This window comes from Plecotus auritus (genome assembly GCF_963455305.1).
Source record: "Plecotus auritus genome assembly, chromosome: 1".
NCBI classification, from domain to species: Eukaryota; Metazoa; Chordata; class Mammalia; order Chiroptera; family Vespertilionidae; genus Plecotus; species Plecotus auritus.
The window spans coordinates 83,527,448-83,636,976 of record NC_137770.1 but is presented as its reverse complement, the minus strand read 5'-3'; the positions used below and the strand labels follow the sequence as shown (position 1 = coordinate 83,636,976).

The 109,529-nt window shown below is 43.8% G+C and overlaps 1 protein-coding gene and 1 gene segment (V, D, J or C); one reads left to right on the top strand and one right to left on the bottom strand.

The window, feature by feature from the left end:
- Positions 1–10,788: 10,788 nt before the first annotated feature.
- On the top strand, positions 10,789–34,496 carry DAD1 (defender against cell death 1). The gene is made up of 3 exons (XM_080664023.1): positions 10,789–11,111; positions 23,625–23,799; positions 34,256–34,496. Exons 1-2 carry the CDS (start codon positions 10,901–10,903, stop codon positions 23,753–23,755), a joined length of 342 nt encoding a protein of 113 aa, XP_080520149.1. The 5' UTR covers positions 10,789–10,900; the 3' UTR covers positions 23,756–23,799; positions 34,256–34,496.
- Positions 34,497–51,032: 16,536 nt separating this feature from the next.
- LOC308251095 (T-cell receptor alpha chain constant-like) lies at positions 51,033–100,691 on the bottom strand. The segment is given in 5 exons: positions 100,523–100,691; positions 55,295–55,549; positions 53,783–53,827; positions 52,790–52,897; positions 51,033–51,582 (listed from the first exon to the last, which is right to left on the bottom strand).
- Between the last annotated feature and the right edge of the window lie 8,838 nt (positions 100,692–109,529).

Genomic DNA, 109,529 nt, shown 5'->3' with positions numbered 1-109,529 from the left:
ATGTTAAGAGAATGGGTATTTATAGAGCTTAGGGGCCTAGAAGTTTGCAATATACACTGAGTGGCCAGATTATTATGATCTCTGAATGCATAATAATCTGGCCACTCAGTGTCTATCCTATATAATAAAAGGCTAATATGCAAATTGTCCCCTCGACCAGAAGTTCGACCAGCAGGCAGGCTGGACAACCGCCCATGTCCCCTCCCCCTGGCCAGGCTGGCCGGACCCTACCCATGCACGAATTCATGCACTGGGCCTCATATGCGTTCAGAGATCATAATAATCTGGCCACTCAGTGTACAAAGTAGTACAAATAGCAGAGGACCTGTCTCATTCATTCATCCCTTCAACAAAGCGGAGTGGTCCTAAACTTCAGTGTGCCTAAGAATCATCTGGAGGGCTTGTTAAAAGGTTTCCTATCCTCTGAGATTCCAATTCAGTTGCGTTGGCTTGGTGCTAAAAAGCTACATTTTTAGGAAGCATTCCAAATGCAGGAGTTCAGTGCGACACATTGGTTAAGTATTAGTTTCTGGGGTCAGAAGCCTGGGTTAAGGCCAATCATGATTTTGCCACTTATCCGATACGTGCCCTTGGATAAGTGATTTACTGTCTCTTAATTTTCTTTCTCTGTCTTGTGTCTTATTGTAAGGATTAACCAAGATAATTCAAATAAACATTTAGTACATTTATTTATGCTAAAATCTTACTTATTGTATTATTGTTGTTATTATATAAAAACCTATTCAAAGCCAAGCATTATTTTAGACACCAACAATACCATTATCAAAAGGAAAAAATAACCCTGGCTGGTGTGACTCAGTTGGTTAGAGTGTTGACCTGTGCACCAAAAGGTTGTGGGTTTCATTCCTGGTCAGAGCACATACCTAGGCTTGGGTTCCATCCCCAGTGGGGACACAGAGTGATGATGTTTCTCTCTCTGTCTCTCAGATTAATTTTTAAAAGTTATTATAAAAATAATAGCCTGCTCTAGTGGTAAACACAGATTTTCTATCTGCTGCCATCCTCGGCTGTTTATCAGCAACTTTGTATTTAGAGCTCAGCTCATACTTCCCCTCTTCTGAGGCCTTTCCTGACTACACGGTCTAAAAGAGACGCCTAGTCTTTCTATCACATTATTTTCTTCATAACACCACTATCTGAAATTCTCATGCATATTTGTTTACTCAATTATTATCAGCTTCCCTCCATTACAGCCTAAGTTCACGGGGGACCTTGTCTGTTTTGTTCTCTGCTCTGCTGCCAGCCCCTATGACAGGATGTGGCACAGAGTAGACAATCAGTACTTACTGGACAAATAAATGGATGAAAAGTCTAGCCAGGAGGCAGATAGGTAAACAATTACCTATAAAACAATGTACTAAGTGTCAAGGGCTTTGGGAGCTGTATTTTAAATTGTACTACATAGGAAATTCTAGGCTACATCACTTTGAGACAGGGCAACAAAACCTCCCACTTTTCTGAAAACCTGTAGAATGGAGAACTTTTTGAGGCAAGGATGACTGGCTGGAACTCTCCAGACCTCATCTCAGGAGGCAGTGCAGAAAAGTCTTTGATGTGCCAAACCAGCTTTACAGTAGAGGTTGCTTGGAAGTAGGAAACTCGAACATATGGAAAATGCCTTTGATAATCAAAGTTAACAGATCTCTTAAGATGCTGAGATATCTTAAGACTGGGTTAGATCTGTTAGAGTTATAGCATGAAGACTCTCAGTGCCTGCTCTGGGCAGGCCTCTGGGAATGGGTATCTTTTTCTCCTTATCTTCAAGACAAGATTCACTGTGCAAGTATGAAAGATTCTTCCATCTACCTCCAACACGTGTGATTAAAGTGCTAATATGGTCTTTATGAATAAAACCTAACTTTGGCAAACCCTTTTTCCTGTGCCTGTAAGTTATGTTAAACATTCCAGAAATAGGTGGAATAACCTAATAGCTTAGGCTTCACAGGGATGGATCATTCTTCGGTTTCAAATGGTGTCATTGCCTTTTGAACAAACTATGACCAAGGTGTAACCCTTGGATTAAACATAGGAACTGAATAGAATAGTTGTAAAGTTGCTCTGTCCAATATGCTAACCACTAGCTACATGTGGCTACTTAAATTTAAATTAATAAAAGTTAAATAGCCCAGCCGGTGTGGACCATCGACCTATGAACCAGGAGGTCACAGTTTGATTCCCAGTCAGGGCACATGCCCAGGTTGCAAGCTTGATCCCCAGTAGGGGTCATGCAGGAGGCAGCCAATCAATGATTCTCTCTCATCATTGATGTTTCCATCTCTCTCCCCCTTTCCCTTCCTCTCTGAAATCAATAAAAATATATTTTAAAAAATTTAAATAAAAGTCACACTAGCTACATTTCAAATGCTCAATAGCCACAAGCGTCTAGTAGCTACCATATTGGACAGCACAGAGACATTTGCATCATCACAGAAAATCCTATTGGGCAATGTTGTCAAGCACTGATGATTTCAGCCCAAAGTGTAGAGAGTGTTTTGCCTGTAGACTGTCTTCATGCCAGCGAGGGAGAAAGACTGAGGGGTTCTCTTTATCAGACTCCCAGAGCTAGGAGGTAAGGAAATCAGACAAAGGGGCCTGAAAATTTGTTCCACTCCATCAGAGGCTGCAAGGACAGTTATCCTATATAATAAAGAGGCAATATGCAAATTGACCATCATGCCCTTCCACAAGATGGCTGGCCCCATATGGTCACAAGATGGCCACCCCATGTGGTCACAAGATGGCCGCCCCCATGTTGTCACAAGATGGCCATGCCCATGTTGTCACAAGATGGCCACCACAAGATGGCCAGCAAGGGAGGGCAGTTGGGGGTGAACAGGACAGCAGGGGAGGGCAGTTGGGAGGGACCAGGCCTGCAGGGGCAGGCAGTTAGGGGCGACCAGGCCAGCAGGGGAGGCCAGTTAGGGATGACCAGACTGGCAGGGGAGTGGTTAGGGCAGTCGTGGGCAAACTACGGCCCGCTGGCCGGATCCGGCTGTTCTATCCGGTTCTCTTGCTCTCCCCTCTGCTCCTTTACTTTGAATTTATATTAGTTCACACAAACACTCCATCCATGCTTTTGTTCCAGCCCTCTGGTCCAGTTTAAGAACCCATTGTGGCCCTCGAGTCAAAAAGTTTGCCCACCCCTGGGTTAGGGGATGATCAGGCTGGCAGGCAGAAGTGGTTAGGGGCAATCAGGCAGGCAGGCAGGCGAGCGGTTGGAAGCCAGCAGTCCTGGATTGTGAGAGGGATGTCTGACTGGCAGTAAGACATCCCCCAAGAGCCGAAACCGGTTTGGCTCAGTGGATGGAGCGTCGGCCTGCGGACTGAAAGGTCCCGGGTTCGATTCCGGTCAAGGGCATGTACATTGGTTGCGGGCACATCCCCAGTGGGAGGTGTGCAGGAGGCAGCTGATCGATGTTTCTCTCTCATCGATGTTTCTGGCTCTCTATCCCTCTCCCTTCATCTCTGTGAAATATCAATAAAATATATTAAAAAAAAAAAAGACATCCCCCAAGGGGTTCCAGATTGGAGTGGGTGCAAGCTGGGCTGAGGGACTCCCCCCCACCCCCCAAGTGCATGAATTTCAAGCACTGGGCCTCTAGTGTTAGGATAAAGGGATATGGGTTTATTGAAGATATTTGCTGCTTTATTAGGACTTAGAACAGAGAGTTGATACTATAGAAATTTGACTTCGTGCTCTTTGAAATTTAATTTCTCTTAAAATTTTCCACCTGAAAATAATAACCTATTTAATCTGTTCTGTTAGAAAACTAGGTAAAAGAAAAACTAATTTCCTTTTCTGTACTCAGATCAACACTTCTGACACCCAATGTGTGGGTGTTTTTACACCAAGCATTTTTCCAATTCTTGGAGGACACCAACTGGGTGTCCTACAATCGAACTCAATGCTGACACCAGCTGCCCTGAGTTAGTGCAGATTCCATAGGTTAAGGGCTCTCAGTCTCATAAGACTGTCCCCTACCCTAACTTCAGACACCAATCTCAAGTCCAGTTTGTCACCTGTGCTTCTGACAACCAACTATAAATTGGAGGTTCCCATCTTCCCCTCCTCAGGTTCAAAAATTTTCTAAATTGATTCACAGAACCCAGGGAAAAATTACTTACTAGATGACTGGTTTATTAGAAAAGAACTAGAGGCCCAGTGCAAAATTGTGCACTGGCGGCGGGGAGGGTTCCTCAGCCCGGCCTGCCCCTTCTTACAGTCCAGGAGCCCTCAGGGGATGTCCTACTGATGGCTTAGGCCCTCCCTCTGCAGGAGGCAACTGGGCTGATCAGGGGAAGGTGCCGCCCCCATCACCCCGCTGCTGCCGCCACTGCTGGCCAGGGAGGCTGCGAGGCCTGAGCCCCGGGCCTCGTGCTGCTGGTGCTCACGGCTGCCTGAGCCCATGGCTGCCATGAGCCCACAGCTGCCTGAGCCCGGGGCCTTGCAGCCGCTGTGGCTTTGTCCAGATGGACGTCTGCCCTAATTAGCATATTACCTTTTATTAGTACAGATATAGCCCAGGAACAGCCATATGGAAGAGATGCCTAGGGTGAGGTATGAAGGAAGGGGCATAGAGCTTCTGTGTCTTCTTGGCTGTGTAACCCTTTCAGCACAGTGAACCCCTTGGTTAGGGTGTTTTTTTTTTTTTTTTGTTTTTTTTTAATGGAGGCTACATTATATAGGCATGACTGATTAAATCATTGGCCATTGGTAAATGAATTCAATCTCCAGCCAGGGTGTTGGACTGAAAGTTTCAACCCTCTACTCCTGTGGATGGTTTCCCCTGACAACCATTTTGTTAGGGGCTTTCCAAAAGTCACTTTATTAACATAAACTCAAGTGTGGTTGTGTGGAGGAGAAGAAACTTTCCTCTACCCTCTTAGCTTTTTCTAGCTGGTCCAGTAATCAAATAGACATGAGACAGATTAACAAGAGGAAAAATGACCAAATTTAATTACATATGTAGATATGGGAACCCCACATACATGAGGTATATATGAGCTAAGGTTGAGGCAAAATAGAGACAGGAAGGTCATTCATTCTCAGGAGAATAAGAGTGGATGTTAGAACTCTGCCCCACCCTATAGATAGGTCATAAAAGGTTATTTCTGATGATGACTCTTATTATGGGTAAGGCCCTTAATTTAAATTCTTTAAGGGAGAGGTAACAGTTTCTTGGGAACCCTCAGGGTCTCAATTGCCTTCAGCTCAAAATAATTCACATGCCCAAATAGCACATCGTGGGGAGGCCTGTTCTAAAGTCCTTCAGTTGAAAAGGCCTTGTTATGAATATAAAGGATGCCCCTTTCACCTTCGTTGCTCTGGAGCTAGTTCAGGAAGTGAGGACAAAACCAAATATTATAACAAAAGATTGCTCTTATCTTAGGAAATTACAAGGAATTTAGAAACTCTCTGCCAGGAACCAGGGATGAAGACCAAATATGTATTTCTTATAGCACAATAAAATGTATCATATAGCCCTAACCGGTTTGGCTCAGTGGATAGAGTGTCGGCCTGAAGACTGAAAGGTCCCAGGTTTGATTCCGGTCAAAGGCATGTACCTTGGTTGCTGGGGATGTGCAGGAGGCAGCTGATCTATGTTTCTCTCTCATCGATGTTTCTAACTCTCTATCCCTCTCCCTTCCTCTCTGTGAAAAATCAATAAAATATATATTAAAAAAATGTATCATATAAGGAAAGGGGGTTTTGGCCACATTGTTAAAGAATGCCATTTTTTACTGTGGAGAGACACACTGTAAAATCATGGCCTTGGCTTATTAGGGGGACTCTCTTGCTGCTTTACTTTCCCATTGTTTCATAATGTTAAGTGTTGAAGGGTAGTAAAATAGGCCACCTAAAAATATGTCACTGAAGCATTAGCATTATTTTGAGTTGAAAGCAACTGAGAAGCAGCAGGATACAAGAATGGCTCTCTGCTTTCTATTTGTTTAAAAGCAGGACATAAACTTGTAGGGTGTTCCCCCTCCTTTCTCTATCAGTAAGAACAGAAGAACTCTAGATGCTTATCAGCCAGAGAAGGCACCAGAGGAATCATCTAACAAATTTTACTAAGTCTTATTTTTTATTAATTCCCTTATATATTTACTCAATGGTTTGCTGTCCTAGAAACTCAAAGTCCTTTTCCTTTGCCTTGTCACTTCCCTAAAAATACTAGTATATTGCCTTTTTTGTTAAGGTGCTCTATGAGCCCAAGTTCTAACCACCCTTCTGAGTTACTCATAATTGAGTGTTCTCATATATATGTGCAACACACATATTAATAGACATATTTTTTTGTTTTTCTCTTGTTAAATTGTCTTTTGTCAGTCTAATTTACAGGGTCAGTGAACTTAAGATGGGTAGAGAGAAAATAGTTTTTTCTCTTGTTAAAAGATAAACTGAGACATATTAACAATTTTAAGAGTTTATTTGAGCAAAAATTGGTTCCAATTGAGCAGCATACAATCTAGCAGACAGAAAGGAGCTCTGAGGAGCTGTACAAAACCAAAGACTTTTATAGCCAGAAGAAAGTGGCAATAAGGAATTTATATCAGGCCCCCCCCCCCCCAAAAAAAAGTGTGTTGTTTATTACAAGCTTACTTTCCCTTAGGGGATGGCAGGGGTCCTTTGGCAGATTACCTAATTAGTGCTGATCAGGTGATTCCTGATTGACTGGTTTAAAATTCCATTTCTGGGAGAGCTGAATCTGTAATTAAGTTAAATCTCAGTTTGGTGATGTGGGATTTAGCATAAGCAACTCCATTTTGGGTGTGCTGTCTTGTTTATAACACTCTCTAATAGCATTTTACTAAAAAACTCTTAAGGTCTATTGTGACTTCAGCTTCAACTTATAAATTTGATTTGCTCTTTGAGAGCCACCTGAGTTGCAGTCACTCCAGTGCCATTTTTTGTATGCCCAAAATATTGAAGCTCTGTGGTTTGGCCAACTTTTATTTATTTATTTTTAATTTATTGATTAGAGAGAGAGAAACATCAATTTGTTCCACTTATTCATGCATTCATTGGTTGTGTCCTGACTGGGATCAAACCAGCAACCTTGGCTTATTATGATGATGCTCTAACCAACTGAGTACCTGGCCAGGGCTCCTTGGCCAACTTTGAAGTATTCAGAGAAATAGGGGAAGCAGTCAGACATACCAAGATGAACAATAATTAATAATAGCTAATATTTACTGTACATTCACTGTGTTTTAAGTACTATACTAGGTGCTTAATGCTTAACATCTATTTTAATCATCACAACATTATAACAACCTAGGTATTGTTACTTCCATTTTATAGAAAAGGAAAATGAGGCTGTCAGACTAATTTGTCCTACATTAAATCACTACTGAACAGCAGAATCAAGGCTCAAATTTAGGATTGTCTGATCCTAGAGGCTGCACTCTTACGCACTATTCTGGACATGAATTTTTACATATATTACTATTCTAATTTAAACTATTGAAACTATTGAACCACTAGTATTAGCAATTTCCTATTGACAGATCATTAAAAAATGTTTCAGTGATTATAGAATCACAAACAGAACACATAACAAAATATTTCATTTTCTTGCTGTTTTAAATAGTCCACAAAGGCTTTTAGTTCATTCTATTGACGTTTGACTTTGCAGGTCTCAGAAAAGGATGCATTCTGTAGGTGAATTTGATGTTTTTCATTTCTTCTGCTTTCCCCTTGTGGGATTTCCTGTGGAGATGCTAATGATGATATTTGACATGGATCAAAGGCACACAAAACATAAGGGAAAAAATGCTGGAAGGAGCCTGGATGATGGAATAACCACCCCCCCCACCCCCCAGGAATCTACCCCTGAATGATTAAAAAGTATCAGCTAAGCCTTTAAAGTTTGAGGTTGAATACTGGTGAGGAAGCTATCCTCTTACTTGGTCATGAGGAGGATGGGAGAAAGGTTCAACTTGTCAGAGAAACTTATGCTTCTTGCCATAATATCCTATCTAATAAAGAGGGAATATGCTAATTAACCATCACTCCATCACAAAGATGGCTGCACCCACAGCTGAGGCCAAGTTCCCATAAGGAGCCTTAACAAGCAATCAGCAGGGACCTGAGGCTACACCCTCCCCCGCCCCCGTGGGGCTTGACAGGGGACCTCAGGCCACACCCCCCACCCGGCAGGACTTGACAGGGGATCCTCAAGGAGAGCTTCCCGTCCTGGTACTGGGCTAGGGGACCTCAGGCTGCTCCCCCCACCCCAGTGCCAGGCTGGGGGACCTCAGGCTGTGCCCCCCCACCTGGTGGAGCTTGATGGGGGACCTCAAGGTGCGCTTCCCATCCTGGTGCTGGGCTAGGGGACCTCAGGCTGCTCCTCCGGCCCCAGCGCCAGGCCAAGGGACCTCAGGCCACACCCCCCACCAGGTGGGGCTTGACAGGGGACTTCAGGCCACGCCCCCCACCCCAGCACCAGGCTGGGGGACCTCAGGCCACACTCCCGCCCCAGCATCCATCCAGGGGACCTGAGGCTGCGCCCCCCTGCCTGGCAGGGCTTGACAGGGGACCTCAACGTGCACCCCCAGTGCTGGGTTGGGGGAACTCAGACCGTGCCCCCCACCCAGGGGGGACCTGAGGCTGTGTCCCCCCTGCCTGGCGGGGCTTGACAGGGGACCTCAGGCCATGCCCCCGACCCAGAGGGGCTTGACAGGGAATCTCAGGCCATGTCCCACACCTGGCGGGGCTTGACGGGGGACCTCAGGCCATGCCCCCCATCCTGGCACCGGGCCAGGGGACCTGAGGCTACGTCCCCTGCCCTGCAGGGCTTGACAAGGGTGGGACTAGCCAGGTCTGGATCTATCCCAAGGGCGGGCGGGGGGGGGGGGGCAGGCCAGGTCTGGGTCTCATGCGATTTTGAGGCGCATGTGGGTGGGCAGGGACTTGACTCTGGGTCCTGTGGTGTGCCCAGACTCTGACAGGGGGAAGGTTTTCATATACATTTTACTAATTTTCTTTCATCTCTAACACTTCTATTATAGAGAAAGGGCAAATAGCAATATTAAATTATTTCCTCTAATTAATCCCCTTTTAATGTGCACGAATTTCGTGCACCGGGCCACTAATATTAAAATAAAAAGCAGAGGGGTTGCCCCCTCCCCCAGCAACATCAGAGAGTTTAAACTGAACTGAAATTCATATAGCAATACAAATCTCTGTGGGTCTAAATATAAACATATCTCTTCAAATAAATTGTAAAGCTTTCTGAGGACATGGATTATTTTTCTTCTTTCTAGAACCTAAGCAAGGCTTTGCCCACCACTGATAATCAGTACGTTAGTTGATGCCGATAGATTTTCCAGTCTAAACACAAATAAAAAAAAGAAAATAAAGGAACATTGTCATTCACTTGTTTTAGGCATTTTATCGAGTACCTAGAATAGCTCAAAGTTATTAATAAGCTGAAAAAGTACCTTCTTATGAGTGACTTGCAGCTGAAAGGTGAGATGAACTAAGTCTGGAAGGTCAAATTCATGTGAAATCAAACGGGCCGCGGAAGCCAGAAATTAAAGTGAACCTTATTTTGTAAAAAAGTTAAAACGGTAAATATAGTTAACCTCACTTGTTAAAATATAAAACCTCAAATCTTCAGTTTCCTCTGCAAAATGAGTTGGAGCGGAAAGAGGTTGAACCAGGCAATGCTTTTACGAGCCTTTCAGCACTGACATCCTGGGATATTACATGGGGTTCAAGACTCCATCTTGGGAGTAAAAGGCTGCTAAACTTCCTTTACTTTATGCACTTGAATCAACTGTTTTACTCTCACCCCCCACCTCGCCTCCTTCGCCCCACCTCTCCCTTCGTTCTCTTCCCAATTACCCGCTCCTTTTTTTTTTTTTTTAATGTATTTTATTGATATTTTACAGAGAGGAAGGGAGAGGGATAGAGAGCTAGAAACATGGATGAGAGAGAAACATCGACCAGCTGCCTCCTGCACACCTCCCACTGGGGATGTGCCCACAACCAAGGTACATGCCCTTGACCGGAATCGAACCCGGGACCCCTCAGTCCGCAGGCCAATGCTCTATCCACTGAGCCAAACCGGTTTCAGCATTACCCGCTCTTTTTTGACTGTATGATTCCTCCGGAGGGTACCTGCAACTTAACGTGGGGCCCGAGGAGGTACCCAATAAACGTTTGCTGAGTGAATGAATACCTGTTGGTTTAGGTTCTACCGCGCTTCCTCATAAGCACCTCCAGGGCCAGCTCAGGGCCCTTGTAGAGGGCAAGCTCACTCGCTCCCTACTCGCCGCACTTTCCTCCTCCAGGAACCACTTCTAAACTGGTGCCTGAGCAGTTATTCGCTGCGGCGGTTTTCACTGCTGGTGGTCTAACTTGACTTGTTCTAATGATCTGGGACAGGCATATGCAGCCAGAGCCAGAGCCGAGCTGGTACTGTACTTGGGAAGCGCACTGACGTAAAACAGAACCAGTTAATCTTTGAGGAGCAAAGGGAGAGCGGGAACCCTCGGGTAGCTACTCGGTCCGCGGTAAAACTTCTCCACTCCTTCCTTTCACTGTATCTTGTTGCCAGAGCAACTGCGAGCGTCACTAACGTGACTGCAAAAATAGGGTAGAAAGAGTACACGTCTCCAACCTAGACGGAAGATCTATTGCGCAGGCGCATTAGCTGTACTGGCGGTAGTTCTTAGTCAGTTGATGTATTCTGCGCCTGTGCATTGGTTGTTTCGCGCTTTGGCCCACCTCTACGCTTGCGCAAATTGGCCAATCGGGGCGGGTGGAGCTGGGTTACAGCGTTGCGCACGCGCAAACGCTATATCCGGTGTGGTGGTCGTTTCCTCTCGGAGTTTGGCGAGTGCGGGCCGGCGTATCGATCTTGTAGTCATGTCGGCCTCAGTAGTGTCGGTCATCTCGCGGTTCTTAGAAGAATACTTGAGCACCACTCCTCAGCGTCTGAAGTTGCTGGACGCGTACCTCCTGTATATACTGCTGACCGGGGCGCTGCAGTTCGGTTATTGTCTCCTCGTGGGGACCTTTCCCTTCAACTCTTTCCTCTCGGGCTTCATCTCTTGTGTGGGGAGCTTCATCCTAGCGGGTAATAATTCTATAAGTAATCGCAGTAATGTTATTTTGGTGCGTTGCTTTTATTCTCACAGACCACCGCCTCGTGAAGTTGTGAGAGGAGCCTGCATTGCCCTCTTATTGTGAATGATGGGGAAATTGAGGCTCAGAAAGGTTGTCACATACCACATACCCCCAAACCGCCTAGTAGCTGGGATTAAATATGTTAAAAAATCGACCTTCATGCCGCTGCTCAACCTGGTGGTGATCCACATCACTTCATTTTGGTCCAGGGAGAATTTCATTCCAATTTTCACATAGCTTTAACACCCTTTTGAAGTTGGTAGACTTTTAAAATGGAAAACGCACCTCTGAAGCAGCTCTCTCACCTTGACGTGATCATTACCAATCTCCGGTGAAATGTTTCAATGAACAGTGTAAGAATATAAGTAGGGGAGCTTTGCTTGTTGAATCATCCTTTACTTGACTTTGGCTTTTAGCTGCTCCTGCTTATTTCTTGTGGATGAAGATGTTATTTCACTACCCTGAACTCAATTTTTATTCACATAGCTCTATTTTTTTTTTTTTAAAACCAAGGAGTCATCCTTGACTTTAAAAAAACATTTTTATTAATTTCAGAGAGGAAGGGAGAGGGAGAAGAGAAACAATGTGAAAGGGAAACATGGATCTGCTGCCTCTTGCATGCCCCGGCAACCCAGGAATCCAACTGGCAACCTTTTGGTGCACGGGATGACGCCCAACCACGTGAGCCACACTGGCCAGGGCACATAGTTCTATTTTAGCATTATTATTCTTTCTGATCCCTACTAGTGTTTCATATCTTGTAGACTCCCATATTTAATGAGAGCTAACTTTCCTCCATAAATTTTTGCCAAAAATCTGACCTTTTTTCTTGAACAGGGATTCAATGAATACTGAGTCCAGAATTGGGTCAGGGAGTGTTAGCTAGTCCACTTTATAGGTGGCTATCACATGGACCTTGTCAGTCACTGGTACTGTCTGCTACATGACTTTAAAAACATACTAGAATTCATGTTTGTTTGTTTTTTTCCAGTGATCATCATCAGACAGGCCATCATATTTTGAATCTAATCACATTGGTATTATGGTAAAAGCTTTGGGGATACATCAAGTATATGTCCTCAAATAGTTTACAGTCTATTTAGGGCACAGACAAAATAATAGCATTAAAATGGTCTGGAGACTTCGTTTACAGTGGAGACTTCATTACAGCTTTAAGTATAGATCTGTAGAATGCTTTTACACATTCAAATTACTAGTTCAGACTTGGATAAACTACCTTCTCTCTTTCTTAGAACTTAAAATAAGTCCAAGGACTTAATGACTTATGCACTCACCTGGTCTGGCGTTGCAGTTAACCTGTTGATCAGTTGAATATTTCATTATCTTTACATTTTGCCTTAGATGACCAAGACCTGGTTCTCTGTGGCAGCATTTTGGCCTTCAGGAGTTGACAGGGTGCCATCATCAGATGCACCAGATACCCTACCCTCTTTGCTATAGACTCTTCCTCTCCTTACTCCAAATTCTGTTCATGACTAAGAATTTTTATTAGCCAGATGGGAGAAGAAATCTTGAGAAGCTCTGGTGAATTTTGTTTGGTGATTTTGTCTTTCAGGTCTGAAAGGGTAGAAATAGGGGAGGGCCTGAAAGCTGGTTTAAAAAAATAAGACATCTCTATGCTGAAATCTCCCTGGCTTCATAAGTTTCTAGGGTTAAAATGACTCCTCTGGGCTACATGGATTACTAGAGTTGTATGCTAAAACCGGAAGATTTTTTTGAGCAGATAATTTTTCCTTATGCCAAGTCCTGTTTTTGAAGCTGTTGTGGCTAAAGGAGAATTGGCAGATTCCCTTCCCTTTTCCCAATGAGAAGTCAATGGCTTGCCATTGAATAGAATACCTAGTGCAAGGGGGGGGCGGGGGCGGGGAGGGCGGGCGGATTTCAAAGCTGGTAGGTACTAGTAACAGGTAATTGGGTCAGAGAAATGACAGTTCTAGGAAAAGAAAGGATGACAATTCAGTTATCATAGAAGGGTATCATTTACATTTCTTTTGATGGTGTCAACCTTAATAAATCCTACCAGCTCTCTCCCATTTGATAGCCCAGGTCCTCAACTGGAGACTAGTTTTTTAAAAAAAATATATTTTATTGATTTTTTACAGAGAGGAAGGGAGAGGGACAGAGAGTTAGAAACATCGATGAGAGAGAAACATCGATCAACTGCCTCCTGCACACTCCCCACTGGGTATGTGCCCGCAACCAAGGTACATGCCCCTGACCGGAATCGAACCTGGGACCCTTCAGTCCGCAGGCCGACGCTCCATCCACTGAGCCAAACCGGTTAGGGCTGGAGACTAGTTTTAAGGGGAAATATGTATTTAAAGTTTATCCTTTGTTCTGATTGTTGGGAAGGGAAACCTTGAACCTATTTATGGTGCTGATGTTTCTCACTTCCCTGTGGTTGTGTTTCCTATTGGAAGAGAAGGGAGAATGTCAGTTTGGCTAAGAAAGGGAATTGTAGGTGATTATGTTGATTGGTAGTACTGCATGCTGGAGCTTTGAGTGCGCAGGCCAAGGAATTTGAATTTTATCTTGTAGCTAATAGGAAAGCATCTAAGGATTTTTTTTTATTTTTAATTTGAGTAAGGGAGAGACTTAAAATTGGTGTTAGCATATAGGATGAATTGGAGGGAAATGTTCTTTAGTCTGGTTCCCTGATTTCTATTTAGCAGTCTGTTCTCTTCCATTCGTTCTGTCTGCATTTATTTAGCATGTGTTCTTTGGAAATTGAGCAGTACATTTTAAACCAATATAGAATGCTACCACACTTTTAAAAAGACTAGTGTTATTTGGGCCCAATGAAAATTGTCTGATTCTCCTAGTCCTTCATGCCTCGGAGACTTACTCATTGTTTTAAGAAAGAGCCAGAAGTTTTCAAGAAAATTGCCATTGAGAAATTTGGTGTTTTTTTTTTTTTTTGGGGGGGGGGGGGGAGGGTGTCAGTGGAGGGATCAACAGTGTACAGTAAAGTAGGCTTTACAAGGACCTCAGAGGTAGAATATTTTCTTCTTCACTACAGATTTCAAACATCCTCAGCAGTTGACTTTTTATATTGTGGTTAGATATCTCAAGAGGAAGACATCTGTCCCTTTTCCAGACTAACATTCCAGTGTTAGGTAGCCCTTCTAGTTTTCTTTTTTACCTAACTGAAATCCCTCTTTCTGCTCATTTAAAGTGCTATGTAGGAGGGATAAGTGGAAAACAAAGTCTTAAAATTAGTCTCTGATCTTGAAATAATTAAAAATATATGTATTTCAGAGAGGAAGGGAAAGGGAGAGAGAGAGATAGAAACATCAATGATGAGAGAAAATCATTGATCGGCTGCCTTCTGTGGTTTGAGCCTGCAACCTGGTCATGTGCTCTGACCAGGAATCAAATTGTGACCTCCTGGTTCATAGGTTCACACTCAACCACTGAGCCGGCTGGGCTTGAAATAATTTTAAAAGTCATTTCACAACTTTGGTCTATTATGTTCTCTAATCTATATGAAACAATTTTGGATAAAAAAAAATAGTTTTGTTTCCCCTAGTTTACAGATACAAAAGCAGTTCTATTTGAAAGACAAGGAAGCCTAATCCAGAATGTTTTCTGAGAGTGGTTGGGCTGTCTGGGCCGGGGATCAGCATTTTGGAGGGAATTATCCTTCAGCTTTATGGACCTTTATATTATCTCTCATAACTGCTATCCAAGAGATTGGAAGTTTGCCAGCCTTGTGCCTGAGAGTCCTCTAAATCTCTCATATCCATTGCTACCATCTCTTTTTTCCTCCCTCCCTCCCTCCTTCCTTCCTTTTTTTTTTTTTCTTTATTGATTAAGGTATTACATACGTGTCCTTATACCCCCATTGCTTCTCCCCCTCCCCCCACTCATGCCCTCACCCCCCTGGTGTCTGTGTCCATTGATTAGGCTTATATGCATGCATACAAGTCATTTGGTTGATCTCTCCCCCTTACCCAACCCTCCCCTACCTTCCCTTTGAGGTTTGACAGTCTGATCGATGCTTCTCTCTTCCTTTCTTTTTTTTGGGTTAATCCTCACCTGAGGATATTTTCCCATTGATTTTTAAAGACAGTGGAAGGGAGAGGGAGAGACTGAAAGAAACATCAACGTGAGAGAGACACATTGGTTACCTCCTGCATGCACCCAACAAGGGCCGGGGAAATCTGCAACCAAGGTACATGCCCTTGACCAGAAGCAAACCTGGGACCCTTCAGTGCTCAGGCCGGTGCTCTATCCACTGAGCCAAACCAGCGAGGGCTTCTTTTATTTTTAAAAATTTTTATTGTTGAAAGTATTACATATGTCCACTTTTTTCTCCCATTGACCCTCTCCAGTCCCCCTTCCCCCTGCCCCAGACCTTCACCACCCTATTGTCTGTGTCCATGGGTTATGCACATACCGGTATGCATTGCTACCTCTTTATCCTCAGTTGACTCAGGCTCTTATTTAGACTGCTGTAAGCTTCCTTACTAATAATCTCCCATCCTCCAGTACCTCCCCCCATCTTCCACTATGTTTGCAACCTTGTTTTGATGCAGGCCTGATTGTGCTGCTCCCTACCTAAAATGTGTCTCTGGTTCCCAAGGAAAAATTAAAGTTTTTTTTCATGGTATATAGGCTCTTTCATGATGTGGTCCTGTTCATATCTCCACTTTTATCTCTTGCTTTTACCCCCTGTACTTTATCCTCCTGCATTATCGAGTTAGTTGTTATTTCCTGAACATCTCAAGCTATTTTACCTTTGCTCGACTGTCTGGAAAATTCCTTTACTTCTTAAACATCTCAGCTCAAGACCTGCTTCCCTTTGGAGACCTTCCCTGACTCTCCCAGCATAGGTCTTTTCTCCTATATTCCTATTTCACTGTGTGTGTGTGTGTGTGTGTGTGTGTGTGTGTGTGAGAGAGAGAGAGAGAGAGAGAGAGAGAGAGAGAGAGACAGAGACAGAGAGAAAGAGAGAAAGAGAGAGAGAGAGATATGGCACTGATACTGTGCTCTATTTGTTTACATGTCTTGTCTTCTCTCTGGAAGGTAAGGCCCTTGAAGGTAGGAACTGTCGTCATCTCTGCATGCTCAGTGCTTAACATTGTATATGTTAAATTGTGAGCATGCCCATAATAATGTAAGGAATACTGAGCAATTTATGTGCCAGGTTCTCTGCAGAGGAACTGAGGACTCAACTGCAAAACACAACTGGTCTCTATTCTCTCAGATTATAATCTAGTGGAAGGTGCAGACAAGTAAGTATGGATATAGGGTGTGATGAAGTATTGGTGAGTATAGGAACACAAATGGGCACTCAGCCCTGCTCTGTGGTCTTACAACACTTCCCTGGCATGTTTGCTTTTCTAAACTGCTTTAGAACTTTTTTCTCCACTCTTTCTATATTTCCTCTTTTTCTGTATTCTCAGTTGATGATCTTGCTTTTTTTTTTTTCACTAAAAAAGTAGACAGGAATCCTTTCATCTTCCCACCAAGGAAACAGGAGCCCAGCTGCACTTGTATCCCTGCTCTTTGGCTTACTTCCCGTGTTGGTGGATAATGTGTCCCTTTCCTATCAAAGGCCAATTCCTTCACTTGTGTGGAAGATCCAGTCCTCTTGTTCACTCAGGGACTCAGCTTCTGCAGTCATCCTTTTATTCTGCATTATTAAGTTCTCTCTCTACTTTATCCTTTCATCATACAAACATGCTCTAGTATTCAATTAAAATTTTTGTATTTGACTCCTGGTATCATTCTATTTTTTTTTCTTCTCCATCATCACAGAATTCTTAGAAAAAAAGTTTAGTTGCTGTTTGTTCATTTTTCATTCATTCCTTAACCTATTCTTGGTGGTGGTCTTTTTCCACCACTAAGTAAAACTACTCTTGCCAGATCTAATGGCATCTACCTCACCTTACCTGAATGCTCAGCAACATTTAGCATTTAATGTAGTTGGCTGCTTTCTTCTGTGTGGAGTACTTCTCGAAACTTTTACTAAACTACACTCACCTTGTTTCTTCTCATCTCATTGGTTTTTCCTTCCTACTGTTTGTGCTACGTTCTTCTCTGTTGGAGGGGATGGTTCTTGATACCTTCTCTATATTTTGTTTTATAGGTAAATTTAAATAATGTCTATATAACTACAACTACCACATTTATATTTTTAATTCTGACCTGTTCCCTGAATTCCAGATTAGTAAATCCAGTTGCCCACTTGACATCTTCACTTGATGTCTGATATGCAACTCCATATTGAACCTTCCCACCCAGTCATCTCCCTCAGTCTGACCTGTTATACTAAGACATGTCAAGATTGTTATTGCTACCTGGAATGCTCTGCCCTTAGATCTCGTATTTCAAATTTTGACCTTAAATAGCACCTTCTTTGAGAGGTTGGTGAACACCAAATGAAAAATAGCTTCCCAGTCACTCTCTTATTACCTTGTTTTATTTCCTTCATAGCACATATCTCTAAGTGATATTTCCTTGGTTTATTTGTTTACTTATGTATTGTATGTTTCTCTCCACCTGAGTATTGTATGTTCCTTGAGAGCCAGATATTTGTCTCTCTTGTTCTGTGTCATATTCCCAGCACATACTAGATGCTCAGTTAATTAATTAATTAATTAATTAATTAATTAATTTTAACCTTTATTGCTGAGAGTATTACAGATGTCCCCCACTTTCCCCCACATTGTCCCCCTCTACCTGGTTCCCGCCCCACCCACCTCAGACCTTCATCACCCCATTGTCTGTGTCCATACGTAATGCATATATATGCATGTAAGTTCTTTGGTTAATATCTTCCTGGTCCTCCTTTCCCCCTCCCCTCTGAAATTTGTCATTTTGTTCCATGTTTCCATACCTCTGGTTCTATTTTATTAGTGTATTTTGTTCATTAGATTCCTTGTTCGTTTATTTTGATTTTTAGATTCAGTTGTTGATACATATGCATTATTGTCATTTTAATGTTCATATTTTTGATCTTTTATTTCTTCTCCTTCTCTTTTTCCTTCTCCTCCTCCTCCTCCTTCTTCCCCTTTAACATTCCATGGTTTGGTGGTGATGAACTCTAGCTCTTCCTTGTCTGGGAAGCTCTTTATCTGACCTTCAATTCTAAATGATAGCTTTGCTGGATAAAGTGATCTTGGTTGTAGGTCCTTGCTATTCATCACTTTGAATATTTCTTGCCATTCCCTTTTGGCCTGCAGAGTTTCTGTTGTAAAATCAGCTTACAGTCATATGGGCACTCCCTTGTAGGTAATTAACTGCTTTTCTTTTGCTGCTTTTAAGATTCTCTCTTTGTGTTTCACCTTTGGCATTTTAATTATGATGTGTCTTGGTGTGGTCCTCTTTGGGTTCATCTTGTTTGGGACCGTCTGTGTTTCCTGGACTTATATACCTATTTCTTTCACCAGGTTAGAGAAGTTTTCTGTCATTATTTTTTAAAATAGATTTTCAATATCTTGCTCTCTGTCTTCTCCTTCTGGCACCCCCATGAGGCAACTGTTGATACGTTTGAAGTTATCTCAGAGGCTCCTTACACTATCTTCATATTTTGGATTCTTTTTTCTTTTGCTGTTCTGATTGGGTGTTTTTTGCTTCCTTATATTCCAAATCACTGATTTGATTCTCAGCATCCTCTACTGTTGATCCCCTATAAATTATTCTTTTATTCAGTTAGTATATATTTCATTTCTGACTGGTTCTTTTTCATGCTGTTGATGTTCTCACTAAGTTCCTTGAAATTCTCATTAAGTTCCTTGATCATCCTTATAACCATTGTTTTGAACTCTGTATCTGGTAGTTTACTTCCATTTTGTTTAGTTCTTTTTCTGAAGATTTCTCCTGTTCTTTCATTTGTGACATGTTTCTTTGTCTCTGCATTTTGGCTGCTTCTCTGTGTTTGTTTCTATGTATCAGGTAGATCTGCTATGTCTTCTGGAATTAGTAGTGTGGCCTTATGTAGGGCCCAGTGGCTCAGCCTCCCCAGTTACCTGAGCTGGGCACTCCTGGTGCACCCCTTTTTGAGCTGTGTGCACTGTCCTATTATAGTTGAGCCTTGATTTATGTTGGCATCACTGGGAGGGACTGACCCAGGCCAGTTGTTTGCAAGGATTGGTTATGACTACAGTGGAAGACCTGCTGTGCAGGGGCTGACCCTATGGAGCAGGACTTGCTTCAGTGGAGCTTTGATGCTCAACAAGTCCGCCCCTTGAATGTGTCATTGGTGCAGTTAGAAGGGTTGTAATCTGGCGTGGTTGAAGTTGACCACTGGGTGCATTGGCTCTGGGACCTTCTGGGAGGTGCAAAGTCAGCCTCTGCCTGTGCCCTGCATGGGGCCACCCAGCATGAGCTACAAAGCAACCTGCAGATGATTGCTGCTTGTGTTGAGCTTGGAGGTGCCCAGGAGAGGCCAAGCTGTGAACCAGGGCGGGTTGTCGCTAGTGCCAGGCCTGGGGCCACTTACTGAGAGGTATGGGGCACACTGATGCCAGCTGCTGCTTGTTTGAGAGATTTTAGGAAAGTCCAAAGCATAAGGCAGGAGAGGCCAGTTGTATGGAAAAGCCATACAACTGGAAATGGCTTGGATGAGCCTGTAAGAAGGGAGTAGCAGGGTCTCAGGGAATCACCAAGGTGGGGTGAAAAGTGTGAGCCAGGTTGATGGAGATTCAGATATGGCAAAGCCTGTCAGCTGTATGGTAGGGTGTCTCAGCAAAGGAACACTGGCCTCTGCCAGCAACTTCTGTCTGAGAGAAAGCTGTCCCTCCAGGTCTTGCCCTGATTCCAGACAAGTTAGTTTCCTCCCTGCATGTTCCATGTTCCTTTCAAGCTGCTGCCCCAGCGCTGGAGCTCAGAGGGAGTGAGTCTAACTAGGTCCATGCACCAGTTCTTTAAGAGGAACTGCCTGGGATTCCTGCAGCTTCCATGACACTCAGCCACAATCCCCACTGGTTCTCACAGCCAGAAGTTGTGGGGACGTCTCTACCCAGCATTGGAATGCTGAGCTGAGGGCTTGGTGTGGGGCAGGGACCCCTCACTTCTCAGGGAAACCTCCACAGCTAAAATATCCCTCCCAATTTTAAACGGCCACATGTAGATGTGGGACCAACTGGGTCCGAGATTCCTTCCTGTGTCTCCGCCCCTCCTACCAGTTTCCATGTCCTTCTTCTTGAATCCTTAGTTGTAGGACTTGCATTCAGCTAGATTTTAGATGGGTCTGAAAATGGTTGTTCTCTATTTTAGTTGTAAATTTTGATGTGCTTGTGGGAGGCGAGTACTGCTTTTCCTACATCACCATCTTGACTGAAAGCCTATGCTGAATGAATAAACATTTAAGGACATAGATTAAATTAGAACTGCTAAAATGGAAGCAGGCTGCCTCAGGAGGTCGCAAATTTCCAACTTTGGAACTGCTCACAGAGAGACTGAAGGATCACTTGTGGAAGAGCTTTTTGAACAAGTGTTCGTTGCCTTTTGTGTACCCGAACTCAATGATATGACACCCCTATCAGTAGACTGGAAGGTGACTATTCAACTGGGGACAGCTTATCAGATTCTGGAATGATGAGGAGCTTCCCTCCAGTGTACCCACCCCTACCACTTCTTGGGCATTTTATGCACTAAATGGAGTGTTGGTCTTTATGACCTTCAGTCCTTTGCATCTCAGCAGGACAACATACTTATATTGTCATTGTAATAACTTGGGTTACTGTGATCATAATGGTAATACATAAATTTTCTTACCTACCTTCATGGGGAACTTCTCTTTTCTTTTGTCCCTCATATTTCCTGAAACACTACTCCTGTTCTCCACTCCAATAGCCACTACTAATAATTTGGTATTTATTTCTCCAGATTTTCCTAGTCTAACTAAAACAAATGAGAAAATAATTCCCTCTCTCTCTCCTCTCCCTTCTCCCATTTTAAAAGCAGAAATGTGGAATGGAATACTTCTTTTTCATGTGATATCTTAGATATCTTTACTGTCAATCTATAGAGATTTAAATCATTCTTTTGAATGATTGCATGAAATTTTACTGCATGTATACTAGTATAGTATAATTTATTTAAATCCCTTTATGACATTTTAACTTTTTCTTTCAGTGTTACTAATTTGCTGTTAGAATGTGATTGTTCTATAAAAGAAATTCCTTAGTCAAAAGGTACAAACATTTTAAATATTAATGTATTGCCAGTTCTCTGAAATGCATGGACCAATCTGTACTCCATCCACAGCAGGATTTTAATTGATTGCCCTTGCTTTAGTCACTGTCCTTCATATTTTGAAGGGTCCAGGTACTTGAAAAGATCAGTGGTGCTTCTACAGTGTTTACATGTTTTAGCATAATGAAAATTTTGCCGAGGTGATGGATTATGGAGAAGTAGACTGGTAGTTTTCTGCCCTTTGGATTAGATCTCAGTTCAATTCCTTTTCTTGGTTAGTAATGGGATGGATGTTAGCCTGAAGCAAATTTGGGTTTTCTTAAGCAGTGTAATCATTTATCATAGGCATAAAGATATTTTTGGAAAGTGTATTCCTGGAGTTCCCTTTTCATGTCAAATGGTGACTGTGGCTAATGTATCAGGTTGGAATCTTCAAGGGTGTAGAATGTGGCTGTGGAGAGTTCTCTGTCAAGTTAATGTAGCTTAGGTCTTTTGCCTTTTTTGAGATTAAAGATTTTCTACAATTATGAGGTCCTCACAGATAAGCATTTTATGTTTATAATTTCTGCTATCCAATATTCACTATCTGTTGAAAATAATTTATAGTTTTATAACTTTCTGTCGTTCAACCCAGCCCCGTTGTTATTGCCCTCAACTACTTTCCAATCTAGGTTATAATTATAAACTTAATCAGAAGATAAGAGAGTTCTAAAGATATTTTGGTTATATATATATTTTTTCTGAATAAGCCTTTGTTTTTAGCCTAACTCTATGAGGTTATATTTTTTCCTTTCACAAATAAGTGCATAACACTTAAGTGTACAACTTGATGAGTTTTTAAAATTTAATCTTTATTTTATTTTTTTCCATCATCATTTATCCCCTCTATGCCCTCTTCCATCTCCCTCCCTCTGCAATCACCACACTGTTGTACATGTCCATGAGTTTTCTTTTTTCTTTTTCCTCAGTACCCCACAACTCCCACCCCTACCACATCTGTCTGTCCTGAGGAGTTTTTAAATTCACCTATCGAGCCACCACCCAGATCAAGCTATAAACATTACCAGCACTCTAGAGACCTCTACGTTGCATCTTATTAGTCATCCCTACCATAAAATAGAAAAACCACTAATCCTGGCTTGTATTTTACCATAAGTTGATTTTGCCTTATTTTAAGCTTTACATAAGTGAAATCATACAGGATGTATTTTTTGTGCCTGGATTGTGTTGCTCAACCTTATATTTGTGGAATTTATCCATGTTGTGAAGATTTTTTGTTTTTTGTTGACTCTCCCTCCCCCCAGTTTTATGATGTACATCACTGTGTAAATTTAAAGCATACACCATGATGTTTTATTTACATATACTGTGAAATGATTACATAAAGATTCAATTAACATTTATCTTTTCAAATAGATACAATAAAAAGGAAAAAAGAAAGGAAAAGAATTTCTTCCTGTGATTAGAACTCACTTAACATCTGTCCTTTATTTCACATATCAGTGTTAGCTATAATCATCATGCTGCACATTACATTCCTAGTACTTATTTTATAACTGGACTAGAGGCCTGGTGCTTGAATTCATGCACCAGTGGGATCTATCAGCCTGGCCTGTGGGATCTGGCCGAAACCAGCTCTCCAACATCACCTGAGGAGTCTCGGATTGCAAGAGGGTGTAGGCCAGGCCGAGGGACCCCACCAGTGCACTCTTGGGGCCGGGGAGGGATGCGGGAGGTTGGCCAGCCGGAGAGGGACCATGGGAGGGCTCCAGCGCATGTCCGGTCTGACTCGCTCAGTCCCGATTGGCCAGACCCCAGCAGCAAGCTAACCTACTGGTTGGAGCGTCTGCCCCCTGGAGGTCAGTGCACATCATAGCAATTGGTTGACCGGTTGACTGCCCGCTGGTGGTCAGTGCACGTCATAGCGAGTGGTTAAGTGGCCTTAGCCTATCATGAGCATATTATGCTTTGATTGGTTGAACAGATGACCAGACGACCAGACGCTTAGCATATTAGGTTTTTATTATATAGGATTATATAGGAAGTTTGTACCTTTTTACCACTTCCAATTTCCCCTCCCTCTTCTTTCTTCGTATATAGTGTTCTATTGTATGCATATGTTATAACTTACCATCTTACTATTGATAGACATTTAAACTGTTTCCAGTTGGAGGTTGTCATGGTTATCATTCCTGTTAGAATGGAATTGTTGGGTCATTGGGTATGTATGTGTTCATTAGCAGTCATTTGTTTTATACTTTTAGGTAATAAGTTTTGTGTTTTGTTTCTTGTGTAGTTTGTCTGAGAATACAGATCAACCCACAGAACAAAGCGGATTTCCAAGGCATCTCCCCAGAACGAGCCTTTGCTGATTTTCTCTTCGCCAGCACCATCCTGCACCTTGTTGTCATGAACTTCGTTGGATGAATCATTCCTCTTTGCTTAATTGAGGAGTGGGAGACTAGAAGAAGGTAAGTGGTAATGATAGCCTTTGTCCCATCATGTTGATTTTAGAACTGGAAATTGGATGGGGCTGGTTTTGATCATGGCTGGCAAGGTTCCCACATTGCTGATAAGACGTTTTTGCAGAATTTTTTATCAGTCTGCAAAGTATGCATTAATTTCATCCTGCCGCTCTTGGTCATTGCCTTCTCTTCTCACTGTTTTGCAAATTGTTAAGATAGCAAAATGGGAGCTTGCCTGTAGCTAATACATAAATTTCTGCACCAATAACTCCATGAAAATAACTCTGAGATCTTAGAAGAGACAAAAAATTGTAGATTTTGCTTTTAGATTTGCTCTGTAATTTATTTCTGATTTTGATCTTAGATGATTTTAAATGTTGGGTCATTGTTCCCATAGTACTTAGTATAGTGCTTACACCTGACAGACATCCATTATTTGCTGAATGAGACAGTGGCCATTTGTTAATATATGTGCTAAAGAAGAAATGAAAGGAGAAATTGGGTTAGTTTGGGAGAACACTTTAGAACAGCGGTCGCCACCGGGTGGTCTGCGGACCACTGGTGGTCTGTGAGATCCAAAAGGTTGGTGACCGCTGCTTTAGAATATAGGATGATATGCTATTTGTTTTATTTGACATTTTCCCTTTTTTAGCAGTAGAGCTCTTTTTTTCCCTAAACAAACTCTTATATAGGTTCTCCATATATAAAACAGCATTGTAGCTAGAGTTGTTTTCATTAACAAGTTGAAAAGCCCTCTTTGCTTGAACTCTCCTTTATGTATGGTATGCTCACCTTTCCACATCTCCCTTCCAAGCAGAATCCGAAAGCTCTAAGAAATAATGGGTGCTTTCAAACTCTATATAGGAACACTTATTTTATATGTAAGAAAACAGAGGTCCAGAATAATCCAGTGGCCTTCCCTGGCCACATAGCTAAGTGATTGCCGAATAGTGCCTTAGACCAGTGATGCTGTTGGTCTTGTGTTCTTCCAGTATCCTATGTAGCTACAGATGAATGAATGCACTATTTTCTTTGCCTTTTTTAAAAAAAAAATATTTTTATTGATTTCATAGAGGAAGGGAGAAGGAGATAGAAACATCAATGATGAGAGAGAATCATTGATTGGCTGCCTCCTGCACACCCCTTACTGAGGATCAAGCCTTCAATCTGGGCATATGCCCTTGATCAGAATCGAACCCAGGACCCTTCAGTCTGCAGGCCAACATTCTATCCACTGAGCTAAACTGGCTAGGGCTTCTTTGCCTTTTTACTACAAAATTTAGTGTTGTATTTTTACTGGGTGGTAGAGAAAAGAAAATCCTAGGAAATGTTATCTTATTTGGGGGAAGACTATTCAGGACCAACTTCTTTCTATCACTACTTAGAAAATTGTCATTTTTGTACTGATCAGAAATCTAACACGAGAGTTAGAGCAACCATGTACTAAGTGAATGCAGTAATGGGACAATGACTATTCAATTTCTGGTATGAATTAATTAGTTACTTATATTACATAGATCCTTTTCATTATTGATGAAAAACAGTTCTGTTAAGTAAGGTTTCATTTGCTTTTCAAAGATTCTTTATTGATTTTTTAGAGAAAGAAGAAGGGAGAGGGAGAGAGAGAAACATCAATGTGGTAGTGAAACATCAGTTGGCTACATCCTGCACACCCCTATGGGGGATCAGGCCTGCAACCCGAGCATGTGCCCTGACCTGGAATTGGCAACTTTTCAGTGCATGGGACAACACCCAACCAGCTGAGCAACACCGGTCAGGGCTAAGGTTTCATTTTTGATACGTTGACAGAGGTTGTTTACTTCAGTGAAAAAGTTTGGAACCACTTCTTTCTACTATTCTAATACAATTTGACTCTTTGGAGAACTGATCAGGCTTTCAGTTGTCTCCCCTCCCCCCCTTTTCTAAATGCTAGTCAATGCCTTGTTACTGGAAACACAAAGAAAAGTAACATATGGCTGCTACCTTATAGGAGGGGAGAAGGCATGAAAACACAGCAGATAAATACAGCATATTTCAAGCCACACTAAAGATGTGGACAGTGTGCTGCGCGAGTCTAGAGAAGGGAGCCACTGTGCAGAGGCAGCAGACAAGGTGTCTGACCAATGATAACTCTGAGTACAGCTAGAATGCTGACCCACCAACATGGACCTTACGCCTGCAAATATGAGTAACTCTTGGGCTTCCTGATAGAAACTTTGCTGGAAAGGTCATAAGTCTTCTGATTGCCTTACTCTAAATTTCTAAAGTTATTTTTTCTAAATGAGTCATGCACAAACATTTCAAGCATGTTCTCTGGGCTCTGGGAGATACCAAATCATGGAGAATAATTTCCTAGGGCTGTCATCATTGGAGGAGGACCCTGCTGCAGAGAGCTTAGTATTTCAAAATTATGACAAAAACAGACGAAAAAAAGCAGGCTCAGCAGAAACTGCATACTGCAGACTATTATAACAACCTAGAGCCACCTGTTCAGTTAGGAATTATAGTCCCAAGGTGCAGCAAAAATCTTCCAATCCCAGACTGCAGTGTTAAATCATTTCATAGAGAGTATGTTCTCCTTGGGGGACTGCCCAGGGGTTTTTCATAGAGATCCTTTATTTGACATATATTTTACTGTACTGTTAATTTGGAACGTACATCGTTTGCCCTTTTTGTGCTTCTAACAGTTCTATGTGCAATGTGACAACACTTTGAAAATAGTTTTCCAAGTGAGTTCTCAATATTTATACCAACTCATAAGGTAGAACAAAACAGATTGAACATTCTTGATACTTGCCATGTACATTGAGAGTTGGGTATAAAAAGAATAAACGTCTGTAGTGTACTGCTTTTGCATGAATTTGGAGGTGACATTTATTTATTTATTTAATCCTCACCCAAGGATATTTTTTTCATTGATCTTTAGAGAGAGCGTGGTAAGGAGGGAGAAGGGGAAGAGAGAGACAGAGAGAGAAAGAGAGAGAGAGATAAAGAAAGAGAGACAGAAACATAGATGTGAGAGAGACACATTGACTGGTTGCCTTCTACTAGTACATGCTCCCTGACGGGTCCAGGGATCTTATCTGCAACCGAGGTACGTGCCCTTGACCGGGAATTGAACCCGTGACCTTTCGGACCCTGGGCCAGCACTCTTACCACTGAGCCAAACCAGCCAGGGCTTGGGAGTAACATTTAAAACAAGCAGCTACTCTGAAAAAGGCAAATCGGATATGGTATTGAGTTAAAAAAAAATAAATTTATTCCAAGAGAAGTAAGGAAGTTAACATTAACAGCTAGTGAGAGCTCACTGTAGGCCAATCGTTAAGTGCTTCTTATTCTGTCTTATTTTCAAAATTACCTCATGAAGATAGGCTTGCTAATGCCATTTATAGATGAGAAACAGGTTTGGAAAGGTTTGCTGGAAATCTTGTAACTATTAAGTCTGATAATCCAGTCTGACTTAAAAAATTTTTTATATTCCATTTTTGCTTAAGTTTGTTTACTATAAGGTATTTGACAATTGAAGAGTTAAAGAAGTATGTTTAAAAAGCTACCACAGCCGTAGCCGGTTTGGCTCAGTGGATAGAGCGTTGGCCTGCAGACTGAAGGGTCCCAGGTTCAATTCCGGTCAAGGGCATGTTCCTTGGTTGCGGGCACATCCCCAGTAGGGGGTGTGCAGGAGGCAGCTGATCGATGTTTCTCTCTCATTGATGTTTCTGACTCTCTATCCCTCTTCCTTCCTCTCTGTAAAAAATCAATAAAATATATTAAAAAAAAAAAGTTACCATAGGTATTTTCTCACTATCCTCCCCCTCATGCTTTTCTTTCTTTGTTTTTATTATGACAATTTAATAAATACCAAAAAGTACTGATAATAAAACAGACACTCAGGCATCTACCACCTGGATTTAGTGGATTTTGAACAGATTATAAACACTGTGGATTCAGCTAAAGTTCTCTTTGAATTCCTCTCTAGTACCAACCATTTCCTTCCCTCTGCTCTAAGACTAGAAGTTCGTGGCAGTTTTTTTCAGCCAGAACTCATATGCCTAGACCTATAAACACAACCTTTTCCAAACTTTAGTCTTTTTTTTTTTTAAATATATTTTTATTGATTTCAGAGAGGAAGGGAGAGGGAGAGAGAGAAACATCAGTGATGAGAGAGAATTATTGATTGACTACCTCCTGCACGCCGCACGCAGGGGTTGCAGCCTGCAATGGAGCATGTGCCCTTGACCAGGATCGAACTGGGGATCCTTCAGTTCTCAGGCCAAAGCTCTGTCCACTGAGCCAAATCGCGAGGACCAAACTTGAGACTTTGTTATCTCCCGAAAGTATGTCCAAAGATGGTATTTTGAGAAATGCTGTGGTAAAAGCTACTCAGTTGGCAGCACTGCCTAAAGATGGCTATTTCAATGGTCAAGAATAGATTCATTATTTTTTAGATTATCATAAAAATGTAAATGCAAAGTGAAAAATGCTCCTAGTAAGCTTCTGAGTTGGGTGAATTCATGCACATTTAAAATGATGATCAGCCCTAACTGGTTTGGCTTAGCGTCGGCTTGGGGACTGAAAGTTCCCAGGTTCCATTCCAGTCACGGGCATGTAACTTGGCTGCAAGCACATCCCCAGTAGGAGGTGTGCAGGAGGCAGCTGATCGATGTTTCTCTCTCATTGATGTTTCTGACTCTCTGTTCCTCTCCCTTCCTCTCTGTAAAAAAAATCAATAAAAGTATATTAAAAAACAACAACAATATATTTAAAAATATAAAATGATGATCAGTGATGTTCAGGTACTTAATGGCGATAAATCTTTTTTGAATGAATGCATAATACAGGAGCTCAGTAGATTTGAATATTTAAAAATTTATACACTTTCTATAATTATTTTGTTTTGTTTGTTCATATCTCTTTGTGCAATTCTTTAAAAGAAAATATGGCAGAGTATCTCAGTGTGCCGAAGGGAAATGAAGAAAAGAGGGACATAGCTACTATTAGGTCATAGTTTGAGAGGAAAGTTCCTGGATTTGGGCCCTGTTTCAGAGGGTAAAGTGAAATGGGCACAGAGGGTAATACCTGAGCTTGGAAATGTGCTCAGCCTGGTGGAGACTGGCTAATGCTTGTGTTAAAACCTTGTTAGTGTTGCTTTGTTTTTATAATGGAAGCCATTCTATCACAGGTCTCTCAAAATTCATAGTGTTTAATCCTGGATGCAGCAAGGGGGCTATAAGGACTGGGCAGAACATAATTTTGACAAGCAGTACTATTTACAAATTTGCAGTTACTGCTGGCTTTTCAAATTCATCAGTGAAGTATACGAATCTAGAGAGTTATTTCAGGATAGGTATGTAAATATTATTCTTTAGGTTCTACTGCCACCTAGTGGATTATACATTTTATCTGCTGAGAGATTGTACTGCAAAGCATAAGAGAAGTTGAGTTTGGGGGAAGAAGCTCCTGATACCTTTGTGATAAAACCTATATTTTTCAGTCACAGGAGGGCAGCAGAGGTCCAAATGGGTCTAGATGCTGGGTGGGGGTTGTTTTACATTCTGGCCAGAAGTGGGCAGTGTGGAGTTAGGCATAAAGGCCACGGAAGGATCCTGTGCAGGGTTTATTTCCTTTTCTTGTCAGTTCAAGAGCTCCCTTTTGGTTTGTTCTAGACCTGTTTTTGCTCTCAACATGATCTCTCACTGGCAATAATCTTTAGTTTTTGTTGGGAGGGGCTGTTTTTTAAAAAAAATACTTCTAATGATTTCAGAGAGTAAGGGGAGAGGGAGAGAGAGATAGAAACATCAATGATAAGAGTCATTGATCAGCTGCCTCCTGCATGCCCCCTTCTGGGGATCGAGCCCACAACCCGAGTATGTGTCCTTGACTGGAATCAAACCCAGGACTCTTCAATCCACAGGCTGCTGCTCTATCCACTAAGCCAAACCAGCGAGGGCAGGGAGGGGCTGTGTTTTAAATTTCATTTATTCTTTGATACTTAACTTTATAGTGAATTAGGTTCAGCCACCAAAAAGGAACTATTCTAAATTTGTAGAACATATTTTGAGCGAAACACAGCATAATATTCTTCAGCACCCTTTTTCCTCAGAGGGTGAGATTAATTCTTTATCTATTATTCTTAAAACATTGAATCTGCTAGTTGTATTTAGTATAAAACACTAATTGCTGACTCTCTAATTGGTGATTGAGCTCTCTTTTGTATTTGGTCCATTTAAAGTTAGAGAGAGAGAGAGAAGAAAATGGAGTAGATTTGTGAAGTTCATTGTTGCCCTAATTCCCTGCCTTATTTGCTCCATTTTTGTAGCTTGATGATTCCTACTCCAAGTCATCTTTGGTCCGAGGTTGCATAGGAGTCTCTTCTGGGGCCCTTGGGGTCCACTGTTCATGCCTCTAATACTGTACTTATCACACTGCTATGAAACTTTCGATTCACTACCCTGTCTCCCACTGAGGGTTGGGACCTCAGGGGTTAGCACAGGCTAACAGTAACAATGTATGTATGAATGAGTGTATGATGACTAAGTCATCTTTAATGGCAAGAAAATGCTATATAAAATAGCTGTATCACTAGTCATGCGGATGCTAAGACATGTAGAAAGTTCTGTGGGAGAAGGAAGCCAAGGCAAAAATAAACGTGCGACTAGAAGGGGGAAGGCTTGCATTGTGGAATGAGAAGTAAACTGGTCCCTCACTCCCAGCTTCCCTGTCAGCACAGTGAGGTGATTGGACTGGATATTCATCATTTTCTTGCAGCTGTTCAAGCCTTTGATTACTAGAACTCATGAGTTCCCATTGTGTTTGAGGAGGATTGGCTATTTGTATGGATCCTCAATTGGGCTTTGCTCTTTTTTTTTCTTCCCCTTCAATTGTTGGCTTTTATCCATATTATCAGATTTCTATCATCTATTACAGGAAAGTTAAAGTGTGACTGTCTGTATCAAAATGCATGATGTTTATATAAGGCCTTTTATAAAATTAAAAAAAAATTTGTAAAATGTATTACAGTTATCACCAGGTTTGCAGGACTCATATCCATTCCTCATACACTTTTACACACCTGACCCAGGTGATTCTCACAGCCCATTCTCTGATGGAGGTAGACAAATAGTAGTCTTCCTGTTTACACATGAGGTAATTAAACTGTTGTGAAATTTAAGTTGACTTGTCTAGGCCCTGGAGGTAATAAGTGACTGAGTGGGAACTTAACAGACATTGTGACTCAAAAATTTTATTTCCCTTCTTTATTATGTTCAAAGACTTTTGGATATAAATATACACTGAGTGGCCAGATTATTATGATCTCTGAACGCATAATAATCTGACCACTCAGTGTGTGTGTGTGTGTGTGTGTGTGTGTGTATGTGTGTATATATATACAAACACACATATTAGAGGCCTGGTGCATGAATTCGTGCATGGGTGGGGTCTGGCCAGCCTGGCCAGTGGGAGGGGACATGGGCGGTTGTCCGGCCTGCCTGCTGGCCGAACTCCTGGTCGAGGGGACAATTTGCATATTAGCCATTTATTATATAGGATATACACTGAGTGGCTAGATTATTATGCGTTCAGAGATGATAATAATCTGGCCACTCAGTATATATGTCTTGTTAGAGGTTTTTGTTAAAAATATTAAACTTGCTTTTTTTTTTTAAATGGAAAAAAAAATGGAGAGGTTGATAAGAAAGGATGAAGTCAGGCTATCTAAAATGTTTCTGCGAAGTTGGTCATCTTTAATAAGATCCAGAGGAAATGCAAGAGAACTGACTTTATCCCAAGAGGGTGACCCTGGACTCTCCGCAGTGTGGGAATGTTCTGAGTCTACACCACCTTGGTGTGGTGGCCACCAGCCACAGTGGTTATTGAATGTTTGAAATGAAGTAGCTGAGGAATCGAATTTTGAATTCTATTCAATTTTAACTAAGTTTAAATAGTCACCTCTGGTGAGTGGCCATGGTGTGGACAGAGTCGCTCTGGACAGATTTGTCCAGCACCCAGGTTGCAGTTTCCTTATCTATAAAATGAGAGGATTAGATTAGCTGATCTCTAATGCTCCTTGCAGTTTTAGAAATATACAGTCTGTGCCTTTTGAAATTGTAGTGATTGAAATTGAGCTTTGAACCTAGAATTTCTGCAGAATGGTCTTTGATTCACATTTTATCTATTTTCAGTTTAATTGGGTGACCAGGATCCAGGATGAGATTGGATTTGAAGGAAAAATCAGTATTTGAGCATATCTGCTCAGAGCTAGTGTCTGAATAGAGATGGTGCTGGAGAGGAATACAGATTCCAAATAGAAATGACCCTGACTGGCATTATCTTTTGTATCTATACAGAGAGTCATTATTTTTAACAGTTCTTTGTGTTGTGCCTTGCTTTCTTTTAAGATGATTAGAATAGACTGATCAAGTGGTGCTGTTTTTTCTGCGTTGAGTGAAATAGACTGAAGAAGTCATGCTCACTTTTCTCAGTAGGTGTCTTTCATTTTGCATTCTTGATATCAGAGGAGGAAATTTTATTAGTTTCCTGAAACCTTTATTTCTGGGTTAGCAGTGGAAACCATTATTCTGAACTGTTGAGTAGTCCAGTTTTACTGATCTAACATTTCAAAGAAGCCTAGAACTTCTGCTTTTAGAATACTGTCTGGTAAATATATTTTTGCCTTAAAAGAAGAGTGCATATCTTTGTAAATAGAATTTTCTGAAAACTATTATCAAAGAGACTTACTGTTATGAGTCATTTTTGCCTTCTGGATAGACTAGCTCCAGTGTTTCAGATTTAAATATTTTAATATCAGAGTATCTCAAAACAACTTCTATACTAAACTAGGATTTCTTTTATAATTGTAAAAGTGTCAAAGCTCTTCATTGAAATAACCTTATATTCTAGTTCTCTCTCACGTCGGCCATTAGAACCGATATATTTATTCATAGTTTGTTGCTTTTAAGAAACTTCATGGAGTGAAAAGGTGAGTTTTAATAGGTCTGTCTGTTCTTGTTTGGCATTGTGGATACTTTTTATTGTTTTTGTTCTTTCTTTACACATTTCACAATTCCAGTGATGTAGGAATGTTCTGCACTTATGTAGCATTTCTCTAAATGCCATTGTTAGTGAAATAAAAGCACTCTGGCTAGAAGTCTAAGATCTTTTTTTTAAAGCTATGATGCTGGGATCTTCAGATCAGAACACACAAAATAAGGTGGTGCCTTTTTACCTACTGGGATAGCCCAGCACTTCTGCAGTGTTTCCCAATCTTTTTCAAAGTCATGACACACATATAAGATTACAGTATTTTGTCCAGTGGCGTGGCTCAGTGATTGAGCGTTAACCTATGTACCACGAGGTCACGGTTCGATTTCCGGTCAGGTCACATTCACAAGGTTGCAGGCTTGACCGCCAGTGTTGGGCATGCAGAAGGCAGCTGATCAGTGATTCTCTCTCATCATTGATATTTCTATCTCTCCCTCCCTTTCCCTTCCTCTCTGAAATCAATAAAAATACATTAAAAAAAGATATTACAGTATTTTTATGGCTCACTGCAAGAAAGTTGGCTGCTTATGGCTAGAGATTTTGAAGCCCGTAGGGCAAAGGGGCAACTTTCTTAAAACATTTTTTTTTAAAATTGATTTCAGAGAGGAAGGGAAAGGGAGAGAGAGAAACATTAATGATTTGAGAGAATCATTGATCGGCTGCCTCCTGCACGCCTCCTGGGGATTGAGCCGCAACCCAGGCCTATGCCCCGACTAAGAATCAAACCGTGACCACCAGTTCATAGGTCAACGCTGAACCACTGAGCCACACCAGACGGGCCAGAGCTGTTACTTTCTGACTACCCTGGAGGCACTAGAAGGAAGCCGCGCTTGCCAGGCTGGGCTCCACCTCACAGCTTCCAGATCTCAGTCTCATCTGATTCTAGCAGCAATGTGGACGCTTCTCAGAGTTATTCTCCACATTCCTTCTCTAAATAAACTTACCTACAAATGAAAAAAATATTTCTTCTGGATTTCCTTTGTTAAATCTGAGATTGAGAATTTTTCTCAACTTTCTCTCTTGAGTACTTTCTTCCTTCATTCTCCCCCAAACTGGAATTTAGTGCTTTATAAGCTTTCTAGATCCAGAGAAGCTCTTTAGGCTAAATTGCTACGTCCTCACCTCTTAGGAGGTGGACCTGAGAGGTTAGAGGGGCTTAATGTAGAGGTGTGCAGCTGATTAATCATAGAGCTGGAGTTAGAACCCATGTCTACCAGTTCCTAGTCAGCTTTGCCTTGGTGTGCTGGAAAATCAGATTTGAACATTATTTTTTAAGGATTCTTTTATAAAATGTTTGGTGAAAAATATTTGGTTCTAGCTTGGCTTAAATATTGCCCAGGATTTGGGGCCCGGTCTATAGTTTCATAAGACATTTTAAAAAACCTTTGGTGTGTCCTCTTACCTTTCCACTTCTTTCTTTTAGGTTCACTTTTTTATTTCCCCTGGAGAAGAGCTCTTGAGATGGCAGCTTGTTGGACACATGGATGTTCTTCAGGTTTATACGGACTACTGGCTCAGATTCGGTATGCTGGTGGAGAGTCAGAGAAGTTCCCTTGCTTCTGTGTCAAAACAACTTTGTACTGAGCATTTATTTACATGACCTCTTCTCCCTTGCATTGTGTAACCTTTTTGCCTTCCAAATTAAACTCCATGCCACTCCTTTCTATGCCTTGGCTCTGTTTTTTTGTTTTTATTATTTATTGGTATCAGAATCCTTTCTTTCCTACAATCTTCTGTGCAAAATTGGTAACTTGCAACTGCGAATCTTCCTCCATGTTTTCATTAAGTGTATTTGAAGTTAATGACAAAAAGCAGTGCTGACAACCCTGTGAAAAGACAGTCCTTTGTCTTTTTCCTGGAGCTGGTAACCCTTTACTAATCTTTCAGTTGTTCAGTTCTCTTCTTATGACACATGCATTCCTGGAACTGTGTCATTAAACGCTTTGTTAGAAATCGAACTGTTTGCTTCCACATTTACAGCTGTTTCAATGGAAAAGTGAAATATGTACCTCTGAGGCAGTATAAGCAGAGTGCAAAGGGGGGTTTTGTTTATATGTTCGTTTATAAGATGTAGTACTTTCCAAACCACCTTCACAAATATTCCCACATTTTATTCTTATGATTATCTCAGGGGTTCTAATCCTCATTAAAATCGAAGCTTAGAGTTGTAACTTGCTTAAGATCAGAGATGAGGACACAACTTGGGAGAATAATAGGTCTGCCGGCCGAAGCCTAGACATGTTTATATGTATCATGCTAGCAGCCTATTTCCATCTTGGGTGCTATATAGAGGAAATAAGTTATGTTGAGAATTCCACTAGTATTTAAATTTAGCTGACTATTGAGATGATGAGGTGTGCTGCAAAGGTTCTCCAACTAGACTGCACATTAGAATCCCTTGGGGAACTTAAAAACGAAATCTCAGTGCTCAGGTCACACCCAGACCAAGTAAATAAAAACTTTTAGGGGTGGCATCTGTACTTTGCACAGCTTCCCAGGCGATTCTCATGTGCAGTCAAGTCAGAGAAGCACTGATCTGGATTTTTGCTACTCAGAATGTCCATTAGTCAGCAGTATTGACATCACCTAGGAACTTATTTAAAAAAGAGACTCAAGCCCCACCCTAGACCCTTCTGAAGCAGAATTTGTATTTTAACATGGTCCCCAGGTAACTCATGTGCATATTAAAGTTTGAGAAGCACTGATCTAGAGCAGTGGTTCTCAAATTTTGGTGTATCTCATTTGGGAACTTGATAAAAAGTTTGGGCTTCTATGTTTATTAGCTCTCCATGTAACTTTGATTATACAACTAAGTTTGAGAACAGCTTTAGATCAGCATTGGCAACTTTTTTTTTTGAATTGCACATTTTATTTTATTGAGATATTACATATGTGTCCTTATCCCCCCATTGCCCCCCACCCCCACCCCCCACCTCCCCATTTATGCCCTCATCCCCCTTGGTGTCTGTGTCCATTGGTTAGGCTTATATGCATGCATACAAGTCCTTTGGTTGATCTTTCCCCCTTACCCCTCCCCTCCCCTACCTTCCCTCTGAGGTTTGACGGTCTGATTGATGCTTCTCTGTCTCTGGATCTGTTTTTGTTCATCAGTTTATGTTGTTCACTATATTACACAAATGAGTGAGATCATGTGATATTTATCTTTCTCTGACTGGATTATTTTGCTTAGCATAATGCTCTACAGGTCCATCCATGCTGTTGGAAATGGTAGGAGTTCCTTCCTTTTTACAGCAGTGTAGTATTCCATTGTGTAGATGTACCACAGTTTTTTAATCCACTCATCTGCTGATAGGCACTTAGGCTGTGTCCAAATCTTAGCTATTGTAAATTAATGCTGCTATGAACATAGGGGTGCATGTATCCTTTCTGATTGATGATTCTTGTTTCTTGTGATATATTCCTAGAAGTGGGAACACTGGGTCAAATGGGAGTTCCAGTTTTAGTTTTTTGAGGAAACTCCATACTGTTCTCCACAGTGGCTGCACCAGTCTGCATTTCCACCAGCAGTGCACCGAGGGTTCCTTTTTCTTTGCATCCTCACCAGCACTTGTCATTTGTTGATTTGTTGATGATAGCCATTCTGACAGGTGTGAGATGGTACCGCATTGTCGTTTCTATTTGCATCTCTTGGATGATTAGTGACTTTGAGCATGTTTTCATTTCATATGTCTCTTGGCCTTCCTCATGTCCTCTTTCTAAAAGTGTCTATTTAGGTCCGTTGCCCATTTTTTTATTGGGTTGTTTATCTTCCTTTTGTTAAGTTGTATGAGTAGTAGTTGGCAATTTTTTCTTAAATATATGGGCAGGGTTATATTTTAGTAAACTATTTACAAAAACAGGCTGTTGGTCAGTGGGCCATGGTTTGCCATTCCCAGGGATACTAGTTCACTGAAATTATGATTAATCAATTTATTTTGCTTTAAAACTTTTATATACAGACTAGTGACCCGGTGCACGAAATTTGTGCACATTAAAAGGGGATTAATTAGAGGAAATAATTTAATATTGCTATTTGCCCTTTCTCTATAATAGAAGTGTCAGAGATGAAAGAAAATTAGTAAAATGTATATGAAAACCTTCCTCCTGTCAGAGTCTGGGGCACACCACGGGACCCAGAGTCAAGTCCTCGCCCACCCACGTGCACCTCAAAATCGCGTGAGACCCAGACCCGGCTGGCCCCCCCACATTGGGCTAGATCCAGACCTGGCCAGTCCCACCCTTGTCAAGCCCTGCCAGGCAGGGGGTGGAGCCTCAGGTCCCATGGCCTGGCACCAGGATGGGGGGCATGGCCTGAGGTCCCCCAGCCCAGACCGGGGCGGGGGGTGTGCCTTGAGGTCCTCCATCAAGCCCTGCCAGGTGTGGGACACGGCCTGAGATCCTCTGTCAAGCCCCGCTGGGTGGGGGGCATGGCCTGAGGTCTCCCATCAAGCACCACCAGACGGGGGGGCGCAGCCTCAGGTGCCCTGGCCCGGCACTGGGAGGGGGGTGCAGCCTCAGGTCCCCCATCAAGCCCCGCTGGGCAGGGGCGCAGCCTGAGTTCCCCCAACCCAGCACTGGGGGTGTACCTTGAGATCCCCCGTCAAGCCCCGCTGGGTGGGGGGCATGGCCTGAGGTCCCCTGTCAAGCCCAGCCAGGCAGGGGGCGCAGCCTCAGGTCCCCTGGCCCGATGCTGGGGTGGGGGGTATGGCCTGAGGTCTCCTGTCAAGCCCCGCCGGGCTGGGGGTGCGGTCTAAGGTCCTCCGGCCTGGTGCTGGGGTGGGGGGCGTGGCTTGAAGTCCCCTGTCAAGCCCCACCTGGTGGGGGGGCATGGCCTCAGGTCCCCTGGCCTGGCACTGGGGCGGGGGGGGGGTGCGGCCTGAGTTCCCCCAGCCTGAGCCAGGGCGGGGGGTTCGGCCTGAGGTCCCCTGTCAAGCCCCACGGGAGCGGGGGAGGGTGTAGCCTCAGGTCCCTGCTGATTGCTCGTTAAGACTCCTTGTGGGAACTTGGCCTCAGCTGTGGGTGCAGCCATCTTTGTGATGGAGTGATGGTCAATTAGCATATTCACTCTTTATTAGATAGGATATCCTATAACTTTATTAAGAGGCTTCTGGATTATTTTTAGTCTAGATTGATAAACAGAAGAAATACATGGGGAAGATGTTATATTCCCATTTACTGGATTAGCTCTTGTCTCAGGTGATTTATGCAAGCCAGTTACCATCAATCAACAGGGAGCATTTGTCTTTGGTGTGTCTTTTCATCATTTGCAATAGTGTTGGTGGCAGCGAGAAAGACCCCAGGTGCTAGCCCAGTGGGGTCAGACTCGACCTGGGTTTAGCAACCTCGTTACTGGAGTTCTGGCTAGGAAAGAATTCAGTATCAAGACCCAAACTGTAAGAGAATGTTTATTTAGAAGGTCACAGAGGTAGAAGTGAGCTGTAGAAGAAATGAACTCGGGAAACAAGTTACAGAGGCAAAAAAAAAAAAAGGGGGGGGGGGTCCTTGGAGTTTAGGAGAGAGGAAGGTAAAGGTAGGTAATGAGCCTAGGAGAGTAAGAGAAAGGGGAAAGGCTCAGGTGTGCTCCTAGGAGGGAGAGCAGGAGGCTGGGTCTTCCTAAGGGCTTTTGAGGTGTGATCCCAGGAGAGGATCCTAATAGAGTATTCATCAGCTTTCCAAGTGTGTCCTTTTAGGGTCATTTTCAGAGGCAGGGCAGGGGATCATTAGTCAATATAGCTGGTGCTGAGGTCACCTTTGGTGTCACTTGTGTGGTTTTGTTGCTTTTCTGGGCCTGGAGCTGAAACACAACTGAGGCCTAGATGTTATCTCTAGGGAGGAAAGGTCAGGGGCTCCAAACCCATGAGACCAGTGATATGCTAGGGGAGGAAAGGACATCCTGAGGATGAGGTCCCACCCTACAATTGTTCATTGCTGGGTACCCTGGGGCTTTCTGCTTTGTTGACCTGTACTTGGCCCATCGTCCTTGCCCTGCTCATGTCTGTTTAACTGCCCACCATATTAGGACAAAAGCTTCAGACTGCTTTTGGAATCTTTAGTTTCAATTTAGTTAAAAGCTCATTACAAGTGACTTTTTTTTTTTAATGGCTTCTGTTGACTTACTTAGTGGTTCTCAACTAGATATACAGAAGAATTAGCTGTGGAACTATTCCTTAAAGCTTAAAAAAGTGCATTACTCCCCACCCCTCTCCCCTCACATTCTTAGGTGTTTTCTTTCAGCTGAAGTAGCTAAAGACATGCTAGATGAGAAGCACTGAGCCAGGGTAGGTAATCTGTTCACTAGATGCCTCTTCCTGTCTTTGGGCCTTTCTTAATACCTAATGGCTGTATTGAAATGATGCCGCTCCATTGGCCTCACACATGAGTGCTCAACACAGCATGTTGAGCAAGCAGATTTGAGTACAACGGGATAGAGAGATATATCCTAGCATTTCCTGTTGCCTCTAGCTCAACAACCTTTTTGGGTGTGTTTATTTTTATTTACTGTGCTTTTTTGTGGAGCCGGAAGCCATTGCCACAAGCACTGTAGTAGTCTGTTCCCTGCCATTCTTTGCAGTGGCGGAAGCCCAGCCCTGAGCACCTCCTGCCCACACATTTCCTGTCTCCTCTATCCTGTGGAAACCATCTCTTGTGTTTTCTTCTCTTAGCAGCCTATACCTTTGGCCTCTGATCACATCTTTTCATCTTGTGTTTCAAAACATCTTTTTAATCATAGTTGGGAAATACTTGGGGAACTCACAGAGACTGGTTCCCTGGTTTTGGAGGTCCAGCAAACTAGCACTGGTTGGTTAGTAGAGGCTGGGGAACTTGTATACAAACTCAGTGTGGCTCTACTGTCCTCCCTTCTTTAAAAAAAAATTATACACACACACACACACACACACACACACACACACACACACACACACACTCTGAGTGGCCAGATTATGATCTCTGAACGCATAATAATCTGGCCACTCAGTGTGTGTGTGTGTGTGTGTGTGTGTGTGTGTGTGTGTGTGTGTGTGTGTATACCGTATATTAGAGGCCCAGTGCATGAATTCGTGCATGGGTGGGGTCTGGCCAGCCTGGCCAGGGGGAGGGGACATGTGCCGTTGGCCAGCCTGTCTGCTGGTCGAACTCCTGGTCAAGGGGACAATTTGCATATTAGCCTTTTATTATATAGGATATACACTGAGTGGCCAGATGATTATGCATTCAGAGATCATAATAATCTGGCCACTCAGTGTATATGTGTGTGTGTGTGTGTGTGTGTGTGTGTATTTATTGATTTCAGAGAGGAAGGGAGAGGGAGAGAGAGAGAGAAACATCAATGATGAGAGAATTATCGACCAGCTGCCTCCTGCATGCTCCACACTGGGAATTGAGCCCACAACCCAGGCATGTGCCCTGACTGGGAATTGAACCATGACCTTCTGGTTCATAGCACAGTGCTCAACCACTGAGCCACACTGGCTGGGCTGTCCTCCCTTCTTGGTGGCTTGCAGGTCTGGGCCCCTAAACTAATATTTCAGTGCTATGTAACTTTCTAACTACATTTCATTTAAAAAAATGTAACAAATACAGAAAATGGATTTTTCCTGTGGGGGAAAACAACACTTTCCTGAATAGGAATCTTAGATGAGGGAATGAGAATAGAGGAGGAGAAAGCTTATGAAGAACTAAATAAAAGGATATTTCACTTGCTTACACTGAATTAATAGATGGGCCCACGCTTATGCAAAACTTATGTCAATACAATGGAAAAGAGGTATATTCTTAAGCCACCAGAGAGGCATCCCGGTGTTGCAGAAGGTACTTGCTTGATCTGAAGGTGTTGATTCAAGGACCTGTTCTGCCACTTACTTTGTTTTTGGACCTTTTGTCTCAAATTTTGTAAATAATTAGGCACTATGCTGTATAGTGCACAGAATCCTAATATATAAAAACCCAGGGTCCATAACATCCAAAATGACCGAAGGCTCGACCGACTGGAAGTCAGTGCTGGGTTGCCGTGGCGATCCAGCACTGACTGCCCACTGCTGTGGGCACCGTGACCCAGCACTGACTGCCGAGGGGGCTGCTGATCAGGCCTGGAGAGAGGCCCGGGAAGAGAGAAGCAGGGTCTGATCCAGAGTCTCTGTGGTAGCTGTTGATCAGCCCTTGCCTCTCTCTTTCTCTTGGGGCCTGGTCAGCAGCTGCACCTCTCTTTCTCTCAGGCCTCCGCTGGGGCTGCTGATCAGCCCCGCCTCTCTGATCAGGCCCATTGATAGGCCTGGAGATGCTGACTGGCATAGAAATCAACCAATCAGAACCTAATCTGGGTGAACTGCAAAGGCAGAACCTAAGGTATGGGCTGAGGAAGGGTTTTAAGGGCAACAGCTAATTGGTGTAAGGCTGTGGTCAGCAAACTGCGGCTCGTGAGCCACATGTGGCTTTTTGGCCCCTTGAATGTGGCTCTTCCACAAAATATCACGGCCTGGGCGAGTCTATTTTGAAGAAGTGGCGTTAGAAGAAGTTTAAGTTTAAAAAATTTGGCTCTCAAAAGAAATTTCAATCGTTGTACTGTTGATATTTGGCTCTGTTGACTAATGAGTTTGCCGACCACTGGTGTAAGATGTAAGAAAGCGGTTCAATTTTTTAATGACCAGTTTGGCAGTATAGTGCATATGGCTGGCTATCAGTCCAGATATAGGGATTATGTATTTTTGTCTGTCAAGAACATCTCCTCCTACTGAAAAAGCCTCCCCACCCCCCGCATTTAAGCAATCCTATCCTATGTAATCTATCTATACTACTAAAAGGGTAATATGCTAATTAGACTGGGTTGACCGGCCATCTTCCGGACATCTGACTTCCTTCCGGACAAAGCCATGGTGGTGGGGGCTGAGGCAGAGGCTGTTAGGGGCGATCAGGCTGGCAGGGGAGGGCAGTTTGGGGCAAGATCAGGCCGGCAGGGGAGGGCAGTTGGGGGCAACCAGGCTGGCAGGGGAGGGCAATTAGGAGTGATCAGGCAGGCAGAGGCAGTTGGGGGTGAGATCAGGCCATCAGGGAAGGGCAGTTAGGGGCCATCAGGCAGGCAGGCAGGTAAGCAGTTAGGAGCCAGCAGTTCCAGATTGCAGGAGGGATGTCTGACTGCCGGTTTAGGTCTGATCCCACAAGGGGTCTCCAATTGGAGAGGGAGCAGGCTGGGCTGAGGGCCCCCTGCCCCCATGCATGAATTTCGTGCACCAGGCCTCTAGTACTAGTATAAAAGATAAGACAGCCTTTGCTGTCCCGGGTGAGTGCTAACATTGACCATCTACCATGTGTCTGACATGGTGTTAAGCATCCTCCTGTTATTTATGTTTCCCTATAACTCCATGAGGTAGGGTGGTGGTATTCTCCTTTTTTGATGAGGAAATAGAAACGCAGTTTGCAGTTGTTAGGGTTTGAATCTTATTTCCTCCTAATTCCAAAGCATTTGGATTAGGCTTGGGGTGAGATAAAGTAATAAGCAGGGGGATAATAATACTTCACACAGTTGTCTCAACAAAATTTAAGTGAAAGTACCTTGTTAATGTAACTGCTGTACAAATGTATTAGTACTCTCCTAGCAGTCATCAGAAATGTTGAGAACTGTTCCAGACATTATTTTTCTCCCTCAGCAGCACATCCAGTTTTACTGGCTTTCAGCTGAAGGACTGTGGTGGCCAATGGCAGGCCTTCCTTTTTCCTGGAGGAGAGAGACCTCTCTAGAAGCTCCCATTAGGACCTACTATTCAGGTCTGCTCTGCCTTATTAAATCCCTGGGATGAACAATTTTAAGTTTTTATTAACGTTATGTGCACACACACATGTCCAGAGATGAGTAAAATAAACTCCCATATACCCAACACTCATCTTTAACAATTACCAATATTTTACCCCAGTCTAGTTGCAGCGTATTAATAAAAGTCATCTTGGTGAAAGAGTCCAGTCTTTCTACTATGCCATCATTTAGTTAAAAGGATATTTGAATGCCTGTTCTGTGCCAGGTACTAGAGATACAGAGGTGATCAGAACAGATAGGGTGCCTCCCTTTTCTGAGCCTTAAATTCTAGTTGGGATGAGACCCAAATTGGCATTGATAGAATCATGTAAGTGGAGTGAAGGAAATAAACAGTAGGATGTGATCTTAAGTGGGGATGGGGAGGGAACTGCTTAGACAAAGTGGTCAGGAAGGACCTCCGAGCAGGTGACATTTAGGCTAAGATCTGACAGCTGAGCCATGGGACCAAGCCAGTGGCAGTGTGTCTAGATATTACTTAGCTGCTTCTCATTGCCAGATGATTGAGTGGTAGAGTTTGCATGTGCAAAGAGTATGGCCTCAGGAGACTACTAACCTCAATAACTTAAAAAAAATATGTATTTTTATTGAATTCAGAGAGGAAGGGAGAGGGAGAGAGAGATAGAAACATCAATGATGAGAGAAAATCATTGATTGGCTGCTTCCTGCATGCCGCACACTGGGGATCGAGCCTGCAACCCAGTCACCTGACTGGGAATCTAACTGTGACCACCTGGTTCATAGGTCGATGCTCAACCACTGAACCATGCTGGACAGGCCTAACATAAACAACTTTTATTGAGGGAGTGCCTCCTAAATGTTCAGGGCTCTGTTTTGCCTAAAATCTGATCCTAATGGGGGATCAAGTGGGTGCGGAATCACAGAAGAGGGAAGGGAGAATATAAGACACAGGTCTGGGGGTATTCTGACACCCCAGTCTGCTCCTTCCTCTATGATGGCTGCATCTGGAACCACTGGGACTTGGGTGTCCACAGTACTGGTGGAAAGCCAGGGGATCAGAGACCAGTGCTAATTGGAGCTTAGTTCACTGTGATCCCAAGCAAGCCACTTCACCTCTTTCCTCATTTGTGAAAGGGGAGGTAATACTTGGCCTACTGCTTAAGTTTACCAAGAAAATCAAGAGATGTTTGCTTTGCTGTTGTACAGATACAGGATATTCATAAAGATCCTAGATACGGATGTTGTCCCACCCATGTCCTTTGGTAGATCACCAATAACTCGGGACAGCAAGGAGAAGCAAGGATACCCTATAGACGTTGCTAAAAATAGTGTCTCAAAGTCTCCACTGGAATAAAGTCCTTTTTAAGGTCAACCTGGTCTCTTCCCTTCAAGGCTGCAGTTGCTCACCACTCTCAAACCACATGCCTTCATCCACTTTAACCCTCTGAAGTTCTGCCAACATTGTCTTACATTTGTATGCTCTTCTAATATTTTCTTTTTTCCCCCTCTGTGAAATTTTGTGTGGGTGGTTCAGGGAAAGGGTAGATAGGCACTCTCTGCTTCTCCGGAGATTTTTGGAAGGCTTTGAAAATGGGCGGGACCTCTCCCCTGGATCCCATTGCCTCTGGAATGGGAGCATGCCCACATTTCCAGAGAAACGGGGAGACTGAGCTCCCTCTTCCCAAAGTGGTGGGCCTCCCACCCCTAACCATTTAGGGTATTGGCTTGAGAGGATGGCTGCCCAGAGAAGCTGCCCACTGGAGGCTGCTGTAGAGGTCTGGCTTCATGCTTTCAGACTGTGTCCTGCCAGGGGCCAAGGGGGCCCTTCTGAAGGCAGAGAGGCCGCCAGAGGGTGGGAAGGAAGATAAGGAACCAGAGTATCCGGGGTTGGTGCAGTGCAGACTCGGAGGGCAAGGCCCGAGGCTCGGAGTGCTCTGGGGCTAGGAGTGCTGGCTTTGTCAGAAACTTGGCCACCAGCTAGCCAGGGCCTCCTGGTTCTGTAATGACCCTTCATCAGCTCTTCTGGAGCTAGAAGCTAGAGGGGGATAACAGAAAGCAAGTGATAGTGTAACAGGAAACGCCTGGGCCTCCCATCCAAGTACTAAAAAACTATGGTATGTTTACACAATGGAATACTATGTGACAATAAAAAAGAAAGAATTCTTAATTTGCAACAGCATGGATGGACCTGGAGAGTATTATGCTAAGCAAAATAAGCTAGTCAGAGAAAGAAATATCACATGATCTCACTCAAATGTGGAATCTAATGAGCAACATAAAATGATGAACAAAAATAGATACAGAGACATAGAAGCATGAACAGATTGTTGAACCTCAGAGGGAAGGCAGGGGAGGTTGGGTGGGAAGAGATCAATCAATGAAACTTGTATGCATATATGCAAGACCCAAGGACACAGACAATGGGGTGGTGAGGACCTGGGTTGGGGGGGGGGAGGGACAGGAGCCAGCTGGAAGAGGTTAATGGGGGGAAAAAGAGAACCTATGTAATACTTTCAACAATAAAGAATTTTTAAGAAAGTATCCATTTACAGAAAAAAAAAAGAAAAAGAAAAACTCCTGGGGCCATAGCGAAGGGAGCAGTGGCCATCCACAATGGGAAACAGTGAGACACAGTGGGCCTTGGAGCCCTAAGCTCACGTGGGGTCTGGCTCAGTTAAGGGCAGCCCCGCTTTTGTTTCGTTGTGGTGGTCCAGTCTGACCCAGCCCGGCTGATCTGCACACAGGATCACAGTTCATCTTTCTGGGCATTCCCTTATAATCTGAATTTCAGTTTACTAAGCATTTTCACACCCATTATCTCTTATGATCCCGTCAACAACATTGAAGTGGGTTACTTTTTAAATCTGCTTATGAAATAATGAAAAAATGGAGACTCAGGAGAGTTAAAAGCCCTAGGAGAGAAGGCTAGTGAGGGTAGTGAAGGTTACAGGTAACTGGTTCTCTGGATTCCTGCCTCAGGACTCATCCCCAAAATACAATAGCAAAAACCTCCCTCAAGCAATCACAGTCATTGATACATCTCATGCTCAGGTCCTCACTGGAATGTTAACTCCTTAAGGGAACAGTACTTTATTGAGATCTAACTTACATACACTGAAATGCACAAATCTTAGGTGTACAGTGTGACGCATTTTAACCTCTGTTACCAACACGCAGATCAAGATACAGAACATTGCACCACCCCGAAGGATTCGTTGTGCCCCTTGCAGTCAATCCTCCTGCCCCAGAGGCACCCGATACCGGTGATTACTTTAGTCTGTTCTGGAACTTTGTCTGTGTGGTGCAGTAGGGTTTGAACAGAGACTGCATGCCCACCCAGAGCTTCTGGCTTGTAGGCAACGTGAAAGCAAGCCTTGCTCTTACTGTCCTCTGAGAGAGCACTGACCCATGTGGGCTCCCATGGGATGTGGGTGGTTAGAGACCTGCCCAGGGCACAAGCTAAGGAAAGTGTAGGTCCTGGACCCCAGCCCAGACTACTTGATTCTGACTCTGCTCCCCAGGCAGCAGGGCTGCCCAGTCCCTTTCTCCCAGGGCCCTTTCTCGGGGCTCCCTTTTGGCGCTCTGGATGAGCAGGCCTGAGGATCCTGGGCAGGGGGTGCCCCCTGCTGCCTGTGGGGCCAGACCCAGACCTCTCCTTGGGATGACAGGATTACACCGGCCGGGAGCCCAGTGCAGTAACTGGCAAAGGGCAGGGGCTCACAGAATAAATCACCTGCCCTTTATTTTCCTTGAAAAAGGTTTTCCTAAGCTTTGGGGTTTTCTATCCCCAGATTGAACAGACTAAGGGAGAAAGAGGCCTCTTTGGTGGAGCGCTGCTGCCCCCAGGTGGATGGCTGAGGACACTACCACAGATGTCCAAGTCCTGCGTTCCCTGGGTCTTAGGTTCTGGTCTGAGCTTTCAGGCCCCTTGCAAGGCCCTCGCTTCCTGAATTCTGGTATTCTGGTCTCTGAGAAGCAGATGTCAGTTAGGGCCATCACTCCGGCCTTGCCTGGAATGGAGGCTTTTTTTTTTTTTTTTTTTTTGAGAACCAGCTCCAGCTGTGTTTGTGGACAGATGTGGCCCCCACACCTCCTAGGGGAAGGTGAGGTGGACTTAAGCTTTGAGGGCCTGCCCTGTATTAAGCAAGGGTTTAATTAGGTGAGATCAAGGTTTGATCTTGGGGCTTGGTTCAGAAGGGGGGCGTGCAGAGGTGGGGCAGGGGAGGCCTCTCAGTGATGGGGTGTGCAGCATCTCTCAGCCTGCTGCTGGGCGGGGCTGCCAGTCAGCCAAGGGGCCTGCCAGCCCCTCCTGCTTGGGGCCTTCCTGCCGCACCTGTGGTTGGTGGTGTAACGGCCCAGCCTTCCTGGCCTCGGCACGTGGCCTAGGGCGATGGTATCTCTAACTCAGTATTTTTAACTCTTCTTTCCAGAGGATGTGGCTTTTGCGGGAGAGCTTCAAAGGGTGCCCTACTTACCCCTCTCGGCAACCATGACGTCATGGAAATGGGAAGGGGCTGTCCCAAGCCGCCAAACACCTGGAGGGAAGTGGGAGACTTTTCCATTTCCTGTCCTACTTCTGGCTACAGATTCACTGTCTGACCTGTTTATTAATTTCAAAATTAATGTGACGCTCAGAGGAAACCTTACGCATGTGTGTCTGGATGAAATGAAGCCTGCAAACCAGGTGGCCTTACACAGAAGCAGGGCCCTGTGGTCCTGCGCCGGGTCCTCATCAACCAGTATAGTTATTAACAGAAAGACCGCAGTTGACTCCCCCTGCCCCGCACATTGTCCCCGGAGGTAGATTGGAGAAGGGTGTTGAGATAAGATGTGGAGAATGAGAGGTGGCGTGGCAATGGGACCTTCAGCCCTGGATGTTGGCACGGCCCCTCTGTGACCAGAGTGCTGACCCTGGATGCCCCGTTGCCTTCCCAGCATAACCACCCTCCAGGATGTATTAGCTGAGTGCCGTGGGGGCTGCGCTGGCCACGGGCCCTGCCTGAGGTTTTACTTTCCCTGATAGCTCTTGACAGGTTGCTTTTGGTAAAACTGTGAAACAGGCCCCCCCCCCCCACTCTATCAACCCCCCTTTCCCTTCTCTATGCTCCCACCTCTAACTTGGCTCCCTCCCGAGTGTCCAATCACACTAATCATTTATTCATCCTTTTGCTGGTTAAGTGTATATTTGGTGTATTCATCCTTTTGCTGGTTAAGTGTGAGCCAGGCACTGTACTAGGTGTTGCAGACACAGGGATGAACGAGGTGCACGTCCCATCCAAAGTGCTCACAGTCCAGTGGCATTTCTTGCCGAGATGTTGCCTGACAAGGTGATATCTGTAAAGGGCTTTCCATGTAACCCCAGGGGAGTTGAATTTTATCGGCAAACCAAGACGATAAACAATCCTTCAAGACGCAGGGGGCTGCCTCTTCAGGGGTGGGCCACGGCAGAGGTGTTCCTGAAGCATAGACTTGCCTAGTCTGCCCTTCTCCTGACTGGACCGTGATTCCAGTTGTCCTCAGTGGGCAGGTCTCTGCGTGAATTGTCTGAGAATCTTCTAGAATCTTAGGCCTGAATTCATGAGAAGCCATTTGGTCCATTCTTCTGCCTCCAGGGCTGGCCTGGGGTGAAGCCTTTGGGGCAGTCCTTCTGTCCAGAGACACCCATTCTCTAACAGGCCTTTGTGATGAGCTCGGCTGGGAGGGCAGCGTTCCCTCCTTGAAGCTGGGTCCTGCTCACGGGGACTCAGGCTCTCCGTGGCAGGGCCTTCAGATGGACTTGGTGACCGCGTCTCCAGGTTTCCTCTGTGACTTCTTCCCTCCAGGCTGGACAGCACCTGGTCCCTGCTGCATGGAGGGCTCTGCTGTGGCCTAGCCCAGCGCTGACCCTCCTAGTGGGCACAGGAGCCCTTCCTTACAAGGCCACTTTACTTCCCATGACGTCCCCAGTGGGGCCTGGGCCAGATGTGAGGACAGAGTGGACAAAGGGGTGTCTCTGTACCCAATTCCCCCCATAGCACACCCGGTGGCCCCTGGATTGCTTACCGACTGGGCCTTAATGGGCTTTAGGCTTAACAGCCTCAGACTTGGGGGAAAGTTCTTTCTGGGATTTAGGAACCCCTGGTTTGAGGTGGAAGCTTCTTAGGCCTCCACCCTGCCTGCGGCCTTGTCACCCTCAACTTGGACAGGGCCTGGGAGGAGGAGGTCTGACTCCCTCCAGGGTCTGGGTGGATCCCCAGCCACTGCCATAGTACCTCACAAGTCCTCGGGTGGCCTTAGGAGTCCAGTGACTGCGGGCCCTGCCCCCTGAGGCCCTGGGCTGGCACCGCTCCACAGGCTCCCTTGGCCTCCCTCTGTCTGGGCCTCCTCCAGGGTCCTTGGAGGGGCCTGTCTTTAGCCCTTTTATAGCCTTCCAGGGTCCCTGCCCCAAGCCCGTGTCCTCTTCAGCCTCAGTATCTTTGCAACCAACTCTCAGGAGCAGACCTGCCTCCCTGGCCACCTACTTGTCCTTTGCTTGATCTTTTGTATACAGACCAAAGTGAATGACACTTTAGGGGAGAAAGAAGACAAACTAATTTGTGCTAAGTTTTTAACGGTTGATAAACACTTGCTCTATTAGCTCTCCCAGGGACATTTTCATCTAATATGGAGGAGAGAATTAATTAAAGGAAACCCCCAATGGTGGAATCGCTGGCCTTGTGTCAGACTGATGAGCAGGCAGCTTTGCGTTCCCTGCAGGCGGCAGACCCTGCTTTGGGAGGGAGGTTCTGGTCCTCCTACATGTGAGTGAGCCGCTGTGATGGGACTTCCACGAAGACCTTTCCTATGAGTGATCTTTAAAGGGACTTGTGTTGAGGCTGCAGATGAAGCGGCTCAGTGAGAACTGGGGATTGTAACTACGCTCGGTAGGGCTGGCCAGGACATGGACAGCGGAGTTTCACAGGTGCCACCGAATCAGAGGTATATGGAGCTGGAGGCAGCCTCCAGTCTTAGCTGACATTTTACAGGTGGTGACCCTGGAGCTTATGGAGGGGAGGGATATGCCCAGGTCACCTACTGAGCTGGTGGCTCTGTCACTGTGAACAGAAGCTGCCTGGATTGTAGCCGGAAGGCTTTGCATGTTCCTAGCGCAGCCGTGGGCAAACTATGGCCCGCGGGCCGGATCCGGCCCGTTCGGCTGTTCTATCCGGCCTGCGGAGCCGAAAGAGCAGAGGGTTCTCTTGCTCTCCCCTCTGCTCCTTTACTTTGAATTTATATTAGTTCACACAAACACTCCATCCATGCTTTTGTTCCGGCCCTCCGGTCCAGTTTAAGAACTCATTGTGGCCCTCGAGTCAAAAAGTTTGCCCACCCCTGTAGCGGATGTGGTCAGAGACATGCAGGTGGACCATAGAAATATTTGGAGATAGGGTGCCCTCAGACCACGAGGCTTTAGTCTGATTATTATTATTATTATTATTATATTTTTATTGATTTCAGAGAGGAAGGGAGAGGGGGAGAGAGAGAAACATCAATGATGAGAAAGAATCATTTATTGGCTGCCTCCTGTATGCCCCACACTGGGGATTGAGCCTGCAAGCCAGGCATGTGACCGGGAATTGAAGTGTGACCTTCTGGTTCATAGGCCGATGCTCACGCAGGCTGGGCTGGGCTTTAGTCTTGATAGCAGTGATTGTGAGCTGAATGGCTGAGTGATCTCTGAGGGGGGTTCCCATTAGCATCTATGACATGAGGAAAGGTGCTCAGGCAGCAGGAGGCTCAGGAGTTTCCTGGGGCCCCAGGGAATCCCACCTTCTGTCCTCCAGGGAGGGCTTGAGACATCTACTCTCCTTGGCTTAGTTCCTGGGCTCGAGGGGAGAGAGCTCATCTCCCCTTTTCTTATCCCCACAACCAGGATGGTGGGAGTGTAAAGTCTAGCTAGGGTCACAATCTTCCCCCACCTCCAAGGGCCTGGGCACTGGGTTGGGACCCAGGCGGTGGACTATGGGGTGGTCCCCAGCCATGAATTTGTAGGACAATGTACAGTTTCTACGGGAAATCAGTCTGAAAGGAAAGGCAAAGGCAATGTTCCTGGGGGACAGGAGGCAGTGGGTGGCATTTTGGGGATACTTGCTGTGTGGTCCCTGTCTGCCAAATTTTAACTACATTTGCTACCACCCATATCCATGGGCCTCCTGCCACAAGTGGCCCAGTGGTGTGGCATAAAAACGGAAGAATAGGGACCCAAGCTTTTAAGTGGGTTTGCCTTGCCCCCAACACAGCCTTCTAAGTGGAATTTTTTAGAGGTTATTCCAAGAAGAGGTTGACTTATGCAGCTTGTTGAGTTAGGCTCCTGGGATGTCATCATAGACAAATGTGTTGGTTTCCTTCTGCTCAGCTAGTGATCAACAGTGAGCTGAAAGTGACCCTGACCAAACCCAGTCAAACAGGAGACGGTCTTCGCTCTTTCAAATCAATTTTAATGAAGCCAGGGCAGCAGAATATACAACGTGGCTCAGATACACAACACAGCAAGGCCTAGATAATGAGATAATTTCCCCCACATCTTGGGGAAAAGGGTGATATGTATTTCTTTATGAACACTATTTAAAAAAAAAAAATATAAGCTCCTCACAACATTCTCCAGGAGCTAGAACCTGAGAGAACCCCCTGGTGATCCACCACCCACTGGGGCATCAGAAGCAGTCTCTGGCAGGGGTAGGGGGGCCACAGCCAGGAGAGGCTGCAGTAGCCCCTGCCTTTGCTGGGAACATGGGGCAGTGACAGGCAGCAGTGGGGGGACAGAAGGAGTGGTAGCAGCGTTTGGCAGCTCTTCAACATCTTGATTGCAAATATCTGGTAGAATCCAGTTGGTGGCATTGTCAGTGGGGTCTGAGAGGTGGAAGAAGCCTTCTCCTTCATGGAGGCTGAGAGCATGTCTCTGCTTGAGGGAGAGAAGGGCGGTGAGGAGCGAGCAGCGAGGAGCATTGGGCTCTCACATTCTTGCTGACCTTGAATGAGGAAGAACAAAAGTCAGTCTGGACACTGAGGAGACAGACCCTGGACAGCTGGGGATGTGATGGAGATGCCTCCATTTGTAGAGTTCTAGGAGCAAATGGACCCTGGAGTTGTTTTTGATGGTGGTAGGATGGGATGCACTGGTCAGTAGGATGATCAGGGACACTGGGGGAAAAGGATATGGAGACTCCTGCCAGGATTAGGGTATAATCTATACTATTATAAGGGTAATATGCTAATTAGACTGGACATCTTCTGGACGTCCTTCCGGACAAAGCCATGGTGGCGGGGGCTGAGGCAGAGGCAATTAGGGGTGATCAGGCTGGCAGGGGAGAGCAGTTAGGGGTGAACAGGTGGCAGTGGAGAGCAGTTAGGGGTGATCAGGCCAGCAGGGGAGGGCAGTTAGGGGTGATCAAGCTGGCAGGGGAGCAGTTAGTGGTGATCAGGCAGGCAGGGGAGTAGTTAGGGGGTGATCCAGCCAGCAGGCAGAGACAGTTAGGGGCAATCAGGCTGGCAGGCAGAGATGGTTAGGGGTGATCAGGCAGGCAGGCAGGTGAGTGGTTAGGAGCCAGCAGTCCCGGATTATAAGAGGGATGTCTGACTGCCTGTTTAGGTTGATCCCCAAAGGGTCCCGGATTGGAGAGGGTGCAGGCTGGGTTGAGGGGACCTCCTCCCCCGCACAAATTTTGTGCACTGGGCCTCTAGTATAATAGTAAGAGTGTAATTTCTTCTCATTATATTGGAGGCACAGAACATGAGGAAAGGAATTGGGAGCCCCATCAGGTTTTGCAGTGAAAGGGATGTGATAGAAGGCATGATGGAAGGTACAGTAGAACTATAAATGCGTGTTGGGGTCCTGAATTTCTCTATTTTTTTTCCCACTCATTAGTGTGTGGCTCTTGATATTACTTGGCCCCAGTTTCTTTCTTTCCAAAATAAGGATAATAGCCACTGCTCATACTTTGTGAGACATGACTCAACTGAGGTGACTATTGTCATCTGAGGAATGTATTGTGTTACACAAATGTCTTAGGCCATGGTTATTAACAAGAGGAACTCGTAACAGAAGAAAAATGGAGGAGTTTGGTGGGCCCAGACTTAGCACTTAAAAAGAAGATCCTGAGGACAGGTTTGCTTTCAGAGCTTGGGGACCCACCCCAAGACCCTCAGCCCCACCGACTGGCTGAGATGCCCGCTCACCTCAGCTGGACCACAGCCGCAGCGTCATGAACAGGTTAAAGCCGGCCACTTTCAGGAGTAGGATGCGGAGCCCGATCACTGACAGGTTTTGGAAGTTTAGGTTCATATCTGCAAAATCAAGAGGCCACAGTGGTTTATAAGCATGTACACCTGAAGTCTGCACAGCACCCTATGGCATACCAATGGCTTTCCCGAAGGCACAGTGGGGTGGCTTTCAGCACCTGGATCCACCTCTCCTTTGAGCTTCTGTGCACATCCCCTCCTAAAGTTTTGTACATTTCTCGGGATTAATAGTATTTCATTTCAGAAGGGAAACAGCAACTGCACTTAGTCCTTATTTTATTTCTGAGCCCCACAGGGGATGGGGAGGAGGTGGGTGCTCAGAACTCACTGCAATCCCTTGGGTCTGGGCCCCTAAGTGAGAACCCAGTGGTTGAGCCACAAGCAGATGACTCATAAAAACAGCTCAAGTGGAAGAATATGGGCCCAGGGTAGGTGGGGAGGAGTGATGGGGTCCTTGAGAGAGAAGATCACCATCTACTTGAGTTCTGCTGCTTTTCTTGAAAGAAGGCAAAACCCCCTGGCATGGAAGGCAGCTGCCCTCAGGGTGACCTGGTTAGTTTAGGGCTATAAGCTCATCAGAAATTTCACAGCTGGGCCACCCAGAAGCTCTTGTTGGCTTTCCTGCCAGTGGAGTGATTGAAAGGCATACAGAAGCATAGAAGTGAGTCATTGGTTGAGTAAAACTAGAGACTCATCCTCCAATTTCTCAGAACGGGAAAGAAAATGAGTCATGATGAGAGGAACCTGGGGATCCAGAAAGACCCGGGCTGCTCTGGGGAGGGCTTGAACTGCTCTTCCTGTTCCTCATGATGTCACTCCTAGATCCACAAGTTCCCTCCCACCTCCCCTACCCAGGCAGGGTTACTGTGGTCTCACTGCTCCCCAATCCCGTGCAAAGCCATGCAAAGAGAGGACAGACCCCTCTCTTACCTGTTTCAAAGCTTTTCTCTATCAACGTGGCATCACAGGGAATTTCTAAAAGGAGAGAGAGAGAAAAGAAATAAATTTTCTTAGAGTCCAGAGTGTGCCGACTCTCCCACTCCAGACCTCCTAGGAGTAGGACAAGTGAGTGTCTGTAGCCTTTTCCATATTTCCTTGTGGAGAGATCTGGAGGAACTTGTCACATGTGGGCACCTGCTGGGAGAGCTCCTGCACCAACACCCTGGCTTCTGGGCACCACTTCACTCACTTAACAAACACTGATTGTGCAAAGTTCATGTTACATGACACAAGGCCACAGGAACCATGAGACACAGACCCTGCCCTTGGGCAGCTTCCAGGCTGGAGTCCGATAGAGGCAATAAGATACACACAGTGACAAGTGCCATAGGGGTGTAGATATGCTGTAATGTGGTCCATCCCTGTACCCCAAATTTCTTCCTTTGTTTTCTCTGTCTCAGTAAATGACACTGTCATTGGCTCAGCTGCTCAGGCATAAAATCCAGCCGCCACCTTCCTTGATACCCTCTTTTCCTCCTCATCTCTGCATGGTTCTACCTTTGAGTCCCAACTAGGGGACCCTGTCCCGACCTCCCTCATCTCTCTGCTGCATTAGCTTCCTTTCTGCTTCCACTCTTGCTCCTGCAATCTAATTCCCACCAGCAGTCAAAGTGCTCTTTTAACAAGTAAACCAAATGTCATTTCCCTGCTTAAAGCCAGACCATAGCTTCTCACGGTAATTAGAATAGTATCTGCCTTCTCGTGATCCGAGAGGCCCTCTGATCTGGCCTTGCCTACTTCTTCCCTCTCATTTCCTACTGCTCTTCTCTCTCACTCAGCTCCTGCCTCAAGCCTCCACAGGGTCCTTTCTCTGCCCTTGGCACAGCGTTTTATCCTTTATATCTCAGCTCAAATAAATTTCCCCAGAGAGCCCTTTCCTGACTTTTGTCCCTAAGGTGGCTGTTTCCTCAACTCCAAATTAAAGCATATACTATAATCTAAAGCTATATAGATTTCTCCTTGCTGATGGATGGTTTCCCTCAAAACCCCTCACTGGGCTTTTTTACTACTCCACTCCGGTGCCTGGCATTCCATGTATGCACAGTCAGTGGTTGTTGAATGACTGACTGAGTGAGGTCAGGTGCTGGCAGAGAAAAAGAAACAAGAGGGAACTTGGAGAAGGGCATTAGAATGGGGCCTGGAAGAGTGGTAAGGGGCAAACAGCTCAAGGAGAGGCAGGGAGGTGGGAACTCAGAGTGAGTGAGACCGAGAGCCGGTGCCCTCTCCTGCCATCTTCTCCCCTTCTCTTTTTGCCCAGGACATTCTGTGGCCTGCCGGGATGGGCCTCACTGGTGCTCAGTAACAAGGGGGCTTTGCTGACAATTGATGAAGCTGAGGCCATTAATCACAGCAGCATTTAGATACCATCTGCCTGAGACAGTCCCAGCCTAGCCAGGCTCAGGGTGAAAACTCTGCTTGCACAGGCATGGAGGCTGTACTCACCTGAGCTGGAGTAGAATGTCTCGTTGAAGGCGTCTTCACACAAGAAACCAGGGCTGGCACTCCAGCGCAGAACCCCGTTGCTCTTGGGACCCACGGCCCTCATGTCCAGTGCCATGCTGTTAGAGCTGAACGCGGTGGACGTTGGGTCTTGTGATACATTGATTTTAGAATCAAAGTCGGTGAATAGGCAGACGGAAGTGTTGCTGGATTTAGGGCCTCTCAGCTGGTACACGGCGGGATCAGGGTTTTTGATATCTGTGGGCCAAAAGGAACTGGGTTAGGAGATGCTCGTTTCTCTCCTTGCCCCAACCGAGGCCCGAGTCCAGATGCCAGTGATGGTCAAGAGCAGGGCTCATTGGGCCTGGCAGTTCACATTTTCAAGCTTTGGATGGAAAAGAACATTCTAGAAACCATCTGTTTGCAACAGACTGGGACTCAGACACAGGTACAAGCCATGAGTCCTGGCCAAGAGGCCAGGTTCTCAGTGAATGCCCTCTGCCAGGTCCTGCCTGCCATTCTAGGAAACCAGAAATGAAGGCCCACTAACTCTTCTACTCAATAGGAACTTCTTCAAATGCTCAGCAGGCCTGGTAGAGAACACAACCCTGGCAGGACAAGTGAGCACAGAGAAATCCCAGCAATGAAAACCATACATCTTGGAATCTAGCTTGGTCTCCCACACTTATGCTGGGCATTGGTAGGATCTAGAAATTTACAATAGGCTGGGATTAAATTAGAAGGTGGGTCACAGTAGTAGGAGATTTCTCACATCTATAGAAGTTCTGGATTATAAATCAAACACTTCTGTTTAAGCCCTGGCTTTACCATTTACTAGATACAAGCTTGAGCAAGTCATACCATCCCTTAAATCTCAGGAGTTTCATCTGTAAAATGAAGATGTTACCTCGTTCACCTTCCTAAGTAGGCTTTTCTGAGAAACTAATAAGAGTTTCTCCATATAAAATTATATTTAATAAACTGTAAAGTATTGAACAGATGTAAGTAGTTGTAGCTACTGATACTACCAGGATATTGTTACCACAATGTGCTACCAAGCAATGCAGAGTTTCTACTCTTCACCCCCAGGAAGCAGGAGTTGCTGAAGGCTTTTCCTCAGTGATGAGAATAATTTTTCAGTATTTCTGTACGGTTCAGTGTTTTAGTGTAATTCTCATTATTTGTTCTTTCAGACCTCCTGCCTTTAGAGGAAGTAGCAGAGGATTAACACATTGGGGCCACCCAGAGAGATTACAGCAGGGTTGGGACTACAGCTTCCTGCCCCTGTGGTTCTCTGCTCCCACAGTTCCTCACCATGCATACAAGGCTTCTCAGACTAGTGCTGCACCCCACTTGCTGAGCCAGCCAGGGTGGCCTTGGCAATGCAGACATCCAACTGGACCTGAAATGGGAAATCAGCCCTTGGCATGGTCTTGGGATGCTGAGTCAAGGCAGAACTGCCTGTGGGTGGGGCGAGCCCTGAAGCAGCAGAGCATACTGGGTCCATGGTCACATGTAAGGGACATCCAAAGCTTTGGAACCTGAAGGATTCTGCCAGCTTCCCTCCAATCTCCACATACTGTGGGACCTGGCATAACCGTGGGTTAAGGCCCTATGACATAAACTTTTTACTGGGAGGGGAGAGATGGGAAGTCATTAGCAGTATCAACACACCCCAAAGGATTTTTTAGTCATCAGTGGGAGTCGTGGGCGTGACTGGGAAGGGGAGCATGGAAGGGTGTGGAGATGCTGAGAGAATGTGGTCTCAAAAAGAAGGCAGAGGTCAAGTTGCCACCAGATGCAGTTTGGCCTGAGGGGGAGCAGGATGGCTGTGGGGGCCAGATGCCCAACTTTGAGTCCTGGTTAAAAACTTACTTAAGTCTTCGAGCCAATGGCTATCAGGCTGGAGAAGGTCAAGACCATGCTGTCCAATATGATTGATAGTTTTTAGCTATGTGTGGCTATTTAAATGAAAGTTAACTAAAATGAAATAAACTTAAAATTTCAATTAAAAATTAAAACCTCATTTTATGAGGTGGCTGCTGTATTGGATGGGGCAGACTGATAGAACATTTCCACCATCACAGAAAGTCCTATTGGAAAGCATCATTGGAGAGAGCAATGCCATGGATCACGAGGCTTTGAGGAAAGACAGTAGGGATTGAGTGTGAGACTTAAAAGCCATCCTTAAGTTTGTGAGGGGTGACTACCAGGGGCAGACCAATTGCTCAGCTTTGCCGATGAGAGATCAAAATAAAATAGCAATAAATGCAGTCAGACTAATTGAGGTGATTTTTAGCTTTTTGCACATCCTGTTTTTACCAGTTAATACCCTTTGGGCTTCCCTATCCGCATTTTTGCTGTTGTTTCTCCTGTTCATCTTCCCTACCTCTGATCTCCTCTCTTGCTCATCCTCTCCCCATGTCTCCCTTCTCAATTTCTTCTTTGAGCTCATTCTCCAAAGTACTTGCCTAGAACTTTCTCTTCTAAATAATCCAGGGACTCCCTACTGCCTGTTGAATAATGGCCAAACTTCTTGGCATGACATTCAGGGTCTGCCATAATCTTCCAAATCTTGAATTTCCTCTCTCAAGCCCTTTATATGCCCTATAAGAGTATTGGCTCCCTGGGATGTCAGCTCCGTGACAGCACAGGCCAGTCTCTGGTTTACTGCCCCATCCCTGGTATCTACCACCTACGAGGTGCTCAAGAAACAATTGTTGAATAAATACATGGGCTATTGACCATCAGGTTTGCAAAATTTCTGCTTATTAGGCTTTTTGGTTAAAGAAGCTGGGTACTCATCCCTAAACTTGATTTTTTAAAGCCCCAGTTTTCTTTTACGCCCAGGTACCTCTGGCGCAACCTTAATATTTTTATCTGAAAACAAGAAAAAAGTCACTTTTAATTTTAAGGGCTTTAGGGGCTCTGGGAGAGAAGCATCTTGTTCCACCCTAGCAAGATAAACATGTCCTACCATAGACGGTATCTCCAAAGGTAGCTCTAGCAAGACTGGATCAACTTTTCAACGTGGAAGTTCAGCTATTCTAGATCCTAACCTTACATTTGAATTAAAAACTAACCACAAAAGCATGTGTCCCAATGCTCTGTGCTTTAGGTCCCTAAGGCCACAGCAGTGATTGAAAGCTCCCTTACCACTAAATCTGTGCTTTGCAGTTAGACTCTAGGAACCCAGAAATGTGAGTAAGAGAAACTGACTGAATCCTGCCGAGGCTCTGGTGAGCATTAGGAAGCGGTAACACTTCCTGGGAAGACTTACTGGGAATGACAGAAACTCTGGTGCCTTTGCCATATTGCAACTGGGAGGCAACACTATCATACCACTTCCATTATTTCCATTACAGAAACCCTTAGTTTCTCCTCCTCCGAGGAATGGGGTAACTAACCCCTCTTCCAGCCCACTGAGCTATCCATGGAAAGAGCTGGTCCTTCACCTTCATATCTGGTCTGCATTTCTAAATTGGATTCCATTTCCCAGTGACTGGCCATGGCCTTGACTGTATTCTCTTGAAGGCTACCACATTCATTTTCTTCATTGCCTAAGAAGACATTTTTGCCTTTCTCTCCATCTAACCTTATTATCAGATGTATTTACTTATGCACAAATGCATATGCCTTGTTTATTCTTAAGATCATGACTTCTTTCTTTTTGTTCTTTGTGCCTGGAACCCACTCTCTCTCCTTTCTTTGTTCATACAGATCTTATTTATCTTTCAGGCTCAAGAAACCTTTTTCTACTGCATAAAGCCATCTCCATCTAGGCCAACTTTCCGGCCAAGACCCTATTCCTCTGAATCTCTAATGTGCCTATTGACATCATCAATTGGTCAATACTAAAATAATCTTCAGGTTGCTGAATTTACAATAGTTCTGTCCCTTTTGCTACTTTTTATCCTATTTGGGGACAGGTCAGAAATCTATCAAAGATGTCTCTATACTCAGTCTAATATTTAATAGAGTGATGGACATATTGAAGGCATTTCAAAATAACCATTGGACAATTAGAGTTCAATTTTAATGTGTTCGACCAAGAGAAACACAGACTTTAAAGATTGAAAATGATGACTTCTCCCTTCACAAAGGCCTCTGTAGGACAATCAGAACACCCACAGTTGGCTTCACCATAGTCATCACCAAGATCCCAAGGGCAAGGATTAGTGGCACTGGCCCACGGGGTGGCAAGTGGTGCCATCTGGGATGACTCACCAGATATTATGGACACTTGGGTTCCTTTCCCAAATGTGAGTTTACCAGTCATTCCTCCAGATTCACACTGCAGTTGACACCATCACAGAAACTCACTGGCCCTACCTCCTACTTCAATAGGAAAAGCACTGATTTTCTGTAAGGACTAGAGAATCACACTCTTTAGAGTTAGATCTTCTGCTCTTTTGTGTTGAGATTTTGTCTCTGGTGTGTTCAATCCTTTCCCTCCTGTCCCATCTTGCTGTAGTGCTCTGGGTTGGAGGTTGTGATTTTAATAAACCAATAATTTAGTAGAGCAGATCCCCCTGCTCAGGGGAGCAGTATCTTGGATCTTCTCGTGGATGGCCCAGGACTATTTGCCCATCACTGCTTCATGATTCTTTAGGTCCTAGACTAAGGATGTTTCTGGGGCATTGAGGGGTAGATGGGAGGATATTTGAGGGATGAGTGGAAAGAACCATTTGGGATCTTACTGAAGAAAATACCTGGGCTCAACTCAGCATCTTAGAAAAAAATGAATTAGAAGTCAATGTCCACCCTTGCCCCACTCTACTTACTTGGCTGGACACTCACTCTGGTCCCTGCTCCAAAGATGAGCTTGTTAGCACCAGTATTTTTCCACTACAAGTAAGGACTTTGCAATAACCTTCCTGATGTTAATCTGTTGGAACCCACCAGGATCTGAGAGCACCATCCTAAAAGTCTCCCTGGGTCTTTATTTCTTAGACTTCCTATTTCCCAGGGAAGCTGCTCTCCTTTCCTTTTGTAATAATGTAAGCTTTAATACAGCAATACCTTGATGATAATATCAATTTAGAAAAGCTGTCATTTGTTGATTACTTGCTATGTACTGGGTGTTGTCTCATATTATTATGATGTGGTTATTGTCATAGTGCTTTTGAGAAAGTGGAGACTATTAGCTAGACAGAGTAGAGACAGAATTTTCCCCAGATCTGCCAGCCTCCCAAGCTGTGCTATAAGCCCCTACCATCTTGCCTCCGCGCCTTGTTATTTCACAAGGTGTAACTGCTGTTCAAATAGGGGTTGGAGTCAACCTTTATCCTGAGAGAGGTTCAAAACTCTACTTAAACTCCAGAGAGGAAGATTCTGCTCATTAGCCAAACCAGGGAATTCAGCTACCTGCTGCAATACGAGAGAATTTGTGTTTGCCATTAATCATCTCTTTCCCCCCAAGGACACTTAGCTGATTTCCTGAATGTTCAGATTATCTGGTGCGGATGTTATAGGCTTTGCTTGATAGCACCAGGTATCTGGAACTCCTTTTAAGTTTTCATGAATTATTCCGCTCAGATTTTTATTTACTCTGCTGGCTCTTGGCACTTCTGTCTTGAATATGAGAAAGGGGTACATTTTAAGTCACCGAGAGCTTATAGAAATGGAAAACAAATGTTCCATTTATCCCTGACTTTGCCATAAATCATTGCCTGTTTTCTCATAGATAAGTCATCAGTTACTTTTACCCTGGTCATTTGCATGGTCTTACTCACTTGGGTGTACAGCCAGCCTGGTCCCGGCTCCAAAGATCAGGTTACCGTAGCCACCAGATGCCACACAATAGGAGGGTGCTTTACAAGAACTCTAACCAGGCAGGGTCAGCCTTCCTGGACAGCAACGCCTCCTGTCCCTGTGTTACAGACTCCTCCAAATCCCCCTATCTCTGACATACGAGAGAAGTCTGGCTCACTGAGTCCTAATTCCTCAGCTTTCTTTGTAACCACCCCACGGACCTTTCCCTCAAAGCCGGCTTGAGCTGGTCTGGCCTTCTGGAGGGTAGATGCCCATTCTGGGTCCCACAGCTGAATTGGAAGAGCCTGGAGAAGAACCAGGGATTAATTTTGGAAATGAATCTTGAGGGAAGCTTTATAACAATGGAAAAGATGGGTAGGGCTTAATCATGGAATGGAGGCCTATGAAGGACACCCCTTTTAGAAAGTGGTTCCCGGAGGGCAGAGAAAGACAGGTTAAAATTGCCATGGGAATATTTACATAACTGCACAGGAGGACTTCTTAACTGTGAAGGTTGTGAAAATCTGGAGTAAGTTACATAGGGGGCTCGAGAACTCTTTCTCTGGAGGTTTCTAAGATTCAGGTTGATATCCATGTGGAGAATAAAAGTCTCCAAAGTTTGAGAGTGGTTTAGACAAGTACTTTTCAGTGAGGAGTTATAGAACTCCAGTCCTTCTAAATTTCCCTATAAAAACGTTTCTAAGCCCAAATAAGTTTGGAAAATGATGTATACTATATTTCAGTCTTAAAGACTGACAATGTATATTATCACTTCAAAGGCTCTGAGAAGTCCTGCTGGTAAAGAAATCCAGAGCTTCTCAAACCTATTTGATCCAATAATCTTAAAAAACAAACAAACAAAAAACACACACCAAAACACCACTCATCAACACCTGTAGAACACATGCACCTTTAAATATATGATCCTTGGAAGTCCTTTCTCTAGTTCCAAGTATGTAAAATTCCATCCTAAATTTTAGCCTAATTTTATCCTTAAGTTTTCTGTGTTCTCAATCTGTTTGTTTTACCTAGTCCTGTGGACACAGCCTCATGGATGCAGATTATTTCTTTCTAATCATTATGAAACAACTTCATTCTAGGGCAATGGCTGGACACGGTATCCATTGTATAGCAAGTTCTCCTGCCACAGCTTGAGGGGAGATACAGACGCAGTCCACCTGCAGGACCCAAAGCGCCCCAATATTTGCAGGGCTGACCTACTAGGAACAATGACAATGGCAACTTTGAAGCCTTTCCCACATGTGAATTTATCAGTCTTCCTTCCACACACCTTCCCACACACCTTGGAGCTGTGTACTTCAAAAAAGAGTCTTGTCCTAATGGAAACATTCCCTGGGGGGGGGGGGGGTTTCTCAAGTGGTGTAGACTTCATGTAGTTATCATTAGGCCTCTCTCCCTTTGCTGCTCAAACCCATTTGCGCTGCTTCCCTATCATAGGTATTGTAGTTATGCCTCTGAACTCTGGATCTTGAGAACTATGATGGGTTCCAGGCTTTCTAAATGCAGCCTGCACTGCCCCACGACAGGGAAGAGGGCTTGATAAAACAACAAATGAACAGATAAACAGGGAGGAAGTTCCCCTGGAGAGATGGTATCTCCTTCCCCATACTGTGAGCATTTGGATGGATTCTGTAATTTCCTTGTTTTGAAGTCTAATATATCCATTGGAGAATATTTGCTACTGCTCTAAGCCAGTGGTCGGCAAACTGCGGCTCGCGAGCCACATGCGGCTCTTTGGCCCCTTGAGTGTGACTCTTCCACAAAATACCACAGCCTGGGCGAGTCTATTTTGAAGAAGTGGCATTAGAAAAAGTTTAAGTTTAAAAAATTTGGCTCTCAAAAGAAATTTCAATAGTTGTACTGTTGATATTTGGCTCTGTTGACTAATGAGTTTGCCGACCACTAGTCTAAGTCAATAGATTCTAAACAGTCACTACACCTCCACTCAAGCCTTCCCTGACTTCCCTCACCAGAAGGCATTTTTCCAACAATCATTTGTTCAGTGACACCTATGCTAGGCTGAGGAGGTGTAAGGGTGAAGGAGGGAGGGTGCTGGCCACGGGGTTTACGGGGCCATGCAGGATGGATATAGGTACCAGGCAGCTAGGCTAGGAGGTCCACCACCTTCCTTTCTGCTCCCATTGTGTCTTGTATGTGTCTCCACTGCAACATTGTGATGATGGCGCAACTGTCTCCATGCAGAGTTTACCCCCTGTGAAATCCCGAGAGGCAGAGGTCTGCATGGTCCTTCCTCCCTCCCTTTCTCGCATGGAGCATAGTGCTTAGACTATAATAGTTGCTTAGTAAATACATTGAATAAGAAGGCCCTCTAAATATTTAATTGTATCTTGATGCAGTCTTGCTCTCTATCTTCTTTTATAAGGACTATTTCATTTCTCTTTTAAATTGTTATGATTTCATTTCTTAAACTTTTTATTGCTTTGGTTGCATTATTTTGACATTAAGTTCTTTCCCTGTCTCTAGACTAGATGCCCAGTTTTGCAAGAGTGTGCCGACTGCTCAGGGTCTTTGGGAAGTTTAGTTTATCACTTCTCATGAAAACTAGAAGGTAACGAAAATAAATTTTTGGGCATAATCAGTCACAACGTCTTTTCTGATAAAGATCTTTTGTCTCAGAGGAACCTAAGAACAGCAAAAGAGTCTGACTCTGCATTGATGAAAAGGCCAATTCCCACTGGCAATTACTACTGTTAGAATATAAACCACTACTGAACCAGTGGCTGGGAATTCAAATTTCATAACATCCAAGCCTCATAAAGAAACATGAGACATTAGCTCAGGAAGTGCAGATTCATCACATAAGAAAGTAAAGTAGGGACTTTCTGTGTCTTTGGTGAGTCTAAGGTCAGGCACTTACTTGGAAGCACATGGAGTCTTGTTCCACTCCCTAAAGTGAGTGTTCGGCCTCCTGTGTTTGCACCCTGGTACATGGCAGTACAAATACCTGCCCTCTGCCCCCAGGGCGGCTGGCTGGCCCCCTCTCACATTACAGCCCTCACTCTTGGCAACAGAGCTTTTTGAACAGCCTGCTCCATGGTTTTGATGATAAATTTCTCTCTCTGTGTCACTTTAGGTTCCATAAACAGTCCCCCTAGGTTTCTACTTCCCTCCCTGCGGTACCTGCATCCTCCCTGCCCAGTCCAATGACTTTACTCTTCAGAAATGCTGAGTCCTGTGCCAAGGCTGCCATGGTCACCACGGAAAGAAGTCTCAGGATGGGCCAACCAAGGACCAAAAGGTGGCCTTTGGGTCTGAGCCTTCCTTCACAGAGCGCAGGAGGGATGGTGGTGGCAGTGCAGTGGCGTGGTTAACAATGCAATGGAGTAAAATAGATTTGAGTTAAACTCTGGCTCTGTCACTCCTAGTTGTGTGATTTGCCCCAAACATCTGTTTCCTCACCTGTGAAATGGGAATAATACCAGCTACCTAACACTAGGATGGGCATGATCATCAAATGAAAAATTACACAAGGGACAGAGTGTAGTCACTGGCACATGTCAGGCATTCAGTCAGTCAGTAGTAGCAAGTAAGAGGATGATTCCAGCAACACTTTACACGGAGAGAAAGGGAAGCATCTTCTTGCACCCAGAGGAGAAATGTCCCCACTCCACCACCAACTCCGGTACCACTGCGTGCCTCAGCACCCTGGCTGGGATGCTCTCATGGAGGACAAATAGCTCATCGGTCCAAGGGAAGGTGCTGAGAGAGAGCCTCAGTTAGAGGGTTGAGGGGCAGGGTAGATCCTTGGCTGTCAGGGATAAAGTTCTGCTTTAGCAACCTAACCGAGAATGAAATATCTTTTCTCAAAATGTGGGCATTTGTCCTCTGCAAGCACCGTGCAAAACCCTAGTCCACACAGCCTCAGTCCCTCCATTAGACCCGACACTCTGATACATTACTCCCAGACAACAAAGGACTCCTTCAACAATGAGCAGACCAGACTCTCATTATTGCGATATCCTTCCAAAATGTATTTCTGTCTACAACATTTCCCTGATCATTTCTATAACACTCACATGGATGAACAACAAGGCTGGTCCCTCTTCCAAATGTAGGTATGTAGTTTCCTCCTGATACACACAGCAGGGAAAGCCTTTGATAAAACCTGTCTCCTGTCACCCCCTCCTACCCACTGCCCAGGGATGTCAGGGCAACAATCCAGGGAAATACTGGCGGATGCTCCCTGAGATGCAGGAATCTCTCACAGCCGTCCTCAGGCCCCTGAGCCATCACCTCAGAGCAGTGATGGGAGCCTGGGATTAGGGACTGGACAGCTCCTCACCCCAGTTCCCAGGAGAAAACACACACACTCCTGCAAACAGAGAAGCGGGGCAGCAACTCCCCCACACCACCACCACCGACCTGCCTGCTTGGGCAACACTAAGGGCCTGACTGCAGCTCTGTTGGCCGATATAAGGGGCTCCTAATGTGCCCCAAGGACAGAGGCAGAGGAGATTTGATATTACATTGTGCCGACGGGTTCTGACCGCCTTTCTGGAAGCTCCCCTGTTCTGTCTTTCCCTTCCTTTGCTCTTTGAAGCTTCCCTTCGCAGCCTCCTTCCTGGGGCCCAGGGGTTGGTCCCTGCCTATCCCTGTCCCTGGCCAGACTCCAGGCAGGATTCAGGGCCTTCCTGTGATCTGTGTGTTCATCCTTCTCTCTTTACCTCCTGGAAGTAGGCCAAGGCACCCAGAGCTCTTTGGTTCCTTTCTTTCTAATGACCTTCATTCACACAGGGCCCTGCTTTCAGGAAAGGCTAGGACAGAAAAAAAGTCACAACAATTTCCATAACATTTTTGAAAGATGGGAGCAAACCGAGATCACACTCCTACTTCAGAGACACGAGGTAAAGCTCACAGAAGTCATGGCCTGCTGGTTGGTGGTCCTGGGCTGAGGTGGAAACTCTACCCTCAGTCTCTGACCGCTGTGTGCTGTCGGCCCTCAGCTGACCGCTCGCTGGGCTCGAGGGCCGTGTGAGCAGAGGGCTGTGTGAGCAGAGGGCTGTGTGAGTAGAGAGCTGTGTGGCTCTGCCAAGCTCAGGAGTGGGGGTGATGGGCTGGAACCCTGACATGGCCCCGAACTGCCTGCCCAGCATGGCCTTGGACAGATGCTTAGACTCTGAGCCTCTGGTTCCTTCTACCACATGAATAAGACTTCCCCAAGGTCCCTTCCAGCTCTCACATATGTGGTCTTTTGTTGAGTTTGAAACCCAGCCTCAGGGAAGAGCAGGGAACAGAGGATGAGAGTGTGGTCAGTAGAGATGCCGAGACAAGGGAGGGTAAAGGTTTGGGACAATGACCATCTGAGAACCTGAGGTGTGGCATTAATGGATGACACATCCTGCCCCCTCCCATGGAAATAAAAAGTAGTCCAGCACTGGGGTAGGAACAACAGTGGAGGGGGTCATTTTTACAGAAGAATCTGGGCTCACTTACTTGGTGTGACCACCATGTGGGTCCCTTTCCCAAAAGTGACTCTGTTGTTTCCATAGTCACACTCTAGGTAACTGCATAACAAAAAGGTCCTGGTTCCCGCACCCTCTAGTGGAGGTCACACACTCTTCCCCGTAGCTCTGAAAGCTGGGAACCTGGGAACCTGGAAAGGCAGACCCCAATGTTTTCTCTGTAAGGGGCAGGAGGGGGACTGAAGGAGCCTCCCTGATAGCTGTAACAGCACCAGCTACCGGGTGGTTTCCATTTTCTTCACCACAGCTATCAACAAACACAGCCCCCGGCTATTTATCCTCTAGGTAAAACAGTTTCACAAAACTGCGAAAATCTGCCTCCTACATGGGCCGGGAGGTGAAAACCTGCCTCCTACATGGGCCGGGAGGTGAAAACCTGCCTCCTACATGGGCTGGGAGGTGTGAGTAAATCTAGACTCAGGCAGCAGGCAGGCATTTCCCACCTCAGCTGCCAGGCTGGATAAGAAGACACCCAGGCAAAAGCGTATTCTCCACTTTGCCAGAAGGTGTAGGAGAAAGAGCATTCCCAGCACCCTGTGCTGCCACAGTGTCTGGGCCTGACTCGGAGGACCTGCGTCCTCTCGGCGTGAGCACAGTCCAGCCTGGTGACTCAGCCTCACTCACTCCTGTTTCTGTCCTCAACTCATTCAGTGCTTCCTACACAAAGGGGGCTTTCTGTCCTCAAGAAAGTAAAACATCTTAGCATAGAACAGACTTCACTCCTTTTCCTGAAACATCCACAGGCTGTGTTGGCTCTCTGCCCGGGAATGGGACCATCCACTGCCAACGCTGTCCCGCCTCCGGCCCGCAGGGCTCCCCGCCAGGTCCCAGGTCCCGTGCAGGACCAAACACAGCGCCCACCTTAGCTCAGTCACAGTGTCTGACAGGACTGGAAGTTCTTGAGAGCAGGGGCATTATCTTAGCGTCTTCTTTTCTTTGCTTATTTCTTTTAAAAAAACCAATCATGGTCCCTAGCTTGTTGATGATACTCAATAATCATTTAATGAACTGAACTTACTTTTACTCTCCATAATTATTGGGACAAGGAACCCATTTTGGGAGAACTTAAAAGCCAAGTATACTTTGGTAAACGGGAGCTGCAATATCTAAGAGCTTAGGCAGAGAAAACCCGAGGAAGCGTTTCTGAGAGAGACGGTCATGAGGCAGTAAAAACCCCGAGAATCAGGAGGTTCCTATGAACCTCAGCAAGGAGGGGAAACGGAATGATCAAGGAAAATCCTAGACTCCAAAGTAAACGCAAATATTCTTCTTCTGCTATCTTGACATAGATTCTTCTTAAAGGGTAAAAAAAATAACAACGCAGAAAATATATATTCCAAGTTAGCAGCATTGTAATGTTCAATAACAACAAAATAGTGGTAGTAGTAATGATGATGATGATGATATCCTATTACAGACCATGCTAAATGCTATATATATAAACATAAATCCAGTATTGGAGATGGGGCTACACATTTCTGGAGATCTGACTTACGTGGGATGATCAAAAGTCGGGTGCCAGTTCCAAATATGAGTGTCTGAAAACCTGTATTCACACACTGAAATATCTCTCTACAGAATGGCACCCTGTAGCTGGCATTCTTAAGTCACACACACGTTAGTTACTGGGCGAGTTCCTGTGTCTCTGTGCATGTACCAAAGTGGGAGGGGGTATATAATTTAGCTATTTAACCTTCTTTTTTCCCAAGAACATAGGAAGGTGACAAGAAATAAGGCAGAATCCAAAAGGAGATCCTGCTTTGTCTAGAGTGAGTTATATAAAAATGTCACAGCCATTCAGTTGAAAGAGCCATTCATATCATTACAGCGTTTCAGTCCTAGACAGGACTTCGGGCAGTTTTATCCACCCGTGCTTTTTAAGTGTGCAGTTCATGTTTCCTGCACGATTGATGCTCATGAATACTATCTAATGCAGCAGTATCACGGGCCATTTATCTTCTTTAAATAGCAAACAAACCATGGGGGGAAAATCAGCAAAGACAGATGCCCCTCACTCTAATACAAACCAAGTTATTTCATGGAACTTACTTGCTTTAACAAATAGTCTTGTTCCTGTCCCAAAGAAAACTTTGAAGTTTCCAGTATTGCCCACAGTGGTTTGTGCTGTGACAAAATGGGCCATTTCCTTTTCCTTCCATTTTTATACTACAGCTGGGGCATAGGCCCGGGGAGCATATGGGTCATTGCTAATAACAAGAGCGCTTTTTAATACTCCCCTAACAAAACCCATTTGTTATTTCCCCCTTGTTCTCGAACATATCTCACAGCTCCTGTCTACTGGAAGGTTAGTTCACCAAAGAGTAGTCACTCTGCTGTGAGAACCAAAGAACAGGGTCCCCAGGTTTTAGTCCTAGCCTTATCTCACTGACTTTATGATATTGGACAATGTAACCAATCTCCCCAGGGCATAATTTTCTTATTAGAAAAATAAAGAGGTCTGAATAGGCATTTCCTTATCTCCCTTTCGGGGCTAAAATTATATCATCTAGCAATGTCCAAACTGCCCTCACTGTTGCATTTTTCTATAACACAAATGAGTCAGGCACTTGCAGATCAGTCAAAGTGGTGACTGGTCCACCTGGAGAAATACAAGAAATAGTGAGGGAAAGGGGAAGTCAGAGCAAGGGAGTAGCTGCTGCCAGCTCTGCTCTCTCTTCTCTCCATTGGAGTAAATGATCCCTGTGGTCCTTGAACTTTTTGTTTCTTCATTAAAATGGGAAGAGAATACTTTGGACACTTGAGGCATTCAAGTCAAGATTTTCCAAAGCTCCGACTCTAAGTGATGGCAATATCTAAGAATACAAAAGATAAATTCCATGTATTTCCTTACTCACTGTGATTGGCATCATCTCTCATTTCTAAATAAGCCCTGGCATAGGGTCTGTGACATAATGTGGTAGAAAGAGCAAGGCTTGAGATCAGGAAGCTGACTCTGGTTTGAATCTAGACCCTGCCACTTATTAATCTTTTTTAAAAAAACCAACCATGTTAGATCTTGGATAATTATTTCTCTGAGCCTCAGTTTCCTCTCCTGTAAAAGAGGAATACTGCCCCCTGCCCCATAGAGTTGTTTAAAGACAAAAAATATCATATGTTATGCATATGTTTATTATTTCTATATTAAGTTAGATTATTGACTAACAAGGTTATTTCCTTTGGGTTATGGAATTTGTTTATGGACTAGCCATAAGAATCCATACCCTCGAATCATATAAACTCTAGGGTGGTATAGGAGCACAGATTTTTGAGAGCTTCAACCTTTTCACCTCACACTGGAAGAGTATGGGGCACACAGTGGGGCAATGTGTGGTTCAGTGTCACATTGCTAGTTGGGACCTAATCCAATCTAGAACTACACTGAAACCAGAAGCCCTGGGCTCCTTTCTCTGCACTTCACTGACTCTTCTTGGACAGTAATTTGTATAAAGGGACACAGTCTATAAAGTGAACTGGGTATGGCTTACTTGGGGAATGGATAAAATGACCTTGAATATCCTCCTCACAGTGTGTCTCTGAGTCAATGGCAGTAGAAGTAGAAAGGGTCTATTACATCATGGCCAGACAATTTTCAGCTCTTCTAACCACACTCCCTCCCCCAGTCCCTTTATCAGGCTCCGTTTAGCTTAATTCTAGTGCTAAAAACGTCAATATTAGACAGAGATCTGTCAGCCTCATATCATGGGAAAAACCGTAATGGTTTGCTAACTTCTATTGCAAAGAAAATAGGTTCATATAGTGTTTGATTACTTTTACTAATTTATCTAGGTACCACAATTCTTAATACTTCAAAACTAGATTACAGTTAATTGTAAATAATATACAAATGACAAAAATGAAATCTCCTTTTCTCTTGTTCACCATCACCAGAATGCATTTTGTAGTTACCATATAATCCCACACTTACTCAGCTCCACTTTTAGCTGGGTGCCTGTCCCAAAGGTGAGTTTGTTTGTTCCTCCCCATGAGTCCCACAGTGTCTGATGCCTCATAATAAACTCCCTTCTGTCACTTCACCTCTTTTCCCGATTTACCTAATGAGTTAGAAAACACTTAAGATTCAATGTAGCTATTTGACTTATTCATCTGAGAAAATAGCTCTCCCTGTGACACCAAATGGAATAAATTCATAGGCTGTTGGTGCTGGGAGACTAGAGAGGTTATCCAGATCTACTTCCCAATTTACAGATGAGAAAACTGAGGCCAGAGGCAAGAGATTTGCAGTAAGTACACTGCTGTTTGGCAGCAGAGACCAAAACAAGGTCAATTTGATTCTCAATCTAGTGTTTTTCCTTCTCCACCACACACTGAATGTACTGTGGTAATTTCTTTATCCTCTTCTCCCCTTTTTCCTGGAAACTTGATTTCTTTGGGTGTTTGATTTCAATTAAACAAGCATTTAATTACTTACTTTGTAAAAGGACCATATTAGACACTTGATGGGATATATGAAGAGACTCTGTTCTCAAGGAATTTTCAGTTTTAATAGGCAGATCTTCCCAGTAATGAAAGATTTCTGTAGCTGTATATATCACAGACTGTCCAAGATACCACAGCTGAATTTGGGAGAGAGGACAAAAGAATGGGAGGGATGCCTGGGGAGAGACTATAGTCCAGGCTTTATACAGGAAGCCAGGCTATTTCTGGAGAAACCAGGTTTGTCCTAATCATCTAGGATGTTAGTCTCTACTTCATTCTGACCCAGTGAATTAGTTTTACTGTTATTTCCATCTTTTCTGTTAGCTATTTTTATTTTAAAAAGCCCTCCATGAAGGTTCAATCTTAAATTCATAGGTCAACTGAGGAAACAAAGACGATGCATCCATAAGGGTAAAACACAGTAAGAACATGTAGATGCCTTAACTTACATAAGAGGAAAACTAGGGTGGGATGGGGTCAACATTTACCTGGAAAGACGAGAAGCATAGTGCCCTTTCCAAAGGTGAGTGTGTTGTATCCTGAATTCACACTATAGCAACCCCTCATACAAAAATAGCCAGCAGTGTTAGGCTTTCACTTGGGGAAGAGGGAAGAAAACTCAATCATTTATGGATAACCTATCATGTATCAAACTGGTTAACAATCTTTTGGGCCACAACTACAACAACTGTGTCACAAGCTGAGATATTATTATCCTTACTTTACAGATGAACTAGCATTGCTACCAAAGACACAAATAGCCTAGATGCATGAGACAGATAAAAGGCATAAGATAGACAAATCTTAGGAGGACCTATGAGAGATGAATCCTCTTTTGTATTCCTACAAGAGTGATATTGCACCTGTATTACATATATACAATACAGGCAGTCCTCGGGTTACGTTGGACTGGACGTATGCCGTTTTGTGGTTATGTCGCCATCTCCCAGTTATTTATAAAAAAAAAAGTTCTGTCATTTCGACGTATATACATATGTGCTTTATGTTTTTTATTATTTATTTACCACAAGTAAAGGTCAGGAATTGTTATCTTTCTTTTAATTTTTTTTACTGTTTCACTTCATTACTACTGTGTATGTGCTCCATGTGAGTGATGTAGGTGCTTATGTAGGTGAGTTCTGACTTACGACGAAAATCACATTATGTCGCACCGTAGGAACGGATCTCCGATGTAACCCGAAGACCTACTGTATATATGTATATATGTATATATGTATATATGTAATATTATTAATCATATATATATAATTATTTTGCTAGAACCAGACATCAGAACTCTAGTAATAGTGATCCACCAAAATTCCAGCTCACCCACTATTACACATCATTTCTTGAGACCATGAAGACATTTTATCCTGAATCTTTCCATTATTTCCACTTACCAGGCCTGACCAGCAGTCTAGTCCCACTCCCGAAGATCCATTGATAGCCAGCATTGTTCCCACAGTGTTTCTTAGTCAACCAAAAACACTCACAAGCCCCACACATCCTTCTCATACATGAGAATAAGAAATATGGTCCTTTCAACTACAAAGTAACTTTCTTTTTACGTTCCACATAACACACAGGCCATTTGACTCAAATTTGGGCATTTATTGTGTAACACTTAAAATGAAGTCTTTATCTACCCACACTTCTGGGTCTATCAGCATCAAACTTATGATTTTCAGCTCTATTTATCCAACAGATGCATCTAGTCCTTGTGTCTCAATTAGAGTTATTAAGTTTTAGATTCTTGCCACAGTGTCTCTCCTAATTTGGACTTCCATCAATCTGAAATGTCATGGAATAGGATCCAGATCATTGAGTGACAGCTTCCTGTTCTGCAGACTCAGTGGGAGCCTTATTACTTACTCAAGTCCTATTCTGCCCCAAAGCCAGGTGTCCTCTGATTAAAGGACATCCTGTCTGCTTCAGGTGTGGTGGACAAACAGACAAACAAACAAACAAAACAAAAACACCACTTGTCTTTTCTTTAGTTCTTATCCTTTGCAAATCTACTGTTTCTCATTTCTCATATTAGAACATTACAGAATAGATGAGGAATCCTTCTACAATCTCTTTAGTCTTCTGAAAATGACCAGGAAAGGCCTATTATGTTCCATTATCTGCTCCAAACATTACAATCAGAAAGGAGACAACATAAAGAAGGAGAAATGCTTAGGAATTTAGACTTACTTGGGGTGACTTGGAGCTTTGTTCTAGTTCCGAAGGTAACTTTTTGGCTACCCCAATGTTCACACTATAATGCAGGCCTTTGCAGAATGGCTTCCTATCTCCTGCCACTTTCATTTGGGTAGCATTTAAGTCACTCTACTTCAGTGGAAGAGAGAGTGGTTTTCACTAATGCCCATGACTATAGATCCATATGAAAAATAGCTAAGAACCTGCATATGCATTCTTTTCATGTTGAATCACACTAGATGACCTAGCTTGTATTTTATTTGTGTATAGCATTTAATAATTTACAAAATGCTTTCATATACATTAGCCTATTTTATCTTTAAAATAACTTATGAGGTGATATTATATATTTTTGTTTTATAGATGAAGAAATTGTGACCCAGAGGCACTAGTCAAGCCAGGTTTAGAAGAACTGGAAAGGTTCAGGCAAACTTTCTGTTTTTTCCTTTAGGATCAACTCTCTGACTTGGCTGTTACAGTCTGTTATTTTTGGTTCATGTCTATGATTATTTTTCTCCACAGCTAGATTTTTCTATCCTTTGTGCCATTACTTTAACATTTCTTTTTACATCAGAATGCACATAGGTCTGCATAAGCCATTAATTTCTTGACACTCAGGCCCTACAAATACTGCAGTAAGTTCAATGGGCCCCAGTAGCCACATTAAACCTCCTGCTTTAGTGACATATCACCTGCTTACTGGGCTTTACTGATAATCTCACCCCACTCCCAGGGATAAATGTGTTATAAATCATAGACATGCTACCTGACAACAATGCCTGAGCTACCTTGATAATAAAGTAATGTGATTAGCATGAATATCTCCTCCCCCATAGGAGCACTGGCTGGGATTCCCCCCTTTTTATAACTGGAATAAAGACTAAGCCATGAAATTAAGGCTGTGAAAGACTCTTTTTCGGGCACCATAGTGGTTGATGTAGGGGAAAGCCGGAGAAGTGTCTGAGTGATATTCTTTGGACAACCCTGACACTTATTTTACCCAGTAATCCTGTTTCCCAGCCAAAGGAGACCAGCTTCAATCCCCATTTTTACTTAGGAATCAACTACACACAATCTCATGTTTAGCAGATTGCTCCTATCCCTAGGTAACCTTTTCTTCCTTTATCACTTTAATGTATTTAAAAATTATTTGTGAGCATGGAGTGAAACATGGGGGATAGTTGGAGTATTAGGGTTGGGGGACAGAATCCATTTTTTTTCCATTTTGTTTTAATGGTTTTCATTACTAAACTGCAATACCCCATTGAGTTAAAGAATAAGGAGACATTTAGTCAGCCTGTGCAATATAAGCCAGCAGGATAAGTACAAGCATTATGATCACTAATAACCAGGTACTTACTAGAACTCACTGATATGGTAGTTCCTTTCCCAAAGACCAATGCAGTTCCTGCCTGGTAGGCACAGTGAAACGAGGCCCTGCAGATACCTCATGCATCCACTCACCCACTTACTCCACCTTGTATTTAACTATAAACAATGGAAACATATTATGTCCTTGCTCTGGCAAGGAACTCAGTGGGCTTTCCATGTTTGGGTGTGCAATAACAAAGCTCTGTTAATTCACGAGAAGGAGGGTAGATGGTGGTAGGTCCTTCACTCACTCAACCATGCACTGAACACCTCTGCATGGACTAGCAAGGCACTGTGCTAGGCACGGGGCATAGAGTGGAGAGCCGCTCAGACACCATTCCTGTCCTCATGGTGCTTGCACTCTAGGGCTAGGCACACCTGAACAAATACTTAGATAATATAATGTCAGGCAATGAAACTGCATGAATAAAATCAGGCTGGGCAATAGGACAGAGAACCACCGGAGAGCAGCTGTATTTGGTGGCTTGTTAGATTGGCTGAGCAGGAAAGGTCTCTCTGAAGAGGTGAGGTATGAAATGAGGCCCAGGCATGACCTCCACTTACAGATAAGTAAATTGAGGTCCTGAAAGATCAAAGTCTGGCTCCAAATCACACAGCATCAACTACGAGCGTGGACGCTTCTCTCTGGTGAAGTACTAGGGCTAAGTCTACCATGTAAAACCCTGGTTAGAAAAGATAAAGTCAGACAGAGGTTCTTCCAAAGTGACTGTGGGATGTTATCTGGGTAATGGGAAACTGTGGCACTGGCCATTGAGGCATTGTTTGCCCACTTAATAGGGAAGCAGAATGGACACAGTCTCCTCATCTCAGTGGCCAGCTTATCAGAAAAACCCACTCTGAGATGCCAACACCTTCTCTTCTGGTTGGCATTCTCTTAAAAACAATGCAAACCATAACCTTATAGTTAGGATGGGGAGGGCATGAAGAACTCTCTACTCCCAATTAAATCTGAATAAATTGAGGATAGTTAGCAGTCCACTTAGATTTTAAAAAATGCTTGTTACATGTCTCAATAATTATTTGAATTCAAAATTCATGGTAATACTTACTAAGATCCACTTTTAACATGGTCCCCCTTCCAAAAACCAGCTTCTGGGCGTTTGAAAATTGCACAGTGATCTATTTCACCACAAAAACCAAAGGGCACTTCATTTTCAAGTACAGGAATTCTCTCAGTGTTCTTTCACTTGGTTGAAACCCAGTTCAACACTAAGCACATATTTAGGTAAACTCAAGAAAAGTCTTAAACTCACACACTCTTTGGAATGGTAGGAAACCTCAGAAACCATTTACTGTAAGCTCCCAACCTCACAAATTTCCCTCCTAAGCAATCTCAGGTTTTTATAATATCCAAGGACAGTCTTGATCACCAATTCTCATGTTCTATTTTTTCATAATGAGAAAGGTTCACCTTATTTCCAGATTCAGCCCTTTCTCTGCCATACTGAAGTTCATTAACTCTCCAATAAAATTTTTCATAAAATCTAACTTTTTAAAAATTATGAATCATTGGACAGACCATACTTTTCAAAGAGATTTCACATATATTATCTTATTTGAGTCTCACAAAATCTTTGCGTGAGGCAGAGCTGGGATCATAAACTCCATAAACTCCAAACTGAAGCTTTGAGAGCTTGAGTGGTCTTCTCATTGCCTTGTGGTTGGTACATGGCTGGGCCAGATCCACAGTGTCCTTTGGCTCCTAGCCTTAATGATTTAATTTGTACATATTTATATCTGTCTTTCAAGTATCCTCCTCTTCCTTATTCCCTTCACCAATAAAAAAAGCAATATCACCAAAACAAAAATAATAACTTCTCCCTCCGCCACCCAAAACACAACAAACCCAAACAAACCTCTAGCTCCTCTTTTTTCAGAGCAATGTTTTTTTAATGCCTACATGCTTTCTGTGAGTCAGGAGGTAAGAGTTACCCACATTTCAGTTGCCTTAATTGGGAAAAATAAAGGCCAGAGGAGATAAATTAGAGTGATGGTTATAGAGGCTGCAGCCTGGTACGGACGGCAATATGTTGAATCTTAGAAAGCACAGGTCTTTGCCCTGCTATTGTGACCATGTTCAAATCACTTAACGCAGTGGTCGGCAAACTCATTAGTCAACAGAGCCAAGTATCAACAGCACAACGATTGAAATTTTTTTTGAGAGCCAAATTTTTTAAACTTAAACTTCTTCTAACGCCACTTCTTCAAAATAGACTCGCCCAGGCCGTGGTATTTTGTGGAAGAGCCACACTCAAGAGGCCAAAGAGCCACATGTGGCTCATGAGCCGCAGTTTGCCGACCACGGACTTAACCACTCTGAATAGAGAGAGTCACCTCTTTCCACCTCCTTCTGCCTCGTGGGACAATAGGAGAAGAGATATGAAGAAATAAGAAAAGTACCTTAATTATTTTCCTCCTCTTACAACAGATCTTGGGAAATATTAAGATAGCAATATCCTTTATCCACACTGAATTTGTACATACATATGTGCTTATACATAAAAGCAACACTAAACATTTTAAAGGCAAGTTTGAGACAGATTAATATGGGCCAACTCAGCACACTTAGTTTAAAATTGATGGCCAAGCTCCTGCTTCAATGTTGGAAACAGAACTGTAGCTTAGGCCCGGGTACTCACTTGCCTTCACTAACACCCTGGTTCCTCCTCCAAAAGTCAGCTTGTTCCCTGCGGTGTTAATCACAGTGATTCGAGGCCCAGCAAAAACCAGGGGACCAAGGAGATCACACCCCGTAGATACCTGACAGAGGACATGTCCTATGGCCTTGGTAAAGTGCAGGGGCAATATTTAGGGTAATCCTGTCTCCTAGCACTGTACCCACTTTTTAGAGCTGAAATGTAAATGGACATATGTTTAATTTAATCATATATTTACTTACTTCTCTGCTTTGGCTATTTGGACCTGGATCTGTGAGTGAGAATAATACCTCTCAACCATAACTTCATTCAGCGGTCCACTTGACCATTTTTAACCCACAAAGGAACCCGAGAATAAGAAGCCCTATAAGCTCAGGGATCCTCAGGGTCAGGCTGCTCATCTATCTAATGAGAGGAAATGCTAATGACCATATGCATACACAAACATGCACACTAGGGTCTCTACATTCACATTAGTGCCCAGGGAAGGCCCCAAACAAAGGAAGGACACTTTAGTCCTGGGTTCACCCAGGCCCTCCCAGCTGCTGTGCACTTCAGATCAGCTTTACTTTCCTTGGTCCAAGTTCAGACCCAGATCCCCTCCAGCTATTCTAGAGCCCATCCATTGATGGGACTAGTACTAAGGAAGGGGGTGAGGAGGTTTCTTGGGAAAAGTTTACAGAATACGATGCAAAGATCATTCTTGATAAGAAAGAACTGTAATAGCCAATGGAGCGTCTAACAGGGTGATGGCCAAAAATTACCAGTCCTTTTGAAAGTGTTTAAATTAGACGGAACTTTGCTATCTCTCAGGGGACAATTGGTCTGTGGTAACAACAGTCTTCCTTTCTTCAGAGGCCCCTCCTATCAGAAAGCAATTACCAGTCCTTTTGAAAGTGTTTAAATTGGACTCAAGAAAGAAACCTTGTAAATTTGTCCTCCAATTTGGCATTCTGGGCAGAGGGCCATATCCTGCTCCAAGTATTGAGTATAGACCAGAGTGGGTTTTTCAGGATGCCTTGCATGCTCTGGAACTGCCCTTTGCTTGTGGTGAGATGAACACAGTCTCCTCTCAGATCATCTTAAAAGGGACCCTCGGTTGTCTTGACCTTCCTTGTACTTCCCATCCCAGTTTTAGGAAAGAGGGTCCTTCAGAAGGGGCAGTACACATATTCCCTTAATTTCGAGACTATGGGATATTCATCTCCCTTTCAAATTCTTTACAATAATATTTTCCTGGAGTAAAAACAGCCCACTCACCAGGCAGTACAGTTAGTTGAGTTCCTTTTCCAAAGGACAGCTTCCCCAGGGCTGAACCTCCATGGACACAGTGTGGGCCCCCTTTACGTAAACCTGGTCCTACTGTTCTCTATCACCCTCTTCCCTGCCCCGGAGGATAAGGTTGAAAATTCACCTCCATCCTCTTTAAGTGGCTTTAAGTCTCTTTCTTGTGCAGCTGGCAGTCTAAGCTGGACATCAGTCCTCAGAGGCTATCTCTCAGGGGACAATTGGTCTGTGGTAACAATAGTCTTCCTACCTTCAGAGGCCCCTTCTATCAGAAAGCAATTACCAGTCCTTTTGAAAGTGTTTAAATTGGACAGAACTTTGCTTTCCTGGCCCTATTTCTCAGTATAAAAGGCTGCTCACTTACTTGGATTGACATTACCTTCGGCTCCCTTCCCTAAGCTGAATTTGTGAAAACTTTGACAGACCAGATCTGTCCTTCACAAAAGCACCTCATTTTCCTCATTGAGCCTCGGATCCTCCCTCCAGGCATTCCCCCTTTCTCGACTTTCTTTTTTTCTTCATGATAGCTCATTTTATTTTTCCATTTATTGCACTGAGAAATCATACCCCATCATCTAGGCGTAAAAAATCCCAAATAGGCTTCAGCTCATGAATAATTTGATGACCTATTTCTTGGGATGTCAAAATAATAAAAACAGAAGAAACAGGTCTGAGCTCACCTTTTTATCCTCTAGGCTTGAGTCATGGAATCTTTGCACGTGGAGTTGAAAGGGAGCCTAGAGAGGACTCAGTTAATGTCTAAAAGGGCATAGAAATCCCTTCTCTAATACCCGATGATTAGCCTTGCGGACCCAGCCTGAAGATCTCCAAGGAAGGAGACTTCTGCTCTTCACCAGCAGCCTTTCCACTGCAGGTTGGTTCTACTTGTTCAAAAAGATTCCACAGGAGGCTGTCTCATCCATGGTTTTGATTTGCTTTCTGTATTAACCCCTTTGTCTACAAGGCAAGGCTTCAAATATTTGAAGAGTTACAGCTCATCTTAATACAGCCCAGGGATATCCTCTCTCACTACTTTTAGGGATCTGAGATAATTTCAGATACTTAGCCTGGTTTTTGTCTGCACCCCCCAACAAGTTGATCACCGTGAAGGCATACCCGAGGAAGAGAGCCATCCTGAGGTAGAAGAGGTGAGGGAGAGGCATGAGGTGGGAAGGTCATAATCCTAATGCAAACTGGGAAAGCTTTTTGGAATTTAGGTACTGACCATTGTGTTTCCCAGGTGAAATTGCTCATAACTGTATCCACCATTTTGTTTTAACAGGATTCTGACTTTATCCTTTTCACTTACTTGCTTTCACAGTTACTGTGGTTCCTATTCCAAAGATGGGCTGGTAGTTATTAGACCCACAGTGCTAGGTCTTCCTACACAAACCTCGTCAGCACTGTGGTTGAGTGGGTGAGGACACAGGCAGGCTGCCCAAGCCCAGCTCTACCTTCTGTGCTCTGAGCCCTTAGCTAACTGTTTCAACCTCTCGCTTTTTCACTTTTCCACAGTTTCTTCATCTGTTAAAGTGGGGGCGACGAGAATGACCTTAGAGGATTGTGAAAGAGGTTAAATGAGTTAAAGTATGACAGGCATATACACAGTACTTTGCACGTAGCAAGTGTTCAATAAATGTTAGTTATTAGAGTATCAAGAGTATCTAATTCTTTTCATCTTTTAAAAATATGTATAATTTTTCATGTCATACATATCTCCTTTCTGAAATCCTGGACACTCATAGGTACTTTACATTATATCCAAATACTCTTTTGTCAACTAGTAAAAGTAGCAATAATTAAAATTTGGAAATTTCCTTTATCTAGGGTAACATCCCAGGAGGATGGTTGGCAGTTTCAGAATGTTTACTGAATCATAGGATTTGTTCACTAAGTGTTACATCTGTTTAGGAGACATATGCACAAGGAATGATAAAATGTTATAAGAAGGGACCACAAACACAAAATAGCTCAAAACAAATACAAACACTTGGGAGGAATTTAGGATAATATGTTGGTGATTTCCTCTTGCAGACAATGATAACTTACTTGGCTTTACACTGAGTTTGGTCCCAGATCCGAAGTAAAATCTGTTGCTGTTGTACACTATGTTTACTGTCATTACAAAAAGTCTCCTCGGACTTCCTAAAAAGGAGGTGTCTTATCCAGCGATAACCAACCTATTTGGGTCAAGACTAACGCCACCGCACCAGCTTTTTTGCTATTTCCTTAGAAAATTTAAGAACCAAAGTGAGGAATGAGCCAAGAAAGCACATTCATTATTAGAGACAGGCATGAAAAGGGCAACTGATTTTCTCCAGTGGTTTTATCGATTCCTTTTCTTTAGTTTTCTGCTTGGGTTCATTCTTGTGTCTTCTGTGCTTCATACACACAATATTTGAGACAAGGACACTATGAGTAAATGTTCTTTACGTTTTTCTAATTATAAATGAAAATTCTCCTGAGATGGACTGGATAGTGAGAAAAGTCCTTACTCGGCCTTCAGCTCCAGTGCTATCTGGCAGCTTCTCTCCCTGAGTCTGTACCTGGATCTGTGATGTGCTCAAAAACCTGATCCGAGCTTCTCCTAATGACCCCCTGAGCTATTCCAACCGACTAGCTGTATTCTGTATGCATGATCTAACGAGATCACGATATCCTACCTGTCAAAGTACATTATATAACCAAATGTACTTGAACATCCACATTGACTCCCACCTCCAGCCTCCACAATAAAATTATACATTTTGGCTTTTCCCCCTGCTTTCTGCCTGTATAATCCCTTTAGCAAGGGAGGAAAAAGAGACTGCAGTGTTGACTGTCATTTGCAAGTCTAGATGAAACCTTATTTATGAGCAAAATATTTTGCTGACGATTTCAAGAGAAAGGAAATCTCAGTGCCAACAGTTAGATACCCACACGGTTTGGGTTTAAACAAATCTCAACAAATGAACACAGTTATGAGAAATAAAATAAAGGTGACTTCAGTCAAAGCCAAGTAATTATAATGCTTCTGCAGTTTTGGAGGGCGAGGGGCTTACTTGTTCTTACTTGTAGAAATAATAAGCAGTGTGTTACAGGAAGGGCACCAGAAAGCGGGAGAAACAGAACATCACTTAAATATCTTAAATAGGCACCTTTGTGTTTAGTGACTTACGTACAAAATAAGCTAGAACAGGCTAGAAATAAATGTAGCTAGATAACCAGACTTGGTTTAACATAGTTACTGGTAAAACCATCGTGTAGCATTTTGTCTGGTTTCAGTGAAAATGTGAGAAACAGAGATTCCCTTTGTGGAATCTGTTACTGTTTTTCAGCAATTCTTCTAGGTTAAGATTGCTTCTCCCTACCCCTTTTCATCAACTGCTATTCCAAACTTAGCAGTAGGCTTCTCTTTTGCTTTGGTCTTTGATAAAGAATTCTCTTCCTACATCACCCTTTTAAGTATGCATTGTTTATGTCTCTCTCTCACCCTCAACCCCAAGACCCATTAGGTTACATATATACCGGAATATATTTGTAGACTAATAAATCAGTGTAAAGAGTATCTGATGGTGGTGGCCTACCAGGTACAACAGTCAGTTGGGTCCCAGATCCAAAGGTGAGCTGCCAGCCTGAACCAGAAGAAACACTGTGATATGCCCAACAACAAAAACCAGATCAAATAGGCATTGGCAGAGCACAGAGGAAAGAGTTGGCAGTTACTTTATGAAATAAGCCTGTATCATTGTCAGCCTAGGTTTGATCTGGAGTTAACCAAATTGCCTGTCTACAGGTCCTCAGTAAACCCTTCTATTTTTTTTTATTCCCACTTTCTTTTAGGGAATCTTGTTTCTGCTACAGTGTTCTAAGCATCAAATGTATGCTCTCAATATATGTGTAGAGTGAGTGCTCTTCTATTTTAGAAGCCAAACCAGTGTTCATAGGTTTTCATCTAAGAAGGTTCACAAAGCCCAGGACAGAGAACATTTCTCTTCCTCTCTGGACATCACTGGGTTACACTGCCAGGAAACTGCACACATCCTTCAGTCCTCCTTCGACTTAGTCAACAGGATCTAAATGATGTATAGAGCTGGCATTATCTAGCTAATTTGACCATTAGTTTGGTATCAATAAAAAAATTTTATAATGATCAAATTACCAGGGGAATTTCTAATTTCAACTTCACGTTTGGGTCATTTCTTTTCTTATGACTAAAGTGGTTTCTGTGTTGGTTTAGCTGCTAAAAAAAAAAAAAAAAACAGCAACAAAAATCAATTTTACTATTTCCTAAGGTAGGGACGATACATAAAAGGGTCGTACTCAAGAGGGATCAGGATATGGACCATCATATCCAAGGGACCAATTGGGATCCACTTCCAGAACATAAGTTCCTTGAGGGCTGTAGCTCACTGAGTTTGTTCCCTGATGGGTCCCTGGTCTGGGCACTGACCCTGGCATGGGATAGATGCACAAAAATAACTCCCAGAGGAGTCCTGCAGACTCCTCAAATTTCAGGCCAGGGAAATTGATAGAGACAGCTTCAGCAAATGGAGAGTTAAGTTCTAGTCCTACTCAGCCATGGGCTGGCTGTGGGGCCATGATCAGTCTCTTCTCAGTCTCAGTTTCCTCATAAATGGAGACAGTCAGAAGGGATGACTTACAGAATCCTCTCTGCTCCATGAGGCTATGCTGTACAAATTTTTGGCCTAAAATCTCAGAAACAGAAAGTGTCCCACAGTACTTATAAATAAATTTTTTTACAAAAGTGATTTTTCAGGCTTTGGGAGAGGCTAATCACAGTTATTTTGGTCAATAATCGTTATTTACAAGGTTCCTTCTATAAATTGACATAATCTTAGCCAAAGAGAATAGTGCCTCAGAGGCTTGTTAAGGAATTAGAAGTCTTGTCCACTGATTACTGTACAAATCCAGGGCTACAAATCCTCACCAATACCCCAGGGAATCAGTCACATGTTTTTAGTTCCACCAACATATATTCTGGGAGCAATTCCCAGAGACTCCCCTACATGGCCCATTGTGCACCAAGATGTCAGCTCCTAGCCAGGGAGACTTTTGTCCCCCTTCTTTTTTTGATGCTCATTCACCCTTTCTAAACTTTCTTTATATAGTGAATAATTGGGCCCAAATCAGTCCTTAATCCACAGACACTGCTTAATCCAGGGATATACTTTTATACTTACTGGGCTTCACAGATAACTCAGTTCCCTGTCCGAAGATAAGCTTTCCTCCCTGGTTATAATTCACACTGTGTTACACATCCTGTCAAGAACACATCCAATCTCCCTGAACACATTTCTAATCCTCCACCCAAACTCCACAGCAGATCCCTCCCACACCACAGCAGGAGCCACGGCTCTCCTTATCACTGTAACCTTTTCTTTCCTTATAAGGGGCATAATGTACTTACACAGGGGACTGGTAAAGAATAATGAGAATTCCCATTTATCCAAAATGTTTCTATTTAACACCAAACTGATTTTTTTTTTCAAACCGATTTCTTATTTTTGCTTAATGGCTCTGGCTATTGCTGCTCAGGGAAATGGCTTCCTTTCAGATGTGTTTCTTATGCTCTTGGCTAGGAATACTTGGCACACGGGGATTAAAATGGAGGGCTGGGAGGCTCCAGGGAATCAGGCTTACCTGGGGTGACCACAACCTGGGTCCCTGCTCCAAAATGCAATTTTCCCCAGCCACCAGCTGTCACACTGTGACAAACACCTCTACAAAACGGCTCCCCAGACAAGACAGCTGCTAAATGAAGACAGACTGCTCATGGGGAAACAATCTCACTACGCAAGGAGGTAACTGCATGATATGAGATATAAGCTTTTTCCTCCATTCTCTTCTAATTTTTCTTCCTCCAAAGCGCCAAGGATGATGGGTGCCGAGAGCTGCATTACTTCCCAGGCAGCAGGGCCAGAGAGCAGCAGGCACCACTGGGGTTAAAGAAGCTGCTCGAGACCCTCTCCCCCTCTGCAGTAACAAAAACCCACCGCGCCAGGAGTTTACCTAATGTCACACCTCGTCCTCAGCACCTCTGGAGCTCACATTACAGTTGATTACCACTGCCACCTTCTCATTTAAATAACCTGATGCTTTGAATTCAGGAGTCTACTGGAAAACTGTTCTAGGATCCCTGAGTTCTGCTCCTGTTGGAACAAAGTCAATCACTGGCCTCTACTTGCCTCTGTGTTTAAGTCTTTGAAATGGGGATAACTACGGAACGCCTTCTGGGACAGACTTGCCTTCAGATGGTTTTACTTATTGGAAGTCTGAGAGAGTGGATGGACCCCAAGGCTGGGGAATGGGTGAGATCCTGGTGGGTTGTTTTCCCTCCACACCTCTCAGAGCTCCTTCAAGGACGAGGGAGGAGACCAGGCATTGGGCCTTGGTCTGCTCAGCCCCTTTAATGTCCTTCTGACCAAGGAGGCCCCTGTGGAAAAGAGAGCTGGTCTGCATTTTTTGAGATAATCACATTCAGTGCACAATTTCAAATTATATGCCACTTACTTGGCTTGACAAGCAGCCTTGTCCCCTTCCCAAAGATAAAGGAGAAGCCTTGTCCTTCCACACAGTGATTATCTCAGCATCAAAAACCTGCCAACTCAGCTTCCACCCACACAAAGCCCTCCTAAGAAGGGAAATGTTCATGTATTTCCTCCAGTGTTATTCTCACAGGCCTGTGATTTTCCTCCCTGAATAAACAACCCCTCCTATTCTGTATTGTTCTGAGATTCTGTTGTCTCTCCCTTTCTACCTCCTGCTCCATCCAGGCTCCTAAGGTCACAAGGGACCCAAGTCTCAATCCCCAGGCTCATTTCCTCTCCCACCTAAATGTACTCACAGGGCAGCACAGACAATCTGGTTCCACCACCGAAGATCAAACCCTGGCCATAGTTATTCCCACAGTGCCTCTGGGCTCTACAAAAACCCACAGGCTCACCGGCACCATCTCAACACCACAACCACCCAGGACCCAGGTTTTTGGCTCCAGGATGAAAAAGCCAGCCTGTTTGCCCTGTCCAGTCCTGAGAACAAAGGGAGTTTGGGACACACCTAGCAAAGGTTCAGAAACAGCCCAGCAACCACAGTGTCCCCATTAATGAGACAGAGTTTTGTTTTCACAGAGAGGCTCCAGGGGGCTGGGAAGAGGCATAAAGAGGTTCTTTCATTTCTCCTCCTGCCTGCAGGCAGGGCTGCACTTCAATCACCTCTGATAGGAGGGGGTCTATCTCCTTTCAAAAACCCTCTAGAGAAAGTGCTCTGGCAACTACTCCTGACAGCTCATTTTCATTGTTCAAAAACCCATTAGGAAAGTTTTACCACTAACCTCACCCCCTTCTTCTTGCAGGATCAGACTCCTAAACTGGAGTCTGAATCCTGGTGGAGCCAGAGAACACAGCCCCTGCAGCTTGTGCTTAATGCCTGCTTCCTGGACTCAGATCGGTGACGCAATGCCCACCTTACCCTCAGTCTCTTTTCTTCAATATCAACAGCCTCAATTTTCCCTCTATGGACCTTACTGATCCTCCATCTGAGCCCGAGAGCTTCATTTAGGGGCCATTTTCAGGTGCCATATTGCTCATGAGCTTCACTACCCACAGAAGCAGAAGGACAATTTTGGGATAAGTTGCTTGTCCCTGAGAAGCATTTATCCTTTCTCTGTCCCTGTCCTTCCACATGTCTTGGGAAGGGGTGGGGGTACTTTGGAGGCAGGCACACTGGGGTCAATGTGGCACCAGGGTGGTGCAAGGTGTCAGTTCTCCAGCTCTTGCAGGGCAGGATGTGAGCCAAGTGTGTAGCCTCAGGAGCTAGCTCTCTGCAGAAACCTCTTCCTGCCTCTGACACCGGGATGATTTTATATTTAAATTAGCCAGGATTCTTTGTATTTCTACTTAGATACTTTCAAATCCCAGGTGAAGAACTTCATAGAACAGGCTGACATGCTCCCTCCTCACCCCCATGCCAGCTCTTCTCCTGATGCAGACAGAGCTTTGACAGAGAGCCTGAGGGTGGAACAAAAGCTTGACTGCGCGTTGGAGATGATGTTTATCATTATTATTGATCGCTAGAGTTTAATGGGCTGTTTCTGTGTTTTGGACACTATGCAAACTACTGTACCTCTATTATTTTATTTGGTCCTTACAACAACTCAACAAGATAGGTACATTTTTACCCTCATTTATGGATGGGGAAACTGAGGCTCAGATAGGTTAAATAATTTGCCCAAGGTCACACCGCTAGTAAAGCAGTGGAGCCAGGACTTGAATTGGGGTTTCTCTTTCTCCAAAGCTCATGCCATACTGCCTAACCCATCACCACCGGCTTCACCTTGTCCCCGGGGACTCGTGTTGACACAGAGAAGCCGCGGCGGAGGACCCAGAGCTGAGGCTCATGTTCTGCAGGAGAAATTTTGTTCTTAAACTAGAGGCCCCAAGTTCTAGTGGCTCTTTTCAGAGATTTAAATTACAGTGAGGAAAAAAAAAATTACAGTGAGGGTGGGGGACGGTCAACGTTAGATGTAAAAAAGTACTATCTGGCAGCAGGAGTTGCTAAATTGTGGAATTACAGAAAGAAGCTGGGGAATTTTAAAACAGAGGAATCAACCCTCTTCGGGGAAAGAACATTAATAAAGAGCCCAAGCAGATGCATAGGATTAAAGTATTTTTCAAACTAATGATTTGATTGATTGTCCCTATAGGCCCAGCCAGAGAAGAACACAACTTACTTGGTTTCACAGTAAGCGTGGTCCCATCCCCGAAGGTTAATTTGCCTGTGTTGGTGGTACACAGTGTTCTGTGCTATTGCAATAACCTTGACTGGGGCCTTTAGGAAGACAGGTGGAGGTGGAGGAAGCAAGCAGGAAAACAAAACCTGAAATGACTGCCTCTGGCCAAACATCTCTTTGTAATTAGGTTAGAACATGAGATGAATACTAATAATTAGCAACTTCCCAGCACGCTGTTCTTTGCCATAATTTTCCTTGAAAGAATGGGCCTTGGCAGGGGCAGCTCCTGGGAAACTCGAAGTGGCTCCTGCGTGGTCTCCTGGAATCACATCTTGTTTGTTATTCCTGCAGGCCCTATGTCTATTTTCATCCAATTCCCCTCCTACTTTCCCTAGAACTTCCTCCTCCTGGAGGCTCGAATATTTTCTCAGGGAGAGACTATGTGGATATTAAAAGCCAAATACAATGCCCCAGGGAACATGTGCATTAATAACCTTGTTTTCCAACTGGTATCACGAACCACCCAACACAGACCAAGCAAAGAAAACACCACCTGTGTTTTGACAGCTTCTGCATGATGGAAGACAGGCTTCTGGGGAAGAATAATTAGCCAGAAAGAAGAACTTACTTGGTGTGACCAAGAGTTTGGTGCCCTTCCCGAAAGTAAGTTGGTAATTCCAAACTCCAGAGTGTGCACAGAGTTTCTTTTCTTTGCAAAAATCCCACGGATGCTGAGAAAATCAAACCACTCACAGCACAGGAGTAGTGCTGACATAAAAGCTCAGATGTAACACTAACCAGACAAGAGGCAAAAGAGAAGAGCGGGTACAGGAGTCCTGCAGGGACCCACTGGATTTCAGAGTCATCTATTCCACCCTCCTGTCTTCAGACACGGCGCTCTCTGACCAAATCCCCATCTAATCTTTAAGAGCTCCTGGGAAGGTGGTTCTCCTTTGCCAACAGCCTTTGCATTAAAGCAACTGTTTTTTATATCTAACTGAAATCTGCAAACTGCAGTCTAAGTTCTTTATGTCTCAAGCTTCCCTCCTTGAAGACAGGAGTTTTCATGTCAACATATTACAGACAGACACTCACCACAACATACCCAACCAGTCCCAGTGGTCACCTTTGGGGAGGAAACTGATATTGAAGGAAGGGGGTGTGTGTCAAAGTGCATATTAGATTTATCTGTAATTTGCATTGCTTTTACAAGGAGAAATTTTCATGCATTACTTACACAAATTAAAATTAATAACATTAAATAGAAACCCACAATAGATTTAAAAATGGCTCTTGGATCTCATACCAGCCTCCCTATGCTCCCTAGACTCAGGAGTCTCAGGTTCTCCATCCTAGAGGTTTGGTCTCCTGGGATCAGAGGAGGGAACTGGGCCAGAGTTTGTGGTCAGAGCAAGCTGGAGGCACTGGGGCCAGGCTGGCACATGAGAGTCTGGTTGGCTTTTGAATTATGCTAGAGTGATCTGTCCATCTTCCTGCTCAACACTAACTTCCCAGTTCCTAGCAGACCTTTCTTGGTACACTAAAAGCATTCCTAGGTACAGTGAAAAATCAGTCAAGAGAAGAAGCTATTGCTGATCAAAATCAGGATGGCCAGGGACACTTACTTGCAGTCACAGAAAGTCTTGTGCCCTTTCCAAAGACAAGCTGCCCATCTCTTGAATTCCCACAGTGATCATCTCCACAACAAAAACTGATGCTTTCTCTTAATCTTTTTTTCCTGGTAGAATAACCCAAAAATATCCCTATTTAACCATAGTTTTTGTTTTCCCTTAGCACATCTTTGCCTCCTTCTTCTTGATTCTCTATAAAATGTGGCATGATTAACATGCCTCTGGCATTGACTGCCTGCTTTGCCAATAAGAGCTTCCATACATGGAGTTGTGACTCAAGAATGCATTTCTGAACTGCCTGCAAATGTCCAACTTATTGTTAGCCTATGAAAAATATTCCAAAGGAAATCCCTGTCTCTGGCCTCATACTGAATCTTTGCTGTACTAGAAATAAAAACAAAAAGTGGCTACTTTTCCTAAATGAAGAAAAGGATTTGGAAAATGGCACAGAGAAGGCTTAACATGAAATGTTGCTCTTGGCTGACATACCATCTTTGTTGCCTCTGGCATTAAAGTAGCTCTTTAGAAAGTTATCTCCTGCCCATCCCTGGAACAAGGGAAATGAGAAGGCATGGGTATCAGAGCCAGGAATTTTAGAAGAGGCTGAACAGAGAAAAGTGGAAGGAGAGGGGTCATAGGTAGGGTGGGTCATTTCCAGAACCACGTTGGTTGGAGCCAGAAATCACACTGGGCTTAACGATGTGTCCAAATAAGTCCACTGGGGACAAACCTGGGGAAGACTTGAAGAAGAACTCTGGACAAAGTGTCACAAGGTTTACTTTTTGTAATATATAAACAAGAAAAAGATAATTCATTTCTAAGCAGCAGGACACTGGCAGCAACTTTCTCAGCTCTAGAGGGGAAGAATTTGGTGTTTGGCTAAGCTGTGGAAGGACTGAGGACTGGGCTTCTGTGAGAGCCAGAGGCTACTCACATGTCAGAGCCTAAGAAACTTTTCCCACCTAAACCAAAACCTCTTTTAACTCAATGGGGATCAATATCAGAAAATCACACGAATAGCACTTACTGGAGAGAACATGAAGTTGAGTCCCTTTTCCAAAGGTGACTTTGTTAACATTTTGTACACCGTGATTGGGGCCATAACAAAAACTCCTAGTGACTCATTTTAGGAAAGCTACACATCCCTTGGTGGATATTTCACCTTCATGGGACTTAACAAATTCCCACCTAGTCTCCTCTACTATAACAAACAGGTCTCATTATCACTTCAGCCATCTTTCCCTGTGTCTCCTGGTTGTTTTGCTTGAATTTTATGCTGCTTATTGTAAATATGCACAGAGGAAATTGGATGACCTCATTTGACACTGAAAGTGAATTATAAAAACAACAGTTCCATAAACTGCTCTGTGTTATCACACACAGTTCTGTTACTTTAGGCAAAAATAAATGACTGGGCAGACAGCCACATTAGAAATCCACTCTTCAGTTCCCCAAAAGATGGGGCAGGGAGGGGCCATGTCAGACACACATCTGAATTTCCACCTGATATAGAACTGCATTACAGAGCCCCACCTCACCCTCAGTTATGTCCTAGAGTGGCTTTATCATCAAACCCTGAAGATGCCTCACCTTAGGCCGAGTACAGGTTTGCTACATGCATTATAGCCCTGCCCTAGCTGGGGGTAGTGAAAATTCATTCTGGCCCAGAGGGTTCCCAGTCTTTCAGGAAATGTTCTCCTTTCACAGTCCAAGAACATGGTCACTCACTACCAAGTGATGAAAACTTGATGCCATTCCCACTAGCCCTGATGGGTCCTTGTTTGACTCCTCAAAAACCAAGCCCCACTGCCTATTTCTCATTGTCTACCTAACCCTCAAATGCACTTTATCACAGTCATTTCAAAGGATTAACATGGGTTGGTCATGCTTACTAAATCTAAAACTTATGGAGTCAGGTAGCTGGTTTCCTTGTCTGGAAATTTCCCATAGCTAAACGGTTTAAAAATAGGCTATCCTACTTTAAAGCTCTTTGGGTTGGTTGTTCCAAAGTCTCATTTATAACCTGTTGCAGGGTTTAATAACCCAGTCAGTCAACTTGACAATACCTGCCTCTTACTACTATTTTTTTGACTGGTCATTTGATGGTTCCTGCTGTTCCCAAAATGGCATTATGGAGAAACTGACACTCCAGGTACATCCCTAGGGATGCCAAGATCTTGAATTTCTTATTTTCTTCCTCCCCAATGAGATATAGATATATTTAAAAAGTTTCTACTCCCCATGGAGGAATTGATCATCAAACAAACATCTTGTTATCATGCCTGCCATTTTATTTCACTCTGAATTTCTTTTCAGGTGTTTATAAAGCCATCTGGGATCATCAATTAATCTCTGAATTGTGTGTTGTTGTTTTTTTTTAAATCCCATTGCATTTGAATAGTAAAGTTGTTTTTAGTAAAATTTGACATGAATGGGACTAGATGTGGATATTTGTCAAAATGAGACAATGTTTAGGTTTCCTATTAGGTCTTTAGAATAAATACATATGCAGGAATGAAAGACAAAGAAAATACCTTCTACATATTAGTGGTGTTTCAAATGAGATCAATTCTAATTTTTTTAAATAGAATAAAAGATAATATTAATAGGCAAAATCACAGTAAACACACAAATCATTGCAGAACACAGTTGAAGAGATATTGCGGCTGTAAATACCACACAGCCCTGTATCTCTTTGGAGCTACCATATTAAAGGCAATTTGGCATTGCCTCATTTTACTTTGTTTATCATTATTACTCTATTCTCAACAATCACAAATGTTTCATGCATTTGCAAAAGTTATTTTTTCCCCAAAGGTACAGTTGTCTACATACTAAATGAAATCTCCACTAACTTCACAGGATTTATTTGTTGGGTCGAATATAAAAAGAACATGGTCACTTACTGGGCTTAACCACTAGCTGGGTTCCAGTTCCAAAGAAGAATCTGACATTATTATTTCCACAGCATTTCCTGCCTTTGCTGAAACCCCTAGCCAAACCCCACCAAACACAAGGCACCATGGTGTGGCGGCATTTGGATTCTCTATGATTTTTAAGTTTCTGTGTCTCTAGAAAATGGCCATTTATAACAGGAAGAAAAGAATTGGTTTTGTTACATAAAGCAGTAATTTTTATTTTAAAAGACTGAATGTATGAGTTTTTAAAACCCTTTTGCATTTCTAGGCTTAAATCTGCCAAAGCTGAATCAAATAATTTGTTAACAACTCTTGCTGGGTCTGTAGGGATGATGCATTCCTATGTCTACAGGGAGGTTTTCCAGCTGCAGAGCCAACTGAACCCACATCCAGGCTCCACTTAAACCCAATTCCATGGTCCTGTCCCCTACTCAGTGGTCAAGTGATTTCAAAGCTTTCTCACTGTGTAATAGATTCTATGTGGCAGCCTAAGAAAAGATTTCACCAGGGAAGAAGAGCAAAATGCAGTAAGTCCTATCTTTCCCCAAAGAAATTCCACCATGGACATGTATGATGTTTTAGACAAACAAGGGTGGGGAGTTATAACACATGACCCAAAGTCCAGTTCTGAAATAAATGGAAAAAGTGAACATATATGTAATAATAAAAGAGTAATATGCTAATTAAAATGGACAGCCAAACGACCTTCCGGACGACCTTCCTGACGAAGCTGTGAGGGCTGAGGCAAGCTGCCGCAGCTACCAGGGCTGAGCCCCTTGCATGAATTTCGTGCATTGGGCCTCTAGTTCTGTTATAAGAAAGATTGTACCTTAAAGGCAATGATAAGAGCACACAGAAGCTTCTTTATCACAAAGTTGAGCATTGCTGGGTTTTAATACACACTCAGCATTGAAGAAGACGGAGAGGGATGAGCATCAAGACAGTAGTACCAGGTCTTGGTTAAAAGGAGAGCACAAGGGATAGAATTTTAAGTGTGGAGAGAGGAGACTTGAACTCATCCTCAACATGACTATGGCATTTAATTCTTCAGATTTGAAGAAAGAGTTCAAAACAGATTTTATATCTCTCCTCTCAGCCTGGGGCATCCAGAATAAACCACCTAGGGAAAATGAAGGGGAAGCAAGTGCAGGCAATATAGGAAAGCAGTTACATGGGTCGTATTTTGTTTTTTTAAAAAATATTTTTAATTGAAATTTTACAGAGAGGAAGGGAGAGGGATAGAGAGTTAGAAACATCGATCAGCTGCCTCCTGCACATCCCCTCCTGAGGATATGCCTGCAACCAAGGTACATGCCCTTGACTGGAATCAAACCTGGGACCCTTCAGTCCTCAGGCTGACGCTCTATCCACTGAGCCAAACTGGTCAGGGCTGGGGTCGTAGTTTTAATACTGAGCTGACTTACCCTAAGTCTAGTAGTTGCCTTCCTCCCACTCCTTTCCCCCCGACTCTTGGGTCAGTTTTGCCTGTCTTTTCCACAACCTTCCCAAGTATAACTCTGGAGTCTCTTTGGGAAGAAAAAGAAGATATGGCCTATAGACAAAGGTGCTTGGACCAGTTGACATACATTTGTACAAACAAGTTAGCAGAGGTTGTATTTATACAGGTAAAGTAGGAGCAGAACTGAGAAATAGCCTGGAAACTGGGTTCACAGAATGGAAAACCTGTAGCATTTAGATGAGAACAATTTTCCCACAGTAGTTTTTCCTCCCTGGGATTTATCTTAATATCAACACCATTTCCTCTTCTCTGACTATGGGTTACCATCCAGGAGAATAGGAAATTTTGAAAGTCTATTGTATTGTAGTAGATAAGGATGACTGTGGGGAACTAACCCTTTTCCCAGAGTGGCTATTACTTCCCACTTGTCACGGACACAGAATCCCACTACTCACGTACTTGGTTGGACAGAAAGCAGAGTGCCAGTCCCAAAGATGAGCTTGTTTGCTCCACTCCCATAATTTACACAGCCCTTCAGAGCCTTACAATAACCCCCAGGAAAGGGCATGGCAGGATGGGGTGAGTCTGGGCTCAGTCTTTCCAGGCTAAGAACAGCCCAGTCTTACACAGCAAAGGCTGACCTGCTAGGTATCCCTTCAGTCCCCATATTCCCCTGACATGCCCTGCCACTGCCTGTTAAATTATGTCCTTGTGGGGTTTTTGCTAAGGCCCAGAATCCTGGGTGATTCACCAACAAGTGACTAAGAGCTCTGCAGGCATCTGCTCCCCATGTGGGATGCAGCCAGAGGCAAGGGTGTGGGGAGCAGCAGGCACGCTATTCTTTCCCCCTGGTCTTTCACTGTGGACTTTTCTCTTTCTCTGAATTCATTCTTTTCATGGAATGAGGCTGGTTCTATTCTTGGGAAAAAATTCCAACCATATCATAGGGAATTAGGTACTCCTTAACAACCCAGCTCTGCTCTCTTAGAGGGCTAGTTAAGCATTATTCATTCTGGAAGCAACTAGACCAAACAAGAGAGGTGGTGCCTTACATTGTCTCTCACTGGGAGTGAAAACTCCATTTGGGTCAAGTACATTGTCTCCAGCAGGCTGGATTGTTCTTAAAAATATAATTTGCATGCTATGCTTCATGTATTATTCAACCTGTGTCTTCCTTATAGTCGCATCTTTGAGACTTACCTGGCTTTATAATAAGCTTGGTCCCAAAGCCCCAGATCAACTTATAGTTGCTATCCACACAGACACAAAAACCTTAACGAAAACCTCCCTGTCCTTCCAAGGAGCCAATTAGAGATAAATCCCAGATAAAAAGTCCAGAGCAAAGCACATGAAACAGTGTAGGAATATTGACTATTGAAGATTATTTGTTCATTTAATTACATTTGATTCCCTTGCCCATTATAGATTCCAGACACAGATGATGAAATCGAATGACTAAACATTTAATCTAGGTTTCTCTGCATATAAGGTAAACATAATTCATAAACAGTTTTCAAACTGGAGAAGTTGGATTTGCTCCACCTTTCCTGATATTCTATATAATAAAGAGCTAATATGCTAATTAGACTGGACAGCGGAACAACCTTCTGGAACGACCTTCTGGGACAACCTTCCAGAATAACCAGTGGGTGGGGAGTGGGGTTGAGAGGCAGCCGGGCTGCGAGGGCCAAGCCCCTTGCACGAATTTCATGCATTGGGCCTCTAGTTTTTAAATAAAAATGCAAAAGAGAGAAACAGATCATTTGTTTGGAGTTATAATACATCTAATTCTCTAGTGTCTTATTTTCATTGCTGATAAGATTCTAGTCAGAACCATGGTATTCACATATAGATTAAGTTGGTTTGGTTTACAGAGAGTTCTATCTGAAAAATGACATCCTGAGGAATTTGGACCCAGGCAGCTGGAGGCATGGATGGCCCCCAACTAGTTCAGTGTTGGGAGGGTGGCCTGTGGTACCTGAGAATGTACTAGAGCAAGTTGGCTTTTATAGAAAACACCTCTTCAAAATCACTTCTCCTAGGACTTACTTGGAAAGACTTGTAATCTGGTTCCAGCTCCAAAGGTGAGTTTGTCATTGTTGAACGAACACAGTGATAGCGAGGCCTACAAAAACCCTCTAAGCCCAGCAGGGCGCTCTGCCTCCACTTCTTACCCATCACTGGCATCAAATAACCACCAACATCAAAGATGATTTGGGGATACACTTAAAACACCAATGCAATGAAATAGTCAGTTTTTGCTAAATTTCGTCCCCTGCAGATGCCCGTGGCCTGTGCCGACTGTTTTCAGTTCACAAAGATGACAGCTCAAGATAACTCACCAGGAGAATACAGGGCCTCTCAAGCTCTAATTTCACTTCTGATTTGGGATGGGGACTTGATTTCAATAACTTTACTTGTCTGTGCTTTGGCTCTTCTGTCTGGGAAATATGTTTGATGCTGTGTGACGCTGCTTACCTTGGAGAATGTCGTGAAGATGAAAGTGATAGTGCAGTGGGTTACAACATAGAAACGCATTTTGCATAATGAGGGGGAAATGTGCTTATTCAAGCCAAAATACTATGAACATGAATAGGAGGGAATATGTTACCTGAAGTTTATTGTCAAAATAACGAAGAAAAAGCTTTTTTAGTAAAAACTGAAGGAGAAAATATCTGTCTCGTGCGTTTTCCCACCAGAAAGTCAGTGGATACAACCACTGAATCTGCCAGAAGAGACAGGCCTGGAAAAGCTCAGCTGAGTTCTGAGGGCTAACGGCCGGGTAGGAAGAAAGGACTGTCCTCCCACAGCGGCCAACGAGCATAGATTAGGTTTCCATGACATACTAATTTCTCTTTGCTGTTGGCAGCATTAAATGAAATCAGTTGAAGTTATTTTTAAAAATGAATTTGACCATCTTACTGGTCAAACGGGCAGTGTAGTTAGATCCAGAAATTGTATTGCATCAGTGCCTAGCTGGGAAATGAAGGAGCGGGGGTGGGGAAGAACTCTGTGTGATTTACAGACACACTAGCCCACAGAAATGAGAAAAGACACACTTACTTGGTGTAACAATCACTTGAGTGCCGGACCCGAACTGCAGCCTACCCGCAAAGCCGTCTGTGCACAATGGTAGGCTCTTCTACAAAAACCCTGCCACCTCTTCATAGCCACACGAACTCGAGTCCCCAGATAGAAGCTACAGTTTCCCAGGTAAGAGAGGATTCAGACATATGTATCACGAAAGCCATGGTGTTGCTTATTCTCTGGCAGACCTTCCTCTGGAGGTTCTTCCTCATCCAGGGCCCAGCTCCTGACTCCATATAGGCACTTGGTAGCCTATGGCAGCCACTGCCACCTCCATAGGGGCTCTGCTGGGGGCCCATCCCCAGAAAAGATCCCCTCAGGTGCTTGGGGATCACTCAAGGAGCTAAGAAACTCCTCAAAAATACAACTGACCAGGCTAAAGGGGCAGGCGGCGGCATGTGGTGGGGTTGGCACTGGTGGGCATGGTCATCAGGAATGAAAGGAGAGGGAATGGAGTTAGATAGAAAAATTAGAGATGGAGGGCTAGACCTGGAGTGGGAGGTCTGAGGACCAAAGTAAGGAGTGTAGACAAACACACAGCTGTTGTCAAAATTGGTCACACTTTGCTTTGTGAGAACACATGAGTTCTAGGGGAAAGAAATGTTCCTGGCTGTCATTTGCCCTAACCTATTTAGTACTGCTTTACCTCCTGAACCAAATTCTCACGAGCAACTGAGACGGCCCCCACTACACACGGACACCACCTCCCTGTCTTATTTCTGCCTCACAGAGTCATCTGATGAAATGTTCCACACCAGGGGCAGCAACAGCAGCCACAAAAAGATACTCAGAATCTGTTTCGCTCTTCTTAATTAGGCTGTCAATCTGTTGAGATAATAAGTCCTCCGAAGTGTCTTAATCTTTCCCAAGGAAAGGAGTCATATAAATGCAAAACAGCAGCAGCTATAAGTCAAATGGCTTGCTGGATATCTTTCCTTTGTGTGAAGAGATGTTGAATAGAAGGAAAACTTTCTGTGTGGGGAGTAGACAGACTGGAAAAACACAACAGCATTTGTTTTCATTAGGCTGAGTCTATACAGCACAAAGTAAAACAGATCTGGCAATTATTTAGGTAATTCGACAGTCAGTTCAGCAACTTGGAGCACAAAGGAGGTTTTTCAAGGAAGTGCCTGAGGTTCAGGACCAGCTCCTGACATTAATCAAATTAACCAGGCAATTGTGCTGTGTAAACACAAACTAATAAATGCGCCTGATATGGTTCTTCTGAAAGGGTTACATTTTATAAACTTAACATTAAAACTGGTCCAATATTTATACCCTCTCTCTTCATTTTGGCACCGCAATTGACATTTCCCATTTCTCTTACTACATGGTCTTATATTTAAAGCCAGGAAGGTAGGAGTGACCTTCTCCCTGGAGAGTCTTATCAGGTTAACACATGCAAGCTCATTTAGAAATTCTTATTAGCTGTCTGGGATGTGTGAGCTGGCTATTATAGATTAAGGGCTTTTTCTCAAGTGGCAAAGGACTTACAGGGAATAACGGTGAGTCTTGTTCCAGTCCCAAAGACAAGCTTGTCTGCTCCAGAAGTTGGCACAGTGTTTCTGCCTGGTACAAAAACACTTTGCTCTGCTGAACTTTCTTCCTCTATAGGGCTCACTAGGGGTATGCTATACACATCCTCTAGAAAATGCTGTCTTCTAGGTTTCTTAGCAAAAAAAAAAAAAAAAATCCAAATCACTAGCAGTCTGTTCTCTCCTCCCCATTTTTCTTTCCCAAACAAAAGTTTTCCATTTTCATGCTTGAAAGGCAGTTCTTAAAGAATTCTAGTAGCTCTAGGGGTGGTTTCCACTCTAGTCTCCTAGTCTGTAAAATCATCTTTATTTTTTGTGAACTTCTCACATTTGAAGTTTTTATTTCTCCCAAGTCAGCCAAACTGATATTCTCTCAGTCTTAACCTAGAACTTCCATACCCACTTCATTCTAAATCTTGCCCCTCTTTTTGCCGCTAGCTGCAACCAAATGGGTTAGAAAAGACACATTCTATTAACTTTTATAAAAGAAAAATAAGACTTAAAAATAACAGTCTTTGCTTAGAAGTTAAGAAGGCAGAGATTTACAAAAACAACAAACAAACAAACAAACAAAAACATAGATGGCAATTGTGGCTTCGTCAGGAACATTCAAACCTACCTGGTTTTACTTGTAACGTTGTCCCCTGCCCAAAGGTGAACTTTCCCACAGTACCAGAGCCACACTCTAATGATGCACTTTACAAAAACTTCAAAAGGAGGTCATTTCTATCACCTTCCGTTCAGCAATCTACTAATAAACAATATTTATTGAAGGCTTACTATGTGCCGGCCACTTTACAAAGCCCTTTATGGGTATAAATCCTATTAATCTCACAACAGTTCAGTGAGCAAATGAAGTAAAACAAGGCACGGAGAGATTAACTAGCCTGCTCCATGCCACACATCCAGTAAGGAGCAGAGTTAGATTTGCCCAGGCAGTAGATTTCAAAATCTGTGTCCTTAACCATTACGTTATACCTTCTCTTAGGCTTCCTTTTTCTATTTTGGGTTCTCCTTTAAAGTGTGTATGCCAGTAACACTGGCAAAATAGTTAGCTCACTGACCCTAATAAATGTACCCTGAGCTGATTCTCCTTAAAGGTTTACATTTCATAAACTGAACATTAAAACTGGTTTAATGTTTATACCCACTTTCACCATTTTGGCATTGCAGTTGACATTTCCCACTTTTTCTTGCAACACATGTCTTACATTTAGAGCTGCAAAGGTAAGGCTGACCTTCTCCCTGGAGAGGCTTATCAGATTAACATGTAGAAGCTCGTTTAGAAATTCATTAATGCCTATATCAGAGGTGTCTTTCAATTCCCCTTCTTCTCGCCGAGCTTCACCAGCCTACAGCTCCAGTGCTATCCCCAGCCAAAGCCACTGCACACACTGCTGGGAACACAGTCTGGTTGCACAGAGCACAGTTTTGAATCTCTAAGATGCTTCTGAAGATTCTTGGAGAGAACTCAGGGGAGACCAGAATTAGGATAAAATGCACTCCTTTCCTGTTCCTTCTAGCAAATCCACCATAGGCTGTGAGCCAACGAGGATTGAGAGATGCAGGAATTACATGATAAGTTTGGGTCCTTCTGGATAATCCATGCTGGGGAGATGTTCTCTTGGGAAGTCACTGGGATGCGCCTAAGTCCTGGGAGTTCCCAGCATTACCAGGGGCCCGTGGTGAGGTTGGAGCATATGGATGGACTAAGAAAGCCACAATACATGATGCATTTTCTTACCTTCTCTAACTTCCAGTGCTCCCTGATGGCCACTTTTGGAATGGGCTGGCCTATTTGCCCTGTGAGAAAACAGTCTCATACTCCAACTGCCTTCCTACCATGCACTGTGGACCAACTCCATCTGGTTATTTTGACTGAAGGATAAGCAAGGGCTCAGCTTGAGTGGACAGGAGAAAAATACTACCCATAACTGCACATTTTAAACATTTGGGCTTCAAAAGGAGACAGTTTCTAAGATATTTCAAACTGTATAGACAGGTTTCAGAATTAATTTGAAGACTCACTTGGTTTTACTGCCAGACTTGTCCCCATTCCCCAAATCAGCTTACGGTTGTTGCCAATATTACACAGTCACAGAAAGCTTTATAGAAACCGACCAGACCAATGTCTACCAGGAAATCCCTTTCAATCCCCAAATCCAGAGGCGTGCTCCTCCAGCTGGGACCCTGGCCAAAGAGGCATCGTGGTCCATTCAGAGCCTGGTCGGGAAGGAAATGCTCTTCTGAGGTTAAATAATTCATCCTTCCACCTCCAGACCGAGCTGCCCCTGACCAGGCCAGCAAGGAGTGGCTCAATCCTGACAAAGCCCCTGAAGATGGGTTCTCCCACTCCCCATGTTCAACACAACTAGACTTTCTGACCCTAATGGTTAAGACAAAAAGGACAAGAAATCTGTCTTTCTCCAATTCATTTGTTCCTGCACCAATTATATATGTGTCCATTTCCACATGTACATATGGCATGTATAACACTGTCTGATCATTAGGATTAATGATTAGAATGAACAAAAAATAAAACTGGGTGGAGAAAACAGCCCCCACATAAAACTCAGTGCTATGGCTGCCTTTAGAAATGAGAGCATTCATTATGGATTCAGCAGAGATACTCACGGGATTTGACCATTAACCTTGTTCCCCCTCCAAATGTGAACGTGGTGCCTGCATTATTATTCACACAGTGATCTTCAGCTCAGCAAAAACCTTCTAGAAACTGAACTAAGTTTCCCTAAAGATCTTCTGGAAGGAGCGATACAGTGAGCACAGAGAATATTACATAACTGACACAGTAATAACCTGGCACAGAATCCTAGCACCAGCTTGGATTTTAGGACTGTTTCAACATTGGAGAAATGAAGGATATTCTTTCTGATTATTCTAAAGAAGGAGTTTTCTGCACAAGCCCAGAATGCTGGCTGCCAAAATCCTAGCACACCCTCTGGTTTTAGATACTAATTCTCCAGGGGTTCTAAAGATTATATACCTTATTTGAATAAAGAAGGAATAGCTCATGTCCATGGCACCAAAGCCAAAACAGCCAGAGGCACTGTCATTACAGAGGGAGAGACTGAGGGCAGCTGTCCTTGCCCACCTGGCAGGAGGGGTCAGAATGTTGGTTTGCCCATTGAGGGTGCTGGAGCCAGACATCTCTGACTGAAGTCCAGATTTTGGAACATCTAAAAGGAGTCCCACCTTTTCTCACTCCACAGAACTAGAGGTAGTTGCAGGTACTGGTCAGCTCTGGATTAGCTCCTGACTCCAAATTCAGACTTTTTCATCCCCTGCTTAGACAGTCACCAGGAAAAAGACTTCCATCATTTTCTACCTTTGTCCTAGTAGAGACTTTTCATTCTCACTGTCCCATTGTCCTGGAGATAACACAACTCATGGACTAACCTGAAATCATTCCCTCATGGGTAGCTTCTCCTATCCTGGCTAGGGGATCCTTTGGAGTCTCTCTCAATTTTGAGGTAACTTGAAGGAAAATCTGAGGAGGACACTCCCTGGGCACCACTGCTGAGTGTACAGCATGGTATCCTCCCTCCCCCACCCCCCGACCCCTGGAGAACAGAAAGAGTCCAGATTTTAGAGAGCCTTAAGTGATAATGGTTTCTCAAAATATGAATGCCAGGGAGAGAGGATAGGAGAGAGGCATAAAGGATAGGAGAGAGGCATAAAGAGGGGTAAGAAAAGGAGTGAAAAATGTGGAATGATAATACAGTTTTAGAATAATAAAGAATATAGAATTCCTATATTTATAAGTCTCTCAAGGTCTCCAGCTAATAAATACTTTTCTAATGGTAAGACAATTCTTATGAAATTGATGGTAAGCCCATCCTCAGAGCTCTCCTTCACCCCTCCTGTCCAGAGTACAGGGACCCAAAATTGCCACTTCAGACTAGCAGCCATTTTTGCTTCCATAGGTAGTTCCCTTACTTTACCTTTCCTTGGCCTCAAACACCAACAACTTTAAAAATAAAGTCCATCTTGCCTGTAATACTCACTTGTTAGAACCTGCAGCCTGGTTCCTGCTCCAAAGACATATTTGTAGTCTGCTGTGGTAGACACAATGTCATGTGGCTCTACATAAACCAACATCAGGTTACCATTTGTTGGAATAGCTTTGCTGTTGATTACTAGGACATCATATGCACTTTTCTTGTTGGAAGGTCTTTACCTCATGTTTTTCTAAAAGGAATTTATTTGGTATAATATCTCAGCTCTTATAAAAAGTCTCTACTACTTTGATTAGGTCTGAGTTTACCAAACTTCCTCAGTTTCATGCTATGTTCATCTTAAGTGTGTTTAAGTGGCTTTTTTGACAAACATATCAGGATTTGAACATCTAACTGATTGGTATTGAATCTTTGAAGTACTCCCTTTAGGACTCTTTATGAGAATCACTTTATGAGCCACACAAACATGCCAAGGATATTATTTTATAGTCATACCTCCTTTTGGAACCAAAATAGTACCAGTAACTAGCTTGAGTCCCTCATTTATTTATAAGTCATGGCTCTGAAAGGTTTTTGGTTATTAACAAAGACAAAATCTGACTTCAAAAGATTAAGGCATTATAGATGCTACAAATAGAGGGCAGAATCAAAGAGGAGATGAGCAATGGACAGTAGTTTGGACTAACTCGAGATACTTCAAATTGGGCCACTCACTTAATTGTATAAACTCTATTTGTTAACAGATCATCCTATGATCTTATTATCACACCTGGTTCATGCACAGAGGACTGTTGATGAAATACTATGGAAATGTGAGATGGCAGGCATTTCTGCAAATACTGTGCCTGCATGGGAAGCGCCCCAGTTTCTATAATTCTAACAGGGAAAAAAAAGCAAAAACAAAAACACTGAACTCTGCAAGTGTGGAGAGAGCCTGTAAATTCTCAGTACTGCTTCCTATAATTCAGCTCTATTACCCTCTCCCTGACAGTTTCACAACTCGGGTAACACATTCTGCTTTAGCACAGATAACTCAGTGGAGGTGGGGGGCCTTCCAAGGCACTGGTATTCTCTGTTCCTCCCATAAGGTCGACTCAGCAAGTCGAGGGAAAGGGGTGAAGTCTGCATGGGGAACTACTTTGTCCCTGGAGTGAAAAATGGGGCAGTCTTCTCTCCAGAGAAAGTTTCATTGTTCTGCTATTCTCTCAGAAGAGGAAAGTCATGAGAAGTTTTTAGCTCCTGCTGCCCTCCCCTCACCCGAGTCCTCAGTCCACTTGCCGGGTTTTTCAGTTCTATCAGATGACCTGGGCATAAACTCAACTGGATCCTCATCACTTATCTGTTAAAGACATGCTCCCATGACTACACTTGCTGCTTCGGTAGCATCCCTTTTCATTGCTTTGTTTCTGTCCCTATCATAAAGCTTTTCTTCTCCTTATCTCTGTCTCTTTCCCAAAGCCTCAACGTGCTTTGTGGTCCTTCGAGAAACACTGATTGTAGTATTAATACAATTTATCAAACTACCCTTAAACCTGATAACCAAATCCAGACTCCAGGGAAACAGGTGTTCATATCTTGCTCACACATCCGACATAGTTAACAACTACATACTAAATTAATCAATTACATTCAGCTGTGTTTCAACAGATCCTGTTGGATTTCTTTCCAAAAAGAATAATTTGTGAACCACAAGAACTCACCGGGTGTGACCAACAGGGAGGTGCCTTTGCCAAAGCTGAGTGCATACCCGGCATTTGAGTTCCACAGCACTTCTTCTCTAAACAAAAACCACTTGCAGTAGCCACTCTGCCTCTCCTCCTTGGGTGAGCCTCTATGAAATCTAATGCACAGCAGTCACACAGACCGAGGTCAGCCAGGGCCCTCTTCCATGAGACCACTGCTGAGAAGGTCACCCACATGGTGGGGTGGGCAATCACTCCTGAGAAATGCATCCTGGGGAGGGGACCGTGTTACATGTTGAGTTTCCCTATGTCCAGCAGAGGGAAGTGCCCATCTGGACTGAGGATAGCTAGGGGCATGACCAAGAGCAATTCTGTGGGCTCATGGATGAAGGGCAGAAAGACACCACTGAGAATGTGGTTGGTAAATTTCTTCTCATTCACTCTGGTTTGTATTTTAATTGCATTCATTGATTTAGTCTGTGAGACCCTAGTACTTACTTGGTTTAACAGAGAGTTTAGTGCCTTTTCCAAAGGTGAGCTTTCCTTGGCTGCCTCCATAATTCACACAGTCATATGGGGCCTTACAATAATCAGTGGGTAGGAAGGATTGAGGGAGAGACTGAACAAATGAGATCACCTTCCCCTCTCGTGGAAGTCTCACCACCTTGCAGCCTCAGCTCCCAACTCCTTTCTCGAGTTAGGACATTTCTCTAAAAATAATAGCAGACTGCAGATAGAGCTGAGCTTGATCTTAAACCACCAGTTTTGTTCCCAGAACACTGCGTTCTGATGGCTTGCTCATGCAAGACTCATGGGACAACCACAAGGTCAGGCAGAGACATGTCATCCAGCACAGGTGGTCAGCATTAGGGGACCAGGGACCGTGCAACTTTCAGAGGCACAGATCTTAAAAACAACAACAACAACAACACAAATCCAACAAAAAAAAGGACCCCCAAAACACAACAAAACCACTGATCGTACTCCTCTTGGAGAGGAGGGCTTCTTATAAAAAAAAAAAAAAAAAAAAAAAACCACAAAAAAACAACCCATAGATTTCTGAGTTGTTAGGTCTTTCAGCTCTGTCTTATTACAGAATACAGGCTTTGCATCTTATCATTAGAATTTCTCTATATCCAGAGCCAATGAAGAAGCCAGTGAAAACTTCTATGCCTTCATGACCTAATTCTTCGGATTGCCAGAGTCTGTCAACTAGCAGACACCCACCAGCCCAGGCACAAAGAAACTAGGCGCATCTATCCTCCTGGGAGTAGCAGTGTCTTAATCCCACTAAAACTACACGGAATAGCACTGCCACTCACTCAGGCCAACTTTTGAGATTCACCCACTCCCCTCACTTACTTGGTTTTACTATCAGCCTGGTCCCTGCTCCAAAGCGCAGGTTGTTGTTATTATTGCCACAGCAATACACCCTCTAACAAAAACCTCCTCAGGACACCTTGAAGTCAGGCTCCCAGCATGGCACAGAACACAACAGTCCCATTCTCCCTTTTCTACAGAAATGGGGTCATGTTGTCATGCTTCTAGGCTGCAAAAGTGGTCACTTTTCAGCCCACTGAGCACAGCTTATCGAGACCCCAACTGGGCACTGTGAGACATATAATCAGCTCTCAAACAGGTTCCTAAACCCACACCACAAACAAATCTTGCCAAACACACAGTTTGTCTTCAGACACCACATGTATGAGGTACTGCCTGGTGGCATGCTCCAGAACTTCTATAATTTGCATTTTAATTATGGGTTCAAAACACCCAAACTACTCATCTATATAATTTCATGTTAATTATCATGCGGTCATTTTGTAATTGGTAAATAATGAAAAGTGGCAGTGCTTTGGGAAGGGGGGGGGGGTTGTTGCATTTGATTATGTTTTCAGAGGGTCAAGGTTTTGTTTTTACCCCACTAAGGGTCTAATCAAATGACTCCTCTTAGAAGTCAAGTGCATAGGACATAAAGCAAGTTTCCTGAGAGTCACTCTACAACATTAGGTCACTGCAGCCCATTTCCTCCCATTTATACATATCACCCCAGAAAAGTTATCAGAATAAGCAGGGCTCTCTCTTCTCTGTTTGAGAGCAATTTTCATTCTGCTTCCCAGAGTGACAAAGTCTGGATGATAAATTAATTCCTAAACCCACTGTTCCAAAGGAAACACACCGAGTAATGATCGCCAAAGAAGCAGAAGAAGCAGGGAGAGGTCTGTTTTCACAGGTGGGAAGGAAAGCCTTGGTAACAGAAATAAAATAACACAAATTCTGATTGAAAGCACTGAGGTGTCCTCAGTGAGACCACCTCCCACCATAGGGGGAAGGACTACATCTAGCCAGGATAACCACTCTGTAGTACCCTCGGTTTTAAAGGAACACACAGTTAAGCTACATCATGGTACTTTTACCTACCAAGGGTGACCTGAAGTCTCGTTCCAGTCCCAAAGACGAGGTTCCTGGCTCCGCCAGTGGTTACACAGTGAGATGCTCCCTAACAGAAACCTGTTGCTTGAATCTCCTTCTGGTCTCCACACTCCACTCCCTTACTTAGAGCTCTCTCCCCATGACCTCTTCCCCAATGGGCAGCTTGTCTGAGCCCTCAGGGATCCATTTCCATTGCCCAAATGCTGCAGTATTAACTCCTACAAGTGCAGCAGGACATGGCTAGATACTTGCTTGGCTAACACTACCTGTTAGGGACCCTTTTTGACTTCAACAGATCATGAGGAGCTGGCTAGTTGATTAAGGCCAAGGATTTGTCAAGTTCAACTCTGCAGACATTAGGGATTGAGCTCTTTGCCTTTCTCTTTCTGGGTTTTATGTTAATGTTAATTGATCTCTCTTGTCAGACTTCATGAATGATGGCCTCAGAAATAAAATGATTAATAACTATTCTAAATTAAGGTCCCTGAGTCAGGCAGAGAAGAGGGCATGAAGACAGAAAAGGAGAAACAATCAAAACTCTATCTTCCTGGCCATTTCCACCATTCCAATGAAAGCCATTGTCACTGCAAAGGTGGTGCTAACAAAGTGGCCCGCATATGTTTGTGCCCCAGTCCTAAGGGTATCCTTTGTCTGCTGGAGCCCAGAATTCCCAATAATGGCCTTGTAGTTAAATATAGTCACAGAAGCACCCAGGAGCTCTCTGAAGCACAGACTGTATCACCTCCCTCATCTACAGGACTCAAAACCTACTGTGTGTTTAGGACAGTGTTGGTGACGGCAGTGGTACCAGAGGCTCCTTAGTAAGATTTAGAAGTGTCCCCATGGGGACTGCATTTAGATCCCCATCTCCCCGGCAGAAGCACTTACAGGGCTGGATGATGAGCTGGGTCCCTCTCCCAAAGGTGAGTAGGTTAGTACCTCCTGTATTCACACCCTGGGACAACCCTTTGCATAAATCTCTCTGTCAGAGACCCAGCCCTGAACCTCTCAGAACCTCTATAGTGACTCTTAAGCCCACGGATACCAGAGAGGACTCAGAGCCCTGGCTGGAGCTGCTGGTCATTTCTGTCCCTCTCTTGCTATGTCATAAAAGCTTAAAACACACATAACTACGGCAAGGTGCCCCGAGATGAGCACTGGGAGTGCCATCACACAGCTTCCACCTGTACCACCATTGACTTTTTCAGGAGAGTGACCATGACCGCAAAACTCTACCCCATGACATAGGGAGGATGGGTAGGATGGAGGCCCTTAGTCACAAATATTTAAAGGGGCATAAAGAGAAGCCAAACATCAGACTAGAATGCATAATAGAAAAACACACAGAGATCTCCCTTTCCTTTCAGACTTACTGGGCCTCACTGCTAAACGAGTCCCGGTCCCGAAAGTCAGCTTGTTTCCAATGCCAGTGTTCCCACTGCTGTCAGCTGCTTTACAGAAACAGGGCAGACACCTGTCACGAGCGGCACCTCACCAACCCGTCTGCCCTGGTTTTCTCCTGACACTGATCCAGAAATGCCCTAAGCCTAGCAGTGTGGATCTTTTCTCATACCTCTCTCTCTAAGCCACAAGCTTTCTAAGCCACAATCTCTAAGCTTAAGAGTACAGACTAAGGTTTCCCTTTTACCAAACGAGACACCCAAACAGTAGGCAATGTGTTCCACAGAGATACTGACATAATTTTTCTTTTTAATTCTGTTTTAAAGCTGCGGGTCACACCAGTTAATTGGTGTGATGGACTCTCTCAAAGGCATTACGTGGAAATTCGTAAGTGAATCACACTAAGGAAATGTTTGTGTTGCACCTGAAATTTACTTTTTCTTTCTTCAGAATCAAATACTGTACTTCTAAACCGTAAAGAGTCTATTCAATATGCAACGAAACTCGGGTTGCTATTAGTGTGGGCCAGAATGCATTTTATACTCACAAGGTTGGACTCTCAAAATGGTTCCTGAACCAAAGATCAGCTTGCTTCTGTCATTCACACAGCATCAAGCTCCTCTACAAAAACAGCGGGCCGCAGTTTTTGCGTGTAGGGTGGAGTGGGGCAAATGACATGGCCCTGGAAACAGAAGACTGGTCCATTTTGCATTAAGAACCTGCTGGTATTTGGCCAAGAAGCCAAGGATATTGCAATAATCGCAAAAACTTCTAAATATGAAAAGGCTGGTTGGGCATGGAATCTGGCTCATGTTTGCTCTTTGCTTCTTGGACTAGGATAAATGCTTCAACTTTTCTCTCGAAGGAATACTCCAAAGGTTTAGTGTATCTATTTTTTCAGGGCTTTTCTAGCCTTTTAGCCAAATTTTCTTTCATCTCATTAATCCTAATCATACTCCATCCTGTCCAAACAATTTTACTCTGCTGTGATGTCCTCTAGTTTCAAATCCCATAGCAGCTACCAACCACTACAAATTTCTGAAAGCGCTGCTTGGAAATGAGCTCATTTTAGCTGGCTTCCACAGATTTTCAAATATTTGGGGCTCTGAGTTGGTTTAGAGACACTCTGGGCAAAGCATTCGTACACTGAGATGCTGTTAGTGGCACAGGAGTGTGGCATTTTCCCTGGGTGCATTCTGTTTTCACCTGGACAGTTTCCTACACACTTCTAGCTACTGTGGCATCTGTGGAGGCAGCAGACTGACCATCCCTGGTTTGCTACCGTCTTCCTTTGTAATTCCAGGCCCCTCTGAGTTCCCTGTCCCTAGACACAGAGTGAGAAGAGCACCACTTTCCTATTCTATCCAGAGAGAGGAGAAGAAAAAAACTTTGATGTCTAAGGGCGCTTCAGCCAGCCTAGCTGGGAGGCACTTTATCATGTACTTTTCACTATAAGAGCCTGAGCCATCCAAAGCCTCAATAGTCATGCCTTTAATTTCTAATGCAGAAAAGAGAGAGAGAGAGAGAGAAAAAAAGAATTCCTCTAGGTTAACTGAGTGGTTAAGACAGCTGGGAAATCCAGACTTGGAAAGGTTCCATCCCCTTAGCTCTTGCTCTCTCAGTGTGCTTTTCTTTCCATTTGGGGAGGTTGTCTTTGGTTATAAAGGGAACGTATTCAAATTTTCCACAGCTTTTAATTTTAGGCGCAAGAAATTTATTTGTCCCATGTTTTTCACATTACTCTACTCTGTGCATATATATCCATTCTATCTATCTATTATCTATCTATCTATCTATCTATCTATCTATCTATCTATCTATCTATCATCTATCATCTATCATCATCTATCTATTATCTATCTATCTATCTATCTATCTATCTATCTATCATCTATCTATCTAATCTCAGACACAGTTGTTTTTAACAGTTAATTCTGTGCCTTGTCCAAACTGTAACTTACTAAATGCAGATGTGCTACTGCACTGATAAACTCCACTGAACTCTCCCCCTGGTTTTCCAAGTTTAAACCTTCCCCTGGGATCAGTGCTTAGCTTCCTGTTGAGTAAGCCAGCCCCACCCAGAACATTAGCTCTTAGCACCTTTTCAAATACTTTTGCCATCTGCAAAGAGAGACACACATGGACTAG

Excerpts from the sequence above, each read along its gene's own strand:
- DAD1 (XM_080664023.1), top strand. The coding sequence starts at position 10,901 with ATGTCGGCCTCAGTAGTGTCGGTCATCTCGCGGTTCTTAGAAGAATAC. Across the intron at positions 11,112-23,624 it reads GGGGAGCTTCATCCTAGCGG|TTTGTCTGAGAATACAGATC; the intron begins GTAATAATTCTA and ends TTTCTTGTGTAG.